We start from the raw sequence: 121896 nt of genomic DNA, 5'->3' as shown, positions 1-121896 counted from the left end.
CTCCCCTAAAAAAAAAAAAAAAAACTGTTCTAAATATGACTGTAATGCTGAATTAATACATTTGTAGCTTAATCCCCACAAAACACAAAGCTACAAAGTGTGTAGACAGGATTTATTAACTTCTTTTAACTCTAGATAGAGAATTCTACATGGGGCTACGGGTGTGTCCTTAAGGAAAGTGTATCAGTGTACTAGGAGTGTTCATGGATTCTAAGCATCTAACTCTGCCAGACATGATCTCATCCCTAGATCAAACCCGAAAGCAATTGTGAGTACCAATTCACTAGTGGGAACATCTTGCTTGGCATAATAGCAGTGTAGCACACAGGGTCCAACTAAGTACTGTTGGTGATTTCCTCTTCCCCCAGCAACTTGCAAGGCAACTTCTGACACCATGGAATCTGGAAAGCAGCGAGAAATCTCCAGGTAGGTCTCAACTTAATTTTTTCATGTTCTATGTAGTATTTTTCAGCAGTAGGACCTTATCATTTAGTTCTGATGGGCAACCAAGAGCAGTGACAGTATTCTTTATTATTTTTTCTGTGGAAGCAGCTAAAGGTCATCTATAGTTAGCAATTACTAGAGAGGTACCAGCCACCTGGCGCTATGATTTTCTTGAATACTTTTATGACATGACCTCCAGGAATATATTTTCCATTAGTGCGAGTTATTTTTATTCAAACTCTAACTCTTGATTAAAGTTTTATATTCACGGGTCATTGAAGAGTTTTCTTATTCACTTCCTTGTATATCTTCTGTGACTTACCCCAAAAATTCCCAGCTGTGGCAGACCCTTGGAGCATGTGTGAATGAGTTTTTCCATTCTCATTCTTCAGGAATGCTTTCATGTTTTCCAGCTGCTCTGATAACTCAGTGAAATAGTCTGAGGTTAATATCATTACACGAAGCCTTTTTTGCAAAAGTGGTCAAGATATCTGAACACTCATCAGTCAGAGTTCTAGTCTGGTGCTGGTTGAAGGAGTCAACAGCTAAAGAGATACTACATGATGATGTTAGCAATGTCCAACATAGAATGAAAGATTCCATTTCTTGTATTGACTACTGAAGAGATCACTGTTAGGGTACAACAGTGAGGCTCAAACTCATTGGAAAACTACCTATGATCTTCCATTGACTTCATTTTACTTCATACACAGCCACAATTCTCTCTTTCTTATCAGCAAAATGTCTAAAGACATTTACTGAAGACATTAAATGTAAGACATTCTTACTTTTATTTTTTTTAAGTTTATTCACTTTACATCCCTACATAGCCCCTTCCCTTGTATCATCCCTGTCCCACCCTTCCTCTTCTCCCCCAACCCCCTTCCCTAGTCCTCAGAGAGAGGACTGACCCCAACCTATCAAGTCTCATCATGCCTGCCTGCATTCTCTTCCTCTGTGGCCTGGGAAGGCCACCCCACCAAGAATAAGTGATCAAAGAGTAGACAACAGAGTCCATGTCTGAGACAGCCCCCCACTCCCCTTACTAGGAAACCCTCATGAAGACTGAGTTGCCTATAGGCTACATTTAAGCAGGTCTTACATCCTCTCCATGCATGATCCTTAGTTGGTCTATCAGTCTCTGCAGGTCCCCCTGGGCCCAGATTTGTTGGCTCTGTTGGTCTTCTTGTGGAGCTCCTGTCCTTTCTGGTTCCTTCTGGCACCCTACTCTTTCATAAGACTGCCTGTGCTCTGCCCAAAGTTTAGCTGTGAGTCTCAGCATCTGCTTTGATCAACTGCTAGGTCAAGTCTTTCAGAGGACATATATAGTAGGCTTCAGTCCTATTTCCTTTCTTCAAACACTTCTGGTGTCTATTCTCTTTGCCCTTCTGAATAAAAATTAAGCATTCTCTCTAGGGTCCTCCTTGTTATTTAGCGTTTTTTGGTCTGTGGATTGTAGTATGGTTATCCTGTATTATATGGCTGATACCCACATATAATGAGTATATGCCATGCTTGCTGGGTTCAGCAAAATTTCTTTAAATAGTTATATTTACTCCATTCTTCCTTTCTTATTCATTCTTCAGTTCATCCCATGGTAACATCCTAGTTTGATCATTATTTCTCTGAAATTGTTCTTGGCTTTGTCCTTAATGATTTCTCTGTAAGGTTTGTATCTTCCAGACTTTTATAAATTTCTCAGTAGCATTAAGGCTCACTGACTACTCACTCTTTTTAAAACATGATGTTCTGTAGCATGTCCTTCATGATTTCATACTGTTGTTATTTTCAACAAATTCAACAGCTCAGTCTTTTCATATCGTATTTATGTGATCAAGACTGTTTATTCATCCAAAATAAGTGCAGCTATGTTCATCTATGGCTTTAATTACCACAGACATGCTAAAGAATTCCAAATTCATGTCTCTGTGTATTCTACCCTGGATCTAGGCAAATAGCCAATTGTCTTCTTTGTATCTTCACACCAGATAATGAAACATTATCAATGTAACCTTTGTTGCCTGTTTTCTACTCTCAATGTATTTCTCTGTGATTCAGTCATATGATTTTGGCTCAAACCTAATGGCAGTCTTAATTATTCTTAATCTTTCATCAGTTATTCAGTGTATCCAAATCTTAGTAAGTCCTATAGCTTTTATATCCAAAAATACATTCTTAATATTTCCTTCATCCCCAAAGTCAATCCTCATTATATACTGTCATTATATACTGTCTGTAGTTTTGAATAAACCAACTGCCCTTTAACTGGTATTATTTACCTTTTCTGTGATCTATTCTTCAAGCTAATATTTATTTGTAAAAATATTATATTATTTACTCCTAAAAATTCTCATGAGTTTTTTGTTTTGTTGAGGATCAAATCTAATGTTGAGACCACAGTATACCAAGTTCTATGTGATAAGCCTCCCTTACTCTTCTGCCTTATCTCCTGTTCCAATGTTGCCTTTACCTGTACATCTGGCTCCATGCATAATGTTCTTGGTTCTTGTTTCTTCTACCCTTAGGAACTTATTTCCATTTTCCTAGAAGTTTGTTTCATGAATCTCTCCAAGGCGGCTGGCTTAGCTGTGATTTATATTTCTTTTCAAGAATGGGCTTCTTGCCATTGCACTTCTGATAACCCCAGTTAATGCTGCAACATCTTTGTTTCAATTTCAGTCATCTATGCCATGTATCATTGATTATTTGTCCATGACTCAATGAACCTGTTTAACCAGGCTTTGCAGGGATGGCTATCTACTGCATCCTGTGGTACCTGAGGTCATTTAGAAAGTCACTGATAGACTAAGATCAGGAGAAAGGAGAGTAGGACCTCCCCTATCAGTGGACTTGGGGAGGAGCATGCATGCAGAAAGGGGAGGAAGGGTAGGATCAGGATGGGAGGATGGGGGGCTTATGGGGGGATACAAAATGAATAAAGTGTAATTAATAATAATAAAAAACTGTTAAAAAAAGAAAAAACAATAAATAAGTAATAAATAAATAAATAAAAAGAAAGTCACTGAGGTTGTTTTAAAATGACCCTACTCACCAGTCTGTGAGTTTTCAGAGTGACTCTATTGGATGGCCTGAGTTTTCCCCATAGGACACTTCCATCAATCTGGCAGCTCAGGTTTAGATAGGATGAGAATAAAAATTACAAGTCCCTTGAGGTGTTTTTTGAAACTGAACATCTGTCATTTCACTACATTTTTTTGGTAAAAGTCTGTCACAAAGCTAAGGAAGATGTAGGGTAGGAAATAAAGTTCTGCCTCTTGATGGAAGTTGCTACAATAACTTTTGTCTATTGCAGAGTAATTTTAATCCAGCAACATAGCTACTTTGGCTGGAATACTGACACACCCTTAGCACATACCTTTTAATCCCAAACAATGAAGGTAAAGCACCCATGTTTAGAAGTGACATCTAACTGAGAGATAGACAAAGTGACAAATCAGAGAAAGATTTGACAGAATGAGTCAGGATAGGGATATGCCCAATTCTCACCAGAAGAGACAGGAAAAGTAGATTTAGAGAGAGACAGAGGGAGAGATAGAGATAGAGAGAGACAGACAGACAGACAGACAGATAGATAGATAATCTATCTATATAAATAAATAGATAGAGAATAATCAAGACACAGGTGAAGTAGAATGAGCCAGAGAGTGAGAAGGAGCCAGAAGACTAGAACAGATTGCTAGAGTTAGAGGCCAAGAAGTATTATTTAGTAAAAAAACAAAACAAGGGATTATTTCAATCTTCTTGTATCTGTTGAGGCTCGCTTTGTGACCAACCATATGGTCTATTTTGGAGAAGGTTCCATGAGGTGCTAAGAAGGTAAATTCTTTTGTGTTTGGGTGTAAGGTTCTGTAAATGTCTCTTAGGTCCATTTGATTCATGACCTCTGTCAGAGTTATTGTTTCTTTGTTTAATTTATGTTTTGTTGACCTGTCCTTTGTTGAGAGTGGGGTGTTGAAGTCTCCCACTATTAATGTGTGGGGATCTATATGTGGTTTAAGTTTTATCAATGTTTCTTTTACAAATGTGGGTGCCCTTATATTTGGGGCATAGTTATTCAGGATTGTGAAGTCTTCCTGGTGGAATTTTCCTTTGATGAGTATGAAGTGTCCTTCCCCATCTCTTTTGATTAATTTTGGTTGAAAGTCTATTTTATCAGATATTAGAATGGCTACTCCTGCTTGCTTCTTGAGTCCATTTGCTTGGAAAGCTGTCTTCCAGCCCTTTACCCTCAGGTAATGTCTATCATTGTGACATAGGTGCGTTTCTTGTATGCAACAGATTGCTGAGTCTTGTTTATGCATCCATTCTATTAGTCTGTGTCTTTTTATTGGAGAATTGAGTCTAGGAATAGCGCTTCCTCAAGATCCAGCCATACCACTCCTAGGCATATAACCAAAAGAGGCTCAAGTACACAATAAGGACATTTGCTCAACCATGTTTGTAGCAGCTTTATTTGTAATAGCCAGAAGCTGGAAACAACCCAGATACCCCTCAACTGAAGAATGGATGCAGAAATTGTGGTAAATCTACACAATGGAATATTACTCAGCAATGAAAAATAAGGAAATCATGAAATTTGCAGGTAATTAGTGGGAACTGGAAAGGATCATCTTGAGTGAGCTGTCCCAGAAGCAGAAAGACACACACGGTATATACTCACTCAAACAGACATATAATACAGGATAAACCTACTAAAATCTGTACATCTAAAAAAACTAATCAAGAGGGAGGACCCTGACCAAAATGCTCAATCCTCATCCTGAAAGGCAAAGAGGATGGGCATCAGAAGAAGAAGAAAACAGGAAACAAGTTAGGAACCTGCCACATAGGGCCTCTGAAAGGCTCTGCCCTGCAGACTATCAAAGCAGACGCTGAGACTTATGGCCAACTGTTGGGCAGAGTGCATGGGATCTTATGAAAGTAGTGGGAAATAGTATGATCTGGAGAGGACAGGAACTCCACAAGGAGAGCAACAGAACCAGAAAATTTGAACACAGGGGTCTTTCCAGAGACTTATACTCCAACCAAGTACCATGCATGGAGATAACCTAGAATCCGTGCACAGATGTAGCCCATGGCAGTTCAGTATCCAAGTGGCCCCCATAATAATGGGAAGAGGGACAGCCTCTGACATAATCTGATTGGCCTGCTCTTTGATCACCTCCCCCTGAGGGGGGAGCAGCCTTATCAGGCCACAGAAGATGGCAATGCAGCCACTCCTGATGAGATCTGATAGTCTAAGATCAGAAGGAAGGAGAGGGGGATATCCTCTATCAGTGGACTTGGGGAGGGGCATGCGTGAAGAAGGGGGAGAGAAGGTGGGATTAGGGGGGAGGAAGGAGGGGTTTATGAGGGGATACAAAGTGAATAAAGTATAATTAATAAAAGTTAAAAACAAAACAAAACAAACAAACAAACAAAAACTAAGAGAAGAGAGATTAAGTCAGCAGTCAGCTTGAAGAGCAGTTTGAGCCAGAACAGCCGAGTTGAACCAGCCAACCAGAGTTCAGAAAGAGCTAGAAAGGATGAGCTTATTCAGCAGTAAGTCTCAGAAGCTGAAAACATTCTAGGCCTAGATTAGATTATAGGGAGACTAGAAGCTTCCAGGACTAGGCCTAGGTTAGCAGATGGAGGCAGGAAGCCTCAGAAATGACAATTACATCAGGCAAATAAAAGTTACTTAATGTTTAATCTACCCTGCCCCTTTTCTGTGTTCTACTGTCACTTTTATGACATCACCACACTGCTTTCCACTGTAGTTCTCAACATTACCTGAAACTATCTGTGTGTTTACTTTCTTTTGGTAGTGATGCTTCTCTTCCATTTGAATATGAGCTCCAAAAGGGTTGGCATCCCTCTCTGACTCAATGAACATGGAATCCGCTCTGATTAGAGCCGAGAATAGCATGTGGCCCACAGTAGGTGACCAGCATGTGGTGGCTGAGTGGATTAATGAGTGATCGAGAAAGTGAGCTCAGAACACCTGGCCCAACAGCAGTTTGTGCCAGTCCTCATCATGATTTTGGATCATTTCCCTTGAGTGCTCACACATATAGGACTTAGCATGTAAATAAATAATAAGGGTGTATGTAAATAAATAAATTGGTACAGTATATCATGTAGAAAGAAAAGAAAAAGGGCTAAATATTAGGGGATGAGGAAGTGTGTGTACGTTATAAACAAAAGTTATGAGAGAGTATCTAAAGCTAATTGATGTTTCTATTTCTAATTTTGTCATGGATTTTTAAACTTTGAAAGTGCATAAAGATATACTCAATAGACAACCCCTGAGACAACCTCGGCACTTAGAGATCCCAGGTACCACGAAGAGGAGCAAGCACACAGAGGGAAATGGAAGAGAAAGAGAAACAGGCATAATGAAGACAGGCAGAACCCGAGACTTGAGCGTTGTGAGGAACAGCCTGATTTGAGTAGCCTGTGATGTCATCTTGGACCATGGTGGTATCCTGGCCTGTGCAGCTAACAGAGTCACATCTGGGTCCATGGCCCTGCAACAGCAGGGTTCTGTAGCTACCAAAGGCCAGGCAGATGTCCCTGGTAAGGGCCTGGAGACATGCTTATGTCTGAGGGCTGTGTAGAACTGGGCCGGGAGCTGCAGGTGAGTCAGCCACTGAAGGGTAATACAAGGGGAAGTCCTCACCTGAGTGATAACCCATCTCCTCTGTGGTGGCAGGGGAGAAATACCATCCTCTCCTCTCTTCTCCCAGTCTCCTCTCACCACCTGCTGCAGGCAGGAGACTTGGCCTTAGGGTTATGAGAGCAGGAGATCTAGCCCTGCCCCTCACCAGCTGTAGGTCTCGGAAAAGTGGGCCCTGCAACCTGGCCTGGGCAGTATAGTAGAGCTGACACTGATGGTGGGGGTGCAGGTGAACCAGTCTTGAGGGAAGCACTGTAGGACAGCTGGCCCTGCTTCTTTTCTGGTGGGTGGTGGCATGGACGAGGGAGAGGTGCACTCCTCCTCTTCCTTGTCCTTTGCCATCTATGGCAGGCAAGAGTCCAGGGGTCATGAGAGTGGGAGAACTGGCTATATTCCTCATTGGCTGCAAAACAAGAGAGAGCAGGCCCAGCACCTCTCCTTGGCAGCAGGGTAGAGCTGGCCCTGGTAGTGGGAGTTGGGGGTGGGGAGTGGCTGGTTAGCTGGCCCTGAGGGCATGAGAGCAGGAGAGCCAGCAGGTCGACTAACCAGCTCAGATACCTCTCAGGCCCAGAGCCAGGCCTTTGAATGGTCCCACCCTAACATCTACACCACTGACAAACAGCTGCAATGTGCGAAGGGGCTGGTCCTACAGATCCAAAACTGCAGGATCTCCATGACACAGGGGAACAATAGGATATCCAAGAGGAGTTCCAGTAAAGTTCTAGTATTTATAGAGTAGCAGAAGCCAGAGGCCTTGTACCAGACCAATGAGTTATTGCAATGAACATTTGCAATGAAAGAAGTGTGGACAAAAGAGTATACTGGCCAAAAAGCTATACCTGAGGAACTGATAGGTCCTAGGATAAACCTACTATTGTTATGATTAATAGACATAGAATAAAACTGTTTACTAAGATTATATATCCATGCGGATAATTAGTGTATTTCTCAGTCCTTATCAGAGGCTCCCAGCCAAAGCACAGAGAACAAGTTTGTGTGAGTGTTCTGCCAGAAATGGGGCATGAAGGTTGCACCTTCCTCTCCCAGGTACAGAAAACGTGGAAGGGTGGCTGGAAAGCTTTTTTAATTATCTATTTCTATGGATTTTATACATTTTTATTATATTCTTCCCTATCTGCCAAATCCCAGATCTTCCCCCACTCCTATCCATACAACTTTCATGGGTTTTCTGTGTCTTAAAAATAAGAGCAAAATAAATAAAACAAAATCAAAAGAAAAAAAGCCCCTATAAAACAGAGTTTTACTTGTGTTGGCCAGCTGCTCCGAGCATGGGGCCTGTCCTGGGACTGGGACTGATATCCTCAGTATCACTCCTTTGAGGAAAACAGATTTTCTTTCTCCCAGTAGATGGTGGAAAGATCTTTTTTTGTCTACACAAGATCAAGCCAGTCAACATGCCAGCATGAATATGGGAAGGTCACAGAACTACCCACCCCTAAACAAGAAGGTATTGACAGCTAATGGTTCCTAGAGGAGGGAAGGCCGATTTTCTTGAAGGGTAAGGTCTTCAGTAGGATGACAGCTCCCATGGACAGTGTGACACTCATGAGTGTATGATGAGCACTAACTGGTCTCAGTGAGCTATTTTATAAAAAGAAAAATACATGAGGTTAGGAGAAGGAAACTTGAGAAAAGGGCACTCCGAAAGAGTTGGGGCAACATAGATATTGTATTTAGAGCTGAGTTGGTAATGTCAATATTCTTTACCCTTGAATTTTTTGAAAAGGCCCTCCAAGTTCTGAAGGTTTTTTCTTTCAGCCAATTTTCCTTCTTTAAATCATTCTTCATAGGTTTAAGTTTTATTTTGAAGGTGTTGATAGTTTCTCTTTTAAACATGCTCTGGTTTATGAGACATTCCTTTTGAAATATAAGTACCACACATGGAGACAGAATCCACATGCCTGCCTCCCGATGGGCCCAGAGAGCAGAGCCATTTAAGATAGATTTGAGATTGGGGCTTATATTCGCTTATAATTATAAGAACAAAACAAAAACAATTTTGTGTGTATGTGAACTTGCAGATTAGTCCAAGTAGATAGGACAACTTACAACACTCAGTAATCAAATCAGCGTCACCACCGCAGACTCATTTAATGTTCGGTGTCCTTCAAGTGTCCTCTAGCACCTCAGATAAGATGCTGGAAGCCATCTTGCATCCATAACTTGAGTTAGCAAGGTGAGAGCTGTCAGGCTGGTTGGGCTGAGTCAGTTGCTAGACTACATCACCCTCTAGTGGTAAGTATTCAGTTTCAAGGCAGGAATTCCGGACTAGCACCAGAAGTGGGTAACCAGGCAACTGCCCTTTCCTAGTGTTGAAGGGCTCTGGCTTGTTTTTTTCTGGCTCAGTGGCTGACCCATTCCCCACTGTACTACATACTCTGACACAGCCTCACTGGTGATAGCTCTCCACTACCTTTCCATCTTCGACTAAATGTTTTAGAGCCTCAGAATCTGAAGCTGCTTTCCCTTTTATTTTTGTTTTAAGTAGTTATAGATATTTTCCCCCTTTGAAAAGACTTCCTTGTTTCTATTTTATTTGTCTGTATTCTATTACATTATGTCTACATTCTATTATTTAATATAGACATGAAAAAGTCTTACAATAGGGGACTATTACCTCGAATTCCTATTGAAGAGATTCAAGGCATAATCCAGAAGAGGTGATTGTGGTTAAAGGAAGAGGCACTCCTAGTGGTTAAAGGGGGGTCAGCCAGGTCTAAAAGAAGATCCCTGAAAATTGTTTGCTGAAGTGTTAAATGACTTCACCCTTCTAAGCTAACTCACAGGACTAGCGTACCCCTGAAGGGATGTGGTAGCTCACAAGTGAAACAACATGAGCTGCACAAAACACCCCCTTCTCACTTCTTTGGGTAAGCAGCCCCTTTTCTTCTGGAAGATTTCTTCTGTGTGCTGCACAGGATGCCTTCTTCATCCTCATCCTCATTGCACATGCTCAACCCCGAGTTGTCATTATCTGTAATGTCTGACATTACGGGCATGAGGAATTAGCTGGTGAAGCTTAGTCTAGTCTGGGTCTTTCCTAAGTTCTCTGACCTCTAGATTTATCCATGCCTTTGATCAGAAAGCTTTGGGATGAACAACGGCATATTCCGATGCATTTATTCAACAAACAGGCTAGCCAAACATGGTAGTCTTAACAGAGTTCAAAATCTTGACTTTCAGCAAGGCCCAAAATTTTTAATGAGAACAGGAACCTGGCGTTTCCTGTAGAAAAAATTTAAGAAAAATAATGGTTAGCTTGTAGTTTATTCGCACAAATAAGTGACTATGGGAGAACAGCAATAAAACTTAGAAGTATTTTTTTTAAAGAGAAGTTCATTAATTCTCAGTTTTCTCTTTCTTGAATTCATTTATTCATTCATGTATTTATGCATTCATTTAATATTTGTTCTTTCCTATTATACAACCGATATACTCGGATACAACTGAGTAAAAAAAGTGTCTGTCATTGCTGTTTACAAACCTAATGGGGTGTTACTGGAAATCCATGGAATTAGTCTTAAATCCACTACTGCTTCTGTTATTACTGATACCATGACATAGTGATCATGTGGCCATCTTAACTGTTGTCCAAGCCATGTCAGGCCTTTCTAACTGTTTAACACTTCATCTTAGAATTTGAGGGCTTGACTCTGTCAGGCCATCTTGAATCCCGTGACAGCAGCCAATACTAAGGTCTTCTTTTTTAGATAAAATTTCATCTTCCTTTTCCATGTTACCTTGACCAAGCCCGTTTTTCTCATAAAATCTAAATGTCCTTCTATTTTGTAACTGTTCCTTAGTTACAAGACTGCTTCTAGAGTTCCCGCTCTAGTCATTGTTTCCATGAACATACTGGAATGCAACAAACTGTATTTCTCTGTTATTGGAGACACATCTATTGGATACATCTATTTTCACATGTACATTTTTTGATACACTTTTTTCTTTTTTAATGCTAACATTAACTTACATTAGTGCCCATCTCAAAGGTGCTCACATAAGCCTTTTATTCACAGCTGTGCTGGTCACTGTGGCTCGCTCTGCTCCTTACCCTCACTTGGTTATTTAAACTTAAAAGTTTATCAATATTAAAACTTCAGTTTCTCAGCCGGGCACGGTGGTGCACACCTGTAATCCCAGAATTTGGGAGGCAGAGGCAGGTAGATGTCTGTAAGTTCAAGGTCATCCTGGTCTGCAAAGTGAGTCCAAGACAGCCAAGGCTACACAGAGAAACCCTGTCTTGAAAAAAAAAAAAAACCCTTCAGTTTCTCAGTGTACTGAGTTTAAGAGCCAGTGATGACTAGTTATGTATTGACCCATACAGATAGAAAACACTTCTAGCACCACAGAGAGGTAGGTCAGTAGTTGCTTTTCGATAGAAATGAACTAACAGTTTCTCTAAGAAAGCACAGAAGACATATAATGCCCTGAATTAACACACGTGGCAGTCCCCCATGAGTCCGGGGCTCATGATAAGAAAACCCTGTTTGGTATTTTCTGAGAATCTCAAACTCCAACAGTTAAAGTCAGATTCTGGCTCCAGCAATCATTACCACACAGGTCATTTTAGTGCAACTTAGAACAATACATTTTAATTAAAATATAATTACATCACTTCTCCCTTTTCTTTCTCCACCCACCCCAAGTTTCCTCCATCTAAATCCCTCATTCCCCCAATTCACTTTCAAATTGATAGCTTCTGTTTCTTTGATTCATACTGCTACATGTATGTTGTATGTGCCCAAATACAACCTGCTGAGTCAATATTTGTTGTTTGTATGTGTGACTTTTAAACATTTTTTATTAGCATTATTTTACATTGGGACTGACTGCAGTTTTCCCTGCCTCCTCTCCTCCCAGTCCTTTTCCTTCACCTCCTCCCTGCCACTTCCCATCCACCCCTCCTCTATTTCTATTTAGAAAAGGGCAGCCTCCCACAGATATCAACCAAACCTGGTGTATCATGTTGCAGTAAAACCAGACACCTCCCCTTGTATTAAGACTGATGAGGAAAAGGGTCATAAAAGCCAGGAAAAGTCTAAGACAGCCCCTGTTTCCACTGCTGGAGTCCCACAGGGACATCCAACTACACAACTCTAACACGTGCAGAGGGCCTAGGTTAGTTCTGGTCTGGTTTCCTGATTGGTGGTTCCATTTTTGGGAGCCTTTCTGAGCCCAGGATACTTGATTCTGTGGGCTTCCTTGTGGTGTCCTTGACCCCTCTGGCTCCTACGATCCTTCCTCCCCTTCTTCAGCAGGATTGGCTGAACTCCACCTAATGGTTAGCTGTGGGTCTCTGCATGTTTCTACCAGTTTCTGGATGAAGCCTCTCTGATGACAATTGGGCTAGGCAGTAATCTATGAAGAGACTATCACCAGGAATCATTGCATTGACTTTTTTTTTTTCCAGTCCTATTTGGTTCTATCCTAGATCTCTGGGTCCTCTAGCCCTGCAGGCAGTGTCAGCCCCCTGTGTGACATTTTTTTTTCCTGTGTGACTTTTATGGGCAACAGAAACAAAGGCACTCTAGAAACCTTAGAGCATCTCTTACGTTTGAGGAGGCCAAACGTATCTTTAGACATAAGCGTTATTTCAGAACACAGGGTGCAATGCTGCATGTGCAGGCAGCAGAATGTGCCTCTTGCATTTACACAGACAGAATGCAAAGAGCAAATTGCAACCAGTAGGTTTAAAGAGGAAAGCACGTTCAGCATTTCCCTCATATTTTCCAAATGCTTCGCTCTAAATAGAGGCCTTTGGACTTTAGACCCAATTCTTGGGGATTTCACAAGTCCCGAGGGTGGGGCTCTCCTCCTCCCCATGGATGGAAATAATGATACTTGACTTTAGTGTCAACAACATAGGTCATGAGAAAACTAACAAGTGGTTTCAAATGTACTCTTTCCACAAGGTTCACCTGTTCCTCCCAACTTTCTCAGCCAAGGCCTCACCCCAGGCAGACAGGTGGATCACAGACTTGCCTGGAACTCAGGTTTCTTGTGCCTACATTTGCAATGTCAGGGTAGCAGACAGGTGCTATCACGCCTGGCACCGTTTACACACTGGATGTACACTCACCATAAAGCCGAACGCCTACTGCTCTGGGTCTGAAATGTCTACAATCCTAGGTAAACTCTGAGACTTTTCTGAAATCATTTAGAGCCAACCCCGAGGATGCATTAGAGAGAAGAAATTCATGTGGGTGGATGAGGACAATTTAGAGTCGCTTGAGCCTGAGCTGAAGTCTTTAACATGGAGTCAATTCTAGAAAACCTACGTGTTTTCTGTCACCTTTAGGATCTCCATTGTTTGACTGAAATTCAGTCTCATTTAAATGGCATTCTTTTCATTAAGACTTTCTTCCACCTTCCAGTTACAGGATATTACTATCTTTGCTTTGACCATGTAACATTTTACTTTCCATTTGCTGGCAGTTGCCACAACTTGCAGGAAACACATGCCCCCATGAGCGTTTGTTTGTTTGCTTTTGTTTGTTTCTGGTTACAAGCACATGGAACTCATGGAGGGCCTGGCATAATGACTGGCACATATGTTTGGGCATAGTGTAAGAGAAAACTTTGACACATCTGTTTGTCTCAATGCCCTTGGTCTGATTCCTCTTCCCCAACATTAAAAACTTCAGAAAATTAAACTTCATTGAGTTTAATGCTTATACTCATGAATGCAAATGTTATAAAATATATTTCTGCTCATTAAAAATTGTATAATTCACATTTGGAGGAGCATTAGAAAATGTAGTATCTGCTATTGTCAAAAATCATTTTTTAGGTTAAAGTTGTTTTTGTTTTTTTTTTTTGTACGCATAGGCTTTTTGAAAAACTAGACTATCGACTGTATTGCTAAGAAAATTCCTGCTTAGCTGGGAGGTGTTTGCACACATCTTTAATCCCAGCACTCAGCAGGCAGAGGCAGGCAGATCTCTGAGTTCGAGGCCAGCCTGGTCTACGGAGTGAGTTCCAGGACAGTGAGGGCTATACCCTGTCTCAAACAAAACAAAACAAAAACAAAAACAAACAAACAAAACAACACACAGAGAAAGAGAAAGAGAGAATTGGAGCTTTTTTTATCCAAACAATTTTAAATCATATTAACATACCAAATTTATGAAAAGAAAGAACATTCATTTATTGACTTATTAACCCAGGGTTTAAGAGGATAACATATGTGAAATTCTAATGATTAGTAACTTAAAATAAGTTCTTAAAAATTAAACTTTATCCTCACCTGTTTTCAAAGCACAGTACACATTCGCTGGGGTAGGTAACTCCATCATTCCCACATACAGGGTCATAAATCCTGGGACATCCCATAACTGCGTCATTGCAATTAGCCTAAACACAAAATTAAGTGGTGTTTTCCACCAGTTCTCAATGTGTGGTTTTATAATAAAATATTAAGATTGTTTTAATTTAATTTTTTTTTAATTAGGATAATGACGCTGGGTGAAATATAAGAAAACAAGACCAGAAAAAAGATCTGCCCTGCAATCGGAAAATCCGAGTTAAAGTCAAGTTATATGACATCATGCGTCTACTAGCCCCTCCCTTGATCTCAGTCGCTTCATCTGCAAATTGGAAAAATAATCATTTCCCCACTTACGTCATGTTGCTGTGGTGAGGTTTGACGAAATGAAAAAGGTAACACCAGCTGCTAACAGATAGTCTTTCTTGCCACTAGATGGCATCCGTGCTTGGAGTGCTTGGGCTATGTTTTCTAGTAAAAGCTGATGATCCTTTGACGCCTTTTATATATCTGTCATATTTTTATGCACTTTTCTATTTACTCTCACTCCGAATCAAAACTGTTAATTACCTATTCGCTGATCTATAAATACCTTGAAAAGTTATCATTACACTTCTCCCCAAGGGAAGCGTCACAAAGTGATAAATTCAGTTCGAGTCGCCTCTCCAGTGATTCTTAGACCCTGCGTTCCAGTTCCTGGGCATTACTTCATGACTGCTTCATGACCGAACATCATTCCACCGACGCTGTTTTGCTAACACTTACTGTTCGTGGATCAATACTTGGGCAATCGTCTGTCATTGCTATAACTAGGTTTTGCTTCTAATGGTGTCAGTCTTTTTTTTTTTTTTTTTTTCCCATAATACCAAAAATGTAATGATTTACAAACTTCAGGTTCATCACCACAGGTACATATCCTAGGTACATATATAATGAGATGAGGGGTTCTTTCCTCCTTTAATCTGCTTTGGAAATCAGGAGCAATGAAAGCCAACATGGTCAAGTCAAGAGCCCTTGGAAAGAATGTGAGAGCTTTCGCTCAGAAATCTCTTTCACAGCTAGCAGTAGACAAACAGCAGGGCGTTACTGGGCTCGTCTTTCTCACAGCCTTGTGTAAGAGGCAGAGGAACCACTGCAGTTCCTCTGCAGTTGAGGTTCCCCACCATTTGAGGTGAGGCTAAATCCTGATATGAGGCTAAACTAAAAAAGGTTTACTAGAGTGTATATTTGGTTTTTTGTTGTTTTTTTTTTTTTTTTCTGTCAAGATCTCACTGTGTGACCAAGCTGACCTCAAACCCAGTTCATAACTCAGGCTCCTGAGTGTTTTGGGTTACCAATATGTACCACCATGAATGCTCAGATCTTGGCTGTGCTTTTACTGGATCAAACAATTTCTGCACGTATAGGAAATCAGAGAATTAAGCAATTATAAATTAAACTGGGTGGCAGTGGTGCACACCTTTAATTCCAGCACTTGGGAAGCAGAGGCAGGCTGTCTCTGTGAATTTGAAGTCAGCCTGGTTTACAGAGGGAGTTTCAGGACAGCTAGGGCTACGCAGAGAAAACTTGTCTTAAAAAAACCAATGTATTATATATGTATGTATATATTATGAGAAATTATAACATTCTTTTTACCTTTTTTTCCACCAAGTTAGCTGTAGTGTTACCTAGAAAACATAAATCAAACATTAACTTGGATCCCAAATAAAGAAGCCAGACCTAGTCTTAGTTACCAAAGAATACAGTTTTCATGACTCCTCTGCTTCTGCTACCCACTTCCCACTTCTCTTATTTCCACAGACTTTCAAAGACACCAGATGCTTATTCTCCGCTCTCTGCCTGCTAAGACCTTGAAAAGAATTAAGTAAAACTTTGGCTGTTACTGAATATCTCAATCTGGCATTTGAGGAAATTTGATCACTGCCTTGGGAATAGAAATTACGTGCTCAGAGTTCGAAATGTTTAGGCACTCACTCTTTAGACACCTTCGGAACATCTATCAATGTTCTCTGTACACCTGGTAGAATTTTCATCTCACAGTCTCAAATTATAAATATCTGTACCTCAGGGTATGGGTGGCAGTATGGAAAATACATCATGTTTTCTGATGTAATTAAGTTCCTTTTGTAAATAATGTTTTTTTTAAAAAAAAATGGAGCTTTTTTGCCAACTCAACACCAGTTCTCACAGCGCTTTTTCCCACAGGTGCATTACAGTGACTGTATTTACATAGTTCCAAACAGAGCCCCTTTGTACTTCAGAAAACAAGTCTGTGTATATGTGTCATAGAGCATATGATACATATACATACATGTAACAACAAATTGAATTTGAAAGAGCAAGGAGGTATATGGAAGGGTTTTGGAGGGAAGAAAGGAAAGGGGGAAATGATGTAATTATAATCTCAGGAATTATCTGTTAAAAAGCAGATGGTAAGTGTGGCTGCAGATGCGTTAACCGGGGAAGGAACCTAACCTGATAACCCCCAATGGAGAAATGTTCCCAGAACTTAATTTTCAGGCAATGATCTCCGAGGAACTGAGAAAAACCTCTGGGACTCGTCAGAGAAGATGCAGCTGCTGGGGACCCTTTGGATCCAGAATGCAAATGAGTCTAAAAATTAATGAGCAGGGCCTCATTACCGGCATCCAGTTGTATTAATTATTAGGCATGAGGTGGGACAAAGGGCCCTTTGCTTCCATAACTATTTATCTACAACAATAAGAAGTGCTCTTCCATCTCCTAGGGAAGGTCAGATTTGGCTGTAGTCACAGTCTCTGCCCCATCAGCTACAGAGGTGAAGGTGTTAATGAATACCAATTATAAAAAATAAGGATCATCTCCCAACATTCTCACAGTAAAGTTTGAGGCTTCCTTCATCTGTTCAAACAGGATATATTCTCTCTAAATATCCTACAGATCAAACATAAAACTTCTAATCACTCAAAATATGACTCTTGTGCAAACTAAATGGTGGTCATTGTTATCTATTTGATGCCAAGTTCATAAGCATTTAAATTTTGTAATTTTGCCTCGGATTTAGAGTTTAGTAGCCATTTCTAGAGTTAGAAGGGTATTTTACCCTGAAACTAACTCTTTCTTCTCTACCACATCCCAATGAAGACAAAGTCATGTTTTACCACAGCTGCTTTCCTTAATTACGTTAGAAATAATTTCCTTCTGTAATTCTCACTGGAAACACCTTTGTTATTCATTCTCATTGACCTTATCTCAACTCATGGGCACCAGTTAGCTGGACTAAATTTCCAGGATGTATAAAGTAACAGGTCATTTTTTTTTTGTACTAATTTTTGAAGAATATGCAAACACACCTACCTGCTAAGCTGAGCAGTGCCAAGGCACTGAGAATAAAGATACTTGCCACCTTCATGGTTGCGGAGCTGGGTGCAAAGGTCAGGAGAACTCTGCAGGATGCTTCCCTTCAGACACTGAGAAGTGGTCATATAAGCATACGCTGAGACAAGCTCCACCCACTGAGCAGGATAAGAGGAATCTTTGGTTATTGATTGACTCCATGTAGCCTCCAGGCTGGGGAAAATGTTGCATGGATAGAAAACAGGGTTCTGGAGTGGTTGGATCCAAATTTGGCCAGGAAAAGCTAGCTAGCTTGATTCCTCCCAGGTTTTGGGAAAGCCTCTTCCTTTCCTGAGCCTGGTTTTCTTATCTGCAGGTGAAACCAAAGGTCTTGTCTCTGCTGTAGTTCTGAATGGATGAGCAAATGTGCAGAGCTCAAAAAAATCTTTCTATTCTTTCCTTTTATTCCACTCTTCCATTCTTGTTCTGTTTGTTTGTTTGTTTGTTTTGTTTTTTCCCCATTTCTCTCTTTATCTGGTGTGCATTCATTAAGCACTGATAGGCTGGAGGCGGTGTGGATAAGCGATAAGGACTCAGTTCCTTGCCTTTTGTGTCTAGGAGCTGAGTGTACTTAGTAGAGTGGCCACATGACTCTAGAAAAATTGCTTCGCTCTTCGATTGCCTGAATTTATACATTTGAACATTAAAATAATTGTAATGACTAACTCAAAGGATTGACCCTTCATTAATTGACATGCGCTGAGTGTCTACCACATCTGGTGGTGATTGTCTATTTTCTTTAATGTTTCTGTCTCTCGTGAGTAGAGATAGTCATCACCTTCTTTCAGACTATCTTTTCCAGGGTGTTTGTATAACAGTCTTGACAAATGAAATAATGTCTCTGTTTGCCACAAAGGGTAAGTTTTTTTTTCTTTTGTTTTCGTATCTAGAAAAAAGACAACATATTTCAGAGCCACACTGAGGTGGGGTTACTGTCTTCTTAAAACTATTTGGGACCTAAAAAAAAGTTTGATGTGCTTTTCTCACAGCACAGGCTACTTTCTGTGTAGATGTCATATGGTCCCTCTTACATCATCTTTGGGAAATTGGAGTTTGATACAAATATTGACACTTTAGTCATTGTTACAAAATAATTAAATCACTTGCCTGACTTGGTGTCTGTTAACATCTCCAAATGATGGCTGGCTAATGTTTTAGCTAAGCAGTAGGGTAACTTCTCAGTCTTCAGAACTGTTAAACACTCGTCATCTCTTGGGATATGTCAGTGGATACAAATAATATGGAACTCTATGTTTCATAGAGCTTCCATGCAATTTTATTGAGGGGACAGATAATAGATAATACTAAAATGCTATTAAAATAATCAGATTATGACAAATTTATGGAGAGGAATAGAGAGATGATAATAGAAGTTGGGAATACTTATGAGGAAGTGTTGAGAAAAGGCATTGATGATGATGATGAGGTGTTCGAATAGAAGGAAGTGAGGAATTGAACTATGGGCACAGCTTTGAATGTCCATCCTAGGGGAAGACAATGTCCAGGGCCAGGATTTGAGGAAGAAGCAGCTGATGAGTTTGACATATATTGAGTATGACAGTTCACCTGGAGGAAAGTGAGATAGGGAAAAGCTGAGCAGGACGTAAAGGAAACAACTGAGGCCTGAGGCATGAGGGTGCATGCAGGACATTGTGAGGTATTGATCTTTATGAATGGAAGAACTTGGGTGATATAAAGTTTGACTTTATTTTTCTCAAGACGCCCTATAGGCATCTCAAATGTAGCAGACCCTGTGCTATCTTTTAATCACTTAGCACCCTTAAGCATATTTTTCTTCATTTTTTTCCTCACTGTTTCTTTTTTATTTCAAAATGTTTACTCAAGCTAAAACTTTAGAATTCACATTGGTGCTTCACTTATGAATTGCCAACGTCTGCACTCATTTCTCCTCTCCTCCTCCTCCTCCTCCTCTCTCCCCCCCACCTCAGCTCTGTGTCCAAAGCATACACACACTTCCAGTCATGTTCACTGTAGCATCTTAGAACCACTTTGGCTCACCACCAGTTCCTTCAGGTATTTTCCCACTGTCTTGTTTCTTCAGAGCTCTGTCCATGGAAGAACGGTCTAGAGAATGCAACTACGATCACACTTCTCTCCAGTTCTTCATTCTTCAAGACCCCTGGGAGAGATTTAGACTTCCTCCTACTCTTCTTGCTATATTTCTGCCTAACATCCTTCTTAATCTCTCAGCCATGTTGGTCATTTCTTTGCTATCCCTGGATGAGAAGTAAAACACAAAAACCTTCAACTTCTAATACACGGTAATAAACATTTTCTAATAAACACAAAATGTTCCCTTTTCTTTTGGTTTTCCTGAGTCTTCCTTAGCTTCACCCTTCATTTACATTGAACTCTCTGTTTATAATGTATTTCATGCTATTCTTCACATCACTTAAAATAAATTTAATTCTATGGGCTTGAGAGATGGCACAGAGTTTATGAATACTTGCTGCTTTTCCAAACAACCCAGATCTGATTTCCAGAACACATATTGCTCCTCACAACCACCTATAACTCCAATTCTATTGAAGCTGGGGTCTTCTGGCCTCTGCACACCTCAGGCATGGCCATGATGGACAGATGTGAATGCACAGGCAAAAAGAAAAAAAAAAAAAAGAAAACCCTCATATGCATAACACCTTAAAAAATAACAAAATCCATATTTTCTCATATCACTGCTCGACAAGATCTCCTTTACTTTTAGGGAAAAAAACATAGTTGTTTTGTTTAGCACCTATCAAAGTACCTGAAAAAATGTTGGGTATGAAATAAATATTTGCTGAAAATACATATTCAGTAAAATGTAAATATTCTGATTTTCTCAAAGTTTACATCTTGTTCAGTCATGTGTTTTCAGTCTTTTGCAAATAACATGCTCTTCTTGGTTCATTTATTCATTCAAGTCTTGATGTAATTTTAAAACTTTACTTTTTCTATTGTCTGTAACCCCCATTAGCACGTTTGGGACATGGATATGTTTTCTGCCACCATGAAGCATTGGTTGAATCAGTAAAATTCTTGGATTTCATCTCTTGCCATCAGCTGTGTAGTGGCCTATTGCTGGCAGGAAAGTGTCAGCACCGATTGTTAAGGAGTGGTCATACTCTAAAGCTTCATTCTTTCTTTCATTTTTTTTCTTTTTGTTCTCCTCCTCCTCTTTCTTCTCTTTTTCTTCTTCCTCTTCCTCCTCCTCCTCTTTTTTTTGTCTGAAACTTGGCTGTCCTGGACTTGCTTTATAGACTACACTGACCTCAAACTCACTCCTCCTGTCTCTGTCTCCCTGAGTGCTGGACTTACATGTGTGTGCCATCTTGCCCTGCTGGGTTACTTCTTTTGTTCCAACAAAGCAAGGAGGTCTTGCAGTGAGGGAAAATAAATTGTCTGGGATCTTTTCCAAGGCATCATTTAAGTGATACTAGCAGCAGTAACAGCACTCAGATTTAGGCTTGCTGATTCCAGAATCTGGACAGTGATTTTTGACTCTCAATATGAGGGGGTGGGTATTATATTATAGTGACTAGATAAGCAAAATCCTGAAGAAATAAAAATCAATTTCATTATGGTGATAACTTGGTACTTTTGATTCTATTATGGCTTATACCTTACCAGTCCTCACCTGTGCCTTAGGAAACATTTCACTGCAGTGTGAGTTCCAAGTAATCTTGTGATTCTGAATGGTACAGTGTGAGACATAGTTCTGGTTGGAAATTGGCCATGGCCGCTTTATCAGACAATTCGGAATAGTGCTACCTCAAGATCCAGCTATACCACTCCTAGGCATATATCCAAAAGATGCTCAACTATACAACAATGACATTTGCTCTACCATATTTGTAGCAGCTTTATTTGTAGTAGCCAGAACCTGGAAACAATCTAGATGTCCTCAGTTGAGGAATGGATACGGAAATTGTGGTACATTTATACAATGGAATACTACTCAGCAAATAAAAACAAGGAAATCACAAAATTTGGAGGCAAATTGTGGGAACTAGAAAAGATCATCCTGAGTGAGATATCCCAGAAGCAGAGAGACACATGTGGTATATACTCACTTATAAGTGGATATTAGCCATATAATATAGGCAAATCATACTAAAATCTGTACACCTAAAGAAGCTAATCAAGAAGGAGGACCCTGGTAAGATGCTCAATCTTCATTCGGAAAGGCAAATGGGAAAGACATTGGAAGAGGGAGAAAACAGGGAACAGGACAGGAGCCTACCAAAACAGGGCCTCTGAAAGACTCTACCTAGCAGGGTATCAAAACATATGCTGTGACTCATAGCCAAACTTTAGGCAGAGTGCAGGAAATCCTATGAAAGGGGGAGATAGAAAGACCTATCTTTCTATCAGGAACAGGAACTCCACAAGGAGAGCAACAGAAAATCTGTTATCTTTTGTGGGACTGATACTCCAACCAAGGACCATTCATGGAGATAACCTAGAACCCCTGCACAGATGTAGCCCATGGCAGCTCAGTGATCAAGTGTGTTCCCCAGTAATAGGAACAGGGACTATCTCTAACATGAACTCATGGGCTGGCTCTTTGATCACTTCCATCTGAGGGGGGAGCAGCCTTACCAGGCCACAGAGGAAGACAATGAAGCCAGTTTTGATGAGACCTGATAGACTCAGGTCAGATGGAAGGGGAGGAGGACCTCCCCTATCATTGGACTGGGGGAGAGCCATAGGAGAAGAAGAGGGAGGGAGGGGACGGGGCTCTAGTTGGGATACAAAGTGAATAAACTGTAAATAATAAAAATAAAATTAAAATTAAAAAAAATTGGCCATGGCATTGGGATGGGATTGGCCTTTTAGTGTACCATGTTGAAGACAGTGAAGAAAACTCAACAGAAGATAGGCCTGGCTTCAAGACTAAATATACTATTTTATCTATGAGGTGATACTATGTCCTCATAGTACATGTTTAAAATGTATTTGTTTGGTAGAAGAAAATAAAACATGTGTACATAAATATTACATGAAGAGATTTGTTCTGTTGTTACAATTGCTAGCTGGTAATAATGTCATTTTCCTTCCATGAGCTAGAGCAATGGATACTGTATGTAGGCTTTGTATGCTCAGTGTCTGAACAGAGTAACAGGGTTTTTGTTTTGTTTTGTTTTGTTTTGTTTTATCTTGGAGGATGGAACAGGCTTTGACTGGAACAACCCTGATACTCCTGTGCTCAGTTCTTGGTCATGTTTAGAATGGTTACGTGGCGTGGAAATCTCTTCCCCTTCTTTACCTCTCTGTGTACACTGGGAACTCAAACAACTCGAGCAAACTCCCCACTGATGCAAGGACTAATTGTGTACATGAACAAAGAATGATGATAGCCTTTAGGAGAAGTGTTCTATAGATGTTGGTGAAATGTGTTGGAATGAGGATGTTGGGAAGGCACCTGTTGAATTTCACATCCTGTACCAAGGTTAGCCTTGTGGGGGAAAAAGGAAGCCTAAAGTGTTTGTTTGACATTTGATGATGTGTTTGACATAGCTCAGTCTTTTTGAGACAGGGTCTCCTATAGCACAACCTGGCCTCTCACTACCTAGTAAAGGCTAGCCTTTTTCATTATTTATTACAATTTATTCACTTTGCATCCCAGCTGTGGCCCCCTCCCTCTTCTCCCTCTATGCCCCTCCCCTAGTCAACTGATAAGGGAGGTCCTCCTCCCCTTCCATCTGACCCTAGGTTATCAGGTCTCACCAGGACTGGCTGCACTGTGTTAGCTGGCCATTTCAATATGGTTTTTGAGTGTCTGGAGCTGTTCCCTTGCATATATATATCTATATGCAGAGAATATATATGTATCTATCGTGTGTGTGTGTGTGTGTGTGTGTGTGTATTCTTTCTATGGCACTAGGCAGGGTGATGGCCATATTTCTGACACTCAGACTGAAGTTTAAGTTCTGTCATCAACCCAAAACGTAATACTTCAAGTGATGGGAACGATGGATCCCAACACAGAGCAGACACCTCCATGAGAGACAAGAGTTCACTAGTCCTGTAACAAACTGAAATGTTCGATGAGCTAGTGACTGGGTCTTATAGAATGACAGCAATGGATGCTGTTGTTTGTTTTTTCCTCACCCCAAGAAGGTGAACTGAAAGTAGTAAATGCAGTTAGTCATTATTCCATCTAAGCCACATACTGAGTTTGAGGCCACTGGTAGGAATTCTTAGTGACTTTCAGGTTAAAAGCAATAGTATTAACGCCAAATACTTGTTTGCTGGTTGGCCTTAAAGAGCAAGCTCTGCTTCCATGCCCAAGGCCAATGTCACCCTGATATAAAGGCAACTTTTCATCTCTTTAATAACACCAAGGAACAAAGATATCTGTTTATTTACATTCTACCGAGGATGTAGTCTTTTCTTTTCCTCTTCGTCCTTTTAAAATTGTCATTTATCTAATGTTTGGCCTCAGAGGAATTCTCTTACTCCTTGATACACGTTCAGATATTTGTTAATAATGCCTGTGGTCCACCCCAAATTCTCTCTTCTTTGAGAAGACCTAAAACTAGCAAGTGTTAGCATTAGTTTTTCAAATAATTGCTTTAGCGGGGGGACACTCTTTAAAGCTTATACCTTCCTTCCAACCCCCAACCCCAGGTAGGGGAAAAAGAAAGTTGTAAGGGAAAGGGGACATAGCCCTCTTCGCTTCTTGCTGGGTAGGGTCGTAGGGTTCTTTTGGAGGCAATACCAGTATCTGTCATCAGGAAACCCAGAAGTCCAGGAAACCAGCAAAGCAGCAAGTCAGCAAGAGCACCAAGCAGTCTCCCTCTGACTCTTCCAAGTTGCTGCCCTTCTTCCTCTGGGCTACCGTAGCTATACCCCTCAAAGTCCTCAGAATTCAGCTGATTCCAGCTGGCAAATAGCACCTTTCAGAGCCTGTTCCAGGCGAACAGCCTGCTGCTGTGGACAGTCTGAGTCAGTCCCATATCCCACACCTGGGTTTAAAACAAAAACATGTTTATGTCCACAACAAACAATTTCTCATTTGACATTATTTTAAGCTTGTCATCTGTAGAGCATTGTTTTACCTTTGTGATTCTGAAGATGAATGCTATTCCGGAGCAATGCAATGTTGTCACATCACCCGAGGGACTCTGACAATGGTGTCTAAACTGCATTAACGATTTCCTGAAGCTTGTACTTTTACTTACCTTATGCGCAGACAGTGCCTGTATTTCTTTTATCTTCTGTTCTTTATGAGTGGCTGCTAAATTTTGCTCTTAGTGCTGTTCTTTTGAGGATACACAAATCAGGGGAAGCATCTCAACCTCACTACTTCCTTAGCATGTGGAAACAGTAACCCAAAGTGAATTCTCATCCAAGAGATTTCACTTGTATTTAATATATGTCAGGTGTTGGTGGGAGGAATATATAAATTTCATTTTCATGAAATCAGAGCGATGGAGATAAGGAATAACATCCCTTTGAAGTAGAGCTCTAAAGGAAAGGAGACTGGGCATTGTTGAAAGGAGACAGATTTAAAAGGGTTTTGAGATAGGAAACAAATGCCTTTTGAAGACATTCATCAGTCTCAGTTCCTTCTTCATTCATTGGCATCATGTCCATATGCATATCCCCAGGATAAAGCATGAAATGGAGAGTTTTAATTGTTTTTTTTAATTTATTTATCTTGTCTACTAGGCTAACCTGCTGCATGTGAAGAGTTTTATTTCCATAACCAAGTACATTACCCAATGCCGTGAAATGACGTGTGTGTGTGTGTGTGTGTGTGTGTGTGTGTGTGTGTTTGTGTGTGTGTGTGTGTGGTGGTGGTGGTGGTGGTGGAGGAACCATTCACTTTAATCACTTTTTGGCACTGAATATTTTACCAGTTTGCAATAGAATGACAAAGGGAATAATGCCACACACTGGACAACAAAATGCATGAAAAAAACCAGGAGTTTTGTTTTGTTTTTGATATGCTCCTACGTAGAAATCTTTGGTCACTTCTGCACTGCAGTAGTCAAACACAAGCTTTTGGTTACCGTGTTTTGTTTTGTTTTGTTTTGTTTTTGTTTTTTTTTTGCCCCTGCCCAGACACTAAACAGCCACTTGTTTCTTGTCCAAGGAAGAACCCCACAGCGTCTCAGCCCTGATGATATAATGGCCAACAGGTGCTTTTCAGACTATCAACTTATAAAGATCTTTTATTTATTTGTGTTTTCAGACTAACTGTGGGACCAGCTGTTGAGGGACTAACACTCCCTGTACATTGCAAGATGGCGGCCAGCCCAGTTCTCGGGGGAGAATGGCCCACAGCTCAAAGCCTGACTGTGTGACAGAGAGCTAAGCCTCGCACTTAGAACTCAAGCTTTCACAAATTTTGTAGTGAAATTTTTGAGAATTCTGAAATCTTAGTTTCTTTAAAAAGCACAGAAATATTATAGCTTTTGTTATAATCACAGGTGTAGGGCTGTGGGGCTGGTTTAGACTGTTTGCAGCAGCTGACCATGATTTGCAGATAGTTTCTGCAATTGTGCAATATTTGGAATTCTGGGAGGGGGCAATACCTCCCTTCCTCCTCCCTCTGCCCTGGCATTTTGGGGTTATTGTTCCTGTAGGGGGGTTGGTTTTCGTTTGCTAGTAGCTGTGGTCAAAGAAGAAACAAAAGAAAAGAAATTATCATCTTCAACAAATGGTGCTGGTCTAATTGGATGTCTACATGTACAAAAATGCCTACTTACCACCCTGCACAAAACTAAAGTCCAAGTGAATCAAAGACCTCAACATAAAACCAGACACATTAAACCTGTTAGAAGAAAAAGTGGGGAAGAGCCTTGAGCTTATTGGCACAGGAGACAACTTCCTGAGTAGAATACCAACAGCACAGGCTCTAAGATCAACAATCAACAAATGGGACCTCATGAAACTGAAAAGCTTCTGTAAAACAAAGGGCACTGTCATCAAAACAAAACAACAGCCTACAGACTAGGAAAGGATCTTCACCAACCCTATATATGACAGAGGGCTAATATCCAGAATATATAAAGAACTAAAGAAGTTAAAGAGCAACAAATCAAGTAATCCAATTTAAAAATGGGGCACCGAGCTAAACAGAGAATTCTCTGCAGAGGAATATAGAATGGCAGAGAAACACTTAAAGAGATATTCAACATCCTTACTCATCAGGGATATGCAAATCAAAAAGACCCTGAGATTTCACCTTATACCCATCAGAATGGCTAAGATCAAAAACTCCAGTGACAATACATGTTGGAGAGGATGTGGAGAAAGGGGAACCCTCTTCCATTGCTGGTGGGAATGTAAACTGGTACAACCTCTTTGGAAATGGATCTGATGCTTTCTCAGACAATTAGGAATAGTGCTACCTCAAGATCCAGCTATACCACTCCTAGGAATATATCTAAAAGATGCTCAACTATACAACAAGGACATTTGTTCAACCATGTTCGTAGCAGCTTTATTCATAATAGCCAGAATCTGGAAACCACCCAGATATCCCTCTATTGGGATATAGAAATCATGGTATATTTATACAATGGAATACTGCTCAGCAATTAAAAACAAGGAAATCATTAAATTTGCAGGGAAATGGTGGGAACTAGAAAAGATCATCCTGAGTGAGGTATCTCAGAAGCAGAAAGACACACATGGTATATATTCACTTATAAGTGGATATTAGACATATAATATAGATAAACATACTAAAATGTGTACACCTAAAGAAGCTAAGCAAGAAGGAGGACCCTGGGTAAGATGATCAATTCTCACTCAGAAAGACAAATGGTATGGACATTGGAAGAGAAGGGAGAAAACAGGGAACAGGACAGGAGCCTACCAAAACAGGGCCTCTGAAAGACTCTACCCAGCAAGGTATCAAAACATATGCTGAGACTCATAGCCAAACTTTGGGCAGAGTACAGGGAATCCTATGAAAAGGGGAGATAGAAAGACCTGGAAGGGTCTGGAGCTCCACAAGGAGAGCAACAGAACAAAAAAATCTGGGCCTAGGGGTCTTTTCTGAGACTGATAATCCAACCAAGGACCATTCATGGAGATAACCTAGACTCCCTGCACAGATGTAGCCCATGGCAGCTCAGTCTCCAAATGGGCTCCCTAATAAGGGGAGGAGGGGTTGTCTCTGACATGAACTCAGTGGCTGGCTCTTTGATCACTTCCACCTGAGTGGGGAGCAGCCTGACTATGCCACAGAGGAAGACTATGAAAGACAGTCCTTATGAGACCTGATAGGCTAGGGTCAGATGAAAGGGGAGGAGGACCTCCACTCTCAGTGGACTGGGGAAGGGGCATGGGAGGAGATGAGGGAGGAAGAGAGGGCAGGATTGGGAGGGAATCAGGGTGGGGCTACAGCTGGGATACAAAGTGAATAAATTGTAATACATAAAAAATTATATTAAAAAAAGGTATTAGATTCAGGGATTTTCCTAATTCCTCTTTCCCTTCTATCCTTGTTACTCTCCTATCTATTGTTAGGGGGTAAAACTGGGGGGAATAAAGTGTAGAAAAAAGAAGAATCCACAAAGTAGCAAACACCAGCTACAGACTTTCCACAAAACTCCTGAGACCAGGGAAATGTTAGAATTCACACCCACATACCATACCATAAATACAGAAACATACAAGTACATACATAAAAACATATACACACATGTGAACACTCTCAAGTTTGTCTATATCATCTATCTCTCATCTATCTCTTATCTATGTATCATTTATCATCTATCTAGCATCTGTCCATGTATGTATATTTTAATAAGTTTACTTCTTTCTGCAGCAAGAAGTATGCAGCAGCTAATCAAAACACCAGAGACTCTTCTCACCAACAGGCCAACAATACCTCAGCTAAATACAGACCATGCAGATCCTCCTAAACGAACATTGTGTTTGCATCTTGATAAACCCACAGGAAATAGAAAATGCCTTCAGTATATTTAGCCTTCAGAAACTTCTACCTGAGCCTAGCCTGCTTTCAACATGCCTACAGTATGACTATTAGTCTAAGTTGTGTGATATCAACTTGCACCAAGCTTTTTTTATTATTGAGTGTATATATGTATATATACTCATATATAATATTATATATATTATTTATTAAGAGTATATAGGAATATGCTCTTATAAATATATCATATATACTTACATATACTCTTAATAATAAATATTATATGTAACCTATTAAGTTATGCAATTAAAAGTAAAAAAAAAATAGAGTGGATATATGGGAGTGCTTTGGTTCTATCATAGCATTGTTAAATGAACATGTCAAAACATTTTAAGTTGGTCATTGTCAACAACGAAAAAAGTAGCCTAAATTTCTTAACAAATTTTACTATTAACTGAATTACAACATAAAATGAAAACTTTTGTTTGTTTAGATGTCTGTGTGCTTTGGCATGTTGAAATAAAAACCGTGAACTGCTGCCTATTTCATGAACTGTCACTGGAAATAAATAGAATAGTGCATGTAAATTTTATTATGACAAACACCATCTTACTCTTTGTAAATGGTCACTACTGCTGCTACTGGGACTCTCTGTGTTAAATTTGGGATCAGTCTCCTGCTTTTTCTTCTTGTGGGTATAGTCTCTCTCTATTGTAAATTTAATTTACAGGAGTCTGATGGAACTTCTCTTAACCTAATTTCCCCACACAACAGTGATAACAGAAATCGCCTGTGTCAGATATGAAACAACTGTGAGTGCCTCCCATTCAGCCTTTTCACTGTGGAGCCCCTGTGTCTCCCTCCAGATGCCTTGTTCCCTAGCCAGTCATGAATCCTCTCAGGCAATGATTAACTACATTCTCAGCAGGAAGAGAGGGAAGCATTCCAATTGTGAAAAACAAATGCTTTTGGAAAGAAAGTTATTTATATGCTATCTAGGCGCCAAAGAATTCAGTAGTTAAAGATTATAATGTATATCTGGGGGCAAAGATCAGCTACTAAGCTGCTACATTTTAAATAAGGAAACACAGGAGGGGCAGTGAGCAAGTACAGCCAGCTGAGTAAAGATGAGAACTGCAAACAGTTGCAGGAGAGCCCCTTTTGGCACTGTCACTCCTGAGGAACCCCTTGCACTTTACAAATAAATCCCTGGGTCTTTCTCACATCCTTCATGCATAGCCTGTGCTTCTAGACTCTCCTTGGCTTTGCTCTACCAAGAGCATTTCCAACTGAGGTCCTGAAATCACTTCACCTGTACTAGACAAAGCTAATCTCCTCAAGTTCATTGTCAATTGTCCTTTCCCGAATGTCCCCACATTCCTTGAAAGTATCATCATTACTTGCTGGTGCCATCTTTGCTCCCCAGGGCTTGCAAGGATTCCATGGAATGAACCAGTGTTTTCCAAACATCCCTTTTGTCTATGTTGGGCCAGATTCTCGAGATCCCAAAAGACCACCACCAGGAGTTAAGTCCATTGTAAAATGCATGAGGATCTTTTTATTACAAGCTACAGCTTGAGCTCACATATCCTCACCACCGAAGTGGTGAGAGCCAAGAGAGCCCTGTGCTCAGGTTAGTTGGGTGATTTAAACAGTTAGGTCCCTCCCAGCATGCCCAAAGCAGGGGGATTCCTACCTGGCAAGCATCTATTGGCTGAAACACAAAAGGGATGTTGCATTTTGAATTGGTCTGGCTTCCCTTTCTAGGAGGGAGAGGGGCCAGTTTCCTAGCAACTGTATCTCTAGTGGGTGGGGAAAGAATGCAGTAAGGCTAGTTCTTCCCCTCAGGGCATTAAAGCTAGTTCTTTCCCGAAGGTGGCTGGACATGTCTCCATTTGGCTGGCCATAGTTCAGGCTTGTGCTTTAAAATAATAGCCACTGATTTTTAATTCTTTGCTCTCTCATCTGTACCCTCCTCTTCCTGTTCTATCGCTGTGGGGTATTCCAGGATTATCCCTGCAAGTTAGTTAGGATGTGTGATAGGTGAAAGGCTACGGCTCTAATGGCCTAGAGAGGCAGAGGTATGGCTTGCTTCTGCTAATCACTTTTATCTTGTTCTATCAAAGCTCAGCTCTGTGCAATAACCAAGTTACCAACTAACATTCTTATCATCATTTCCCTGGTTCAGACCACTACTAATTGACCTATATTTTGCCGTTACAGATGTTTTACTTCAGAATAGTTTTTTGAAATTAATTTATTTATTACAATTTATTTACTTTGTATTTATATACTTTGTATCCAGCCATAGCCCCCTCCCTCACCTCCTCCCATTTCCTCCCACCCTCCCTTTTCTCCCCCATGCCCTTTCCCTAGTCCCCTGGTAGGGGAGAACATCCTCCCCTTCTATCTGAACCTAGCCTATCAGGTCTCATGGGGGCTGGTTGCATCGTCTTCCTCTGTGGCCTGGCAAGGTTGCACCCCCCCAGAGGGAGGTGATAAAAGTTTTAAATTTACAGAAAAAAAAATTATATACTACAGAGTAATTGATGGTGGATGTGGTACATGCCCTGGGAAGTCTTTGATGGACAGTAGCCTAGAATTTTCAGCTGAATGAAACCTTTCCTTTGTAAATTTCTTGTCAGGACATTTTATCACAGTAACAGAAATGAAACTCGGACACCTGCCAGCACACATACTCTATAGTGCCAAGATATATATATATATATATATATATATATATATATAGCCAAGGTTTCATCAGGCTCAAGCCTCTAGAACTCTATGCACTGTTTAAATTCCTACTTCATATCATCTTATGAAATTTAAATATGGATTACCTGCCCCTACTTTAGGATGTGCCATTCTCACTGATGAAGTACCTCCCTTCCCCATCCCACTACCACGTTTATTTCCCCTCCTCTTTTGCCCATTTCTTTATGCCCATTTGAGAGTTCTGAGAGCTGCACTGCTCTCTGTGCCGGCTGCGACAGTGCTTACTTTCCGTACATCGTATATCATAGATTACACAGACACTACATACCCAACACCTTGGGCATGTATCACCTTAAATTACTCCTGTCAGCAAGCCTGTAAAGCAAAAATAATTACAGATGATAAAACTAGCATTCAGAGAGGTTAATAAGTTACGAAATGTCAGATGGAAATCGTCTTGTTGTCTGTGTCAGCCGTCGATCTTGTCTTATTTTAACACAGCTTCCTAAAGCAGATCTATCCCTTCTGAACTTCAGAACCTGCATCCATACAGGGATAAATAGCATGAGCACATACCTTACAGGACTCTTGTGATTTAAGGGCATGATTTGAAGAGATTTAAGGAGATGACTCTGGGAAAGTTTTAAAAAATTTATCTAATAAAGCAAAAATTCAGCACAGGAATCCTCATCATTTTTATTAATCACTGTTACAAACCATATACTTGAACTACACTAACATTCAAAACAGTAGGGTTTTTAAAAAACATTTCATAATATTCATAAAAATTATGAGTTCAGTGAGATGATAAACACAATCGAGACCTACTAAATGACTGCCATGTTGTGATGTGGCATTCTTGTGTCCAAAGTCCTTACCTTGGAACACTCACTGCCATGTGACAGGTGGTGGCAATGTTTGTTCACAAATATGTGATCATAGTCTGGCTGCGCCTTTCTCTCCCTACTTCTGCATTCTAAATTCCTGTCCAAGACTTACACATAACTCCATTATCTCAAAATAGTCCTCACGCCATTATTAATTACAGTAACTTGATGTTTTGGAGCTATAATTTACAGATGAGAGAAGGCAAAGAGAGACTGACCACGGCTACAGCCTGTGTTCACCAGAATGTCTGCTTATTTATCAGGGTTGTGGCAGGACAGAATGACCCTGACGGTACCCACACTGTTAACTACTGGAAGATAGTGTTAAAAATCACAAGGGCTAGAAATTTCTATATTTCCAGCTACAACAGCCGATTCTTCTCTCTACACCCATACCTCTTACTCCCCACATATCACTAAACTCAGCAAGAAAGCGGATAAGTTTTGTAGTTTATGTCAGATACTGTCTCTTTCTGTGGGCCTATTATCTCAGAAATAGAGCAAAGGCTAAAAACCAACCAAACGCAGCACAGAGAGCGCAAGGATCTTCTGTCTTGATCTGTTTGTTTTGGGCTTTAAACTCTATAGTTATTTTGTCTTAATTACAGAGGACTGCTTCTTAATATGCTTTGCATTGTAGACAAAGTGTGGTGTAATCTCTAATGTGGCCACAAGAGGGCATATGTGTACCGCCAATGTGTCACATTTCGCAAATCCTCGCCACTTTCCATGATTTGGACTTCTTCTTCCTCTGTCTTCACTCTAAAAGAAAACAGCACAACAAAGATAAGGTCTTGTGTACCCCAGGATAGCCTAAAACTCGGCTGCGGAAAACCTTGAGCCCTTGATTTTCTTGCCTCTATGTTCTGGATGCTGAGAGTACAGACACACACTACCAATCTGTTTTTTTTTTTGTGGCCTGGGGACTTCTGTTCTTAATGATTAAGAACCAAGAACAGGGCACTTAAGGAATAACAGATCTCACTGAACACTTGGGAGAAGTGTTATGCAAAAACCATGCTTGCCAGGAGCCCCCACAACTCCCCAGTGCTGTGTCTTGGCCATCAACACCACAGCGAGTGTAAACCTTTAGGAAAAAGGAAGTGATTTCTAGCTGAGACACTGATCCAGCCCTGTAATTTGTCAATGTGCAGACTGAACTCCTAAGGGTCACCGAGTAGGGTCACATTCAGTTTGACACCTACAGGGAGGGAATGCAATTCCCACGTACAGCAACAGACAAAGCCAAGCCTGACAGTGAAGGGAGGAGTCACTGTAAGGTTTTGCCAGGTTATGATATAGAAGGCAAACGAGTTTCTGGGTGCCAATTGTAACACGATGCTTACAGGCTTGGGGTGGGCCATGGGAGCACGGAGTCTTTCTGGACACAAGTGTCTACCTGCCTTTTTGTTTCCGAATGCGTTTCTTTACCCATTCCAGACCTCAGTCAAGTCTTCCCAGATCAGATGTCATTCAGTGACTCATAGTTTAGAATATTAGCGTTGTGCCTCCCAGCTACTTAATCAGACACACGGTCGTGCTTGCGTGATTTAAAGTGAACGTGTGTTCGATTTCTTCACTGGGCACACCCTGTAAGGCAAAAAGCAGTACAAAGAATGCACAATTAAAAGACACCCTACCCACTCATGTTTGTTCCCAGTCTACTGAATTACTTCAGTTTGCTTTCTAAAACAAGCCATTGAAAATTCTAGGTTTTCTAGTCTGTCTTCTCATGCAAATCTTGAAACTCTAGAAGCACTTGAATATATGAAGCCTGGACTGAAAATACCCAGTTACATCGCTTTCTGTAATTCCCTCAGTTTTGTTTTGATTCTCTCTCCATTCACTTGTTATTCTCCCTGCTTTTGCCTTCCAGCCCTACATTCCATTGAAATTTCCCTGTTAAAGCATGGAAAGTCACTGACAGTAAGCCTGAGGTAACATGGTGTTATTCCCACAAATAGGACTAAAGTAACATGGCTGCCTTCATACTGGAGATGCCGAGGACCTAAAGAGACCATGCAGATGGTTCCCCACTAGCACAATCAGGTGTCGAAAGCCTCGAGGGTTCTTCTTCTTCTTCTTCTGTTAGAGCTGTGAGAAGGAGTTTCTAGCCAAAAGCCATACAGGGTTGTGAATGAGGCCCTTTGACCTAGGGCCTCTTGTGAAGATCTCCATAGGTTAAAGTATACCTGCTCATCTGAGGGGATGATGATGGAACCATGAGTCTGCTAACTTATTTGTGAAAATACAGGGGAATAAGAAAGAAGAGAGAGAGAGCGTAAATAGTACACACACACACACACACACACACACACACACACACAAAGAAATGAGGCAAAATAGCTCAAATAAACTTCATCTTCCTGGTTATACTACTGCTACTACTGCATGACCTTGGCTGTCTGTCCTGGACTCCCTTGGTAGACCAGGCTGGCCTGGAACTCGCGGATATCTGCCTACCTCTGCCTTCAGAGTGCTGGGACTAAAGGTGTGTTGCAGAATGCCCGGCCTGATTATACTGTTATACCCAGTTCGAGAGCCCCCAAAAGATCTACAGGAATCGACTCCGTTGCAAAACACATGAGGGTCTTTTTATTGTAGATTACAAGCTGCAGCTTGGGCCCACAACACCCACCGCCCCAGCGGTGGGAGCTGAGCTTGCTGCGCCCAGGTTAGTTGGGTGATTTAAAGATTCTGGTCCCTCCCAGCATGCCCAAGGCAGGGGCGATTCCTGCCTGGCAAGCATCTATTGGTCAAAATGCTACATTTTTAATTGATTGGCTATAGGAAGGTCCCCAGACCATAATGACCTCGTGTCCCTCCCTAGGAGGATGGGCTAGTTTCCTAGCAACTGTTATCTCTAGTGGGTGGGGAAAGAATGCAGTAAGGCTGTCCTTCCCCTCAGGGCATCACAAGACTTCTTTACTGTACCTACTTCAGGTCTTAATAATAGCTGCTAATTTATCTTTTGGTCTCTCCAGCCTTTCTCCTACTGAGGCATCTGGAGGTCCACAAAAGTATTTATTGCAGCAATAAACTTTCTATCAACTATTTAACTTTTTAACTTCTAAAATTGTTTGAATCAAATCAGGAATTTCATAATCAGGAATTAATTCATCTGAACAGCAGTGCATCTTCGTGACAATCCCACAGGAGAATTGTTCAACCAGAGTGGGTAAATACCCACAAAGTGAGGGTTCACACCAGGCCAGATTTTTGAGAGATGCAGCAGCACAAAAGGAAGGGGTGTCAGAGGCTGGAAGCAATTCTGAGGGTGCATCATGGTACAGACATTGCCAATTACCAGACACTACCCAGGAAGCCCAAATGTCTACTGCACTCCCCCAATGCAATAGCTCTTGGCACTCACCCAAGTCTAACAGGTTTACCTTTGGCAATTTCAAAGTCTCAGCTCTTACATGAAAGGTTTTCATCAATTTTTGAGTTGAGTTTGAGTAACAAGAGAAAAGCATTCCAGGTTCCTGCTACATCTGATGTCATGTTTTCTATTTTACAATTATTCTGACCAACAGATAAGGAGATCTCTGTCAGTGTAGATAGAGTTTGCTATCTGGTACAGAAGCATGTCATGGCACAGGGCCTAGGAACTCAAAACAGTGGTGAGCGCCTGGAGAGAGAGATAAGTAGGTCAAATGTGGCCAAGATCTCTTATTGCTGTTTCCAAGAGAAATGATGAGCAAGATAGAGTAAATGAGTTAAAGGCTAATTTGAACAGTTTCACTGGGCTCTGGGCCTACTGAACTGTCCTTAGCTGGCTGTCACGTAGCTGTTGCTGCAGTGATGGCAGATGGGAAAGGAGACTCTGAACGTCTTGACTGACAATTCTCTCCCAGAGAAAGTATTTGGACGCTGGCTTGTTTGTTTTACACATGAAAAAAGTGCATTCACTGGTAAGTTGCTCCCTACCTGTAGGAATTAGGAATTTGGGTGAAGTATTGTCTTCAGTATCAGCAAAGATTCTACCTGTTCTAAATATCAAAAACCTAGACTAAAAAGGCAATTGTCATATGAATTCAGAACCCACAGCTAAGACCTTGGCTGGAAGGAGCTAGAGGCACCAAGAAAGTATGGTGACTGCTGGGATGGCTCGCAAAGGGCACATGCGTGCGTGTGTGTGTGTGTATGTGTATGTGTGTGTGTGTGTGTGTGTGTGTGTGTGTGTGTGTGTGAATGTGAGCGCTCAGAAAGAGAGATACAGACATAGAGAGAAAGAGAAACTCTAGAAACCACTAACTATTAAGCAAATTCACTGTACTACTTCAGGGGAGGGAAGGGCAAAACAAAGATTTTTTAAATCAGACTAGCCCATGGTGGCTCTGCTAAAGACAGTGGAGGTTTAGTGTGCCAGAGAAATGATGACATAAAGCTTATGGGAGTCAGCACTAAGGGTTAGCATAGCCACGTCATGTACCAATATGGGTGTTAATATGACTGAGAAATAGAAACAGTAGATAACAGAGAAAGCAGTCTTGACTTTGCCCAGCAGTAATCGGCAGTCTTTTTGTTTAGTTTCTCAAGTAGCTGAAATTAATGACAGTACAACAGTAGAATTTAGCAGGGCATTGAAATCAGTAACAGATGATCTATGTATTAGTTTTAATTTGGCACACATATCCCTTTGCGTAGTTTATTAAGTCTTCATATAAACACTATACCTTCAGATGGGAGCAAGTTTGAGCTCACGTATTAAGAAACTGACAGCACACTTTATCTTCTTAGGATTTTCTAGTGTTGGAAATAGATAATACAATATGACCAAAGGATTCTGAGCTCATCCCAGAACCACATGGACTGTCCCCATGAAGGTTTTCTTGTACTTATCTTTGCATTCAATGGTCTCCCAATACCCCCAGTGAACTCCAGTAAATGATGTTTATGTGGTCATTCTGGGCTCCCACGGCCGAGCTCTGGGTCCCAGGTGGGCAGCCTTAGAAATGGATTACTTCTCAGCATATGGATTATTATAGACGATGCTACAGATGACACAGACATAGACATAGATGATAACAGATAAACGCGCCCTCAATTCTCCCAGGATTCCTGGAAGACAGTAGGAAAGGTAACAGGTGACCTTGTCGTAGTCCCTATATGAATACTGATCTGCGAGTAAATCCAAGAGAAATGTGGCAGTGTCATTAAGCCAAGTCTAGGAAGTCCATCAGGTAACTCAGTTCTCTAAACTTTAAACAGAAAACAAACTGGAGGAAAACATTCCTCTAAATCCCAACATAAAACCTTTACTTCTGTAGTTCTCTTCCTGGAGAAGAATTCTTTGCCATCTGTCATCGTTTCTACAGGAAGGCTTGGGAAAGAGCTACTTGAGACTACTCCTGTGAGTGGCTTTGCTTCTCATGAGAATGTGATGAAAACCAGAAAACCCTCCAGTGTGTTTGGTTAGGGAGTGTGCCCTTCGTGTTCTTCTTTGCTGGGGCGAGTCAAAAGGCAGTGGTTGAAATCTGAGTCTTTGGTGCGTATATTAGTACATGCCAGGAAAGCAGCCATCTCTGTGACAGCGAGCAGAACTATCGACTCCGCGAATGTGTTGGGCTTTCTGATTGCATTCTCAAGTCCATAAAAACATCACAGACACCAGCCATGAAGCTGGTATCCATCTTTCTGCTGGTGACCATCGGTATTTATGGTTATTCTGGTAAGTCACTCTCTGGAGCATTGATAGATAGTTCTTTACTTTTCTGTTTCTATTGTAGTACCACAAGTAATCCTGGCATACCAGCAGTTGGTTATAGTAAAAGGAGTTTCAAAGTCACAGAAAATGATCATAACTGTTGAAAGATAAATCCCCAATCAATCAAGCTGTAAACTAACATAAGTACTATTCCCAATGCACAGTAAATTAGTCAGTTTGCTAGGTTGATTCTCCTGAAGTAGTTACATTTATTAGCATAAAGACTGTTGTAATGGTGCTTTTAGTTAGGCACAGGATGAGACTTCTACAGAAATTACCGAACTGTGCCCTCTAGTGAGGTGTACTGGCAGCGTTCAGTGACTGTACCGGGGTGGGGGTGAAGCTCTTAATTTTAAAGGACAGAAGCTGACCCCTCAGAAGGTTGGTCCACTTTCTTTAGAGGGAGTCACTGTAACTATCACAATGAGATGTCTGGGTCCTTGAGAAAAATCCCAGATAGTGGTCATTGCTCACCAAAGGTAAAGGGTTTGGAGAATGGATCCAGAAAGATATATAAACTAAGGGAAATATTTAATGTGAGCAATATGAAGAATACCATGAGATGCCAAGAGCTATCACCACTTAGGATCCTGACTTAAGATTGATGTTTTTAATAGATTTTCTTTGTTGAGGAATTTGACCAGTTTTGAATATTTTATTGTCCCTTAGTGTGCAAAAAAAAAAGTTTTTCTTTTTAAAGAAGGTTTAAAGGGGGAAATAGGTGATAGAAGACAGAAGCTGGATGTGGGGCAGGCTCAGCTTCAGACTTTGACTCAGGAAACAGCTTTTCAAAGAAAAACTGAACAGTGGAAGATCTTAGCTAGTACGACAGAGATTCTTATGTGACTGCTCACATGCACACATGTATTTATATATTGCACAAGTATAAAAAAACACACACACATTTTCTCTTCTGTTTATCTTCTATGAAAAGTAATTTTTCTGCTTTTTATCCAAAATATTAAAAATCATTATTTTAAATTGTCATTGTTGACTTGTCAACGGTGCAGATTAATAGTCTTTGCTGTGATATATGCATGCGTTCTTTCATCCTGCCAGCCATGTACCGCCTCTCTTCTTCCTCCCTCTCCCTTCTATATATACCTTGCTCAGCCTCTACATGTTTCTTCTGATTTATTCTTGTCCCTCTCCCTACCCCTTCCTATTGCTAGTGATCACTATTCCTTAAATCAAAGATACAAAGTGCAATTGCCCTATGCAAAAACTTTGATAACTCTCTATTGTCCTCAGGAAAAAAGTTCTGTGATTATGGGTATGGATTAGAGGCTTTAAAAAAATCTTACTTTACTGAGTTTTTTCAGCACTGCCCTATCATCTACCTAATGGCCATACCCACTGGAATTGTGTACTCTGGCCTCACTGTCTGGACAGATGGCTAGCACATATATACATATACACAAGACACACAGACCTATAATGTATAGATACGCACATCATATCCATATACATCATATACATACACATGTCCATTTTAACATCGCAATGATTTATTGCTCTTATGTCTAAATGCCTTCCCTCTGCTTAGCCCCAGAACCGTTCGTATTCTAACTGGTGGCAATTATGGTGTGGCACTGAACTGAACTGATTTCCTGCACTGTTATCTAGTTTATCCATGCTTGGCCTTGAGTGGAGAAGCTTTACGGCACCTCCCCTTTGGCTTGAAGGCTGTAGCTGTGAACAATCTATGTGCAAAGTACCTTTTTATTGAATCACCCATTAGTATCTGTTGAATGAGTTTTCAGTACTTTCTCTTACCAAACGCTACAGTCAGTTCTGAGCATGTAGCACAGCAACAAACATAAACTACTTACTCTCATGGAGCTTCTATTCCAATGAAAGGAAGAAGCTGGTAAAATAACACATACATAATATTGTAGATAACAAGAGAAAAATATGAGAAAAGAGTAACAGATAATGCCATTTAAATAGATTGGTTGCTACAGGCTTCTCTCGGGGAATCACATTTAAAAAGAAAGCCAACCAGAAAGAAAACAAAACAAAACAAAACAAAACAAAACACTATAGCTATCTGGAAAAATAAAGCTCTAGGGAGATGGACTGCCCTGTGCTGTATCTGAAAGGCATACATATGCACGGGGAATCAAAATGAGTGCATGCAGGTTGGAAATGTGCATTGGAGTGCGTGCCGGATGGACAGAGATGAAGGTGATGGGGTCTTAAGCAGGGATGGGTACACCATGTTTCATTCTGTGTTCCCTCTTGCTCTGCAGCCACTGCCTTTCTCATCAACAGTCTCCCTGTTGACAAAGTGTTGCCTGTGGACAACCTTCTTCCCTTGTTTGATCCTTTGAAGATGCTCCTGAAAACCCTGGGCATTTCTGTAGAACATCTGGTGGAAGGGCTGAAGAAGTGTGTGGATGAGCTGGGGCCAGAGGCTTCAGAGGCTGTGAAGAAGCTTCTGGTAATTAGAACTTTGGATGGGGGATGTCTTGTTTCCATAGGAGAAGGCTTTGCTACGCAAATGCCCTCCCATCACTTATAACTCTATTATTTCTTCTCCATTGATTGTACTCATGATATGTGCATATCCCAGAGACTCCAAAAATCAAAACATCTGCATTTATAGAAAGAACATTTGAACAGTCCAAGCTCTACTGCTTTGGAATCCATGATAAGACGTCTTTGAGTTGAGTCTTTGCTTCAACATCAGCACACGTTGTCAAATAGAAGAGTGAAAGTATATATTTTTGAAACATGCTAGTTACAGATAAGAAAGCTTACCATATTTATCTTTGTGCTCCTATTTTTCAGGAGGCCCTATCACACCTGGTATAAAATCTGCATAAGCAGTTAAGGTGGGAGTGCAAAAGATGATATGCCCACCCTGGCTGGCAGAATCTCATTCTACCATTTGAAGACTGAATGTTCCTAAAGTCTAGTGAGTCTAGGAAGAATGAATAAAGCAATAAAAAGATCTGTGGCTCATCATCTGTTCATTCTAGAACATAACTAGACATTTTCCTCTTTGGTCACAGTCTCTAGAGACTCTATTATTGGGAAAATTGCCTAGCATATGAAATAGGATATACTTATTCCTTTCTCTTACCTGTAAACCAAACTTCTCCATTCCCTACTATTCTTTATCTACTGGTGTTTCCAGATCCCTCATCTTCTTATTCTGGTAAAAAAAAAAAAAATCGCATTTTAAAAATGAAAAAATTGAAGTAATGTTCAGCAAAACAAAGAAGATGGTAATCTCATTGCAGCCCCAATATAGCCATTTTTGTTAAGTCATATTTATATTAAAGCCATTAAATAGCATTAGTGTGCTATCTCTCAAATCAAGCCTTTAATACACAATGCTTAGGCAAAGCACTTATAAATTATCTATTTCTTCTGCCAAATCTAGCATCTGCAACAATATTGGATTTATCTTTTCAAGACACAACTCTTGCTTATGTTATGATCACCAACAGAATAGATTTTTTTGCTTCTCACCTTTGCTTACATTTTAAATCTCATTTTATGTGTCATTTTATGTGTGTACTACAGTCTCAGCCACATACAACATATAAATGAACCCCTTTCCCGTTAACAGACTTTCATGGAAAATCAAGATTGTTCCTGTGGACAGTGTCTGTTACTATTTTCTGCATACCCAGGCCTGTTAACAGTCTTGGAACTATTCATTTTCAGACATATTTGTTTGTTCTTTCTCTACTCTGGTCTCTGTTGCAGGAAAAGAGTAAGTAGCATGTTGATTTCCAGAATGAGTTTCTCTGGTTCTCAGGTCAGGGGACATTGGGCTACTTTGTTTTTACTACTTAAAATACAGATTATTTCTTGACTCGGTATGTATTTATGCCACAATAAATCCATTTAATCACAAAGAACACTAAATATTCCTAGCCTACTGAACATGGAAACTTAGCCTCACCGGACACAGTAGAATGCTAAAGTGTACATTTTCCATTGGGCTGTCTGAAAGTAGTAGGTGAATACCACTGCCCAGCATGATCAGAGGAAATCTTATTCTTGATATTGGTCTTTAAAGAAATAAAAGGTTAAAACTTCAAGTGCATTTCATCAGAATGCTTCATAACATTGTAAAGTAGAAAAATCATGAAGTCAGGACTATATGTAGTTGCACTTTGTAAAACTCCCTGTTTCATTTTTTCATCTTATCTAAACCTGTAATAACGGATTAGATTGCCAGCTGTAAGATAAGCAGCCTCAAATGCTAGTGTTGTATACACACTTCGTTTGACTCACAGTATATGAACTCACAGTATACGGTGACAATGATCTACTACACATTGTCTGAAGTCTTTCTCCAGCATTTTGGCCCACAATAGTGACAGATAAAGGCAAATTGATGAAACTATGATCTGACTCAAAAGTTCTACTTGAGGGAAAAGATTATGAATTTGAATGGGAGTAGGAATGAGGGGACATGGGAAAGGTTAGAGGGAGAAGGGGAGATGATTTAAATACAGTGTACATGGATGAAAAATTAAAAGTATGTTTAATTTTTTAAAAACTTCTACCAGAAGGTGATATATATCACTTCCAATTATTCTTTTTATTGACCAAAGTCAATCATCACTGATCATTACTGACATATTTTGAAAGGGGTTGTATTATATAGTTCCTCAATAAGTAAATGTATCACTTAAAAAGATCACTTAAAGGTTTGTACCCTATTTACTTTTTATCTTTTTTTTTCACATCTACTATACTTCTATTTGATTATTACTTTCCAATTTCTTTAAATGATACTTATTTTCTGACTTTCCCAACAGTCTGATGCTTCCTAGGATTCTAATCTTGAATCTTCTTATTTCACTTACTATATACTCTTAATATGCTACAGACTCCTTGTTTTAAACTCTGAAATCTAAAATTGGTCTTTATCTCTTCTTTGAGAAGAGAGCTGTCTGATAACTAACTCCAAGAGATGTCAAATCTAACATTCAACTCAGTAGGACTGTATTTAAACTCTCTCTCTTTTAAAACACAGTGCTGATATATCTAGGAGCTCTCAGAAACTGTGACAGGTCTCACAAGAGCTGCACAGGTTCAAATCAGAAGAATCCTAAGAGAAAGTGAAGGGGACACAAAGTCCTACCTCCAACCAAGAATCAATTTGTAACTGATACATATTGGGAAAGGGAAAATCAGTGAATTTATCAACCACGCTCCAACACAGACTTCATGCCCAGGAGGCCAGGAGTAGCTGGCCAATGCAAAAATTGACTCCATGTTGTTGGGTCCTTTTTGTTTGCTTGATTGCTTTTTGTTTGTTTGTTTGTTTGTTTGTTTTGTTTTGTTTTTTTCTGATCAAGTCTCAGTTTACTGAATGTGCAAACAACACTTATAAAGCAAAGAGTACAAGCAATTTTTTTTTTTCACAGTAGCAACACATCTGTGCCACCTGGCAAGGCATCCAGGAATTCACTCAAGGTTACACAAAGTTTGCTGTCTGGGTCCCAAGGTTGCAGGAAGCTTGCTATCTCCTTCTCAGGCTCAGAACATCCCACTTGCAGAGACTGCCAAGGACAGTCTCTGAGACACGGAATTTAGATAAGACCCGAATCTGCCAAGGCCAGGAGGCAGAATTCCAATTACCAGACTCCTTCAGTTCCCCGTTCTTTGTTTTATGGAGGATTGCTTGTTTTGTTGTTGTTGTGTGTTTTGTTATTATTTTTTTTGTCTTAATGGGTTCTTTGTTTTAGTTGGTTGTTTTAATCTTTGTTTTTGGGTTTTGGGAATATTTGAAAGAGAGGAAGAAGAAACATGAAATTGGGTGCATAGAGAGGTGGGGACGGTTTGGGAGGTGTTGAGGGATGGAAAAATATGATCACTATGTTGTATAGAAATTGTGGCACATCTACACAATGGAATACTAAGCTATTAAAACCAAGGAAATCATGAAATTTTCAGGCAAATGGATGGAGATAAAAGAGATCATTCTGAGTGAGGTAACCCAGAAACGAAAAGACAGGCATGTTATACATTCACTAATAAGCAGATATTAACTGTATAATATAGGACAGCCATCTACAGACCTAAAGAAGATAAATGCTAAAGGGGACCCTAGTGAGGATGCTTAAATCTCATTCAGAATGGCAAACAGGGTGGACACCAGAAATAGTGGAAGAGAGGAAACAGAATGGGAGTCTACAAAGAGGGTCCTCAGAAAGGCTTCATCCTAAAGGGGATCAAAGCAGATGCTGAGATTCAGGGTCAAACTTTGGGTACAGCACAGGGAGTCTTATGGAGGAAGTGAGGGATAGGATTAGAGAGACATGGAGGGGACAGGAGCCCCACAAGGAGACCAACAAAACTAAAAGATCTGAGCCCAGCGGGTCCTGCAGAGACTGATGCACCAAAAGAGGACCATGCATTGGGAGGACCTAGACCCCCTGCTCAGATGAGGCCTATTGGCAGCTCAATCTCCATGTGGATCTCTGAGAGAGGGGATCAGGGGCTGCCTCTGTCATGTACTCAGTTGACTGATCTTTAATCACTCACCCCTGATGATGCAGCCTTGCCAGGCTACAGAGGAAGAAGATCCAAGCAGACTTAACAAGCTATGGGCAGATGGCAATAGTGGAGAACTCCCCCTTTCTGTGGACTAGGGGAAGGAGATGAGGGAAAGAGGGAGAGAGGATGGGACTGGGGGAGTTGAGAGAGGGAGCTTCAATTGAGATATATAATGAATAAATTGTGAAGAAGAAAATTTTAAATGTTATATAAAATTTTTAATAAATTTAAAGTTGATGATACTGGCATTAAAAAAAACACACTCATATATAATTTAGAGGCTTTACTTTGTTCATTTGCTTCTGGAGTTGTGGTTTATCTTTGAATCCTATTTTTTTCTTTTATAAATAAAAAATAAAAAAAATCCTCTTTAATAATTTCCTTTCTTAGTTTATAACACAGTAACTCTCACCATTTTCTGATCAGGAAGGTTAGAACTAATCCTAAACATTTCCTTTTATTGACTTCCCCTTCTGGATAGCAAGTAAACTATTTTAATAATAATTTTTTCTATTTATCCTATGTATTGTTCATTGTTGCTAACTCTTCTTTTTAAACCTTACTAGTGTCAACAGGCTCTTGTATTAATCTCCCAAATTCCCTGTATTTCCCAAATTCCATTCCAATCCATAAGCTATACAACACGAAAGACTATTTTTCTACCAGTACAAGCACCCAAACTTTCGAATTCTGCTAGAGTTTTCAGGTAGCATTTTAAAGCCTATTCACAACACAGACATAGATACTCCTTAGTTCCATACTTAGGTCAGAGTTCACTCTTTCCAATGCTTCTAACCAGCTGTGTACCTAAATCAAGTGTAAACTTGTCTACTGAGTAGCTAATAGTAATAATTATTAGTCATTTGTTATTTGTGTATGTATTTTCTTCAATAAATGGTCATTAAGCATTCATTACAGTATTTTTAATTGATACCAAACATACTGTGACAAGTTAAACCAACATGGCCTGCTCTTCTAGAGATCTTACAGCATTCCATATTAACCAAATAATGCTCTTGAGAGCTACCAGAGGAGTAACTATCTTCATGATACAGAGAACTGGGCTTTTTCAAAGAGATGAAACCTCATCTGTGTGCCTGAAGTCATTTGGGCAGATTCAGGGAGTGGGAACTGAATCTATACAGATAGAAGCATAGAAGCAAAGTGTTGGGTTTCATAATCATAGCCCCATTTACTCTAGCAACCCAGGAAAGCCTTGAGCAGTTTTGTGTCTAGGGTCTTCCATCTCCCTGAATGGCCCCACCATGCATACTAAGACATTAGCCGTCCACCTAAGAGTCATTATTGATACTTCCCTCTCCTGGACAGATGCTAGCTGAGCCATGACCATATCTGCATAGAGTCAGCTCCTATTTTCTTGAGTTCTTCCACATCACTCCTCTGTACTGATATTGCTTTGCCCTGGTCTGTCTACCTCTTTCAAGTGTTCCTGAGCTGGCTTTTCACTTTTCTCTGGCTGGCTTCTATGTCAACCTAGTAGAGTTTTAAAAGGTAAACCAGTGTTCACATTCATGCTAATGCTTAACCATTTGATTCAGATTTGGGGAGCAAATTTTAAGGCTAACATGAGGTCCCGTAAGATTACTTTTCTCCTTGACTTCCATTGATTCTTGCCTACAGGTCCTTTGGCTCTGCTCCTCTGTGGACAGAGCACAGCACTATAAATGTCACTCACTGAGCTTTAAATGTCTCAGTTTCATCTTCTTCGGATTTTGTCCCATTTAATCATTTTGCCATGCTTTTCTTTTTCCCTTCGCATATCAACACAAGTGTTACTTCTTTAAAAAAAACTCCTGGATCACTTGTACTGGCAAAATACAATTGTAATAGGTTATAGGAGAACCACTGTTTTTGCTTTCTGAACACTTTTTTCTAAACAGAAGTATTCATGAATGATTTATTGTGATTTGTTTCTCACTTTGGAGAAGTTCAAAGTGAACAGACTATAGCATCTGCCAGTGCCCGTGGGACATGATAATACCAAGCAATTTATGAATGAATACGAACAATGATAAAACTCTTTGAATGACTCACACTTTAGATATTCTATCAAACATTTTATTTGAAGAAATTATAGGAGATGAATTGTTCTCAATTTTGTTTCTAGTAATTTATGTTTAGGTAGTTGCATTCTCTACCCATGTTGCCAAGCAAATTGTATTGACAAATAGAAAAATGTCTTCCTTCTTAGTTTCTCTGAATCTGGAAATCTGGAAACAATGGACTTGGATTTCCCATGGTAACCCAGAACCCATGTAAGCCAACAAGTGCAGGGAACCAAAGCTATCTACAGAAGCCAAAGCCAAAGCTATCTAGTGAAGACAAAGACATCTACGGAAGCCAAAGTCAATTAGTGAGCCAAGGCTATCTACAGAAGCCAAAGTCAAAGCTATCTAATGGAGACAAAGGTAGTTACTGAAGCCAAAGCCAAGTAGAGAGCAAAGGTCATTTAGTGGAGACCTAAAGCTACATAGTGAAAGAGTTATCTAGACCCTAAATCATGGGTGATAGATTGTGAGGACATCCTTTGTTAGAGCATCTGTAAGATATCTTAAGAGAACATCCTTATAGTATCTTGCAGGTACAATAGTTAACCCATGAAAGCACTCTTCCTATTTCCTGCAGCAGTAGATTAATCTTCCCCCTTTCCTGCCTTCTCCCTATATAAGTTGGATAAAAATTTCTAATAAACGGAAGCCTTGATCAGACAAACAGACTTGGCTTTCATTCCTGCATCTCTTGTTCCTTTTTCCCCCATTCCTTCCACTCTCCTCCCTTAGGAACCCCTTTGAAGCCCCGTGGGATGGGGCAAACAAGGCTCAAAATGCCATCAAGTGTCCTTAGTGCCTGAGACAGAATTTCATGTTCAGTACTCTAAAATCAATCTTTTGAATCTAGAAAGTTTGATCCAATCTATAGTGAAAGCAAATGGACTACAAATGGCAGGAGAAAACTTTTCGGTACAATGAATATGTTTAGTGTCTTACTTAAATTATAGTTTGTGGATTATACATTTATTGAAATTCCTCAAATGTATACTTTTAATTTTTGTAATTAATATATCAATCATGATTCAATAAACTTACTTGTACACCAAGAGATTCACATTCAAACTACGTTTTAACGGTAGCATCATTTTTAATCAATACAGTAATGGCTGTATTTCCCAGTCTTTCTCACAGTATTCATAAGCCTTTGAAAATGGGCACTTTACCCACAGAGCACCACAATGACTGTCCCTCTTGACAGTCCTCTAATGGGCAGTCAAAGTCACATGGGAACTGGTGCTATAATGAAGTCTGGGTCTGCTAAGGCAGTAGATGTAGAGCCTTCATTAATAAACACGTGTGGGAACTGGAAGAGTCCCTCACGCTTGCTGTCTGAGGTATAGGAAGGTGTTAGTCACAAACAGGCATTCTGACTGAGGCACACCACCAATAAGCTGCCATGGTTTCTTTGTCTCATGTCTAACTACCCACCTGCCCGGTCCCACTTATATTACCTTTTGTTCTTTTCCTTTACTATATATCAGGACATGGCTGCAATATTGCTGCCTTTGGGAAGTCCTACACAATCTCTCCATGGAGCACAGGAGTTGCTAGTCCATCTCTCATATTGCCATGACTGTCCTCATGCATGTGCCACACTTTACATTAGACACTCAGCCGTTGTGTGGAGACTCTGCCACTGGAAGCCAACACTGAATTTGGGAGGCAGAGGCAGGCAGATCTCTGTGAGTTTGAGGCCAGCCTGGTCTACAGAGTGATTTTCAGGACATGCAGGACTATACAGAGAAATGCTGTTTCAAAAAAATGAACTTCATGGAATGAGAGGAGACATCCTAAGTGGCATAAGAAATAATATCTAGGAGATGTGATTTTAAACATTAGGACTATGATAACCTTTCTATTGAAGAAAGGATTTACTAAAATAAATACAAAGCCAGATGGCTATCCTGTGTGAAAATATGTTTGTTTGTTTGTTTGATTTTACTTTGTTTTAGTTTTTTTGAGACAGGATTTTTCTTGGTTATCCTGGACCCACTTTGTAGACCAGGCTGGCCTCAAACTCACAGCTATCTGCCTGACTCTACCTCTCCTAGTGCTGGGATTAAAGGTGTGCATCATCACACCTGGCAGAGAATATGTTAAATAAGGGTAAAAGCAAATTCCAAGCCTGAAAAAGAACATTTTAGAAATACTTGAAGGTTGCCTCCAATTGCCTTTGGAGAAAGAACGAAGGGATGAAATATAGAAAAAGAGATGATGACAGTCAGGCAGCTCCAGTGGGGTTAACCACCCTGAGGTAACTAAAAAAAAAAAAAAAAAAAAAAAAAAAAAAAAAAAAAAAGATGCGGAGTGGTCGAAGGAGTTGAGACAATTTGAATTCTATTTAAATAGAAGCTTCCACCCAGCACTTCCACGAAGGCCATAATACTGGTCCCCTCATGCCATGAAGTCAAGGCAGGAGTTTGTGAGGTCAGAATAACAGCGGTATGAGCCATGCCACAGGATGTCATGGATGCTACATTTGGAGACACACACGCCTGTTTGGTATTCACTCAGTCTTTCTTCACGTCCTTTCGTATCCAGTGCTTGATCCCTGCTGAACACAGAGAGCCCCGCTATCGCTATCTCTTTCCAATCACACAGTGATTGTGAAGGTTTAGTGAGATCACAGCTCATAAAAGGAAAACAAAATGCACTATTCATATGACAGAAAGCTTCTTTTGAAAATAAACATACTCGCTGCTTGAATATATGGACCTTATTGGAGAGTAGGGAAAGATAAAAGAAGAGGCTGTGAACCTGTAAAGAGCTGAGAATTGCCAAGATTCCTGAACAGCTGTGGCACAGCCCTTCCTGCTCCATGACTTCCATCTCGTCCTCTTGAGCACAGTAGGTATCCGTAGGAGAATGTGTCCGTCCAGTGGACTGCAGTGACTGCTGAGGTTCACTGAGGTGGGAGTGTGAAAGGGCTGCACTCAGCAGTCCAAGCACTCTTCAAGCAACACTCTGATATTCCAGAGGAATAATACAAGCCATAGAAGTGAAGCAGACACTTGAATGAAAAGAAGTTTAATGTTCAGTTTACTAACGCAGGACATGAGGTGCAAGACGGTTTGAATAGAAAACTTAAACAAATGTGTAAATTATTGAAACTTCTTCATATATCTTTAAATGAAGAACTTAGTTTTTGGACTAAGAATTACATTATCTTTCAACTATATTCTGCCTTTTTAATTTTAAATGTGTTATCTTTTAGAATCTGTTAGCTTGCAAGTATTGTATATATAAAGAAACCTTGAGATAGCTTATATACATATTATATGTATATGTAATATGTAATCTCATTTTTTTTTACCTCATTGCAAAATTAAACAAATCATGGAAAATTGCCAGGAACAACAGAAATCTCTGAAGGCAGGTATGTAATTTTATAACTCTAAGAAAATACTTTTTCTGACTTTGACGAAAGACAAATGCAAAGTCAAGGAGCTCAAATGAATTGTATTTGGCTGGAACTGGGGCTCGATTCTCAGGGACTTGCTGGGAGCTGCCTTGAGGTCTTTGGTTCTGGACGACTTGTGAAACAGAACTGGATGTTCAGGATCTGGCTGCCCTTTCTTTGTCCAGCTGCCAGGTGGGTGTGCCCTTTGGAAACACAAGTAGAGAGCGAAAAGTTGACTTCTGACTTAACAAATAGAGTGAAGACTGTCTACCTTTTTAAAATAAAATGTTAATTCCTCTGCACTTTAAAGCATGAAAGCCTTTACAATAAAAATCAACTGTCACAGGGGTTTGAGAAAAATAATTAAACACAATAACAGAAGCAAACAAACAACACCAAATCAGGGTACAAAAGCAAAGACCCAGCAGCAAGGGTGAGGACAGGATGCATGCAGACCAAACTGAGGGATGAACAGAGATCTCGCTTTTGCTATGGCCTGGACAGGTGGCAGAAAGAAAAGACACAGCAGTCACACACACCTTATGACTGGAGGAGAGCAAGCTGGCCTGAAGAGAGACAATAGTGTGGCCAACCTTACTTCTGAACATCAGTTTCAACAGAACTTTCTATTTAATTTACTTATTTTTTTAACTATTTTTAATAGTATGCATAGAAATTAAAAAATTAATAAAGAACACCCTCATCCACCACTTCTTCTGAAGATCTTAATTATCTGACAAAGTTTATCATTTGTGTGTGTGTGTTGGGGTGGAATAAAAGGTAATTTATAGGCAAATGTATCAAATGACTTAAGATATAAACAGGAACAAGTTGAATTTAAGTGTCTTCAAGTAGTGCCAGGCCACAACAGTCAACTAACCAGGGCACAGGATGGCTTGTGGAGACGGAAGCACCAAAAAGAACCATGAGTAGACTGGACCTAGGCCCCCAACACAGATATAGCAGATGAGTAGCTTAGGCTTCGAGTGAGTTCTCTAGTAAGCGGAGCAGGAGCTGCCTCTGACATGGACTCTGTTGCCTGCTTTCTGATTGCTCTCCCCACTCCCCCCTCCACCCGGTGGGGCTGCCTTGCCAGGCCACAGGGGAAGAGGACATGCTCAGTCCTGATGGAATAATGAGCTGGGCTTGGTGGATGGGTGGGTGGGTGGCTCTCCTTATCTGAGGAATAGGGAAGGGGAGAGGAGGGGGAGGAAGGAGGGAGAGGGCTATGATCAGGATGTAAAGTAAATAAATAAACAAAATTTAAAAGAGATATTTGAAAACCTTCAGCCTATTGGAAGTCACACTGATGTGGAGGAGCTGAGGTTGAGGGGAATCCCAGATTAATCAGGTGTTCCTCACTAGAGCACTATTGCCTTTCCGATTCCTGTATCACCTCCTCATCATTCCCTTAGATTGTGTGTAGACTTGGTTCAGTTTCCCTTCTTCGTAAAGCTGTCATCACTCTCACCCCTTCTCCAGGGGCTTCTTGCCTTTACTCAGGCCTTTCCCTAAGTACCTATCATTTACCTGTGTGTTCTCAAGGTACACTGAGCTGGAAGATAGCCCATATAATGAGCTTCCCAAGTTTAAGGCATAATTGGCAAAGATTCAGTACTCATTAAAGGTGTGTGTAAACAGTGGTGATAAATGGTGTGAAAGTGGTGCTAAATGCATTGCTAAGACAAACACAGGACATCTATTGATTATCATTTGTCTTTAATTGTATATTTTTAAAACAGATTTCTTTTATTACTTATTTATATTCATGTGCATGTCTCTCTGTGTGTGCACATGCTCAGGGAGACTAGAGTCTTGCCTGCCCTAGAGTTGAATCAGGCACCTGTGAAAGGCCCCACATGGGAGCTGGGAACCAAACATAGGTCTTTTGAACAGCAGTAAACACTGAGCTATCTCTCCAGCTCCATTAATCTACACATCTTAATTTAAGAAATAAGTAGAAGTTCGTTCAAATGTTCTGAGCTGGAGAAACAGACGTTGCTGTAAATAACTTAATTGTAAAAGAATGACTTGCTTTTTATTAGACAATTGCAATAGAACCAAAACTTTACAACTATTCATTAAGTGCTACCCATAAGTGACCATGCTGTCATTTAAACAGATGCTCATTATCAAAACTTTTTTATTAATGCTTTTTACAGCTCCATATAGAACCATTCCTCATGGATAATTTTGGCATTTAGAGTTCATTCAGAAATCTCTCTGTTTAAGGCTTTTTCCAGTATGTAGTTAAAAAAGAAAACCTACAATTATGTCCAGGAACCATTACATTTCTCTAGTGTTTCAAATTCAGAAGGAGAGAAATGAGGCAGCTTAGAGAGATGGGGCCACCTGTCCTTAAAGTTACAGGAGCAGGTGCCCACTGCACAGGCTGAGCTTGAACAATCATGGCGTTAACTGGTCTTTTACTCCCCCATATTGTCTTGTCTACGTTATTCCTCCTAGACTGAAGCCCAGGTTGGTCCTACAAGGGTCTGGCACAAACGATTACAAGTGTATAGTAGCAGTCTGAATGAAGACAAAGTATTAGGGCACCTGAAACAAGAAGAAAGCATTTCCCTGAGGAGAAGGTGAGGACACAAACACTCAAGCCACTGTTTTGAGACGCTTATCTGGTTTGGGATGAGAGTCAGGATTACACATGTTCGGCATATCTTGATTACAATGCCCAAGCTTTATTTCCATCTCTAAGAGCTCATGAAAGAGTAGGCTATGTTCTGGGTAATGTAACAGTGGCTTTCTGAGCTCACATTGGCCGCACCCAAATTATGAAATGGAACCAGTAGAGAAAAGGAACTTTCCCAGCCTAGATAGCAACAGAAGTTGGGAAAGGCCATGATTTCTGGAGGTGTACATAAAGGGAATCAACTGATCAAGAGAGGAGTGTTTTATTTTAGTATGCATCACAGCTTACTCATTACTCTCAACTGCTTCCTCCTATCCCAGTCTCTGCTCTCTAGTAGTGATATATGGCTTAGCTATAGGACACAAATCTTGGCATGGGATTCAAGTTCAAATCTTTTCCTCCTTCCTTATTAATACCGCCATATCAACAATCATTCCCAAGCCTTCATTTTCTCACTTGTGAAGCTTAAGGTGATGATGCCACCTTTCATAGAGATTGTAAATTAGTTATGTATCTAGCACTTAAAATGGAGCAGGAACTCATTTCAAGTCAGGCGCTGATGCTGCTTTTCCGTCTTTCAAATGCTTGTTTTTATATTTCAGCATAAGTTCTCAGGAGATGACTGAGTGAAAACAGTGGGTAAACCATATGGTTTGGACACTAATGAGATGTATGTGACAGAGAAACCATTAGTGCTTTCTCCATGGATTATCTCAGCAAATTTCACTCTTCCTATGACTGACTAACTGCATGATTGCATGGTCCTTAGATTTTTTTTTAAATGGCCACTGCCTTCTTATTTCACAGGTGGACTTGAGTCTTGATATGGAATGCTCCCCAAAAGGCCTAGGCATAAAAGTCTTGGTCCCTAGCTTAATGAGAGTTGGGGTGGTAAAAATTTTAAAGGCAGGGAGCAGGTGGAAAGCCTTCAGTCTTGAGTATGAGACTGGGAAAGTGACTGTGGGACTCTGGTTTGTTCCTCTTTCTCTTCTTGGACATCAGCTGAGGGGTTATGAGGCACTGTCTTGCTATCTGCTCCACACAGTGACATCAGTGCATTGAAGATTGAAACTATGAAAACTAAGAGTTAAATCAATGATTTCCTTTTAGAACCTGATTATGTCAGGTGTTTGTCAAGGGGACAGAACTCTAGCAGTATGTTCCTAGGAGAACTGTAGCAGGGACCAGACCAACTCATCCCCGCTGCTCATTGTTTCATGGCACAGTTGGCTGCCTCCCTTAAGAGCCTCCTAATTTGGCAAATAAGATGAAAACAATATAGACACTTCAATATAATTTTAAAAACAAACTACAATCAGAACAAAGAAGGAACCAAAACCCTAACTTTCTGGTTATAATTATGCTTGCATTCCTGAAATCAGTGAATATAATTATCTAAACTCCTGTTTTCTGTGTCTAATATGCTATTAATTTACCTGTAAAGCATGAGTTAGAATCACCTTAGGAGTTCACTTTTGAAGGTGGCTGCCCAGGGTCCTCGTCAAGTTCCATAAAACTTCTTGAAAAAGAGAAGAGAGAAAGCAGGAGTTATACAGGGTTATGGGGATATTAGCATGATCACACCACCACACTCTCTCATTTTCCCTTTTCTTCCTTAATTTTTAAAAATTAATTTTAAAATTTTGTGTCATTTTGAAGTAGACTCTCATTGCGTTCCCTAGGCTAGCCTCATGCTCATCTTCCTCTAGCTTCAGCCTCTCAAGTAGTCTGGGTTATAAACCTATGCTGCTGTGATCACACTAAGCCTTTTCATAGCTGAGGTAGAATCTTCTTCTCCAGAGTTTCCTATATAACAGTGAAAACCCGAGATTTTAACAATAGTTTATTGCTATCACTCAAAATGTCCCCAGAAGATCTTTCACTCCCTTTAAGATGAGAGCTGTGGTTTTGCATTGGCAATACAAAGCATTATGAATTCTAAGTTGTAAAACAAAACAAAACAAAACAAAAACCCCCGAATTTTGTAATTCCAGGAGTCTGTAACTTCTTCCCAGAGCTTGTTTTTGAATTGGGCTTTAGAAAGTGATTGGTTTTGATGAATAAGAAGAATTGTAGATTTGAAACTAAGCATTGTTGGCAGAGGATGGAAAAACACATGCAAAAACATTGAGGGTTCACGCAAATCATCTGTGGTTCAGGCATAGGTGTCTTGGGGGAGGCATGGTGGAGGCAATGGGGCATGCAGGGACTTCAGGAACGGATCTTCACCCTAGGCCTAGGCATATGCTCTGCTGTGTCGGTAGTGGAAATTCATGGATGGGTTTCAGGGATGATAATGAATGTGCAAATAAGTGGGGTGTTTTTTTGGTGATAGCATATATATATATATATATATATATATATATATAAAATATATATATTACATACACACACGTTATATTAAGTTCAGGTGTTTGTATTTGAGTGTATGTTATTTTAGAAAACTGGGGAATAGAAACCAGTTTCTATTGCATCAATAAATCTTGAAGGCAAATGAAGAGAGAAATTGAGTTAATTCAGTTTTTTTCTGAGCATATACATGTTACAGGCTTGAAACTGTACTTAGACATCAGATATTTTGGGATAAACAAAGCCGATTTTCCACATTGAGGGTCCCTCCCTCCCAGTTCATTCATTCTCTGTTCTGAGTTGAATCTCACTCTAGCCTTCAAGACCCAAATTATAGTTCACATTTGCCACAACACTTTCCTATGGGCCATATTGCCTACTTTAGATGTAGGTTTTAATATCCTGATAGAATTTATCTTGCTAGTTATTTGTAGTCTTCATTGCAACAGTTCATGTTATCTAGCCTTAAAGACTGAAGATTTGTTAAGAATCAATTTGCACTCTAGATCTGGCCCTGATCAATTTTGATCCCAACTTTTTTTTTTCTTTTTTTTTTTTTTTCAATGCAGTTTATTCAGGAACCTTGAACAATCCTCGGACCCTGGGGAAAGCCAGCCCACAGCTTAAATAGCCTCTGGGTAGCCAACCCAGGCGTGCCACGTGGGCAATGCAGATAGGTCCACATACATGGAAGCAAGCCAGATCCTCAGCCTTAGCCAAATGTGGAATTGTTCGTGACAGAGAGCACTCACCATCGGGAAGGTGGAAGGCGGAAACCAGCTCCATCTTTAAGGCATAGCATTCCGCAGCTCTCTACAGTTCCCCCTTTTTGTTTTAGACGCATCAGGCAAGAGTAGAGGTCTGATCTCTGAATGGGAGCGTTAGCAGGCCTTGGGTTGATCCCAACTTTTTATATATTAAGACCCAGCCATGCTTTTCTGGAAGACTCCTTTCATGCTTCTCCTCCACAACACCCATAGTCTTCCTGTGTAAAGGACTCCGCAATATGCTTTATACCCTGACTCCGCCACCATGTAGATTTATTTTCTTGAATAAGGAATATATTGTCATTGAACAACATGGGCTTTAGGTATAATCTTTAAGATCTTTTTTCTTAATTATTTCATCAAATAAAAATTATTTACTGACTATCTGACTTCTTGGGAAAAATGCTATATTATATTAATTTAGATAGATTTATCAGGTTTCTTTTTTTTCTCATTAAGTTACACGATTCAAAACATGATTAATGACTTTATAATGTTGTAAGTAGTATATCACACCATCTCAAAACAAAGTGATAGAGAACAGTGAGTAGAAAGGGGTAGAATAGTAATAAGAGGAAGAGAGAATTGTTTTCCAAGGAGGAGCCAGGGGTAGAATAGTAATAAGAGGAAGAGAGAATTGTTTTCCAAGGAGGAGCCTGAAGATGACCAAGCAATGGCCCTAAGAAATACAGAGAACATTCCCTTAGGGGCAGAAGGGAGCACCAAGGCAAAATGCCCAACCTCATCAAAAGCTCTAGCAGCACAAAGCAGGAATCTTCTCTGAATGTGATGAGGACTATAAGCAACAAGTAACATTTCTGGGTTTAGAACTTACAAGTCCTAAATGCAACCAATAGTAAACTTTCAGGGAAAGCTACTGACATGTTTGACATTTTGCATAAGGGGACTTTCCCAGGGAAGGAGAACAAAGCAGTAATTATTCTGCCTCCTGGATTTGCTATGCTTTCTATGTGACATTCTTAGGGTTTTTTTTTAAATTATTATTCTGCAAACATTGAATGCTTTATGTATTCATTTCTTATTATTTTGTTTCTTGTTTCTGTTAACAATTTTGAGGAGGCAACAAATGCAAATAAAACTTCCACAAAAGGAAATGAAACAATAAAATAAAATTATCTTTGAGTTTTAACAATGTGTGTATAAGAATCCTATGCAAAACCACATACCACCAAATATATTTAATTTAAGCATATCAAAGGATACAAGAAGAGCCCCAACCACTCCTTTATAAATATGCATCTTCATTTGTTGTTGGTTGAGTTTAATAAGTCATAAATACTTAACCAGGGAAAATGTGGGAATCCATATTTAAATAAATATGAATAGAATTTCAAGGTTTGGTAGAACTTTAGGGCCCACCTATATAGCTGGGTTAGGTGTGGCTTTCATGTCAAATTACCCAGAAAGCTTGTTAAAAACAGTACTCTTAGCCTTGACTTTGGGTGGATAGACTATGGAATGCAGGAAGACTAATTAAAAAAAAAATCTCTGTTGTATCTTGAAGCTGGTAGGGTTTTGCCAATCTCTGCTTAGGTGTCTATGTGAAAACAAAGAACAGAGCAGCAGCTTTAGAGGTGCAGAGTAAAACAAGTATAATGAATACTGAGAAAGCATGTCAAATCCAAGGGGCATTAAAAACTAGGCTGAGAGCATTAGAAAGACTCATGGGCTTGGTCATCCTTCCTGGTGGCCAACACACTGCTCCTGAGAATTTTGCAGATTATGTCTAAAAAGAGATTATCAACTACTTCAGATAGCCCCTCTGAGCTACTCAAACTAGAAACTAAACACTGGACTTATCACAATCATCAACAGGACCAAAACTTGTCTTCCATTGCTTGATTCTACTTCTGCATCCTTCTGCCTCCCGACTATGGCCCTGGGATTTTAAAGTATTGTGTAAAGAATCTTGAGGAAGCTTTCTTATACCAGAAGAATTCAGGCCATTCATTCATATATAAAATGTAATTTAAGGTAGGGCAAGATATTTTTTTCAATAGAAAATAATAAATGCATTTGTTCCACTTCACTGATTTTCAGGAGTATGATCAATATCTGTAATGAAACTGGCAAAAGCAAGGCTCTTCCCCATGCTTACGATCCTCTGGACATGGAGCGAAGGATGAAGTCCACAGCATTCTCTATGATCTCTGAACCCAGGAGGCTTAGGAATTTGGGGAACTCAGGCTCTGGGTTTTTACTGAAGTCAGCCGGCTTGTTATCTGACTTCTCATCTGGGTTTTCATCTTCCTTTGGTTTGTCATCTGTAAACAAAAATTAACAAGATTCTCAGATGTGATTCTTAGCAATGAAAAAGGAAAATCTCTTTCTAGTGTAGGAGCTGTTGAGCAGCTGGGTATCTACCAGGTACCAACCCTTTAGTTACATTTCCCTGTCACTGACCATCCAGTGATTGCCTGGTTGAAGTCTTTACAACGTTGTCTTATTAGTACTAAACACAAATGAGTAACAGACATAAATATTTAGGTAGACATTGGCTACATTTTGTTACAACGAAAACAAAGCACACAGATGTACTTTTTTTTTTTTCTAAGATTTTTATTCATAAAATGTATTTTGCAGATGTTCATCCCAGCTCTTCCCCTTACCACATTTTCCACTCTCCTATCCCTTTCCATTTTGAGATCACTTCCTCTTCCTCTTCCTCTTCCTCTTCTTCTTCTTTCCTCATCAAGTCCAGTTTGTATTTCCCAGCTGGTTTTGGGACTTGGGCTTGTCCTGGTGTCTGGTCAGCCTATCAGGGTGAGGTTTTAAAGAAAACTGAGTTCTCTGTAGCTATCAAATGCCAAGAGTTCCTCGGCCATGGGGTGAGGGGGTGGTTCATGTCTCTTCCCCTTCTAGGCTAAGATTTTATTTTGCTGAAATTGTGAAGGTCTTTTGCATGCTGTCACAACTGCTGTGAGTTTATTTGTGTTTCTGCCCTGGTGTCTCTTGAGAACAATGCACTCTTGATAGTATTAAGCACTTCCGGCTCTTACCATCTATCCAAGTCCTCTTCCATGATGGTTCCTGAACCTTGGGGAAGAATGGTGTACATGACTGTCCAGTTTGGGGTTGAACACTCCACAGTCTATTGCTTTCTGCACGTTGAACAAGGAGAGGGTGTGAGTGTCTGTGTTAATTGCTATCTACTGCAAGCAGAGGATTCTCTGATGAGGATGCAGAGATACTCTTATCTACAGGTACAACAATTAGTTGTTACAGTTAAGGAGCCAGCTGATTTCGGCATTGGACCTAAGATTCAGAAGGCCTAGATGTTTCGTGTAATATAGGACACCAGTGTTTCCACGTGATTTCTTTGCCAATGGTAACAGAAATAAATAAGGAAGATAAAATCTTCATGGGGTAGTTTTGCTGAGTGCACACCTCTGACAAGCAGTTTACACGTATTGTGTAATTTTATCTTCATAGTTCTATGAGGTAGGAAAATTACTAAGCCATTTTAAAGTTAAAGGCGTGGAGTTGGACAAAGATTTTAAAGTTGTTTCTATGAGAAATAATTACCAGGTGATAATAGAAATATAATGCAAGACCATGTCTGTCTGATGTCAAAATCTACATTTTTACAGTAGATAAACTGTGATAAACTGTGCTTTTTGCAAAAAAAAGCATGCAACTTGCACTTTTTTTAATGAGTGAACAGAAGAGAAACAATAATTTCTGTCATTTTATATCACTTATTAGTTTTATAAACAATGATTTTACAAATGCTATGTAATTTTTATCTCTGGGTAATGCTTTAAGATATGCAATTGTTAGCTTATCGGATAGAGAAACTGATAATGTTTGGGCACCAGAAGGCAGCATGGTGACTATAGGACTTGTACAGCTGATCCTCCATCAGCCGTAATGAAGGACACATTTGTGTCCCTGGGAGTTGATGGGCTCCAATCTCACGAGATGAAAAGTCCTTGAAGAGTGGCATAAACTGCAGTGTGCTGTCTTCTTTCTGATTCCTGATGATAAGATGATGTAGGACATTTCCTTTTTCATTTTATTATCACACTAAAGTGTGCCCAGACTCTACATAAAAATACTGGATGCCTTGTTCAGTGTCAGTTAAACATGAAGATTATGTTTAGGATAAGACTGATACACGTGGCATACATAATAAAATTACATTAATGATAATTTATTGCTATTTGAAAATTCAAATTTACAAGAAAATCAGTTTTTTAATTGAGCACACATTAGTGTTAGAAAAAATGAATATTAGAAAAATCACAATTTAATGCGATTTATTTTTTTAAATTAAAGAATTTATCATACTACCAATTCTAGACCTTTATGAAATTCAAGATCAACACTAAACATTGTTTGTATAAAGATGATTTTTAAGATACGCAAAGTGTGTTATATCTATCCTGCATTTCCTCCGTAAATTTCAATTCGTGAAATCTTAACTCATTCACACTATCCTCCTTCGCCTAGAAGGATATGTGGATACACCTCTTCTGAACCTACCAAATGATGAAAAAAAATGTGTTAGCTCTAAAATATAAACTATTTGTAAAAACAGCTTTAAGTTTTCTGAGCATTTATTATTTACTATATCATAACCAAAGATTTGACCAGCCCTTTAGTCTGAGGTTCAAAAGAGACACTAATTCAATATTCATTCACTCAGCAGTTGAGTTTCTCACTTAGAGCACATTTCAGTTTGGTTTCTTATGGAGTGGAGTATGTATCGAGTCTTTCCACTTAGCCTAAAGATGGTGACTCTCACATGCAGTCTGTGTGACCAAAGGGCCCAGAATGATTTACTTTCACTGTGGGAAGCAGCAGCAGATTCCTTTCATGGAGTACCTGCCATGTGGTGCTGGGCTAGTACATCCTCACAGACCTGTATCCTTACCTCACTCAGTGATGGAGTCACTGTTTCCAGAGAATAACAGAGATGCTCTGGGCAATTAATCAATTCACTTCAAGTCCTAAAGTACTAGAAAAAAAGCAGTGGAGCCAGTGTATGAGGCTGAATTCCATCTAACTCCAGGGAGCATGGTCTTCATGGTGTATTGCAACCCCTCCATAGAATGGTTCTTGGAGGATACCAGTCAACTGTGAAACAAAGTCCCTGCATAAAAGAAGAGCCCCTGTTCACAATACATTGCAGTTTTACTCATTTTTATTGTAATACTAAATACTAGCTTTCAATACTGAGGAGGAACTTGGATTAGAGTGTGGGAAGTTGGGAATTAGTCTCAATCTTTAGGCCTTATGTGTAATCATAGGCATTAGTGTGTGGTGTGCCATGTGGTTTAAGGTTCTACAGTCTGGTTTTGCTCTTTGCCATCAACAAAATGTTACTCATGTTAGGATCAGACGGAAGGAGAAGACCTCCCCTATCAGTGGACTTGGGGAGGAGCATAGGTGGAGAAGGGGAGAGACAGTGGGATTGGGAGGGGAGGAAGGAAGGGCTACAGGGGGAATACAAAGTGAATAAACTGTAATTAATAAAAATATAAAATACAAAAAATGTTAGTCATGTACCCTTGCAAATCACACTTAACCACTGTCTTTTAGTTTCTTTATTATAGTTGTTGTTCATGTATGTCATGTGTATATAGATATATAACCATAGTATATATACCACTTATCACGGAACCAGAGCCAGGGTCAGCTCACAGGAACTGATATGTGCCACTGTTAGAATTAATAACAGCAACACAGAGATAATAACTCCATTTTCCTCTAGCACTTTATAACATTATAAAAATTTTAAATGCTATTGGAATACTTAGAAATCTCAACTTATACAAGTCCATAATTAAAGATTTTCTCTATTAAAATATATTAAATAGTAGTCTTTATTTACATTAAATATACATCTGAATTTCTAAATTGAATGTGATTGTAAACTTCTGAAAAAAATACATTTTTATTTAGATAGAGTTCTACACTTTACAAAGTGATTAGAAAAGCATGCTCATTTTATCTGGTAACCTCAATAGTTTTATAGGTGGGAAAATTAACACTTAAAACTGGACTTGTTTAACCAGTTTCAGCGTTTATGAGATGATCTAAGAATTGTCTTTAGAAATCTCACCCTTCACACCACTGTATTGATGGCTGTAGAGACAGAGTCAATGCAGACATCCCTGTGTCCCCCTCTGCCATAATTCTTTTGCATTATTCATCTGGGTTTTGTATTAGTGATGCCATTAGTGACCTAGGGCTGTGTGTTCTTCTAGCTTGCATGCAGAGGGGCCTGTTGCTAAGTGGTCACACATTCTGCTCTCTGCATCACAGAGATGAGCCAAGGATTTCATAGTCTTCTGTAGATGAAATGGTGAATTCCTAAATGAGAATGCTGCATGCTGCTCACAGTCCTGAGTGCTTGCATGAGATACAAAAGACACAACGCTTAGCTGTAATCGAAAGAACCTACAAACTTAGATTTCAGGACCAGAGACACTTTCACTTGTGCCTATACTAAAAACATTTCCCTTCTGCAAGCTTAGTTAGTTTACTAATCTGCATCAACCAAGGCAAATGAAAAAAATGGCATACTTAGTAGGATTATTATGAGGGTCTATTAAGATTATAAGTGATTCCTGAATAGGAAAGAAAACTGGAAAGACTAAGTAAGTTATCGACATAAATTATGTAAGGTATGCAAAGGATAAGACGTAAAATACACAGGCATGCACCCACACACATACATGGTCAAATTTCAATATGTTGATGTCAAACTTCTATTTAAATCTATTTAAATGGAGTTCTCTTATTAATCTGCTTTTTAAAGTATTTCTAAATGCTACCTTAAAAGAACAAGAATACATGTCTAATGTAGGTTTATATAAATGTTACATGTTTGGTTAAGTTTTATCTAAACATTAAACAATAGTTAAAAACATCAAGCTGGTGCAGCTGACCTTCTGAATGTTCAATGACCTCACATAGAGGACTATAATAATGTGGACAGAGGAACTTAAAGCGACATGATTTTACCACCTACCCTCCAAGGTCAGCTAGGACCCAGGGACATCTCTAGACGTGTTCTGTCGCTCTGATGTGTCACCTGTCCTCTTGTTCAGGGAAACCATGGAGACCACACTGAATGGACTATAACCACTGTCCAGTCTACATACAGGAGGGTCAACATGGCAGAAAAACTTCCAGGCAAAGCCTTGGACTTTTTCTCAAAAGATGGAAGAAATGGTGAAAGGAAGGCCAAAGGAGCCAGGGGTTCCACTAAATTCCATTATCTGCTGCGGAATTTAGGCTGTTGCACAAGATGTCTGCTCAGCTTGCTCTGAGATCTCAGAACCTCAACTGACTCTGATAACAAAATGAATATTATTAGTTTTGGGCACCTATATGGTCTTAAATATCTGACAGGAAAGTACAGCCAAAGGTTAACTTGTATGTTGTTTAACTGTCCAAGGAATTTTACTCACAGACATTAAGCTTAAATGTATATAAGATGTTACCTAGACAGCCATTTCTCACTAATGCTTTCCTTCTTGGTAAGAAAGTTGCTCCCCAAAACAGAACCAAGCAAACTGGGCCCAGGGATCTTTTCAGAGACTGATACTCCAACCAAGACCATGCCTGGAGATAACCGATCTCCTGCACAGATGTAGCCCACGACAGTTCAGTGTCCAAGTGGGTTCCTATTAAGGGGAACAGGGACTGTCTCTGATATGAACTCAGTGGTTGGCTCTTTGATCACCTCCCCCTAGGGGTGCAGCTTTGCCATGTCAGAGAGGAAGACAATGCAGCCAGCCTTGATGAGACTTGATAAGCTAGGTTCAGATAGAAGGGGAAGAGGACTTCTCCTATCAGGGAACTCGGGAAAAGGGATAGGGGGAGAAGAGGGAGGGTGGCTGGGACTGGTAAGAGACAAGGGAGGGGACTGCAGAGAGGCTACAAAGTGAATAAATTAAAATTAACTAACTAACTAACTAACTAATTAACTAACTAGCTAATTAAAATCAAGAAACATATTTGGGTCTCTTAGCAACCTTGTCTTTGCCAAAGACTGAAGATGCCAGAAGTGTTTGGAGGTCTCTGATCCCTGAAATGGTTCCTAAGTTATTTTAAGGTTAATGGGAAGTGTTAGAACTATAAAGCAATTAAGGTCTAGAATGTAAGAGAAGAGATGTCTGGCCGGGCGAAGCTCTAACACATGTGCCAGGTAAATCACCTGGCTAAGAGACCTCCCCCCACAAAGAAGGAAGGTGAATTGACTTAAGCTAAGCCAAACAGATAGGTGGAATAATTACCACTTTAAGGAGACACTGTACTCTTTCTTCCCAGAATTCCCACCCAGGCCCAATAGTTTACCAGGGTGCAGCCAGGCACACTGGTGAGTCTGCCAGATTGTCTGAACTGGTAAGAAGGTGTAACCTTTTATCTTCTATCTCTGTATTATGCATGCACATTTTCTCGTGACTTTTGGGTTTTTCTGATATTTTGCGCCTTCTTAATTCCTTAAATCCCCTCTCTGCCATGTGTCTGTCTGCTACCACATATCTGATCTCCATACTGGTAACTCAAATAGCATTACTTATTTTTCCTTGGCTAAGCAGCTGCTAAAATATACAAACTTCCTGGGGTGTTTTTCTTGTAAACGCAAGTAAAACTGTCCCCAAACTTAAAAAATAATTATACTTGATAACAATAGCATTTAATATTTATTTAGTGGTTATTATTGAAACTTGTCTCTTGCATTTAATTTTTGTGATAAATTTGTGAAACTGTTAACAATTAAAGTTCAAAAAATTGTTTGACATCTAGAGGCATTAAATACCATGCCTTAATTTATATTTCTCTTTAATTATGTTGATGACTATAGAGTTCTACTAAAAAGAATGTCTTCATCATTATTGAACATTATTAGTTATAATCATCAAAAACACCTCACAGACACTTCTCAAGGAATTTATAATGTAATAGTGTCACTTTACCATTTAAGAATAAAAGAAAGAACTCTTTTTCAGGCATCATACATTTCGTGAGGATGGAGGATACAAAAACAAAAAACAAACAAACAAAAATCTTAAGCCTAATAAAACTGCTTTTTCTATTAGATGTGTTTCCAACCTCCCAGCCCAGTATTCCTTCTGCGAAGCCAAAATGTCCCTCCCCTTTTTTTTGCTCTGGATCAGCTCCAGCTTCCACCCATCACTGCTAACTATGGAAAAGTTTCCGGGCTGTGATCAGAAACACTTACCTGCCTGGCATGTCAGGATTAGGGCGCACAGTCCCAAGGCAACCGTCAGTCGGAGAACTGAGACAGCCATTCCAGTTGTCCTGGGTATTGGTGCAGATGGGTTGCTTAGATGCACCGAAGCTTTGCTCCCTTTATAGGACAGTTGTGGTGACATCATCTGCTGCGGAATTTAGGCTGTTGCACAAGACGTCTGCTCAGCTTGCTCTGAGATCTCTACCAATATGCTCTGCCCTGTCTTTCAAAATCAAAGCAATTGCTTTCTTTCTCTTTAAAAATTTTCATTAGGTTCCAAAGGCTTGAGTTTCATTTGTTGTCTCTTTCTTCCTCCTCTCTATCCCTCCGTTTTCCCTTGTTACACCCTAATAGGCTTCTATCAATTTTCAAGTCACATGTGACCTTTTGCCTTTATTCCCATTTTCTCATTACTTCTACTTCTTGTTTCCCTCTTAGGGCTGCCTATCAGGTTTCCTAGTTTACACTATCCTCACAGCTCTCATTTACATTTATGTAAGCATTGACAGTTAGGATTTGCATGAGGCAGAACATGGGTGGTTTCTGTCTTTCTGGCACTAGAGCACCTTATTAGCATATCAATCTCCAGCTTTTTCCACATCCCAGAAACTTGATAATATCGTCTTTCATGACACCAGCTTCTATTGCGGGACATCCATGTTCTAGATCCTGTGAACAGAGCAGCAGTAAACATGAAGACGTAGGCACCTCTGTGGCAGCACATACAGTCTTTTGAGTCTATACCCAAGAATAGCACAGCAAAGCCATATGATGGTTCTCCACTTTAGTTTTGGGAGGAACCTCTATAAGGCTGTATTAGTTTCACTCTCACCAGCTGTGCGTAAAGATTCTTTTCTTTTCCATAACTGCATCAGTCTTTGTTGTCATTTGTTGTCCTGGTCAGAGCCAAATGGACTGTGGTGAGGTGGAATATCAAAGTGGTTTTAATTTGTGTTTGCCTTACGGTTGAGGTTGTTGGATATTTAAAATATATATTCACTGGCTTTGTGTTTCATCTTTTCAGGACTATGTGTTCATCAGCCCATGTATTAAATGGCAGTTTTGTGGTTTCCATGTTTTATTTTTACTATTCTTTATGTAGTCTGGATATCAATGTCAACTCTGAGGTGTAGCTGGTAGAACTTGCCTGGCATTGTGTGGACTGTCTGTCTACACTGATAGCAGTTTCCGATCATTTTACTGTGCAGAAACACTTTAACCTCATCAAGTCCCATTTGTTGATACTTAGGGATATTTCTTGCGCCGTTGAAGTCTGGTTCAGAGAATTCTTGCCTCACCTACAACCTCAAGTGTGTTTCCTATGTCTTCTGTTTAGACCTTCAGCAGTTTGGCGTTAGGTTTGTGTACTTGATCCATTTTAATGAATTTTGTTTTCTGTACAGGGTGAGAGATGTGGATTTATGTTTGTATATATCTGATTTTGTCACCACCATTTGTTAAACGGACCCTACAACGGACCCTACAGATACAATGCAATTTCCTTCAAAGTGTCAGTATCTTCCTCACAGAAAAAAAAAGAAATTCAGAAACAGAAAAGACCATGCATAGACAAAGCATTTTAATGTATTGTTTGTTTTTAAAATAATGGCTTTACTTGCCCCAGGTCCCACCTCTGAGAAAAAGGTATCGGACGGGTCTGATGCTCTTTGGGTGGATGACACCTAAATGAACATCAGTACAAAGTCCCAATTTATTTCTAATATCAGAGATCAGACCTCTACTCTTGCCTGATGCGTCTAAAACAAAAAGGGGGAACTGTAGAGAGCTTTGTAATGCCGCACCTTAAAGATGGAGCTGGTTTCCGCCTTCCACCTTCCCGATGGTGAGTGCTCTCTGTCACGAACAACTCCACATTTGGCTAAGGCTGAGGTTCTGGCTTGCTTCCATGTATGTGGACCTATCTGCATTGCCCACGTGCATGCTGAGGTTGGCTACCCAGAGGCTATTTAAGCTGTGGGCTGGCTTTCCCCAGGGTCAGATGATTGTTCAAGGTTCCTGAATAAACTGCATTGAAAAAAAAAAAGAATAAAGTGTAATTAATAAAAGTTAAATAAAAAATTTAAAAAAAAAGAATTTTCAAATGATACATTTTAATCATATTATTTCTCCCACTCCAATGTCTCCTCAGGTTCTCCCCCACCTCCTTACCTATCCAACTTCATATTCTTTCTCTGTCTTGAATAAGTGGAAGCAAGCAAGCAAACAAAAAGGCCCAGTTTTTGTTGGCAGACTGCTGTTGGGCTGGGGGCCTCGCCCTGGAGTGTGGTTGATGTGCCTACTGTCGCTGCCCCGCAGAAAACCGACTTGTCCTTTCCCAGCAGCTCTCAGTCGTAAACAGCTTCTCTCAAGCAGGATAAATATTCCAGTCTCCTCCTGGAACAAAAATAGACATGTGGACCAATGGTAAAAGATGCAGAGATAAAGACAAACTGTTTCTTTACAAATTCACCAAGAATATATATTGGAAAAAAATAAAGATTTTTCAAATAGGAAAAAGAGAATCTTTTTTTTTTCTAACATGTATCCATCCGCAGCTCTGAAGTACATCTTTGAGGTCAGGTGTCAGTGCAAGTGTCAGTCAACAGATATGAGGTAGAATTACTATCACAGTGAAGGAACAAGCGAAACAGCATAGGAACAATGTGTTTCATGTGCACCGTGTTCTCTCTTCATGCTTGGGCCTGACTTCCCGCTCACAGACGGGCATGTCGTCTCAGATCATGTTTCTTTTCCTCTGTTCATGCTCTTTCTTACTGCCGGGATAACTTCACCATCGTCTCTCCCTGGAGCATTGCAATTTATTCCTCAGGCTTGGATCCAAATGCTCATATTCTGTATAATTATTGTGATATCCATCATACTGTACTCTAGCTGGTCCTTCCTTCCTTAACTGGCCTTAGAACCCTTAATTTCATTGCCTAAGAGTTAATAGCTTTAATTGTTCTCTCTTTCTTCATCCAGTAGGCTCCATCTTATCTATCTATCTATCTATCTATCTATCTATCTATCTTCTGCCTTTTCTAATTATTATCCATCTACAAATGAAATTGTCGATAAAATAAATACATACTGTCAAGGCATTTCAATCTATTTCTCTCAAAGACCTGACAGGTTGATCTGCAGACAGCCGCTCCCATCAGGAAGCCTCTCATGCCATCTGATACACTGCTTATAATGGAACGCCGTGCTGCTGTTGTGGGTCCCTGGGAAAAAGGCATTCCAGTGATCTCTGTGAACTGTGCCACGGATTCTGGCATGTGGCTGTCTTTGATGGGAAAAAATAATATGTGAGAACATCCCAGAAGGGCATGTTTTTCTAATCCACAACAGGCAAGCAAACACTGCAGACAGTGAAATTTATGACAGAATTCTTCTGGTTTCTTGAGAAATGAATGAGATGGAACAGGCAAACTCTAAGTGAACTGCTTTCACTGGTTGGGTAAGTAAGAAAACGGCGTTGTCATAAGTATCAGGCTCTTAGCACTATGTGTGCCCATAGAAGGTAATTAATAAATATGTACTGACTAAATGAAGTCGTGAGTGTTTTTGAGAAGAGAAACCTAATCTGGATTTCTCAAGTAGGTCTGTCAGGCAATATCTGTATGAAAACGACTGGCACCATTCTTAGCTTCGTCTGCTTTATCTGTAAAATCAGGACATCAGATATTCTGGCCTGTCTCCATAGTACATTAAATAACAATGATGAAATGTCTGATTAGCTGTAAGGAGCCTCTCGTGCATGCCAGACTAATAGCAGCTAATCAGCTGAGCCTTGTCATCCACCGGCATAAGCAAATGAACTTGACTTAGATAAGCAGAAAACGAAGGAGGGTTTTACCCAAGCTGGTAAAATGAAGCAGAGGACCCTTTTCTAGAACACGTCTCTCACTTGCTTGGGAAGTATGCAAATGAAACAAGTATGCTTTAGCTCCTGTGAACATTGAAATATTCCCCAATTTCTCTGTGACTTGGGTTGAGTGTCTGAAAAAATAAGAATAATTACATTTCTTCAGATTTTCTATAGATTTTCCTCTTCTCTTCTTCATCCTTCTTTTTTCTTTTTTGTCATCCCTTCCCTTATATTCTATTTCATATAATACCACCCCACCTCTTCCCATCCTGTTCACTTGGATTGTCCCAGGAAAGAAATGACACTTAATCATGCAAGACACATTGAGTTTAAGACTGCAATTACTAAAAATACTCTGGTTACCTGATAGATTAGATAAAAGACATAAACAAAGCTGTCTGAGCGGCCATTATTGTCTCCATCTTATACAGTGAAAACAAGTTAAGAAGGATTAGGCAGTTTGTCCAAAGTTATAAGTCCTGCGTGAGACAGAAAAGGACCCAAAGTTGAGTGACTCTGAGAATCTGCTGGTAACTATGATGTTCTGTGGCACTAGCAGCCACTGAGCTGCTCTGGTAAGGATCCTGGTTTGGGCAACGGGCCCTGCAGACCATAGCCTAACTCACTAACGCATCTGCACCTGTCTGCATCTTGCATTGACCTCTGCACTTCCTGTTGGCCTCTGAAGGAAGTGGTAATCTTCTGTACCTATGTCTGCTTGATCGCAGCTTAATGTGCAGGAGGGGCAGTGCCCATAGTGCATTCCTAGTTCTCGGCAGAAGGAGAACAGGGGCTAAAGCTTCAGGACCAAATGCACTATAACTAATTACACTTGAAGTTCAGAGGAACAATCAGGAGCATATCACAGATATTTCAAAAAATACAGCTATATTAGAATTACTTAATGCTGGAGCTAAAATTGATTGTATTCTTTTAGCTAACACTTTAATGGGGAAATATTATACCTATTTGTTAAATCTAGTACCTATGCTTGGTTGTACCCTCATGAACGTTTTCATGCATAAAAATTCATATAATAGAGTTACATAGAAAACCAAAAGGTGTCAAGTATGTAATACAAGAATAGTATATAAAGAAATGAACAGTAGAGGAGAAGCTCAAATCGTGCATGGCATCCATGGTTCTCAGCCTGTGGCTCGCTCAACCTCCTGACCCTTTCACTGGGGTCACCGAAGACCCTCGGACAACACAGATATTTACATTACAATTCAGAACAGTAGCAAAATTACAGTTATGAAGTAGCAACAACAATAACTTCATGGTTGGGGTCACCACAGCGAGAGGAGCTCTATTAGAGGGCCTCGGCATTAGGAACGCTGAGAATCACTTTGCTAGATGCTCTTTAAAAGTAAGAGAACTGGGGTGTGTTTCTCTCTGAATGTCCCCTAAAAGAATCCTACCTGGAATATGTTTGCCTCCTTATTCCTCATCGTGAAGTCAGAAAGACAATCTCACATTCCAGCTCCATCTCAGCTGAGGTTTCTGACCTGCCCTGGAAGAAGTGTTTACAGTTCAGGCAGAGGTTCGTTCTCAGTTGCTGAGGAGTGGCAGCACTCTGCCACTTTAAGATCTTTCTGTCTAAGGCTTGTCACTCAGCCAATCCTAATGACAGAGATTTATTTATTTATTATTTATTCAGTGTACATTTTTGAGCTTGTACTATTTGCCTGTATTCTGTCTAGCAGTGGAAAATGCATAATTCTAATCCTACCTTGCTTGAGGAGTCAAAATTGTAACCAAGCAGTTCCAATAGCTATAGAATAAACAGATGCTAATAGAGCTCTGGCGATTCCTACAGGACACCAACAGGTGTGAAGAGTCATGGAGGGTCATTTGGGTGTTGAAAGGTAATTATGTAAGTGTTGGCTATGCAAGCAAGGTAATAGAGAAGACGCTTTAAGCAAGAGGAAGGAAACAGATGCAGGCAGAGGCTCCTGAAAGAACAGAGCCTGATTCTAGGAAATCACTCTCAACATCTGGAGTGATCAAGCTAGAAATGACAATTAAAGAGAGCTGACTGAGCTCTAGAATTCGTCTCAATTACTGTGCAAGTTAGGAGGAGATAATGGGATGAAAGAAAGTGGGGGGAGAAGGATGGGGTGGGGAAGCGGGAGTGGGAGTGAAAGACAGACACACACACACACACACACACAGAGGTTTCCAGGGAGCAAATAAAAAATTCCACCAAATGTTGAAACTCTAGGCAGCACTAACCAGTAGCTAGTACTCTGCCATGCTTTCTAGCTGGAATTTTTAAAAAGCACAGTTATCCACCCCATATAGTACGCAGAAATGTAATTTTTCTTTAGCTCTATTTTCCCATCACAGTCCTGAATGTTCCCTTTCCAGATATCTTTAAAGTGTGTTCATCCTACCTCCACAGCAGGGGTCGCCCCTGGGGCTTTGTCTGGTGCGGAGAGAGCAACCTAAGCTCTCCGTTTTGTGATACTCCGCATTCCACAGTGCCTTCCACATTGCTGCCATTTTATTTCTAAGACAACGAATACATTGCACCCTCTGCTATTTCCCTCACTAATACATTCTGTGGCTTCTTACTACACACACATAAGACCTCCAGTGTTTCATCCACATTTGCTGTTGAGGCTTCCTCTCCAGAGTAGAGTAGACTAATTCTTAAAGCATGGGTCAGAAGGTCTCTGATCAATTTGTGATTCCATCAGAGGGAGAATTTGCCTGGCATGTGCTGGAATGCACACACTGGCTATTTACATCCGGTGCCCAGGCTGGGCTGGTATCTATACCCTACTTACTAAATAAACCACTTAACATTCTCTGAGTTCCTGAGTTTCTATTTGGGCAGTTGCTTATGTACTCTAACTTCATGTCTTCATTTTTAGAATGAAGACAATGAGAGTATCAGCTTCGCATAAATTTTATGGTTATAACTGAGATTATGCTATGAAGACCTTGGCATCATGTGTTTCTAATAAATACTATAACCCTTCACCACTTTCTCATGCAGAATAACCTCTTGTCCATTTCTATCCATGTCACTTCCTCCATTATCGTACCAGAAGCACCTCCCCACAGAATGAATGGTCATCATTCTGTGTATCCTGCTTAGAATAACAAGCTCCCACCAGCTCATTGTTTTTGTATTTCATCCTTCAGAAAGAAACTGTGATGACGTCATTGATCTAACCCATGACAAATCAATTATTTCTTCTGCCAGCTCACTCCGCACACACCTTCATGAGAGCATGCACTGTATTGAATCACACATTATTGTTTATATATCTGCCACACCAATAAAGCTACAGGTGCCTCAGGGTGAACCATGTCTTACTTAACCTTGAATATTCTTTGCCTTGAATACCCAGCAATGGCTGGCAAGTTAAAAGTGTCGAGTAAACACATTGAGTGTCCAGCTGGTGCCTGTTAAATGTGGGACTAACAACTGATTCCAGAGCTGGTTTCAGACATCCACTGGAATCAGATTCAAGGCTTGAGCCAAAGGGTCAGGTGTAAAGGTGGTGAGGTGTTCAGTGGCTTTTGCTTTGCTAAGTAGCTAAACATGGCTGAGAGAAGAGGTGACACTCTGGAGGATGTACTTTGTCATACATTACTTGATATGGAAAGAGAGAGAGAGGTTCATGCATACATATCGATCATTTTTCTAGAAAAGGAACTCAAGACCTTAGGCATAATAAACTCTATTCTATCAGAGAGATGCTCTCTTCGTCTCTGTTCCATCCGTCCTCTCTCTGTCTCTCTGTCTCTTTCCCTCTCTCTTCCTCTCTGTCTCTTTCTCTACTTTCTCCACATGTCTGTGAATAAATACATATTTGCCTAAATTAATTACAGAAAATAGCTATTTTTCTTATTGAAGGTCAGAACATTCAATTATTTTTTTGTTTTTTTTGTTTGTTTGTTTTGTGGTTTTCTGTTTTTTAGGGTTTAAGTGTTCTTTTCAAGACAGGGTTTTTCTGTATAGCCTTGGCTGTCCTGGACTCCCTTCATCGACCAGGATGGCCTCAAACTCACAGTGATACGCCTACCTCTGCTTCTCTAAGTGCTGAGACTAAGGTGTGTGCCACTACACTGGCTCAATTATCATTATAAAAATGTTCAATGTCCTTGTTGTGTAATTGAGCATATTTTGGATATATGCCTAGGAGTGGATACAGAAATTGTGGTACATTTACACAATGGAATACTACTCAGCAATTAAAAACAAGGAAATCATGAAAGTTGCAGGCAAATGGTGGGATCTAGAAAAGATCATCCTGAGTGAGGTATCCCAGAAGCAGAAAGACACACAGGGTATATACTCACTTAAAGTGGATACTAGACATATAAGATGGATAAACAAACTAAAATCTGTACACCTAAAGAAACTTATCAAGAAGGAGGACCCAGGTTAAGATGATCAATCCTCACTTAGAAAGACAAATGGGATGGACATTGGGAGTAAGAGAAAACAAGAAATAGGACAGGAGCCTACCATAGAGGACCTCTGAAAGACTCTACCTAGCATTATATCAAAGCAGATGCTGAGACTCATAACCAAACCTTGGGCAGAGTGCAGGGAATTATATGAAAGAAGGGAGAGTTAGTAAGACCGGGAAAGGACAGGAGCTCCACAAGGACCAAATATACCTGGGAACAGTGGTCTTTTCTGAGACTAATTCTCCAACCAAGGACCATTCATGGATATAACCTAGAACCCCTGCTCAGATGTGGCCCATGGCAGCTCAGTCTCCAGTGGGTACCCTAGTAAGGGGAACAGGGACTGTCTCTGACATGAACTCAGTGGTTGGCTCTTTAACACCCCCACCTCTTGAGGGAGGAGCAGTCTTGCTAGGCCACAGAGGAGGACATTTTAGCCAGTCCTGATGAGACCTGATAAGCTAGGGTCAGATGGAAGGGGAGGAGGACCTCCCCTATCAGTGGACTTAGAGAGGGGCAGGGAAAAGATGAGGGAGGAAGGGTGGGATTGGTAGGGTATGATGGAGGGGGCTACAGCTGGGATACAAAGTAAATAAACTGTAATTAATATAAAAAATAAAAATTTAATTAAAAATGTTCAATACAAAAGAAAAAAGGATGCAAAACCAAAAGAAAACATGTTAATAATTACTTTAAGTAGAAATAAAAAAGGCAATAAGGTGAGTAAATGGGTAAGAGAACTTGCTACCAACCATAATGACCTGAGTTCAATCATCAATATCCACAGGATGAAATGATAAAATAACTCCCACATGACATCTTTAGACTCCCATATGGCCTATTCCATGAGCACAGACACTCCAATAAATAAATGATTAACAATCTTTAAAGAACACAAAAAGATGCAGCATCAAACACTAATCAAAAGAAATCTGTATTGTTTAAGCTAATATCAAGACACATAGTATTCAGAACAAATAGTATTCTGAGGTATAGAAAGACATTACAAAACTACAAAGGCGTTAATTATCTAAGAAAACATTTTATGACAGGTTTATAAAAATGACAACAGAGTTACAAAGAGCCTATGAGGCAAAACTGACAGAAAATGACAACCTAGGTTTTCCAGTGATACACAGAACAACATAATATCAAGAAGAATACAGAGGACTTGGTAGAACAGTCCTCTTTTATTTTTTCATGGTTTGCATGACCCAGTTTTTATCCAAAACTGCACATGGTACCACATTCTATACATAATATTTTAATGTACATATATAGATCTGTGATAAAATTTAATTTATGAATCAGACACAGTAAGAGAGTCACAGTGATAACTAATGATACAGACCATTGGAACAACATACTTGATAGTGTCAATGAGTGTAGTGATCCCAGCATACAGTTTCCTTACTAAAGCTCCACACTTAATGGTGGTCTCTCTGTAGGTCAGCTGAAGTGACAATGTGCTCCTCTTGTCCTTTGGATTATTACAAGGCTGCTTGAACAGAAGCACTGTGACCCAGTGGTATTTGATCTCATAGTACAGACAGCTCTTAAGTGACTGAAAGGTGGTAACACAACCAGTGTGCATGTGATCAACAAAAGAATCATTCTCATCCCAGGCAGGACATACTAGGATATGTGATTACATTATCATGGTACTCAGAATGGAGTGTGATTTAACTTTAGCAATTGGGCCAGAGAGACAATTAAGCAGGTAAAGGCATCTGCTGCCCCTGGACCACACCTGATGGAAGGAAAGAGCTGATTCCTATTAGTTGTCCTCTGGCCTCCATCTGCACTCTGTGGCTGATACATGAAATGTACAAGAATACAGCATACAGACAAATGAGTACTTGTAAGAAATTGTCAATTTCTGCAGGCACCAGCTCAACCTTTCTACATTAAATGAATTGTGTGGATGTTGTTTTCAGCAATGTCCAGTCATCATCAGAGAGGTTTCCTCTGGTAGCAAATCAACAAGGGGCTCAGAAACCCACAGCAAGACATTATGAAGAGAAAGTATAAATTGGATGTCTCCATCAAGTCCCTCCCTTCAGAGATCAGTACCCTTGTGAAAGAGGGAGGAGGAAGGACTGTAAGAATTAGAGGGGATTGAGGACACCAGGAGAACATGGTCCATCAAATCAACTAAGTAGGGCTGACTGGGCTCACAGAAACTAAAGTGGCAAGCACAGAAGAGACATGGATCTGCAGCAGGTCCTCTGCCTGTATGTGATGACTGTGGGCTAGGTGAGACTCCTCACAGTGGGTACAGGTGGATCTCGACTCTCTTGCCTGCTCTTAAGACTCTTTTCTTCCTATTGGGTTGCCTTATCCAGCTTCTATATGAGGGCCTTTGTCTTGTCTTATTGTATCTTATTCTAGTCTGCTTGGCTGTCTTCTTTTGGATGTCTGCTCTTTTCTGAAGAGGAAATGGAGTGGGATTTTAACTGGAGTGGAGGGAAGTGGAGGGAGTTGCTGGGAGGAGCAGAAGCAGCAGAAACAGTGGCTGGGATGTGCTATACGAGACAAGAATCTATTTTCATTATCTTTTGAAGTGTCAGCTTCTGGAACTTTTCATGTGCTATTTTTAGACTGCAGTTGACTCCAAATAGATAAATAAAACCATGAAAAGTGAAAATTTGGATGTAGGCAGCCATACCACAACTAACCGCACTGAACTAATTAATATTTAAGGAGCTAGACTGTGGTCACAGCAGTTAAGAGAGTTCTACAAGGAGTCACATTTGATTCTCAGCCTTTTGTCACATAGCTCATAATTCTAGGGACACCTGCACTTTTGTACACACGCACACACACACACACACACACAACTCATTAGCATTAATAAACATAAATATCAAAATATCCCATATAGTGATGTATATACTTTAACATGGAGAAAGGAAACATTAACTAAGACCGACTTTATTGAATCATGAAATGGACATGATGAACACATTCATCAGAACTGATATAGTAAAAAGAGGATTTTTTTTCCCTACAGTAGAATCATACAAACTAGAAATCAAATTATCAATTATATTAATGGTTTCAAAATGCTTGAAAATAAAATTTAGAAATTCTATATAAGACTAAGCCTAAAAAAGAAATACTGAAAGACATTTTGAATGGAATAAAGATATACCCAAATGAAAACTTGTGGATGATAGTAAAAGCAGTACACAGAGGAAAATTTATGGTATTAGACACTTTTAATAGCCGTGTGCAAAATCAGTGACTTCACTTCTGTCTTATGCAACTAGAGAAGGAAAAGTGAATTAAGCTAAAAATAAATAAAAGAATCAAAACGATAAAGAAAAAGAACACAGGGACTGGGGAGATAGGTCTTCAGTTAAGAGAGAGCACCATTCATGTGGAGGAACCCAGTTCAGTTCCTCGCACCCAACCACCTGTGACTATGGGAGAAGGAACACACACCCCTTAGATTGAGAAAAGAAGAACCAATAAATTAGAATCTGATTTCAAAATATCCCTAAAACTGAAAGGTCAATTTTTCAAGATGGGAGAGGAAGACAGGCAAGGAAGGAAAGGAGGAGTGAATGGGGAATAGGGAAGAAAGAGTGTGTGAGAGAGAGAGAGAGAGAAAGAAAGAGAGAGAGAGAGAGAGACTGGTTGAAGATGAGATACTAACAGCAGGACTTAACTTAGGTGAAACAGACACTGTCCTTGAAGCAAAAAAGAGTAAGTATCCTTAAAGAAGCAACAGATAGGCTGGAAAGATAGCTCAGGGGGTCCAAGGTAAGGGCATGAATTTGATCTTCAGAAGCCACATGGTTGGCATAATGTTCTTGTAGAATGTATACAATTTACCCTTGTTTATTCAAATGTTGATTTCTCTACTCCACTATCTGGTTTCAATCTGGACATTGCATTGTGATGTTTATTCTGAGCATCACCTGTCTCAAGTTTGTGTAAACATGCCACCATTTGTTCTCTGTATTGTCAATAAAACAACCAGCCAATGCTGAGCAATGGAGAGAATAGGGTGGGACATACTGGTCCAGATTGGAGGAGAAAGAAGGATTGGGAGGGGTCAGAGAGATGGGAGAGGAGATGACTTGGAACCACTAGGAGGGATAAAATGGACTTAAGATATGACTAAAATCGAATACAATGTGGGAAATCTAAATGGGAGGAAACTATGTGGGCTTGGAGGATTAGGTTGGAGTAACTATTGCCCAAAATTGTGCTCTAGGTTAATTAAATTAATCCTAGTCTTTCTATGTGGTGATTTGGGTATACAGCTGGTTTAGAAATAACTTTTGTTTAACTAAAAGATAAATCAATAACATATATTAATAATCAACAACACTACATAGAAAAGATAGGCATGGTGGTACAAACTATAATGCCAGTATGATGGAGGAAGATCCCTGGGACTTGCTTGCCCATCAGCCTAGAAATTTGGGGAGCCCTAGGACAACGAAGATCCTGTTGGTGAGACAAGGTAGACAGGCCCTGGTGAATGATACTAAAGGTTGACCTCTGGTCTCTGAATCCATATGCATACAACCCCATACATAAGTGTACCTCTCCCCACACACACATGCACACACATAAAGAAAAGGGTGAGGAGACAGAAGAAGAACATGAGGAAAAAGAAGAAAAAGAAGAAATAGATAACATTAATTCTGTGTCTATTAAGAAATTAAACATAGACTTAAAAACTTCATGCATGATGGTTCATGCCTATAATACTAGCACTTGAAAAGTCAACATACAAAGTTGATGAATTTGAGGCCACCCTAGGCTGTCTGGCAAACAAACAAACAAACAAACAACACACACACACACACACACACACACAATAACAACAAGAAAAACCAAAGCAACAGCTAGGGATAGTGTACAATTTTGAGGCACTTACCTAGAATGCCGGCGGACTTTCAGCGATAAAATGTTTAAACACTGAGCGAGCAAAAAATAGCAGATCTACAACTCACTCACAATATATAAGAAGACAGAACAATTTCCAGCCAATTTTAAGAGTTGTTTTTTTTTTTTGAGCTATAGTTCATAGACCACAAAATTTACCCATCTGAAGTGCCCACTTCACTATTTCAGTACAGTCACAGACCTGTTACAAGCAGTTTTAGAAACTTTCCATCAACCGCAGAAGAAAACCATGCATACGAGGAGATAAAATACTTCCAAAATGTGAAATGGTACAGTTACCTTGAAGAGTTTGAATGTCTTCTTAAGGATAAAGTGAGGCATGAGATAATGAGGTGATTCTATTGCCATGACTCTCCCTCTGAACTTTTCTTCTCCCAAGCAACCACTAATCTACTTATGGTGTCTATATAGGAATAATGCAATATATGGCTTTTGTCTCCAGCTTCTTTCACTTATTATGATACCATCAAGGTTCTTCTCTCTTGTTTTATGTATCTATATTCCATTCCCTTTTGTTTATAAATAGCATTCTATTGTATGAGTGTACTAAATGTTACCAATTCACAGGTTAATGGACATATTGGACGATTTGACTGTTAAGCCTTCAGGAGATGAACATTCATGTATGACTCTTTTCTTCTAGAAAATATAAATTTTCAGTTTTCATTGATACTCATATGGCAATAGAATCACCTAATTATCCCATCATTCACTTTAACCTTCAAAACAACTGGTACTGTTTTACATTTGTAGAAGCATTTTATGAGAGCTACAGGTTCCTCTATGTTATAATCTAATCTGCTATTAATTCTTTTTGTTCTGGCTTTCCTAACTGATTCTCTGTAAGGTTGATTTTGATTTGCATCCTGGTAGCCAAGATGCTGAGTGTATTTCATTGTGGTTTTTAGCCATGTTAGTTGTTTTTTTTTTTTTTTTTTTTTTTTTTGAGGCCAACATGGCCTTGGTACTGAAATGAGAAAACCAGATGGCAAGAAAATTACAAGTCAATAGTTACATTATGGTCATGTTAAAAAGGAAAGACAACCTTGTAAATAGTGACAAAAATCATTTAACAGTTTGATATGCATTGTATACAGGTAAAATATACAATTGGCGTGTCTTTGTGTGTGTTTGTATGTGTCTATGTGTGTGTGCATAGGTTTGAGTGTGTATATGTACTTGCCAGTAAACAAGGAGCAAGACAGAAATTTACCCATATGATAAGGATAATTTATGAACAATCTTATTGAAGTGCTTAGTCATGATGAGAGCCCCTCCCCTAAGATCAAAACCTAGATGCAGTTATTCTTTTCCACTGCTCCTTTCTGTGCAATGTCGGAAGTCTTTCCCAGAGCAGGAAGACAAATGGAGATGAATAACAGCTAGAAAGCGCTAAGGCCAACCCTATTCACAGAATACACTGACTTTGCAGAAAGTCTGAAAGAATCAACAAAAGTACTGCCAATACCGAACTGATGTGCAGCTAAACAAGTGGCCGGAGAAAGATTTCACACAAGAAAATCAATTGAATTTCTCTATAGAGACTACTTAGAAATTGAAATTTAATTGTACCATTCCCACTAACACTAAACACAATATGCTCAAATATACATCTAAGCAAACAAGTATGCTGTGTATGCATAAATTTATACTATTCCGTTGAAATAAAACAAAAATAAGCAAAGAAATTTAATATGTTCATGTTATGAAAATTAGTCTTCCCCAAATTATCTACAAATGAAACATAACTTCCATAATTCTAAGAGTGCGTTGCACAGAAACTTGTAAAGTGATTTTAGGAGTGGAATTGCCTGAACGTTGAAAGTAACACATCTAATTTGCTCTTTGAATAGAAAGGTAAATAACCAGTGTAACCAGAATGTGTGTGCATATGTGTGCATGTGTTTGTATGTTTGTGTATGTGTATTTGTGTATTTTCTTAACAAAACATGAAATGTCTGAAGACAGGAAGGCTAAGTTTATTAACGGAAAAGAATAGAGTCCAGGAGTATGTTAACTTTAACTTTTTGTGTGTGTGTGTGTGGTCGACTGATTCACAGTGAAGTACATATGTAACCCAAGGGAGAAAGAATTCTCTTTTTAGCACATGTTTAATATGTACTATGTGGGTATCTCAGGCAAAGGGAAAATAGTTTAGGGCTATACTCTTTGCTGGATATAAATTTAACTTTAAATTTTCAGGAATAAAATTACACTGGAAAAATCTTTCAGTTATAGGCTAGAAAGACATTTCTTAGATATAACTGTAAATACAAGATAAACACACATATACATTTATTGTTTAAAAAAGGAAAAACAGGCATCACTAGAAAAACTCACATTTCCTTATAAAAATTATGAGCGGATTATATAAATTATTTTAAAATGAAATATTGAGAAATTTCCAAATTTTAAAATGTGGACAAAAGATCTGAGCAAATGTTTCATTGAAGTACACACATGGAAATAAAATTGTACATGTAGTAATATCCCGTTTCTTTTTGTCCTAGAAGAATAAAACTAAAACCAAAACTGTCTGTTTCCATCCATCTATGAAAATGGCTAAAATAAAAAAAAAATAAATCAAACAAAATCAGCCAGAAATAGAGAACTAAAAGCTCATATATTAAGGTATCTTTTATTCACTGGATTTAACTGTCATCTCTGAGGCTTACTGTTTCCATCTACTAACCTAAACCTAGTTCTGGAAGCTTCTGTCCTCTGTACAATATAATATAGGCCTAGAATATTCTCAGCCTCTGAGACTTACTAATGAATAAGTTCACCCTTTCTAGCTCTTTCTCTACTCTGGTTGGCTGGCTCAACTCAGCCATTCTGCCTCAAACTCCTCTCCAATTGCCTCATTCAATCTGGCTTCTCTCTCATTCTCTGACTGATTTGCTCTGCTTGGTCTCAAACTAACTCTGGCATTCCATTCTCATTTTCTAGCTTATTTTGTCTTTACTTGTGTCCAGCTTGCTCTCTTCAGCCTTTCTCTGTAAAACTCTCCCAGAAAACTGCCTCTGAATCTCATGAATTGAACTTCCATGAACTCAGCTCCACTGCACTGCCTCTCAACTCACTGGCTAACCCAAAGTGCATGAACAGAACTCGGCTGTCTGCTTGCCCCTGTGTTCTAAATGCTGGGATTAAAAGCATGTACCACCATACCTGGTCCTAAGCTTTTCATTATCTGAAACTTGCTCTATACCAGGTTGGCCTTGAACTCAGAAATCTGCTTGCCTCTTTTCTCCTGAAATTAAAGGTTTGTCTCTATTCTGGCTGGATCACACAGACCATGAGGCCTTTGGATGTAATCTCTTGCCAGAACAGCCACGTTCTGAATTAAAATTCCTCTACACTCATATGGCAGACTATAAAATAGGAAAATATTCCTCTGTGTCCTGTTTCTGGTAATCAGCATATTCTTGGCCATACTGAGCCAATAAACACTTTCCTGAACTTATATATGTTTTCCTGAATATTACTTTATATACAGATGCACACATCCATGAATAGTTATAGTGACTTTGATAATAACTCCAAACTGAAATAAATGCAAATTCTCTTCACATGGTAAACAAACAATAAAGCAAGTTTTGTAGATAGAGGAAACAGATGAGTGCTTAGTAGGGAAAGATGAGTGTACAGGAGCATATGTAAGCATGAAGTGTGTGTTTTTTGTTTTTTTTCTGACACATAATGTATCACAAGTATGAACACATTTACAAAATTTTCCAGGTTTGGGAAAACTCCATTTGAATTTGTACCTTAACAATTTTAAACTGTGTGTAAAATGTGCATAAATATTTTATCCCATAGAGATTATACTGTAACAAGATGAAAAATAATTTCATAATAACCTTTAGGATAGTGATGTGGTGGGAATACTTAGGAAAATAGTGGACTGGTGGTGTGTTTTAGGGGCCAATTTCACAGTGAACTTCCTGGGTGAACTTGAACTCATGTGTTTTATGTTCTTGGGTCCAAATTTGCGATTTATTTCAATGAGGAGGATAGAAAGGACAAGCCCTGGCATTTCCTTTTGTCTAGGCATCCAGCGATGTCTAATGAAGAAACTTCTTAGGTTTCTTTATTTTTTTAGTTTTGTTGGCGTCTGGGCTGGATTTATGTTCTGGCATATTACCATACATTACAAGTAGATGTATGTTATAGATGACTGGAGTAGATTTTATATGATCATCACTCTTTAGTCTTTAGCAAGCTGTGTATGACTGAGCTCTGAATGTGCATTGTCATCAGCAATCCAAAGCCTGGGAACAAATTAACAAAACAAAACAAATCTCCAGCAATTATCCTGCACATGAAGTATTCTGTTTTCTCTGCTTTTCTTGATTGAATAGCTCAAACAATTTAGTAAGAATATTTTCTATTCTTTATGCCCACTCCCATAGGGAACTTATGCATTACTCACAATTACCCTACCCTGAAATGTAGGTCAGGATGTGTGTAATTATCCCCATTTTGTAATTACTAAAAAAAAATCTAACAATAATGATGGCAAAATAAATTAAGGTATGGACATGTTAATGCACAAGTCAGCCTCACTGCTGCTAAAAGGCAGAGATAGAATGGACACTTGTTGCTGCATGTTGCTGAAACCGGTAAAGGAAGGTCAGATAACTTGTTTCTAACTTTATTATACAAACCTGGTGTCTTAGGGTTTCTACTGCTGTGAAGAGATGCCATGACCACATCAACTCTAATAAAGGAAAACTTTTAGTTGGGGATGACTTACAGGTGCAGAGGTTTAGTCCATTACTGTCATGACAAGAAGCAAGGGGCATTGCAGGCAGACACGATGCTGTAGAGGTATCTGAGAGTTCTGGATCTGGATTGGCAGACAGCAAGAAGAGATAGTGACTTTGAGCTTGGCTTGAGCATCTAAACCTCAAAGCCCACTCCCAATGACATACTTCCTCCAATAAGGCCATACCTCCTAATAGTGCCACTCCCTATGAGACAAAGGGGGCTATTTTCATTCAAACCACCCACCACACCTTGTCATTGTTTTAGTCTCCTTCCTTCCTTCCTTCCTTCCTTCCTTCCTTCCTTCCTTCCTTCCTTCCTTCCTTCCTTCCTTTGCTTTCAGATGTTAACCTATAAGGTGAAAAAAGCCACACTATATTAAAAAAAAAAATACAGCAATGGCCCAAACAAGCACAATTCCAGTCATCATGGAACCTGCTGGCGATGTACACAAACTGATCTGGGGATTCTGCTTCAGCAAGACCATTGCTCAGTAGCTTGCTACAATGTGAAAGAAGGCCAAGGAGCATTCCAAGGGGGGGTGTCAACTGTACTGAAACGTGAACGGTAGGATAGAGGCAGGCCAAGATATACAGGCAGAGAAAGGAAAGTACACACTTGATCCAAAGTGTTCAGGATAGTATCACCAGGTAGCTCAGTTTTGTGGTGTGTAGACCAGAAAATATCTAGGTTTCCACTCCTCCAGAATTCTGTAGCCTAGTTTACATAGCTGGGATTTGTTTTTAAGATAATGTGAAAGGGATTTTAATAGAGGAGTGATGTGGCTATATTGCATTTGTCAAATTGCTTATCTGTAGCAGAAGCCAACAGTGAGTAGACACTGAATGCAAAGGACTGTTCTTAAGGTTTTAGTTGTAGTAATCACACTGTCTTTGATCTTAGCCATTCTGATGGGTGTAAGGTGAAATCTCAGGGTTGTTTTGATTTGCATTTCTCTGATAGCTAAGGATGTTGAGCATTTCTTTAAGTGTTTCTCTGCCATTTGATATTCCTCTATTGAGAATTCTGTGTTTAGCTCTGTACTCCATTTTTAATTGGATTACTTTGAGCTGTTGCTGCTTAACTTCTTGAGTTCTTTATATATTCTGGGTATTAGTCCTCTGTCAGATATAGGGTTGGTGAAGATCCTTTCCCAAAATATAGACTGTCATTTTGTTCTGATGACAGTGTCCTTTGCCTTACAGAAGCTTTTCAGTTTCATGAGGTCCCATTCATGAGCCTGTGCTCTTGGTGTTCTGTTCAGGAAGTTGTCATCTTTGCCAATGAGTTCCAGGTTCTTCCTCACTTTTTCTTCTAACAGGTTTAGTGTGTCTGGTTTTATATTGAGGTATTTGATTCACTTGGACTTTAGTTTTGTGCATGGTGATAAGTATGGATCTATTTGCATTTTTCTACATGTAGACATCCAGTTAGACCAGCACCATTTGTTGATGATGCTATCTCTTTTCCATTGTATGGTTTTGGCATCTTTGTAAAAAATCAGGTGTCCATAAGTGTGTGGGTTTATTTCTGTGTCTTCTATTTGATTCCATTGATCCACCAGCCTGAATCCTAGGTCTTTCTATACTTTTTTACTTTGACAGTTTTGCTGTTGTTTTGTTTTGTTTTTGTTTTGTTTGTTTGAGACAAAGTCGCATGTAGCCTCAAACTCATGATATACAGAAGGACCTTAAATTTCTAATCTTATTGCATGTCTCTCAAGTTGTACAGTAGTAAAGTTACAGGTATGTGCCCCTGATCCTGGCCTGCATTCCTCTCTCTCCCCTCCAACCCTGTGTGTGTTTGTATGCGCATGTGTGTGTGTGTGTAATATAGGAGCAAAAATTAGTAGATTATACATTGTAATATATGTGATCTTTTTAAGTGCATAAAATTTCATATCTACAATATGAGAAGAATTTCTGGGGAAGAGGAGAGGTGAAAGACTTCAAGGAGTGGAGGGAGAAGAGACTGTGGTCACATGTGTTTTAAGAAAGAAAAATAAAAAGAGATTACAAAAAGCAAAAAATTAAAACAAATAATATAGTGTCTTCAAGGGCACTTTCTAAGGCATGACCATTTTTACTGAGAACCACTAGAACAGAATGACATAAGGCAGAAACACTGGCAAAGCTCTGTGGTGCTTTGATTTGTTATTGTGTAAGGCCAAGGGAGAAGTCAAATCTGATGTGTTTCTTCTCTCTCCATTGCAGGCAACAAAAGAGTTGTGCATTTTAAAGACAAAACAAAGAGGATCTCCCCTGGCTGACGAGTATGGTTTGAGTGCTAGACATGTTGAATTAAAAATAGTCTTAAGGCACTGAAACTGAAAATGATTACTGATTATATTTGATATGATTTAAGATGAACATGAAACTTGGAAGAGAGGAGGTCACTTGAGACATGGGTATAAAGTCATTACTGGGCACATAGAAGATACAGTCGTTGAGACTTCTCAGTATAGTGTGTATAATTAGAAGAAAACATTTCTTGGGTAGGTGTTGAGGACCACACAACCAAAGTGGGCCTTAAAAAAGAAACATAGCAAAGGCTAACTAAAACATTAAAAAGTCACTGAATGGGGCCATAATTAATTGCCATGGAAAGTGAGGTGAAAAAGACCCATGAAAGGAAGAAATGTTCTAGCATGGTGGGTATCACTAACAGATGGAGGAATGAGGACTGGGGTGTTTTACTGGACTAGTAAGCAGCAGATCTTTGCTCACCCACAGGAGTGTCAAATAGTGGTTTGGTGAACCTCCTGTCATCAGAAGAGTGGGAAGTGGTTGTGGGAAACAAGGAGATAGGCTTCATCTGGGTTTCTTGAAGACTTGTTTTCAAGTATTGAAGCACAGATGCTGACAGCCGCTTTCTGCTTCTGAAGCACATGGGATGAGAAGGACTTCATGTTGGGCAGAATATGATGAGCTTTAATCTTGACACACAGAAAAGAACGGGGGGAAGTTTGTTTTATTGTTTTGTTTGTTTGTTTGTTGGCATTTCTGCTGTTTCCACAGTAAATAGCCCATTGACTGCCTCTCTGTATATTCAAAACCTACTCAGGTTATCAGGTCTGATGTAATTGGGAAGACTAAGTGTTGAGATTGTGACTCCCATTAATATCTCCACAGCCCCTTTCTTGGCTCCCCAGGATAGCTCCAGACTTTGCTCCCATGTTCCACAAACATGTTGTTCCCTGGGGGACCCACTGGGAGCATTTGGCACAGACTTTGAAGTCAGAAAGGATGAGATTTGGACGCTGCTTCAGACAAACATTAGCCAAGACATCTCTGGCAGGTTACTGAGGTTCTCTAAGCTTTAATTTTGTTGTTCATAAAATAGGAATTAAAACAGCTGCCTCTCAGACTTTCTAAGAGACAGATTTAACAATACATGTAAAACAAACATGTTTCAATGCAGAGATCATGTTGTAAAGGTAATTTTTGTTTTAATTTTCTGGCAGAATGTTCCTTGATTATTTTGTTTCAAGAGTTCCCCTTCTGTCTCCCCCAAACTAGCCATAGTTTTTGTCCTCAGTTCTGAGCAATGAACACAATTCTCCTCACAGAATCTCCTCTTCTGGTCATTAAGTCTTCTCATTCCAATGCTTTCTTCAAAGATGAGCATCGAGGTCCATTTACATCTTTTCAAATGTGCTCCAAGGCATCCCTATCCATTCAGAATGGAGATGGTGCAGATGATATGACAGTGGAAGGATGGTAAAATGTTCTCTCATGTGCTCAGAGATGTTGAAGAGACAGGTAAGCAAAGACAAGCCTCTGAGATTAGAAGGGTATAAAATTGCACGAGAAGACCGTTTTTAGACTTTTTTGAGGAGATAATTTTGTTTGTTGACAATGAAAATTTCTCATTGTTCCTGAAATGAATGATCTCAAACATTTTTTGCCCATTATTACAGAAATGCAGTATATGCGGACATGAAAGAGGGAAAGGGCAATTGTCTATGTACATAAAATGAAATCTAGTACTATTAGTGTGATTTGGCAGAAAGGGGCCAATGGAAGGCACTGTCAAAATGGACTATGACTTTCCTTTTCCTAGAATGTTTGAAACAGGTGCACTTGTTTATGTTTTCTTATATTATTCACTTATTAAAACATTTACAAAATTTATAAGTAACAGAAAATTACTAATAAATGAATGTATTGGGGGGCATTATCATTTCTTTATTTGGACTGACTTCACTTGAAAAATAGCCATACTTCCATGATGTGACAGCAAACTAAGAAGAGAGTCAGCTGGAAAGAACCAGATAGAAAAGGAAGATGGAAAATTATTCTAATCAAGAAAAATATCGCTAGGGGAAAGTTGTGCCATCCAATGTTGTGGTCGCCAGACACATGACCTTTTACTTTAAAATTATTTCACATAAATCAAAAATACATTTCTTCATCCGTGCTTGCCCCGGTTCAGCATTCAGGAATCAATCAGGGATAGCAGCTGCTCATAAAACACATCTCAGAGAGTTCATTCGTGCGGTGCTGTCCTGAGGGTGGGGATACACACTGAAAAATCATAAAGGTTGCTTCTAATCAGAGGGCACACATACACTGGATTTCTAAAGTTTAAAGTTCATTGTGATGCTATACGAAGTAATACATTTTTGGCAACCAAAACTATTGGAGGCTCAATTCAGTCTGGCTTAAACAGCATGTAAAAGGTTACTACAGAAAGAGTTCTCCAAGACTTTCATGCAAGTTCTTTTACATTTTTATTTCTTTTTTGAAAATTCATTTTTGGGTTGGCTTTCTACTACAGGAGAATGGCTGAACTGGATCATCTGTTATGTGTTCTATGTGTATGTGTGCTTGAGTACTATGTGAATGCATTTATGTGTACTGCATGTGTTCAGGAGCCTGGAGAGGCCAGAAGAGGACATCTGATCCCCTGGAACTGGAGCTACAAGTGGTCCTGAGCTTTAAGTGCTGGGAATGGAGTTTGAGTCCTGGGTAAGCCTCTAAGTGCTCTTATTAAACCCTTTTCTCCAACCCCCTGAGTAAGTCTTAAGTTCACAAAAGGTTCCGTTCAGGCAGATACCGCGTGTCTCCCTCCCAACCACGGTAAAGAAAATTTCTGCTCTTTCCCAGACTTGCCCTTTCGTGTACCTGCCCACTCCTGTGTGATCTTACTATGGCTAAGGGAGTGCCATTTGCTGACAGGGGCCTGACACATCCAGCAGGGTACACAAGACAGGGAGTGTAAATACGTTCAGGCAGGCAGGGCCAATCTCTGCACTGAGGGTGGAGCTGGTGTCATCCATCATCTCTCTGGCTATCATCCAGCCTCTGTGGGGATTGAATGAGGCAGTGGAAAGCAATCTAAAATGAAGTCCAAGATATGAAACTACTGTATGATTCTTATTACAGAAAAGAAAACAAGCAAACAACAACAACAACAAAAATCCGGCTTATGAGAATTTATTCCATTTTTGTTTTTTATAAATTAACGTATAATGCAAAGAAAAAGATAATTTTACATACTGATAAAATGCCGGTGTTATGTTGTTTTAAAAATGTTATGTAGTTTTATTTAAGACAAGGTTTCATACACACAGATAATTAAGTCAATGTTCAAGCAGTGGTTCTGGAAGAACTTTCTACATAACAATTCTACTGCCGTACGAATACTGTGAGGACCTGTGACCTGTACAGCCAGTAATAAAATATTTCTTCAAAACAAAGAAAATAAACAGCAAAACTGCGTTTAAAAATAGTTTACAGGTATTGCCTAATTAGCCAGAAACAGCAGTACCTGCAAACTGGAGATCTTCATTTTAGCAGCAAATTGTCATTCAAGAGAAGAATTATTGTCATGGCGTGCTGAAGCAACTTTTATTCCCTTCTGTGAAAAATAACTTGAAAATGTTCTGAATGCAACTAATCACAGGAAACCTATGTAAAACCAGGCACTCTTTGGGAACAAATTATCACTAACTAACCAAAGATAATGCTGGCCATGATTGCACTCGCCTGAATCCTAGCACCTGCTTGGGAATCTGAAGCAGGAGGGTCAGATTGACTCCAGTTTGACTTCAGCTTAGGCCTTATGAGGAGATCTACCTTTCCGGCTCTGCTTCCCCTCCCCATCGGGGGGAAATTCCACCATTGAGATTGGTGGATCCTGAGAAGGGCGGTGGGGGGAGAGGAGAAATGGTCAGGGGTGAGGGCACCTCAGTCAACTGTGAGTATGACAAGAACATTCTCTTGGGAGACAAGCCTCACTGAGACAGCTTCTTTAATTTGGGGAAACAAAGGCTATTTAAAGCTGTGGGGTGGGTAGGGGCTTTCAGTGTGACTGTACATCATTGGCCAGGGTGCTGAGAATGCCTCATTTGCATGAGGAGGAATTCCAGATGTTGCTGGACATGACTTTATAAGGGGAGAGGAAATTTAACTTGCTACCAGTGAGGGGGGAGGGAGGGAAAGGTCAGAGTGCAAGGCTCTATTCAAGGGACATGCAAGCCTGAGGCAGGTGAGGTGCAATCATACACTTGCCGATCTCAGGATGAAAGTTCTGGGGTTTGAAGAGTCATAGACATTACCCTTGCTCTAGGTCAGCTTCCCAATCCTATAGCTCCCTGGCCCCACAGGGAGCCTGTCTCAATCTAATGAAATAGAATTACTTATACCAGCCAAGAGGTTACAGAGGAATGGTTTTTGTGCAGGGCAACTTTGTCACTCAGTGTGTTCTAATTTTGGTTCCTACTTGTATTCTGAATATAGTACTGTTTCAGAAATAGACATATTCCACCTTAAGACTGAGGTATGCAAACAGAAGGTAGAGAAATGTAACCAGGCTCTTCTAGATGAAGCTATTCTAAAGAGACAGAGTATTCATCATCAGCATCAGCATCATCATTATCTTGCTGTTGTATTATTAAAACACTGTAATTCTTCCAAGAGCTCATACTTAGAGAACAGAAAGAAAGAAACAGCAGAGGAGAAATTTTTCCCAGAAAGAGATTTATACCTTTCTGAACAACCTTACAAGAAAGACCACGAGAGACTGGCAAGGCTCTGACTATACCATGGCCAGGAGTACTTTGCCGTGCCTTGTTCTGACACTCTCCTTAAACCTTAGCCTCACATCGTGCCCCTGAAGGTGTCCCCGGAGGGGTCACTGGATCTATTTGTCCCTCTATTCAACATGGGCACATTAAAAACAGGTCTCCCTATTCTGTTCTTCACTATTAAGAAAATAAAATTCCAAATTCATTTCTATGGTTTATTTTTGACAATGGGATTGGTGAAGCTGTTTCTCAATGCACCACATCATCATTAATTTAACAGATTAATAAAATTTATTGTTAAAAAAATACCATCATGGGAGAGGCCAGCCCAACCCCAACACAGCAAGGGAGATTGCCAACCACATGCCTTGTCTGTGACAGGAACCACACTGCAATGTGCAAGGATGTGGTAGACAGATGGGAGACAAAGAGAAGCAAAACAGATTGAGCATAATGAAAAGAGGCGGAACTGGAGAAAAGAGGGTGGAGTGGAATAGCCTGTTGGGAGTAGCCTGTCCCTCCACCTGAGGGCATGGGAAAATCCCAGCCCACGCTGCCTCTGAGGAGCATGTCTGGGTTCAAGGCAGGGGTAGCAGGGGTCTGTGTCTGATGTCGGTACCACTAAAGACCACGTGGGAATCCCTGGTCTAGGCTGCCATCTGGGACCATATCGATGCCCAAGCACTGTGCAGAGATGGCTTTGCTCTTCACTGGCTATGGCCTTCTGGAGGCTTAGCCAACCCCACCTCTCACTGGCTACAGCACTTGGGAGAGCATGCTCTGCATCTGGCCTGGGCGGCACAGTAGAGCCATGTCCCCTGTGGTGGGGACATGGATGAGCCAGCCCCAAGAGCAAGGATCTGCTTGAAGCGGTGTGGGCTCTGAGGTGATGCCCTACCCACCGCCCCTCATCACCTGTGAAAGTCAGGAGAGATGGTGGCAGGATCATGGAAGTGGGAGAGCTGTCCCTGCCCCTCACCTGGGCAGCACAGTAGAGCTGGCTCTGGTAGCTGGAATGCAGATGAGTCAGCTCCAAGTGTGTGAGCTTGAGTGAGCTGGCCTTGCCTTTAGTCTGCCATGTGGGGTGTTGAGGTGACGCCCTTCCTATTTCGCTCCTCTCTACCTGCAGGCAGCAGGCAGTCAGCAGAGCTGGCTCCACCCCTTGCCAGCTGCAGCTTTTGGCAGAGTGGGCCTTGCACCTTGACCAGGCAGCACAGTAGAGCTGGCTCTGGTGGTGTGGGTGTGGGTGAGCAGGCCCTGAGGGCATGAGAGCAGGAGAGCTGGCCTTCCCCTTGCCAGCTGCAGCATTGGTTGAGCTCGCTGGGGCAGGTCTAGAGAGCTCACCCTGGTGGTGCAGGTGTAGGAGAGCTGGCTAGCTAAGTAACAGCTACCTCCCAGGCCCAGACCCAGGGCTTTCAATTGGCCCACCCCCAAATCTATCTTATCTCATCTATGAACTGCTGGAGCACATGAAAGGGCCGGTCCTGCAATACCAAGGCTGCATGATCTCCATGACACGAGACAACAACAGGCTACCTAAGAGGAGTCCTGGTGAGGATCCGGTATTGATATAGTGTGGCAGAAGCCAGAGGTCTCTTACTAGACCAACAACTCATTGCAATAAACATTTGCAAGTAAAGATGTGTGGACAAAAGGGTGTACTCTGAGAGACACTGGGACACACTACAGCTTCCATGATGAGATGCTTTTTATGCTTTGTTTTGTTTCATTATTTTTATATTTTAGTTTTAATTTTTGATTTTCTCGTGGTGGGGGAGGGTGAAAGGGTAGAGGGCGGATATGTAGGGATGTGGAGATGAGTGGGAATGGGGTGCATGATGTGAAACTCACAAAGAATCCATAAAACGTTGTTTTTTATTATATAGCACCCATCAGCGTATCATAAAAATGAGCAACATACGCCCTGTGACATGGTACATGGTACTTACTCTGCCCATAAGTAATTGAAAGTTAGCAGCACTGGAGAGTCTGGCTTTAGACTGATTGTGTTATTCCTTTCTCTTTATTATCCTTACTATCTATTTCTCTTTTGTTTCCTAACTATTCTCTTCTCTTTCCTCAATACTGAGCTGGATCTGTAGTGGTCATATTGTCCTCCTCTTCCTTATCTGGGTGGAGCAGGTCATCCTTCACCTTGGTTTTATTATCTTTATTTCCATCTTCTTTCTCTTCATGGTTGGCAAGTGGGATTGTATCAAACTAAAAAGACTGCATAGAAAAAAAAGAAAACAGTAGAGTGAAGAGACAACCTACATAATAGGAGCTAAATCAAGGAGGTATTAGTAAACTAACATATTAAACATCAAACCTCTAGATATTCCAGTTAGAAAATAGACAAGTTCATTGGACAATGTACAAAAGTTAAAATACAAATAGCTACGAATGCAGAAAAAATGCTCAACATTTTAGCTATCAGAGAAATGTGAATCAAAACCACATTGATAGCTACTTCAAGACAGTCAGAAGTTTTCATTAAAATATAAAATAAATAACTAAAAATATGAAAGAACAACAAATGTTGGTAAGGATATAGAGGAAAGAGGTATACACTTCTGTTTGGTGTCAATGTAAATTAGTGCAGCCACTAATAGCAGTTACTCAAACTTAGAACAGCCATAGCGTATGGTTGTAGCTGTCCTACTCCTGACTTTCTATGTGGAGAAAACAGGCACAGAGAAGATTGGTCTCTATTTGCATGTTTTTTGTGGCACTATTCACAATCATCAGATCATGCCATTGAATCAGAATAGATATTCACCAGCAGAAGAATATCAAAGGAACTGTCATGCAAATACACAATGGAGTGTTATACAATCATTAGGAAGAGAGAAAGTTGCTGTGTTCCCTGCAACTAGATGGATCTAGATTAATGTTCACTCTGGTGCTTACTAAAGCCCTTTGTGTTCTACTCTGATGTTAAAATACTTTCTCACTAACTTTTAGGACTGGAAACCTTTGGAATTAAGTAATAAGGTAAGATGTTACTATTTTTACCTGTCTGAAGTCATCTGATAAGCAGAGATGTTGATTTTGTTTCCACTAAAACTGAAATGATCATCATTTCGTTATTTCCTTGCCAGGGCTTCAGACTCAGAAGCAATATTGCCATTACATCTCCATGTAATGCAGTTGGTTCACTTCAGTCATCCTGAGGAAGCTTGGTTCTTTATAGTGATCAAAATCCTTTCTATTTTTCCTTTCATAACCAATCTGCATAAAAAGCCAGACTGTCTTCTCTTCTATAACTCAGTTCACTTATTCCTTCATCCCTCTCACACTAACTCCAATTTGGAAAAAAAAATGAAAAAGCAAGAAAAGGATGACACATATACCATTCACCAACAACTGGAGAGTGTGGGAGAAAAGCTGCAGAATGGCTGAGAGTCTGGAATGATGAGATATGACCTGGGCTTCTCTTCCAACATGATCACACAGAGCCACAGTTTCTTTCCCTGCCACATCTGTTTGGAGGCTTTTAACATTGTTCAGGCATAATGTGCTCAGATTCCCTTTTGAAATATTGTTCTGACGATGGACCAGAAAAAAATGGAGTATGAAGAAACTCAACAAGAAGGCATGAACTAAATTAAAATTATATTCTTAGCTCAGACAAAGGGAGAAAAGGCAGTTGAAGTAACAGGCTTCTTGGCGTGGATTAAGTAAGGGATACGGATGTCAGTGGCACGTGCATTAGTTTGTCAGGCTTCACGCAACCCTTCTTGGTCATCAGGACTGAGACAAGGACTCTGAAAAAAGAAACAGGAAAGGAATTCAGAGAAATGAGGGGACATTTCAGTTGTTCATTCCACTTGAGATTAGGGTTTTCTTATAAATCTGGCTATTTTTGTTTTGGCACATGGAACTGGAGGAATGGTGTTGAGATCAGGCCCCAAAAGAAGGGATGATTAAAGCTTTAAACAGACATAAAAATTGAGCATATAACCATTTTTTTTAAATCATTACATATCAAGGACAAGTCAAGACCAACAGATTTGGAAAGAAGTGGTAAGATCATCTGTAGGAGATCCTTAAGAGTTAACTCTCTGGAGGAACATTGAGAGGACAATTTAAAGGGGCAAAGGGAGTGTTTGTGATGGTGCTAGGAAGACCTGGAAAAAGGAAAAGTTGTATTTCCTTCTCCCAACAGGAGTGTTGTCTGATTATAGGTAAAATTCACTGGCCCGCAATGAAAAATACACTCCACATCCCCACTTCTTTTTTTAAAGGTGCTCCACTCTGGGTCCAAAAGAGAGATAAACCAACTTTGTCTTTGCTTTAGAAGACCAAACTCCACCAGATAGCATCACTTTCCTCTTCCGAAGCCACTTACCACCTGTAGCTATTTTGTTCTTTGCTCATTGGAGCTGCCTTAGTTGGTTCTGTCAAGGGGGTTCCTCTCCTTCTGATTTCCTATTGTGTCTGTGCAGTGTGAGTGACTGGACTGGCAGCAGGAAAACGTGGATTTTGGGGATCAAACTCATATCCTCATGCTTACAAGTGAATCTCTTTCTGACTGAGCCATTTCCCCAGCCATTTCCAGCTATAAGTTTAAATGCTTTTCTAGGTGGAGTCGAAGCCAGCTTCCATTTTGAATGCTGGTGGAACAAAGTTGGGCCACTACTTGAGGTGTGTGTGCGTGTGTGTGTGTGTGTGTGTGTGTGTGTGAGAGAGAGAGAGAGAGAGAGAGAAAGAGAAAGAGAGGGAGATAGATAGACAGAGACAAAGAGAGAGAGAGAGAGACAGAGACAGAGACAGCGAGACTATTGGATCTACTGTCTTCCCCTCAGCTTGGATTGTCCTTTGTTCTCTGAGTTCTCCTTTCTGTTTGTCTTCCCTCACTGTAGTTAAGTAACTATTCAACATCTCCAAGGTGACAGACTTGAGATTTAAACTCAGCCTTCAACACAATTTTCTGGTTTATCTTCCTTGTTTCCTAATGATTTGGGTTTTGCTCTTGTTATGTGGCTTAGTTTTCTCTTATTCAAAGTAACTTAGGTGAAGTATTTTGAGAGAGCACATTTCTAACTTAACTGCCTAAGTGTGACTTTAAGATTCTTCCCTTCTCTGAGTACAGAAGACTGCACTGCTATTTGGAGTAATGTGCGGAAAGGGAGAATCAGCTTCTTGTAACTGTAATAAAGACCATCTCTGAGTAAACTCATGGAGTTGGAATCCACACTAAAAATGATACCCAGAATCTGGGAACTAGTGAGGGAGTTTGCAGTCATAGATACACCATCACTACTGGGGACGGGTTGGCGTGCTTTTTTTGAAAGTGTACATGTATCAGCTGAACATACATGTATGAAGTTACAGCTGCTTTCTAAATGTCAAAGTTCCTACCTGAAAACTACAGTCATCTTAAGGTCACCATGAAGAGTCAAGAAGACAATGTGTTTCTGTATTGTCATGCAGCAATTATTCACTAATCAAACACTGTTAAAGCAAAATAAGGACACCATCGCCCACAGTCATTGTGACCAGAGCTCCCACACAAGCAAAGCAAAACCCAACTCGGTGTGAACAAGAAAGCAAAACAGAAGCCTAAACAACCAGAAACTACCAAGTAATTTCTGATTAGAGACTCTCCCCTGGATTATGTATGAATAAGGCAAACGCCCACCTGTATCCAATCCAGTGTCTCTGAGCTGCCTTTGTGTCTGTCGTCTCTGGAAGTCTGTTGCCCAGGCCGAAGAAAACAGCTTTCCGCACTTCTGCTGGTTCCAAGCTCTGACAGACTCATGACTCATTCTGCGCTAAGTCGACTGTGTTAAATTTCAACCGACTTTTTTCTTTTAAATTACAGATACATTTACAGTTTGCAAGGCACTATTCCATGAGGTCAAGAGTTAAGAAGGCTGCCACAGCTCCTGACCTTGGTGAAGAAAAGGTTGGTTTTCAGTCTTCTAGAGTAAGGTTTGATTGCATGATGTGGTAGACCTGATATTTTGACCTCAAAGGAGAGGATGTGTGGATGGCAGGCATCACTTAAAAAGCAAGCCAAGGAACCTCAACCAAGTTACTTCAGCTCTGTGAACAATGCAGGTATTCCTCAAGGCTAGAGGGCTGCACTAGCATTCACAGAGCCTTATGAGAGTTTTTCATGGAACGAGGCAGAAAAATGACTATGATTAAAAGAACTTTGGAATTTACTTCCTTATCAGGAAAGTAATATCACAATATCTTTTTAATCACATTAAAAGCTTCAGGAGTTATCAAATAAAACATAGTTTTAAACAGTGCAATCAAGCATTTCTGTCACTTCTTAATAGAGTGTTGAAAAAGCCTTCCCTTTCTCTCTCTTTCTCTCTCTCCTCCTGTTTGCCTTTTTCACTCCTCCTGTTTGTCACAGCAGCTTGTGGATATGCGACTGGTTCTCTAAGACCATCCACACACCGATGGAGACTCTGTTAGAAAGTGAGGTAGAAAGGAGAACTTTTCCAAGCAAGGACAGTGCTTTGTCACTACTGGACAAAATGATTCACATAGCCATTGGCTTGCCTGAGATTAAGCACCAGGCTTAGTAGGAGGGCAAGGATTCAGAGTGAGCACTTCATGACCTGTGTCACAGTACGTAAGTCTCTAGTCTTTGGCTTCCGGGTCTGTGAGAGGGTATGAGAGGGCATGGATACACCCTCTCAACCCAGAGGCCCGATCTGTGTCTGAGCTATTTAAAACTCAAGCGTGAAGACCCCCTCCCTACCTGGGTGTGAGAGGGAACCAGGCACATATGCTGGCAAAAGGCAAAGATGAAGTTTGGCGTTTTGTTTTGTCTTCCCTGCTAACTAGGAAGCAGGTTTCCCCCAGTGAAAGCTGGACGTCCTCGGCCAGCGGCAGGGTGGGGTGACCTACATTCCCTTTGACAAGGACCTACAGACTTTGATTAAGTGGCCTGACCTGTACTGCTTGCTTACCATGGGTTTCAGAAATAGGACATGATCTAGAATGAAGGTCGTCTTGTCTCAACAGGTGTTGGGGTTTTGTATTCTCTCAGGCAAAGTTCATAAGCTCTCATTACAGAGGCAAGTAAGCCCATCTGCTATTGTGTTCTGTTGCCAGAGCCTAATGTTCCTATATGCCCGGTAATCAGGGAAGCCATAAGAGAGTATTGGATCCCTGAAACTGGAATGACAGATGGTTGTGAGCCACTGTGTGGGTGGTGGGCATCGAAGTGGGCCCTCTACAAGAGCAGCCAGTTCTCTTAACCCCGGAGCCATCTCTAAAACCTGGCTTATGACTACAGTGAAAATGATTTCCTTGAGAAGCTCTGCTTTGGAGTCCAGAAGAACAAAAGAGGTAACTAGTGCTGGTATCAACCAGATGTAAGCCAGGTACCTCCAGCTGTGTTTCTGTAAGAGCTCAGGTGTAGGAAGGTAGACTCGACTGCAAAGAGGGCAAGCTCAGCGTTCAGTGATGGCAAGTCATTCGAACACGTCTGTGAATCCTTCAGCTGATGCACAGTGCGTAAGTAAAACCACCTTACAGTACCTCTTCCCAGCTTCCACAATCTCGGCCTCTCATCCAACCTGCAGCGGTTCCAAGCTTTCCTTAAGTATTCGAACTTTCACAGTCACACAAATCTCCATTTGATGCAAAGACAACAGCAGCGAAACTGAGCCTGACTGGCCTTTCCCTGTTATTTGTTTTTAAATCTCGGCCTCTCTGCTTTATGCTTTTTATTTTTATGAATGTTTGTCTTCCTGGTGAAAATTCCCTGTCTTCAGGGAATTTTCCATTCATCTCAGCTCTCATTTTCCAAACCCACTGAAAAAAACAAACAAACAAACAAACAAACAAACAAAAAAAAAACAGAGCAGAAGTGAATACTAGAGTGTTCTAAATACATCTGTTGAGTTTGGAGAAAGAATGAATGAGACCTATAAAAGAAAGGGCTAGCAGAATCCTCCTTAATGTGTTATGGAGAATAGAGGTGACAGATATACGTCAGTGCGAACACAGGTGACATTCTTGTGGCTTGTCTCCATCTCCTCCAAAGAGTAGTTGAATGTACATGTCCTCATGTAAAGTTTGTAATTATGGGGACACGTATGAGTTAGTTGTACCAAATTACTCATCATTTAATTAATAGCTATTCTTTTTTTCTTTTATAATGTTTTCAGATATTTAATAAACAACTGTCTACAATTCTTTCCTACTGACAAACCTCTTAAAAGCTAGATTAAGTACTTCGATGTACTTTTAGAAGAAGCATCACATATCTCTCTCAAATTGTAAAAGCCCTCCCTTAAAGGAAAGTTTCTTTGTTAGTAAGGGTAAATTGGACACAGCATCTGAGTTGTTCCAGTGAGCGGGCTTAAAAGGACTGGCCACTCTGTTGTTGAGCGCCATCTCGTGGATAAATATGAGCAGAGCCGTCATGGGTTATTGGCATTCGCTGATTACTATGTACTCTCTAATCCCCGCCTTTTCATGTGCAGAAGGGTGCCCCACCAACTTCAAGTCACCTGATTTTATGGCACGCACACAAAGCTACTAGCAGAATAGCTATACACCGCAATACACTGGTGGAAAAAATATTTTGCTAAAGAAAGGTAACCATAGTAACTAAAAGCAGCAATAACAATAGAGCATAATAAAGACCAGGATTTACTAATTGTATGCCTCATATACTATATTTTTTATGTGAAGAAATTTCACAAAATTTCTTTTTATTGGTGCATTTGTTTTGTTTTGTTTTAGTTGGTGTTTTTATTTGTTTTTTTTTGTTTTCTGTTTGTTTGTTTGTTTTGAAGTCTGACCCTACAGCATATGGTGACCTAGACCTCACAGTCATCTTGCCCCAGACTCCTGATGATTACCTGTGTATATCACCATGCCTTGCTCTCACTGAAAACTAATAATGTGCTTCGTTTCTAAATCAGAATTCCAAAACACCAGATTTAACTGGCAAGCCTTGAGGTTGAGGTTGTTTAAATGAGTTGCCACTTAAGCTCAGGGCTGAAGTCTAAGCTGCTCCAAGGTGCTTCTGAGAGAGTTATGTTGGCAACACAACTTTTAAGTGAATTTTCAAGTTAGCATGTGAAGTAATGAGTTTCATCATGGACTTGTCATACATATGTGTCATTAGGCTTTGTTCTTCTCTCCCGTTGTCCTCCCTTATGGCCCCCTCCTCATGGCCCACAGGCTCTTTCTCTTCGACTTCTCCATCATAATTATGGAAACATCACTTTATAGAGAGAAGATATCTCCTCTCTCTTTCTCTCTCTTACTCTCTCTCTCTCTCTCTCTCTCTGTGTGTGTGTGTGTGTGTGTGTGTGTGTGTGTGTATGTGTGTGTGTGTGTTCATGTGACAGGGCAGAGTATGGCACACATGGCCAATGTCTCTAAATGGATAAACTGCTTTTACAGAAAGGCAAATGTTTCTCTTTCCAAATGAATCCTGGCATTGTAACCTTTATAGTTGACAAGCTTTAAGCCCATTTATACAGAGGAACCTTCAGTCAGCCACAGTTGCTAAAATATGGACTAACCTGTTGGTGGGGATTATGAAGTTCTCATTATTAATAATAGTTAATTAAACAGTGTGAAATAATACTTTGTAGTAAGAGCATGGCTTATGACTTGAACCAGTAGTCTTATTCATGTCGTTTCAGAAAAGCCCACAGCGGGCTCAATTTCTACAGTAAGTTTCAGAGTGGAGTCTTCAGCTCAGTAGGCTTCATGGCCCACGTAATTCTTCAGCTGGAGTTGTGCTTTAGGTGGATACGTTTGATTGTGAGTTATAAGAGAGAAACTCACTTGAGAAAAGGCAAACCATGAATCATGAGAAGTAGAATGTGTCTGAAGAGTACCTGGATAATAACTCAGAAATAAGAGTCTGGATTATTGCCTGTTTCTTCCATTTGGAAAGAACATCTCTGCAGTGAATATGAGTTCTCGACTCTATGGATTGTCTTCCTTTCTGTCGGCCAATCCACTCAGGAGAACCTCTTGGATATTTCAAAATTGGCATGTCCCAGATGCTGACATCTGGAGAACAAAGAGCACCCTAGCCTCGCTTTCAGCCCCGCATTTTGGTAGTGCATATTTATTACAAAAGACACACAAGTTAGTATTCATCACTTCAGTCCGGTATTTATACTTCGGTAAGAGTCTGCAAACTCTTTACGTTATTCACCGTTATTTCCCATTGCCTCGAAATGAGACTATTGTCCTGTCGAGTAGCTGCTCATCTTCCTCACAGCACGTGAGGTCACTGCCATGCTCTCTTTCCCTCTAGATTCCTGAATATTTCACATGCATGCCTGCACACAGGAAGTGGATGAACACGTCGCTCCTTTCCTTTAGCATAATATTCAGGGTTCGCACTATGCTTCTTGATCCCCTCAAAACGTGGCATCCTTGGATTCAATTAATAATAGACTTAAATATGTACATGCATATATGCATATATTTAAAAATATGTCTGTAGTGAGCACGTATAAACTTTTTTCTTGCAATTATTACCTAAGTGATGTGATCGGACAATTATTTACATAACAGTTACACAAAAATGTGTGTTATGAAAATTCAGATTTAAGCATATATGTAATTTGCATGTGAAGGACTCCAGTGCCTGAGGAATTTGCAATTCACAGAGCACCCTGGCATCAGTTTCCTTGGAATATGGAATGATGCTTGTACCCCATTTTTATGCCTTACTGTTCCAGAGTATAAATATAACGCATTTTGTTTATGTATTGATATACATTTGCATCGTTTCTGGATTTGCTGCCCTGAATCACATTACAGTTTTTGTTTGAATAATTAATTTATTGGGAGTGGAATTGCTGGTAGATGATAGTCGTATATATGCAGCAATCCATTCTCAATAAGGTGCTGTGAGTCAATGGATGCAGTTTGAATCTGACACTGATGCCTGATCTTCAGGCGTCCTCTGGGAATCCCTTACCTTCAGTGAACTTTATTGTCTTTTCAGTAAAATCTATGTTTACAAAATAATATACCAAGATTCTGGGCTGTTTGGTGATTTAGTATTATAATTTATAATACATGTATATGCATATATATTTATCTATTCCTTAATTTATGATACTATGTTCTGAGAAAACCATAGCAGGCTGAAAACTCTTGAATTGAAAATGCGTTTACTATACCCCAACCGACTGTTGAGCAATGAAGTGCAGTAGACTTTTAGTTATGAAATGAAATGAAACCCAGCTTATTGGACTCCGTGGCTCACTCCCACTGCTGTCCCTGTGAGAACAGCCTCTGACTGGCCCCTAAAAAGATCAGCACTTAAAATGTTGAAGTGTAGTTTCTCCTGCGTGGAATCACTTTGGACCCTCATCTCAAAGTTTAGGAACCACAAATCATTAAATGCTGTGACCCAGGACACTGCATGTATTTCTTTCCCTCTTACCAACCTTGGCAATGCTTCAGGTTCTCTGTCAATTTAGTGTTTTCAGGGACATTAAAAACTAAGTTGTAAGAGTTTTGTCAGTAAAAGGAAAATCCATTGTGCATGGTTTGCAGATATGTCCCCTGAGCAGTCTTAACTCTCTTAATAGTACCCTTTCCCACCCACACCTTGAATTTTGATGAAGTCCAAATTGTTGATTCTTTCTTTTTCCTTTGTACCTCTAGTCCTGACCTTCAAAGCCAAGTGAACTTCGCTTCAGTCATCACAAACGACCTTACTAGATGAGCTAGAACATATGTATGTGAGCAGCACCTATTCCTTGGTAAATGACCGCATGAGTTCTTAGGAGAGAAGTTTTGTTAATATGCCTGAAGATATATACGCGAAGACAGGCAATGCTGAGACTGTAGTCATGTCTTATGTTAAAGCCTTCGATCTTAAATGCTTTCACTATGCAAGTAAATTGTAATTTTGGTGACCTAAAGAAAAGCAAAAAAGAGTGAGCAGCTTTCAAAGAGTAGGTAGCCTTCAGATAAAGAGGGAGCTGGATTGATTTTCAGGAGCTGCTGTTTTTGGAGGTGCATTAAACACAGCAGAGCGGGGTGAATAACCGCATACCTTAACCACTTATTCTTCAGATACTTTTTTGTTTTGTTTATATTAATCACAGGTTATTTACTTTGTATCCCAACCATAGCTCCCTCTCTTATTCCCTCCATCATTTCCTCCCTGCCCCTTTCTAAGTCCATTGCTAGGGGAGGTCCTCCTCCCTAGCTTATCAGGTATCTTCAGGACTGGCTGCAATGTCCTCTTCTGTGGCCTAGCAAGGCGGCTATCCCTCAGGAGGGGGTGGGGAGGCCAAAGAGCTAGCCATTGAGTTTGTGTCAGAAATAGTTCCTGTTCCCCTTACTAGAGTACCCACTTGGTTACTGAGTTGCCATGGGCTACATCGAGCAGGGGTTCTAGGTTATATCCATACATGGTCCTTTGTTGGAGAATCAGTCTCAGAAAGGACCCCTGTGCCCTGATATATTTTGTCCTTGTGGAGCTCCTGTCCTCTCTAGGTCATACTAACTCCCCCTTCTTTCATATGATTCTCTGCACTCTGCCCAAGGTTAGGTTACAAATCTACGCATCTGCTTTGGTACACTGCTAGGTAGAGTCTTTCAGAGGCCCTCTGGGGTAGGCTCCTGTCCTGTTACTTGTTTTTTTCCTACTTCCCCTGTCCATCACATTTGTATTTCTAAGTGAGGATTGATCATCTTACTCCGGTCCTCTTTCTTGTTTATCTTCTTTAGGTGCACATATTTTAGTATGTTTATCCTTTCTTATAGGTCTAAATAAGTGAGTATATACTGTGTGTGTGTCTTTCTACTCCTGAGATATCTCACTCAGGATGATCTTTTCTAGATACCACCATTTGCCTGCAACTTTCATGATTTCCTTGTTTTTAATTGCTGAGTAGTATTCCATTGTGTAAAAGTACCACAATTTTTGTATCCATTCCTCCGTTGATGGACATCTGGGGTGTTTCCAGCTTCTGGCTATTACAAATAAAGCTGCTACAAACATGGTTGAACAAATGTCCTTGTGTACTTGAGCATGTATTGGATATATGCTTAGGAGTGGTATAGCTAGATCTTGAAGCACTATTCCTAATTGTCTGAGAAAACGCCAGATTGATTTCCAAAGTGGTATACAAGTTCACATCCCTACCAGCAATGGAGGAGGGTTCCCAATTCTCCACAACCTCTCCAGCATGTGTTGTCACTTGAGTTTTTAACCTTTGCCATTTTGATGGGTGTAAGGTGAAATCTCAGAGTCATTCTGATTTGCATCTCTGATGGCTAAGGACGTTGAGCATCTCTTTAGATGTTTCTCTGCCATCCTATATTCCTCTACAGAGAATTCTCTGTTTATCTCCAAACCTCATTTTTTAAACTGGATTACTTGATTTATTGCTTTTTAATTTCTTTAGTTCTTTATATATTCTGGCTATCAGCCTTCTGTCAGATATAGGGTTGGTGAAGATTCTTTCCCAGTCTGTACGCTGTCGTTTTGTTCTGATGACTATGTCTTTTGCTTTATAGAAGCTTTTCAGTTTCATGAGGTCCCATTTATTGATTGGTCCTCTTAGAGCCTGTGCTGTTGGTGTTCTATTCAGAAAGTTGTGTCCTGTGACAATGAGTTCCAGGCTCTTCCCCACTTTTTCTTCTAACCGATTTAATGTGTCTGGTTTTATGTTGAGGTCTTTGATCCACTTGGAATTTAGTTTTGTGCAGGGTGATAAATATGGATCTATTTTCATTTTTCTGCATGTAAACATCCAGTTGGATCCTCACCATTTGTTGAAGATGCTGTCTTTTTTTCCATTGAATGGTTTTGGCTTCTTTGTCAAAAATCAAGTATTCATAGGTGTTTGGGTTTATTTCTAGATCTTCTATTTGGTTCCATTGATCCACCTTTCTGCTTCTATGCCAATACCCTGTTATTTTTATTACTATTGTTCTGTAGTACAGCTTGTGATCTGGGATGGAGATACCTCCAGATGATCTGTTCTAGTACAGGATCATTTTGGAAATTATGGTTTTTTTGTTTTTCCATATGAAGTTGAGAATTTTTCTTTCAAGGTCTGTAAAGTATTTTGATGGGAATTGCACTGAATCTGAAGATTGCTTTTGGCAGGATGGCCATTTTTATTATGGTAATCCTACCAATCTATGAGCATGGGAGAACTTTCCATCTTCTGATATCTTCCTCAAGTTCTTTCTTCAGTGACTTGAAGTTTTTTTTTCAAACAGGTCTTTCACCTGCTTGGTTGACATCACTGCAAGTTACTTTATATTATTAGTGGCTATTGTGAAGGGTGTTGTTTTTCTGATTTCTTTCTCGGCCCTTTTGTCCTGGGTATACAGGAGGGCTTATGATTTTTTTTTTTTAGTTAATTTTGTATCCAGCCACTTTACTGAAGGTGTTTATCATCTGAAGAATTTCTCTGGTTAAATTTTGTGGGTCATTGAACTTTTGGGGTCTCTCATGTATACTATCATATCATCTTCGAAGAGTGAAACTTTGACCTCTTCCTTTCAAAATTATATCCCCTTGATCTCCTTTACTTGTCTAATTGCTCTAGCTAGGACTTTAAGTACTATATTGAAGAGATATGGAGAGAGTGGGCCTTGTCCCTGATTTCAGTTAAGATTGATTTAATTTTCTCTCCATTGAGTTTTATTTTGGCTATAGGCTTGCTGTATATTGCCTTTACTAGGTTTAGGTATGTGCCTTGTATTTCTGATCTCTACAAGACTTTAAACATGAATGGATGTTTGACTTTGTCAAATGCTTTTTTGGCATCTAAGGAGACGATCATGTTTCTTTTTTTTTCCTTCAGTTTGTTAATATGGTGATTACATTGATGGATTTGTGTATATTGAACCATCCTTGCATGCCTGTGAAGAAGTCTACTTGGTCATGGTGAATGATATCTTTGATGTGTTCTTGGATTCGGTTTGCAAGTATTTTATTGAGTATTTTTATGTCAATGTTCATAAGGGAGATTGGCCTGAAAGTCTCTTTTTTGTTGGATCTTTGTGTGCTATCAAGGTGACCGTGGCTTCACAGAATGAGTTTGGTAAAGTTCCTTGTGTTTCTATTTTGTGGAATAGTTTGAAGAGAATTGGAATTAGCACTTCTTTGAAGGTCTGGTAGAATTCTGCCCTGAAACCATGTTGTCCAGGGCTGTTTTTAGAAGGAAGACTGTTGATGACTGTTTCGATTTCCTTGGGGAATATAGGGCTATTCAATTTTTCTACCTGATTTCAATTTAATTTTGGTAGATGGAATCAATCAAGAAAATTGTCCATTTCTTTTCGATTTTCAAATTTTGTGGCATATAGGCCTTTGTAGTACGACCTAATGATTTTTTTAGATTTCCTCAGTGTCTGTAGTTTTATGGCCCTTTTCATTTCTGATTTTGCTGATTTGGATAGTTTCTCTCTGCCTTTTAGTTAGTTTGGCTAATAGTTTGTCTATCTTGTTGATTTTCTCAAAGAACCAGCTCTTGGTCTCATTGATTCTTTGAATAGTTTTGTTTCTAATTGATTGATTTCAGCCCTAATTTTGATTATTTCCAGCTGTCTACTCCTTTTTGGTATGTCTGCTTCTTTTATTTTCTATGGCTTTCAGTTGGGCCATTAAGTTGCTTGTATGAGATGTTACAAATTTCTTCTTGAAGGCACTTAGTGCTGTGAATTTTCCTCTGAGCACTGCTTTCATTGTGTCCCATAAATTAGGGTATGTTGTGTCTTCATTTCCATCAAGTTCTAGGAAGTCTTTAATTTCTTTCTTCATTTCTTCCTTAACCCAGCTGTCATTGAGTAGCAAGTTCTTCAGTTTCCATGTGTGTGTAGGCTTTATGTTATATCTACTGTTGTTGAGGTAAAGCTTTAGTCCATGGTGGTCAGATAGAATACAGGGGATTATTTCAATATTCTTGTACTGTTGAGGCTTGGTTTGTGACCAACCATATAGTCTATTTTGGAGAAAGTTCCATGAGGTGCTGAAAAGAAGGTACACTCTTTTGAGTTTGGGTGAAAAGTTCTGTAGACATTTGTTAGTTCCTTTAGAATTAGGGCCTGTGTAAGTGCCTTTATTTCCCTACTTGGCTTCTGTCTAGATGATCTGTCTCATGATGAAAGTGGGGTGTTAAAGTCTCCCACTATCAAGGTGTTGGGAATGATGTGTGATTTAGGTTTTAATAATATTTCCTTTACAAATATAGGTGCTCTTGTATTTGGGGCATAGATGTTCAGAATTGTGATGTCTTCTTGGTGGATTTTTCCTTTGATGAGAATGTAGTGCCCCTCCTCATCTTTTTTGATTAATTTTGGTTGAAAGTCTATTTTATTAGATATTAGCATAGCTGCCTCAGCTTGTTTTCTGGGTCCATTTGCTTGCAAAACATTTTTCCAGCCTTTTACTCCAAGGTAGTGTTTATTTTTGTTGCAGAGGTGTGTTTTTTGGATGCAGCAGAATGTTGGATCCTGTTTCCACACCCAATCTGTTAGTATGTGTCTTTTTATTGGAGAGTTGAGTCCATTGATGTTGATAGCTAATAGTGACCAATGACTACTAGTTCCTTTCATTGTGGAGTTGGTGGCCTTACTGTGATTCATTGCTTGTTTTCTTTTACTTTTTGTAGGGATATTATCTGTATCCTATGTTTTCTTGGGTATAGTTGTTTTTGTTGGATTGGAGTTTTCCTTCTTGTATCTTCTGTAGGGCTGGTTTGCTGTGCAGAAATTGCTTAAATTTAGTTTTAACTTGGAATATTTTGTTTTCTCCATTTATGTTGATTGAAATCTTTGCTGGGAATAGTAGTTTGGGTTGGCATCTGTGGTCCCTTAAAGTCTGCATGACCTCTTCCCAGGCTCTTCTGGCCTTCATAGTTTCTGTTGAGAAGTCTGGTGTGATTATGATAGGTCTACCTTTATATGTTACTTGGCCTTTTTCCCTTGGGGCTTTTAAATTCTTTTCTTTGTTCTGTATATTTAGTGTTTTGACAATGATGTGACATGAGGATTTTCTTTTCTGGTCTAGTCTGTTTGGTGTTCTGTAGGCCTCTTGTATGTTTATAGACATCTCTTTCTTAAAATTGTGGAAATTTTCTTCTATGATTTTCTTGAAGATATTTTCTGGACCTTGGAAACTGAAATCTTCTTTTTCATCAATTCCTATTATTCTTAAATTTTGCCTTTTCATGGCGTCTTTGACTTCTTGGATGTTCTGTGTTTGGGAATTTTCTGATTTTATTTTTTCTTTGAGAGAAGTATCAATTTCTGCGAGCGAATCTTCAGCACCAGAGATTCTCTCTTCCATCTCTTGTATTCTATTGGTGATGTTTGCTTTTGTGGTTCCTGATCTTTTCTCTTAAGTTCTTCACCTCCTGGGTTTTCGCAGTTTGTGTTTTCTTTATTGATTCTAATTCTATTTTTATGTCTTGCACCATTTCTTTCATCTGTTTGAATGTGGCTTCCTGTCTCTGTATGATGGCCTCTATTTTTTTGTTCGTTTCTTCTCTATATGCCACTAATTTTTCCTCTACTTGCCCCTCCATTTGTTTGGCTATATTTGACTGTGTTTCTTTGAGAATTTTGTTCAATTCTTCTTTCTTAGCCTCCACCTGGGAGGTGAATTCTTTGAGAGTTTTGTTAGTTTATTGTTTAACTATCTGGATTTGCTTGGCTATTTCTTTGAGAGATTTGTTTGTTTCCTCTTTATGTGACTCTAATAACTGGATAAGCATATCTTTAAGGTCATTTTCCTGTGTTTCCAATGAATTGGAATAGCCATTGACTTTGGGAGTTGCTGGTGAACCCATGATTTCCTGATTTTTGTTGGGTGTGTTCTTTCACCTATCTCTGGCTATTTGCTTAACCATAACCTGCACTGTTTGTTCTTGGGTTCTGCAGTTAAGACTGGTACCATCTTTCTCTGATGTCTGGAGAATTCTTCAGGTAGAAGAGAGATCCAATGGTTTCAGCTGTACCTGTGGGAGGAAAGTTCGTGAGCACAGAAGGACAAAGGAGAGTGAGCGTGTGCATGTGCATGGAAGTTTGCCTTGAGGGACAGGGTGCTAGAGAAAGTAGAGGCCTTCAGTGTAAGGGAGGGGTGCCTTGTAGTCAGCAAAGGGCTGTGGATGCTGAAGTTATAGCATGCACTGGTGAGGATGGTGTGCACAAATTCTATGAGTATGTCAGTGGCCTACAGGCTACTGGTAATCATCTCTGAGCTCCAGGAGTTATTTGCCTAAACTCCGCTGGTAGCTCCACAGAGCTCAGGCTTCCTTGTCCCAAGAAACCCTCTGTTTCCCACCATGGATGTGTGGGTGGGAGATTTCTGATGTTTGGCTGCTAGCTTAGAAGCACCCTGGATCTGAGGATCTGCAGGCACTTACGGGTGCATTCACTCTCCAGCAGGTCAAATTGAAATACATAGGGGTTCCTCCTGTTCTCTACTGGCAGGTTTGAATCTGCTGAGCCAAATGTGTGCTCAGACAGTTCAGTGGTGTTGCAGCTGCTGTACCCGGAAATCCAGTTGCGGCTGCAGAACTGGGGTGTCTAGGTGCCTGCAGGGAAGTCTTGTGGAGCCACTACCGTGGCTCAGTGCTTGATGCCCCTGGGCGGTTTTGCAGGTCCGCCAGACTTTGGTGGCTGCTCAGCCTGCTGTGCTGTTCACCACTGAGGAACTGAGCGGCTCTTACAGTCAGGCTCTGTGGAGTTGGTAAGACTGGCGCTCGCAGGCATGGGACCCAGGCAGGATTATACTACGGATCTCAGGAGACAGGTGAGGCTGGCTGCTGAGGCTGAGGAGCTAATATTCCTGCCTCTGCTGTCTTGGTTCTTAGGCAGCAAGATCTGTGCTGCTGGTGCAGTAGCTCGGCTCCTCCAAGGGGGAGGGAGGCCCAAAGAAGGAAAGTGCCCCTCTCTGGAAAATGCTCCTGTCAGTTCCCAGAGAAGTCTGCATCTGACCTGAATCAAAAAGTTCTCCACTCCTGTGGTGTTCCCCGCTCCTTCAGGGGGCCACAAGGTCGATTTTCCGATTTCAGTTTCCCCTCCACTTACCAAACTCGGAGTTTCAAATCTCTGCCTTTCAAAGACGGTGTGAGCTGATCACCACCATCTTGGCCATCTTGGATCTCCCCCGCCCCCCCCCCCCCAGGTACTCTTAATATTTATTAAATAGCAGGAAAGCATTGTGATCACTGTGTGTGGACAGTGGGCACTAGAGGGTGCTGTAAGATCTTAGTTCCCTGGTTCTTAGGCCCAGATAGATACCATTTTCTCTACTGTGGTTTCCATACAGAACGAACTGAGATTTGATGCTTTGACTCCAAGATCAACTCTGACGCGGTTCCGTGATGTTTGATGACCTAGGGCCTTTATAGATGAACAGGGCCTAATTTCAGAGCTACAAAGAGTATTTGAGATTATCTTGAATGTTCTTCCTTCTTTCCCTCTCTTTCATTTACATGCAATCTAGAGGTAACCTTTCTGGTTTGGAAAACAAAACAGAATATAAGCATAAAGTTCCCTGTGAAGTGGATATTAAACACAAATATTGGTTTCTTACCCCCCGTTTTTACCACCATGCCAGGTCTTGTGTATTACGCAGAAGAGGGTGCAGTACCTTTCATTACCCAAAATCAGGAAGCTGGGCTGCCAGGTTCAGTTCTTCTCCTGGCTTTAGTTTTGTTGTTATAACCTGAGTACTAAAATGACTTTTTTTTTTTAAAGAATATCTGACTTTTTAAATCCTTCAATACAAAAGTGGTTACCTAGACCACTTTTGATAAAAAAATAAGTTCATAACTGCCACAGCAGACACTGTGTGGGGGCATGTGTCAATTTTCCAGAGTCCTACTAAAAGGACTCTCATGTGTTAAAGTGTTAGAAAAAACAGATTGCTTCCCAGGAGCTACACAGACAGAGCCCCTACTTCACTCTTCCCTGGCCTTTGTGTACTCTAGCCCCTCCCCTTAGTCTGCTTGAAGTGTTGCTAGGCGGTAGCTGGACACTCAAGCAAGAATCCTGAGCCCTGTTCCAATCCAGTCCTCATCTTTCTTTTGTTGTCAGTCCTTGGTGATCATTCTATTTTCTTTCTTTTTCTTTTTCGAATCAATCAATTTTTTTACTTGGTTTTTACTTATTTATTTTTCAGCAATAATTTTCTTTTCATTTATTCTTTCCCCTTTCCTGCTTTCTACTCCCGTCAATTTGTCGGTTTAGCTTTTATAACCTTTTATAACCTTCACATCTTTCTGTCTGCATTTGTATCTTATTTTAATTAGCATAATGTACACTGGGGTTGATCTATGCTGCTACAAATGACAGAATGTCCTTTTTTCTAAAGTTTCATAGCATAGTAGTATTTTTTTTTTGCACTCGACACCCCTTTGTTCTTCATTGAGAGACCCCTGGGTTCTTTCTGCATCTTGACTATTCTGATTGGCTACAGTACACATGAAAGGGTAGTTTAAGAGATGTAGAAAATGTATAAAAGTGCTGTTTTCTTAAAAACATGATTATTTAATCATTTTATTTCTATTACTTTGCCAAAAACTTTAGAATAGCTCCTGCATGTTCTTCATGATGAAATAAAATGTAATGTTTGTTTTAATATATGAAGAAATATTTTCCTAGTTCAAGTTAGTAAAGAAACACCTAAGGAAACTGTTCTGGAGTAATCCATTGTTTTACAATATAAAAAATGAAATTAAAAGTTAAAACGATTGTATAATGGCCCAAAGCATGAACTATAGCTTCCTTCTCTTTGCACAATAGTACTTTACAAACATGCCCACCTCATTCCTTGCTCCCAGTTCTGTGATTTCTATTGTAAGAGCCAAGTGAGTGATTTCAGGAACTCTCTAATGCCAGAGTTGTTTAAGGGCAATACACTCAGAATAATTTCCCGCTTCTTCATAGCACTATTAGTACAAGGCAGCCTTGTAAGTACTGTTTGACTTCTAGAGATGTAGACATACGTCTCAAATAAAACCCAGACATCTTATCTGAGAGGAGAGTCTCACAGACAGGTGTGGCATCAATCAGTTGCTGCATGCACCCATCATTCACCGACCCAGGAGAACAGGGCCAGGAACAGCAGGACTGGGAATGATTTAGTGATTCACCTTGCTTTTCATGGTTGGAATGACAGAGATTTCTTGTTAAAGTCAAAGCCAAGAGAGACACAGAATACATTGGGAACATTCAGAAATAGGCCCAGTATGACAAAGAGATGACTATGGATAAGAACAAAGGGATCAGTGCTTCTTAACCTAGAGACGACCCAGGTAGAAAAATAATTTTTTATTATAGTGCGCGAATGACTCCTGAGAAACAAGGTACAGAGCTGTTCTGTTGTTCCATAACTAGGACCCACGGTGGGATTTCCTGTGGTTTAGACATGCATGCACCATTCAGAGAATAATAGTGAACAAGACGTCATATGGATCAATATCAGAAACTGGGTATGATTCCCAGTTTCCTTTCATTTTCTGCACGACCCTGGAAATTATAATTGTGAAGAGAAGTAATATTTGACAGTGTTGTACATGTGCCTTTTTTGCCCTTTTCCACACATTTAGTCTTTGTCTGCCATATTATGCAGGATTTTGATACTCAATATTCACAGAAAATTTGGCATAAAAACATTTTATTACCTAGTGTCTAGCTTTTAGAACCAGAGGGCAAACAGCCTGGAAAGAATTAGGACATAAAGCATATCCTAAAACAATACATCTGTAAATATAGAGTAGCAGTCACATTACATTCCCCTCCAATAACAAACTAAAATGCCATACTGTAGGTGATCAAGTATGGAGGGAAGATATGGGTGGGAACCAGCATGCTTGGGCTCCATGTTCCTGGAGAAGCCAGGGGACTGAGGCAGAGACAACACTCAGATCAGTTAACTGAAGGTAAGAGAACATCTGTCACAAACATGGATCCCAGCCCCTGTGTGGATCATGGAGTCATTAGGCATTTGGGCCACTGTCATAAATCATCCATGCCATGGAGTTTTCTTCCCTGTCATCATTATATCTTGTGAAGTCTTTCCACTGGCAACACCAACAGAGCACTGTCCACTGTCCTATATTTGTGAATACATGCTAGGAAACAGAGTTGGTTTGACATGAATCTAGTTTACACAGCATCATGGACCTTGTTCTAGATCACGGTGTTAGTGTAGAGAAGATACTAAAAATTATTGTAAAAGGTACTGAAATTCATAATAGGGGCTATAGCAAATGACTTGGCTTAAATTCAGTATGTTTTTGCCGTAGGTTAGATTAGGTTAGATTAGAACTTGGGCTTAAGTCCAGGTAGCATGACTTGGCGGATCTAAGTCAAGGTTTCAAGCAGCATTTAGCTTGGTTTTGGGCATATAGAAGGAGTCTGCCTTGTTTTGTTTTCTTTTCTAGCCTCTAGGTGTCTTTCGTACTGCCTGGCTCATGCTTGAGTATCCATTCAACCTCTGCTTTTATTTTATCTCTCTCTCTCTGGTTCTGATCCTCTCCCAAAATACATACTATGATTATGTTGAGCTTTCCAGGACAATCTAAGATCATCCTCCCATTTTAAGATTCTAAACTTAACCACACAGAGTTTCATTGTTGCACAAGGGTAATGTATTCCTAGGTCTTGAGGATTTCCTTTGAGAGCTATTATTCTATGTGTATCTTAGATGGTAATCTATTACTTTTGACTGACAAAACAACAGAGAAATCTTTTGTTGATCTTCATCACTACTCCTCTAAATGTCATTCCATAGGCATACAAGTGTCATATGATGCTAATGAAAACTTGACACTCCTAGAGGAAGCTAGATGGCAGCAACCAAGCTGAAGTCTATAAAGTTTTGCAAGGCTAGCCTTCTTGACAAATGATGACTTCTGCCGAAGTGGGTACTTCATCATAGCTCAACAGTCTAGGAGACAGACGTGTGAAGCTTATAGGTGAAGGCAGTAGCTGAGATCCTTGGAATAAGGCTGTGTACTGTACATGGGTACATACTTAGGTGGTACCAGTCATCCCTCAGATTTGATTCACTACTGCCTTTGCAGTCCATCTACCTGTGTCTCCTCATTTTCTTTAACTGATCGGGTTTTTTGTTTTGTTTTGTTTTGTTTTTTTTGTTTTTGTTTATGTTTTTGTTTTTTGTTTTTACGTGTGTGTGTGTGTCTCCTATCTCATGTCCTCATAATCATGGCAATTTTCTGTGTCTTGGGAATCTGAACATTCTCTCTTAGTACACATTCTTTCATTTTTACTTTCTGCCAAGTCTTAGTATCTGGGTTAGTAAACTCATGGGCAAACAAATGACTCTGCTTTTTCCTGTAAGTTCATTTTTAAGGCAAGGATAGAGAATGCTTAGCTGACTTAATGAGGAAAGGTAAAAACACTGAAACAAATTCTAGAAACAAGATCATAATAAAAATATTCTTAAATTATTAAGGAAATACTTCTACATATTATCTACACAGTTTTTAAAATTCTCCATAGACATCATTTCCTAAGCTGTGGCGAGAAATTGCTCTCTACTCCACCCTCTTCTGTGTTTTATCTTTAGCTTATTTATTTTAATGTTATTTCTATAATTTTAAGCCCTTGGATTCTCAAAAAAATGACACTAGGATGTTACATGTTTGCCAATAAACCTCCCCAGTGGTCACTACAGCCCGGCCCTCACTCTCCTGAGAGCGTTCAGTTCTGCGGTGTCTGAGGTGAAAGATGAGCATCCTGGGTTAGTTTGCCACTTTGCCCTTTTGTAACTTCAGCCAACTCTCCCTGTGACTCAGGGCTCAGTCTTTGAAGCCAGGCAATGACGTGTACAAACTACCTCCTCATGCTTCTCGTCTCCCACAGAGAATAGGATTGGCACTCCATATACCAAGCGAAGGGCAGCTCCTGCTCGATTTGTTTGTCTGGCATCACACGAGGAAGGGAAGTAGCTTAAGGTCTAAGAAGAGACTCTTCCCACAGGTACCTGCCCACCTTCTAATACCCAGGTAGACATCAAGAATGTGGACTCCGTCTAGCAGTACAACTGGTCTGGCTCCCTTCACGCAAGTGGCTGCTTGTCTCAGCATGTCTCAGCACCCCACTCTTCTCTTCCAGCTTCACAATGAAAGAGTTAATACAGGAAGGAGGCCTAGGTTAGTGTGTAAGTTATCTCTTGTTTGCATCAGACAAAATATGGGTTGATTCCCAATTCTCCCTACTAACTAATTATATGCCCTTGGGCAAGCTATTTGATTTCTGAAAGTTTCAGGGTTTTGCCCCTGTAAAGCAATAATAAGGACGTCTTGCTGTAAAGGTAAAATAAACTAAAGTAGAATATGGGAAGCACTTAGTGTTATATATGACATACACTGCTGTTTAAATGGTATTAGATTACTTGATAAGAATGTGCTATGATTCTACCATGAAAAAACCGTGATTAGAGGCATGACCATAGGCAAAATGAAGGAAGTATGCTTCTGCCTTCTTTGCATGCTGTAGACTAATGAGCAACACAGGCAACAGCTAGCCAGGTAAGAGCAAGGCATGACAGAAGCACGTAAAGAAATGAGAAGACAGTTGAATGATGATGAAATTGGAAGAGCACAGCTGGGGGAAACTCTGAGAGAAACCTCACTGACAAGATATAGAGAGTGTTTCCCCCATTTCTCTTCCCCTGTAGAAATCTTTTTTCAATAGTGTAACATTAGAGCTACACAAATGTACCTGTCTCTATTTTGTATGATACCAACAAACTAACTTTCTGTAGGTTTGACATTTCTGAATCTTACAATGACTTAGAAAATGGTTTCTAAGTACTCAGATCATGTAAATAAATGAACAAAAGTAACATCTTTTTATCTGGTCTGTCTTTTTATTACCTCGCTATTACAACCTTGCTCATGATGATGATCATCCCTGGTTTTATTTATGTGTATGTGAATTGATATTCATTAATAAAGTCCTAAACACATTATCACGTTCTAACATTTGGAATAAAAATCAACTCCTCCGCTCTCTCTCTCTCTCTCTCTCTCTCTCTCTCTCTCTCTCTCTCTCTCTGTGTGTGTGTGTGTGTGTGTGTGTGTATGTGTGTGTGTGTGTGTGTGTCTAAATACCTGCCTGCTATCACGACAGTGGATTAACCATGAAGATATAAGACTGTCTGCATACTTGATGACATAGTTTCTGGCTTGTGTGGGCAGAGTTCCCTGAATAGTTTGTGGGCAGCTGGCTGGGTCATCCTTCAGCTCACTCACACAAAAGTTACATAATCCCCCTGTCCTGTGAATGTCACAAAGAGACAATGGAGTGTTGTAACAAGAATCAGGGCACTTATGTTTTAAACGTGTTAGCCCAGTCATGACAAATGTATGTAATATCAGGCAAATTTTCTTCAGTGGCTTCTCAATCACCAAAACAAGTGAAATAACCTATGTCTATGACTTTGCAGAACATAAATACGGTTTTCCTAGCTAAATATGCTGCTTATTCCTCACAAAGTAACAGGAGATGGTAAGTACAGCTCAGACCTTACCTGGTTATTTTGGAGCTCAGAAGGAGAAAGTTGGAAAACATATATCAGGATATCTTCATTATCTCTATCAAGGGCTTGTCGATTGGTCATTTTTTATCTTTTTCCAACCTCTTAGGATTTGGTTTCTAAGTTCCATTAGACTCTTCCCAGTCAGCAATTCGAGTAAGTGGATGGTTGACAATATCACCCACATGTGTCTAATTAGAGTGTTGATTAGCCTCAAGCTTTTTTAAGCAAAGTAGAGTGACAATGGGAAACAGATTTCCAGAATTTGAGTTTCTCAGAGTAAGGAATTGTGTGAACCTGATAGCTGCATTTCAATACATTTAAATCATTCGGATGCCTTTTCCTTTCCATTGGAATAAATACACACTTTTAACAACTGCCAACACTCACATTCTCTAGCCATGTCCTATGTGAGACAACCTGCATTATGGCCCAGTCACGTGGCCCTTATTTCCATTCTTCTGTCCTGCTAACTTAATTTCTGCCTGGCCTCTTTCTCCTTTCTTTGTCCTTATAATGCTCTTCCTTTAGAGATTTCTGTAGCACTCTTTTCTTTATCTTCATTCGTGGCTTAGCTTAAATCTCACTTCCTCAAGCAGAGCTTTTCTGCACTTGATATTTAGGGTTCCATATTTCCAGCCCCACATTATATAACTCTTATCAGAGTCTGAGATTGAATTATTCACCATTTCACTTACGTGTTTAATCATTTCTTTTCTGGAATATAGAACCTTTTGTTCCAGGTGATTTTCACATGATTTTATAATCAGGGACCATGTGTCACTGGCACATGTGTCAGAGCCGGCACCCAGTTAAGCTCCCATATACGATCAAGCAAGTTGCTGGGAATGAAGGGATCTGGAAGACTGGAGGGAAGGGTCAAAGTAGAATGTGTGAACTACAGGACTCAGGGAAATGGCATGCATTCCTTAGTATAAAAAATAGTTTAGAGTTTTGCTGGTCAGTATGGCCTCTAGTGTGTACTAGGTAGATATCAATTCTACTGAGTCCCTGTGGTCAGCATTACAAACTGTCCCATTACAGTCTCTCACATGGTGATGTACTGAAGTACTCTGAGTTTGTTCCATGTACTGTTTTCTCCAGTTTGATATAATTTTGAAGAGTTAGAAGGTTATTATTTAAAAGAGTTAGAAGATAAGTTATATTCATGTCACTAGAGGGAAGGTATGATATATGTAGACTTTAAGGTCTGCTCTAATGAGAGCTAGTGTCTGTAATTCTTCACTGCTTGTAAAATGTAGACACCATTTTATCCTTATAGCCCTGCTAAGAGGTTGCCAGGGTAAGACATACTAATTTTTCTTTTGTACATGTATGTGCTGGTCTGCATGCATGATTATGTATGTGCCAGCACACTTGTGTGCAGGTGTGTGAATCTTTCTGCATGTAGAGGTGGGAGACTAACCTTAGTTATCAGGTGCCATCCGCATTGTTTTTGGAGACCGTCTTTTACCAGGACCCAGGATTCCACCTGTTTCTGCCTCTTCAGAGCTGGGAATACAGGTGTGTGCTTCTAACCTTCATTTGCACATGGGTGCTTTGCTCAAGCTCAGGTCCTGTCGCTTACTAGATAAGCACTTTACTGACTGAGACCCCCTCCCCAGCCCCCATGCTCAGTGCTTAGTTGAGCGGACTCAGCATCCTATAAGTCAAGCACTAGCCAAAGATGGACAGAGACAGGGAAAGCACACATCTTTAGGGATAAGATGTTGTCTTTCACTGAGCTATCGGTTCTGCTCCAAGACCTGGGTGGGTCTGATCCTCTGCAAGGGAGCAGCAAAGGCATAAACATGAAGATCCCAAGAGCCACAGTTGAGGCTGCAGATGTTTTTATAAAACAACTACAGGTGCTTTATAAAGAGAAGTCACTCAGACAAGAGTGACACAGCTTCAGAGGGTCAGGGGTGGGGGCAGGCTTGGAATCCTGCCCCGAAGACTAGGAGATCAGAAAATGATCAACTCAAGATTCATAATGGGAATAGAATCTGTCTTCTCAGACACACTAATATCTACTTTGGGGACAAGAAATATTATCAAAATATTTTAATATCAAATGACAAAATATTTCTTCAGCAATATCATTTGGCAACAAAGAAAGGCCATGACAGAAAATTATTACAATAATTCATCATATTTTAGGTTTAAAACTAAACATTTTCAAAATAAGAAGTATTAAGAATTAGAGTGATGTTTCCCCTACACATGGTAGAAATAAAAACAATGTCAAGATGATTTTAGCCAGAATATGGATGAGCATTTTTATAAATGTTTATTAGTTACAAATATATTTTAAAATACACCATATATAATGAGCCAAAATCGCATGATATTGTGGTTTCAGTGCATGATAAATGCTTAAGTAATTATTTGTGCCCCCTGCCCACACTTTATTCTGATGATCAACCCCAGGACTCATTGGCATACACACTAGTCACATGCTCTATCACTAAGGTACATCTCCAGCCCAAGGCAGTTAGGATTTTTATGAATCATTTAAAGAAAAAAAAAATAAGTGAATAACAGTAAAAGTTTTTCACAAACTTGCTACAAATAAAGTTATGATGAATGACTGACTGGGGTTCTTTGGTTAACTTCATCACTTTGTGTGATGAACTCATTCCTAACATTGTAATGCTTAATTTCATCCCTTGCTACCATGTGGGCATAGTACTGAAATGTGTTTAATAAGTTTGTGGAAAGTATTCAATGGTATAATGCACGGAAAATATTCAGCACAGTACTTGGCACCTATTGAGAACCCAATGATTGTTAGCTGTTGCTCTTGCCTTTTGTGTAACAATGAGACCTTTGAACTGTAGAAAGCTGTCCTGTGAAGCAGAAAGCCCCTCATCATCGGAGATGTGTAACTGGTCCAGGCGAGCAATCACCATGGATGCTGTACTTACCTCAGAAGCTGAGAGCATAGCTCACATTTGGTGGCCTTTTCCATCAGAAGATTTCTGAGCTTCTGCTGTAGGTAAATTCTAGGATGCAAGAGAAGCTTTGTAATACAGCGTTCCTCCTACATCTGCAGAGGACACTTAGTTACTGACCATCAGGCTCAAGGGGCCAACTGCTCTGTAGCACCATTGTTGGAGGTGGTGACACTCAAACTAGGCCTCATCATCACCCACTCCACTGTCAAAAAGAGCTGAGAACCACACAGCTATTGTCCCATACTTCTTACCCAACCAGGAAAAGTGACTGTGCTGTCTTCATGTCCTTCCCCACACCCATGGGAAAGGGCATAAGGGTTTCTCCTGAGTACAGAGAGGATCCATCCTGTCTGGCCCTCAGTGGAACTTGGCTTCTTCCCAGTGGTGGCTGTTGATAGGCATGAGGTTCTACCTTGAGAACTTGGCCTGTGGGAAATCTTTCTTTAAACACACTGAAATATTTCCACCTTCCTGTCCTCACTCCTCTCCTCAAGCCACAGAGAACAGGTCTCACCTGGCCTCCCATGAGGCCCTATCAAAGGCCTGTAGACTGCTGGAGTGTTTGCTTTGTAGATGATATAGTTCTCATGTTGTTCCCTTATACCTGCAGGTGCAGCTTACCTGACCAGCATAGATTCCAGTGTCCTGCCTTTCCTAATCAACACCATTGCATTCAAATACAGTGCATCAGTGACTTATTATAGGGAAATTTAAAGCCTCTCTTCTTCCTCAAAGAAACTTAACTGTTCTCAGTAACAGCTTAGCTGCAAAATATTGAAAGAATTGACATGAATCTTACAGCAACAGATCACATAGCTCTTGTTTGATTGCTCTTTAATGCTCTGGCCCCAACACACGTATTTCTAAAAGATTTCTTCTAATCTTGCTAGCCCTGTACTCGCCCATAGACTTAGGACTCTAAAATCTCACGCCAGTGTTCATTGTCCTCTGAGTCCTAGGCTCATGTGCAGAGGCTTCTGGGAGAGAGCTATAAGCTGACATCTTAGGCATGATTTGGCCTCATTGCCTTCAGAACATCTGCTTTCTCTCAAGCTATGCAGGGCACTAGCATACTTCACGAGGCTATTAAAACATTTGAACACGTGAATGTGTATAAGGCTTAGTATAATATCTGACAATAAAAGGCAACACATGTGCTGTTGGTTGTGGTGGATAAGATTACCAGCAGGGAAAGGAAATGTCCTGAAAGTAAAATTTTGTATAGAATTAAAAAAAAGTTCAGATGATGGGTTGGAGAGATTGCTTGGTGATTAAGAGTGTGTACTGTTCTTACAGGAAACATGGGTCTGAGTCCTAGCACCCAGAATTGCCTGAAACTCCAGCTCCAAGGAATTGAATACCTCTGGCCACCGTGGGCACCACATTCACATACACATTACGCATCCAGACATACACTTAACTTAAAAATTGTTTAAAAATAGAAGTTGGGAAGTGCTGGTATAGATTAGGAAACACCACAAAATAGCTTTGGAACAATGAGCAAATGATCTTTAAAGTAAATTTATACTGATATTTATTTATGTAGATAGATCTTAAATATTTATACCTATAGATAAGCATAGATATCTACATAATCTTCATACATATATGATATGACTTTTGGTCACTCCCGTTTGAAAAATTGTTTCACATAGTCAGCATGAGCAACCTTATGCTCTACGGCTAAAGCCACTTCTAAGATCAGAATCTGTTTCTCTAAACTCCCCAAATGACATGAGTTTATAGTGAGGTTAATAGTCAAGGAATACAGAATTTCATTTAGAAGTGGCAGCAGCCTGCTTTGCAAGTACTGATGCAAAACAAGCACCGTCTTGCTATGGAGAAGGATCTCGCGAACCTAGAAGGGTGATTTGTTAGGCAAGACATATTGAATACCCCTAGTTGAAGTGTCATTTGAAAGCCTGTGCTTGCTTTACAAACTCCAACTGATCCACCGGCAGAAGCCACGCTGTAACCTCTGGGAACCGCACATGAGCATTTGGGAACAGAACTCCTTATGGCAAGACACTTTGGAAATTCCCACCCACTTGGCAAGGACCTCTGGAGGCCAGAGTGCAGACCCCTGCTTCAGTCAGAGGGAGTGCACAAGTTTCAAAACCTTCTGGTTCTCTCTGTGCTAATTCTTTTTTAACAAAATATATATTTATTTATTTATTCACTTTACACCCTCCCATCCACTTGGCAAGGACCTGTGGAGACCATAGTGCAGACCCCTACTTCAGACTGAGGGAATGAATGCATGAGCTTCAAGCCTGAGAAAAGGGAGCTCCCTTTCCATCCAGCCCAGATCACGAAGCTGAATCAGGACTGAACCTTTCCTCTTTCCTTGTGGTCTGGCAAGACAGTCCCTTCAGGAGAAAGTGATCAAAAAGCTGGCAAGTGAGTCCTTTTTCTTTGCAATTCCCATTTCCCTTACTAGAGGACCCACATGAGGCCTAAGCTGCCCATCTGCTACATCTTTGTAGAGGGCCTAGGTCCAGTTCTTGTTTGGTGCATCAGTGTCAGCAAGCTCCTCTGAGCAGGATAATATTTTTTAGTTCAATCCATTTGCCTACAAATTTCATGATTTCCTTGCTTTTAATAAAAGCTGAGTAGTAGTATGAATGTACCACAGTTTCTTTATCCATTCTTTGGTTTGAGTGATATCTTGGTTGTTTCCAGTTTCTTTATTTATGAATAAAGGTGCTATGAACATAGCTGAGCTGGTAGAGTATCATTTGGATATCGGCCCAGGAGTGGTATAGCTGGATCTTGAGGTATTGCTATTCTCAATTTTCAAAGAAAGTGCCAGATTGATTTCCAAAGTGGTTGTACAAGTTTGCTATCCCACCAGCAATGAAGGAGTATTCCCCTTTCTCCATATCCTCTCCAGCATGTGTTGTCATGCTGGAGTTTTTGATCTTAGCCCTTCTTACAGGTGTGCGATGGAATCTCAGAGTCATTTTGATTTGCATTTCCTTGATGACTAAGGATGTGAGCATTTCTTTAAGTGTTCTCGGCCAAAAGAGTCCCCCATAGGGAATTCTCTGTATAGCTCTGTAAAAAAAAAAATCGATTTTTAATTGGATTATTTTGTTTGTTGGTGTTTAATTTCTAGAATTCTTTATATAATTTGGATATATAATTTAGCCCTCTGTCAGATGTAGGATTGGTGGAGATATTTTCCCAATCTGTAGGCTGCCATTTCGTTCTATTGACGATGTCTTTTGCCTTAGAGAAGCCTTTCAGTTTCATGAGGTCCCATTTAGAAATTATTGATCTTAGTGCTTAAGATGTTCAAGAAATTGTCTCCTGTGCCAAGCCAGGCTAATCCCACTTTCTCTTCTATAAGATTTAGTGCTTCTGGTTTTGAAGTAAGACCTAATGTCTCTTTAGATTTCCTCAGTG

At 40.0% G+C, this 121896-nt stretch overlaps 3 protein-coding genes and 1 long non-coding RNA gene across 6 annotated transcripts; 2 read left to right on the top strand and 2 right to left on the bottom strand.

Moving 5' to 3' along the window:
- The first annotated feature begins 290 nt into the window (after positions 1-290).
- Positions 291-28821, top strand: LOC132652128 (uncharacterized). The gene is made up of 3 exons (XR_009589611.1): positions 291-426; positions 14598-14806; positions 28579-28821. It is a non-coding gene; the product is annotated as an uncharacterized LOC132652128 (long non-coding RNA).
- On the bottom strand, positions 10251-17851 carry Spink1 (serine peptidase inhibitor Kazal type 1). Its single transcript, XM_021637324.2, has 4 exons — positions 17748-17851; positions 16047-16078; positions 14394-14500; positions 10251-10369 (listed from the first exon to the last, which is right to left on the bottom strand). Exons 1-4 carry the CDS (start codon positions 17800-17802, stop codon positions 10324-10326), a joined length of 240 nt encoding a protein of 79 aa, XP_021492999.1. The 5' UTR covers positions 17803-17851; the 3' UTR covers positions 10251-10323.
- An 8919-nt stretch (positions 28822-37740) lies between the features above and the next one.
- Positions 37741-40941, top strand: Scgb3a2 (secretoglobin family 3A member 2). Its single transcript, XM_021637323.2, has 3 exons — positions 37741-37962; positions 40251-40441; positions 40792-40941. Exons 1-3 carry the CDS (start codon positions 37908-37910, stop codon positions 40813-40815), a joined length of 270 nt encoding a protein of 89 aa, XP_021492998.1. The 5' UTR covers positions 37741-37907; the 3' UTR covers positions 40816-40941.
- An 8671-nt stretch (positions 40942-49612) lies between these two features.
- Positions 49613-65189, bottom strand: C2H5orf46 (chromosome 2 C5orf46 homolog). 3 transcript variants are annotated; one of them, XM_060376905.1, is made up of 4 exons: positions 64982-65182; positions 57881-58046; positions 54106-54164; positions 49613-50201 (listed from the first exon to the last, which is right to left on the bottom strand). In XM_060376905.1, the coding sequence occupies exons 1-3, from the start codon at positions 65136-65138 to the stop codon at positions 54107-54109; spliced, it is 381 nt and encodes a 126-aa protein (XP_060232888.1). In that variant the 5' UTR covers positions 65139-65182; the 3' UTR covers positions 49613-50201; position 54106. The 3 variants fall into 3 exon arrangements, with proteins under 3 accessions (XP_060232888.1, XP_021493023.2, XP_021493021.2); XM_021637348.2 differs by having other exon boundaries at positions 49614-50201; positions 54082-54161; positions 64982-65189; XM_021637346.2 differs by having other exon boundaries at positions 49616-50201; positions 54082-54164; positions 64982-65165.
- Between the last annotated feature and the right edge of the window lie 56707 nt (positions 65190-121896).

This window comes from Meriones unguiculatus, chromosome 2, assembly GCF_030254825.1.
Source record: "Meriones unguiculatus strain TT.TT164.6M chromosome 2, Bangor_MerUng_6.1, whole genome shotgun sequence".
Lineage (NCBI taxonomy): Eukaryota > Metazoa > Chordata > Mammalia > Rodentia > Muridae > Meriones > Meriones unguiculatus.
The sequence above is the reverse complement of the archived record's forward strand: the minus strand, read 5'-3'. Positions and strand labels throughout refer to the sequence as shown.

Coding starts and splice junctions, on each gene's coding strand:
- Spink1 (XM_021637324.2), bottom strand. CDS start 17,802: ATGAAGGTGGCAAGTATCTTTATTCTCAGTGCCTTGGCACTGCTCAGC. Junction 14,501..16,046: donor CTAACTTGGTGGAAAAAAAG/GTAAAAAGAATG, acceptor TTTTGTGTTTAG/GCTAATTGCAATGACGCAGT. Junction 10,370..14,393: donor GTACTGTGCTTTGAAAACAG/GTGAGGATAAAG, acceptor TTTTTTCTACAG/GAAACGCCAGGTTCCTGTTC.
- C2H5orf46 (XM_060376905.1), bottom strand. CDS start 65,138: ATGATGTCACCACAACTGTCCTATAAAGGGAGCAAAGCTTCGGTGCAT. Junction 58,047..64,981: donor AATCCTGACATGCCAGGCAG/GTAAGTGTTTCT, acceptor TTTTGTTTACAG/ATGACAAACCAAAGGAAGAT. Junction 54,165..57,880: donor CGCTCCATGTCCAGAGGATC/GTAAGCATGGGG, acceptor CTCTTTTTCAAG/AAGTTTTATGGAACTTGACG.
- Scgb3a2 (XM_021637323.2), top strand. CDS start 37,908: ATGAAGCTGGTATCCATCTTTCTGCTGGTGACCATCGGTATTTATGGT. Junction 37,963..40,250: donor CGGTATTTATGGTTATTCTG/GTAAGTCACTCT, acceptor CTTGCTCTGCAG/CCACTGCCTTTCTCATCAAC. Junction 40,442..40,791: donor AGGCTGTGAAGAAGCTTCTG/GTAATTAGAACT, acceptor CCTATTTTTCAG/GAGGCCCTATCACACCTGGT.